Source organism: Cheilinus undulatus, linkage group 21 (assembly GCF_018320785.1).
Source record: "Cheilinus undulatus linkage group 21, ASM1832078v1, whole genome shotgun sequence".
Taxonomy (NCBI): Eukaryota; Metazoa; Chordata; class Actinopteri; order Labriformes; family Labridae; genus Cheilinus; species Cheilinus undulatus.
In genome coordinates this window covers 32,830,846-32,944,902 of record NC_054885.1, presented here as the reverse complement: position 1 = coordinate 32,944,902, position 114,057 = coordinate 32,830,846, and the positions used below count along the sequence as shown (strand labels likewise).

Sequence of the window (114,057 nt, the reverse complement as noted above, 5' to 3'; positions counted from 1 at the left end):
TATGTAGTAAATATACCTATGCAGCTTTCATAGCTGCTTTGTCAAATTAACCTTACCTATGTTAGCTACATAGCTACATTAGCTTTATAACTGTTTCCCATAGGTAAGTTGGTTTTAGCAACACGAGCTTTAGCTAACAAAGCAATGTAGATTATGTATGGAAATAGCTTACATAGCTGCTTTGTCAAATTAGCTTTAGCAATGTTGGCTACATAGCTTTGTAAGCTACTTCACTGTTTTCTAAAGGTAAGTTGGTTTTAGCAACAAGAGTTTTCGCAAACGTAGCTAAAGCTAACATTGCTACACAGATAACTAGATACATAGCTTATGTAGCTGCTTTGCGAGTATAGCTTTCGCTACATTAGCTACATAGCACCATTTGCTTCATAGCTCTGTTTTCCATAGCTTAGCTTTAGCAATGTAAGCTTGAGAAAACTTAGCTAAAGCTAACTTGGCAAGGCAGATAAATGTAGATATATAGCTTATTTAGCTGCTTTGTGAGCCTAGCTTTAGCTACATTAGTTATGTAGCACCATTTGCTATATAACTCAATTTTTTTCATAGCTGCATTTGCTATGTAGCTCTGTTATATCCATAGCTTACACAGCCGTCTCTGTGAAGAATGTTTTATATAGGATGAGCTTTATTCCTGTAAACAGACTGTTTACTTAGCTTTAGTAAATATTTTGTAATCAGGTTTTGCAGGTCAGGTTTTTACTTTGAACCTTTGGTATCATAACCATTACCTCAACCCTTATCTTGACCCCAAATGTAAGTGTAGTCTAATTTTATTTCAAAAGTTTAAGGTATATTACTGTTCTGAGGGGTCTGTGAGAGTGGCTGTCAGACATGAACAGACTGCAGCCAGACTGTCTTGGTCACATCTAAACTCCCCCCTGCTGTTCTGTTATAATTGTCTGACACATTTAAGACCTTTTCTCTTGAAACTGTCATACTTGCTGTCAGGTCGGTGTGTTAAATGAGACAACCAAAAAGCACTGATCCTTTCCTAATTTTCCTCTGTCGTTAAACAAGTCTCTTCCATCTGTAGAGCTGGTCTTCCTGAGCAGACTACAGCTACATTAGTTTCACATTTATTTTGCTTTTGCTGCACAGTCTTTGTGTATTGAGTTAATATAATTTGTTTCTCACTTTGAGAGAGAATAAAAGAGATTCAGATTCTGATTCCACTCAGGCCCTTGGGAGAATGAATGAGACACTGCTCTGGAGCTGTTGTTTTAGTCTCATTGGAGATTTAAAACCATGACTTCTTTAAATAAATAAATCTTGCAGGAAACTGTGTTCTGCCAGTTTCTGTTCCAAATTACTGCATGCTCTAACCCGAATTGATACAGATACAGCAGCATCTTGCACTTGTTATGTATCATTTAACATTTCTCAATTAAATAATGTGACGCAGAATTATTTACTCTGATAGACGCCCTTTCATGACATAAGCTGTGTAGGCGGAAGAAGCCGGAAAGACTCCCACAGCAGTTGCTCCTTACCTCTACAATCCCTTTTTGTAGATGCACACTGCTCTTCCCCTCCATGAATGCTGTGTTCATGGGTTACAGTGAGGCGTCCCTCTGCCTGGTGTGATAGATTATTTTGTCAGCATGCTGCCAAGCTCACTTAGATGGAAATATGGCCACCATCTGTACACGAGAGCTCCCAGCTCTCTCTACTCCACATGAACAGATCTATCTATCTATCTATCTATCTATCTATCTATCTATCTATCTATCTATCTAGCCTGTTTGCCTGTTTCAATACTGTTTGATGTATAATGGCTGTGGACAGGGGTGTAGCTAGGATTTTTGGGCCCCCTGAAAGAATATTACACAGCCCCCCGCCCCCACCCCATCCTTAAACTGGCTAGCCAAGCAACAAATGTTGCATAATTTTTAACAAACATATATGCATTTGAATTTATTTTTGAAGCATAATTTACCAATATTTTTACAATGCTTAGACTGTATTTACTTGCATTATTTCGCAGGGCTGGACTATATCATTTGGAAATTTTTAAGGGAAGAGCAGAGGCTCCCCAGTATTTATTTTACTCGATTTGATACAAATTTAAGTCTGTTGGCCGATTCATTTTGTCACTTACGGTTCTATAATGACACTAATTACAAAGAAAAAATAGATATAAACATACTTTTCATTGTAGGCTCCTCAAAGGCCGCTCCCTAGTGTGGGCCCGGGTAATTTGGACCCTTTTTCCCTTCCATGCTACACCCCTGGGTGTGGTTAAGAGAACCATGGAATGAAGTGAATAAAATTAAGCATTTGTATCTTCTTACATCCGTGGATTCAAATACATGTATTATATTTTGGAGCCCCCCAAAATACAGCCCCCACATATTTCTATGTAATAAGTTGAAACACAACATTCAACATAGTTTTAGCTTATATATTTGCTTGGGTATTTATTTTGCCACTTTCTGCATGCATCATTAACAGCAGAAAAGCATAATGATTGGCAGGAGCCCTTTTAAAGCCAGACTGAGTTTCCTAGAGAACTGCTGTAAATGACAGTGCTGTCTGCTTTTAATCTGAAAAAGCACAAAGTGAATGTTCTGTATGTTATATGCTGGGTTAGTTGATTTATTGAGAGGCTTAAAAACCTGAGCCGTTCTCACTAAAGGCTCTTCTCCTTGCTGCAGTAGGAGAATCACAGCTGTAAGTGGTTAAATTAATGCTGCTTTGGTTCCATTTAGCTGCGTCTATAATGTGATTGTTAACAGCTGTGTTTCTGCACAGAGAGCTAAGGATGTCTGCAGTGATAGAAGTCTGAGTAAGCAGGAAAAGTGCAGCACACGGACTCTCAGATGTGAGCCATGCTGCTCTGAGGCCCGCTAACTTTAGCTGCCTTCAGTATCGATCGCTCAGTGGGAGGGAGACAGAGATGCAGCAGAGGATGCTGGGATGTTTCCTCCCAGACGGTTGTCTGCCTGCTGCACGTCAGTGTCCGTCACACGGCAGTCCTGCTGCTTAGGAGGGAAAAATGTAGGAAACGTAGAAGCAGGATTATTGTGGAGGAAGACGAGACAAATTTGACCATATAATCCAGTTTCCAAAAAAGTTGAGGTGGTGTGAATACGAATACATTTGCAAAGATTAAAAATAGCACAGAGGAGAGATACACAGCGGTGCTCAAAACAGGAAGGTTTCTGATTAGAATCACATCAGGCCTTTCTATGTTGAGCATGCATATTCTCCTCTTAACGGTGCTGGATCTCTCCAAGTACTCCAGAAATCAATATTCTCCATAATCAAATGGTGCTTTAGCTAGCACTTTACAATGCATTTGATTGTAGTGTATCCTGTTAATCTGAGACTGCATGCTTACATGTACAGATTTGTTTAGAAGTTATATAAAATAGTATCTTTATTATTTTTATTATATCACTGTATCCCACTAAATTCCCAGAGGAAATAAGGAAATTCTTGAATAAAATACACTATATGGACAAAAGTATTTAGCCGCCTGGCCATTACACTAGCAGGGATTGCTATGATATTGTATTCAAATGCATGTGGCCCCCTTTTTACAGCTGTAACAGCCTCCGCTCTCCTTGGAAGGTTTTCCACAAGATTTTGGAGTGTTCCTGTGGGACTTTGTGCCCATTCATTCTGTAGAGCATTTATATGGTGGCACTGATGTTAGATGAGAAGGCCTGGCTCGCAATCTTCATTCTGTTCATCCCAGAAGTGCTAGATGGGGTCAAGGTCAGGGCTCTGTGCAGGCGAGTCAAGTTCTTCCACAGTGAATTCATCAAACCATGTCTTTGTAGTCCTTCTTTGTGCACTGGGGCACAGTCATGTTGGAATAAGAAAGGGCCTTCCCCAAATTGTTGCCACAAAGTTGGAAGCATAGCAGTGTCCAAAGTGTCTTGTTATGCTGAAGCATTAAGACGAAGCCCAAAGCCTAAAGAATGGTCCATACCACAGTTGGCACAATGGACTGGTGATGTGAGGCTTGCATGCAGCTGTTCAGCCATGGAAACTGACTCCCGCTGCACCGTTTTTGCACTTAGATTAATGCTAGTGGAAGTTCAGAACTGATTTTATATAGTCTTCAGCTTTTTGGATGAGTTGCTGTTGTTCCTAAACGCTTCCACTTTGCATGAGACTGCAATGACAGGTCAGACTGAAACACCTGAGTCCAGTAGTTAACATGTGGCCAAACACTTTTGTCCATACAGTGTTCCCTACATTTGTACATCATTAAGGTTAATGCGCCTCTTTTTGTTTCACCACTGATTATCACATTGCCATTTAAAAGTCTGTCTGCTCTCACTTTGAGCTCCTGGTTGATAAATTAGTTTTCTCTCTCACCATTAGTATATTAAATCTGCCAAGCTGTTATGCAGTTTTTTGGTTTATGCTCATGCCAGAAAAACACACAGAAATGAAAAACAAACAACGGCTCATAGTGTTACATCATACTTGGAGTGACAAGAGCTTCAGCAGAGCCAGAAAACCCTTCAGCATAACACTGGACAGGAGTCATATTTATATTCTACTTTAGTTTAAGTTCATATAGGGCTATCATAATACAGCATTGCAAACTTTTATAGAAATATAGAGGAAAAATCTCAACCTTACCCACTCTGATACAACAGCAACAAAAATACACGTCCCAGGCTGGTGTCTTTGTTAATTTCTAGGCACTAGTGAAGCTGACAATTTTACGGATACCTCTGATTTAATGTTAATCAAACCCATAATCCTAACAGGAATTTTGTTTTTAAATATTGGTTTATGAAACATAATCCAGATAGACCAAACACTTCCAGAAAAGCTGGGACATTGTGTAAAATGTGAACGAAAGCAAAATGCAGTGATTTGAAGAATCCTTTTCAACTTATGTTCAATTAAAATCAGCCCAAAGATAAGATATTTAATGTGCAAACTGATATACTTAACTGTTTACTTTACTATACATACATGTTGAATTTGATGCCTGCAAAATTCCCAAAAAGTTGAGACATGAGCACGTTTATTCAGGTGTTAAATTACCTTTTCTTTAAAGAACACTCTGTAAGAGTCTGGGGTCTATTAGACACTTATTGTTTAAATCTGGTTAATGATGTGCATCTAAAGTTGCTGAATACTGTGGAGTTTCATCTTGCACCATGCATTTTCAGTGAAGACAGATCTGATCTGCATGCAGGCCAGTCTAGTACCCCCACTCTTTCACTGTGAAGCCATGCTGTTGTAACTCATGCAGAACGTGGCTTAGTAAATAATCAGTGATGTCCCTGTAAAGATGTCTGGATGGAAGCATGTGTTGCTCCAAAGCCTGTATGTCATTCTCAGTATTGATGGTGCCTTCTCAGATGTGCAAGTGAGCCATGCCCAGAGGTGTCAAGAAACAAAGTACAAATACTGTTACCTTACTTAAGTAGAAATTTTGGGTATCTATACTTTACTGTAGTAATTATTTTTCAGCCGACTTTTTACTTTTCAACTTACATTTTCACACAATTATCTGTACTTTCTACTCCTTACATTTTAATAATAGCCTCATTACTGCTATTTCATTTCAGCTTGTTTTCATTTCGGCTTGGCATCGTTAAAAAAAAACAAATAAAAAAAACAAAAACCTATCCAGATAAATTGTGCCATTCACCAGAGTGAATTTGATTGTGGTTGGATGAGAAGTATAAACATAATACCATTCTGACATCCTATTGGTTTGTACGTGATCTATTGCACCTTCAGACATGACACAAATCACGTCACACTCTAGCAAGGAAATAGCAGACGTATGTAGCCTAGTACGAAAATGTCCATGGCAGAGACTCAAGAGATCTGGAGCAAAATGTCCCCACCAAGCACCAGCAAGGAGGTTGGTAGTACACATACTGTATATGGTTCTTGAATGTATTTGCATTGTACCAGAATGTGTTAATTTTCAATGGGCATAAATGCAGCTGAAACAGGTGCATCCCAAATTTTTCAACATCAACATTTTAATATAACATTATAGTCATTATGGCCTTTAGAAAAATGTTTTTTTTGGGGAGGTGGAGTAGTGCACTATGGTAGAATGGAATGCAATGGAATGGTAGAATGGAATGGAATTGAATGGAATGGAATGGTAGAATAGAATGGAATGGAATGGTAGAATAGAATGGAATGGTAGAATGGAATGGTAGAATGGAATGGAAAGTATAATGGAATGGAATGGAATGGTAGAATGGAATGGAATGGTAGAATGGAATGGAATGGAATGGTAGAATAGAATGGAATGGTAGAATGGAATGGAAAGTATAATGGAATGGAATGGTAGAATGTAATGGAAAGTTTAATGGAATGGTATAATGGAATGGAATGGTAGAATAGAATGGAATGGTAGAATGGAATGGAAAGTATAATGGAATGGAATGGTAGAATGGAATGGAAAGTTTAATGGAATGGTATAATGGAATGGAATGGTAGAATAGAATGGAATGGTAGAATGGAACGGAAAGTATAATGGAATGGAATGGAATGGTAGAATGGAATGGAATGGTATAATGAAATGGAAAGTATAATGGAATGGAAAGGAATGGTAGAATAGAATGGAAAGTATAATGGAATGAAATGGAATGAAATGGTAGAATAGACTGAAATGGTAGAATAGAATGGATTGATAGAATGGAATGGAATTAGCCCCTGTTGTGTGGCCTAAGCTTTTGTCCTTAATGGATACATTACTTTCACTTTTATACTTCCAGTAGTTTCAAAACCAGTACTTTTATACCAGTACTCAAGTAAAAAGCTTGGGTTGAAGCTTTAACTTCTACAGAAGTCTTTTTAAACCCTAGTATCTCTACTTCTACCTGAGTAATGAATGTGAATACTTTTGACACCTCTGGCCATGCCATGGGCACTAATACACCCAGACACCATCACAGATGCTGGCTTTTGATCTTTGAAGTATAAACCATCTGGGTGGTCCTCTTCCTCATTACCCCAGAAGTTACTATTTCTATAATAGTATTTGAAATGTGGACTTGTCAGACTGCACGGAACACTTTTCCATTTTAGGTCAGTCCGTCTCAGATGACCTTGATTCCACTGAGTGTGAGGCTTAGATCTACCACAGACTTGGACTTGTGCAGGGGCCTTATTGTACTCCTGCCCCAACTTTTTTTGGAATATGTGGCCAGCATCAGCTAGAATGTGTTTTAATAAGATAAAATAAAATAAAGTTTTGACATTAAATATCTTGTTGTTGTGCTAGGTTATCTTAAATATGTGAAAAAGAATTGTCGCATCACTTTATTTTATTTTATTTACCTCTTACACACACGTCCCATTTTTTTGGAACTGGGGCTTGTACTTCTCCTTTTCCCTCCTGGTAAATAACATTTGACCTCCATGAGTCCTTTCAGACAAGTGTGCCCTCTAGCCCTCCTCCAGACTTCATTCTCCTGCTGACACGGATCTGAACTAGTGCTAGAGCACACGTCCTTCCTCATCCCTGAGGCGCTCTGAGAGCTCACACTAGTGTGAGTGTGCTCTAAGTCTCTCCATGCTGAGCTCCCCGTGGTCGTCCATGTGTTTGGTTTGTTGTTGTAACAGTCAGGGTTGGAGGAGAGGCTGCAGGCGCTGCAGTCTCACGGCCCACAGACCGAGCCCCCTGACCGGCGTTTATTTCTGCCGGCCCAAACGTTTATTTTCACCAGAGTATTAGTGTCTATTTCGATACGCCTCTCCTGTTATTTTAGATGAGTCACTGGGGAGTGAGTGGGTACATGTGAGAACAGTGTGTGCCAGGATAAAGGGATGTGTGCATGATGGTGAGAGCTGTACGTATGTGTGTGTGTTTGTTTGTCAGATAACACACTTGTGTTAATGTAGGCTTCTGTCTCCATTGAAATGAAAAGCATGTTTCTTTGTCTGCTGTCAACAAGAGATGGGAAAGGGAAAGTCTCTGTGTCATTCATTTCAAAATGATGGGCTTAGAAAAAAATATATAATATTTATACATTAAAATGGCCACAGCAAATGTAGCTCCATGTTTGGTTTCACAGAAATAACACAGACGTTAGATTAATCCTGGGGTTGGGGGGAATGTCAGGGAGGAACCTCTCTCACTGTCCTGAAATGACCTTTGTGATGTAGAAATGACAAACAGAATTTCTAGATTATTTTGCTCCTTATCATCATCCTGCCCACAGAATTGAGAGGGCTGCCGAAAAACCCAGAGGACTGGCCTTCCCCAGGTGTGAAGTAATGAGGATATCAATGCATGTGTGTTGGCTCAGTAGCATCAGAGCTAGCAGTCCCGTCTGATAGTTACTTCATTTTGGAGCTGAAAAGTGTGTTGAGCTATTATTGTGTTTTCATGTTATAATACTTCATTTCACCTATTTTGCCACTGCTAACCAATTTTTGCAACTTGTTATCCCCTTTTGCCATTTCTTTTACCCCTTTTCACCACTATTTTTGTCCTTTTTTGTCATTTTCAACCCATTTTGCCTCTCCTGACCTGTTTTTGTGACATTTAACCCATTCATACTAATTTTTCTGCCTTTTCACCACTATTTTTGCCCATTTTTAACCACATTTTACCCATTATTTGCCACTGCAACCCAATGTTTTTCCAAGTTTAACCCATTTTGCCAGTTGTTTCCCCCTTTTCACCAAATTTTTATCCATTTTCTCCACTTTCAACCCATTTTTTCCTCTGCTAAGCAAGTTTTGCAACTTGATTACCTATTTTTGCCATGTTCAACCCATTCATTCCATTTTTTTTGCCCTTTTAATAATTATTTTTGTCCTTTCTTGCGACATTCCACCCATTAATAATAATAATAATAATAATAATAATAATAATAATAACTTTATTTGTGTAGCACTTTTAAAAACATGGGATTACAAAGTGCTTTGCCTCTGGTAACCCATTTTACCATTTGTTTCCCCCTGTTTATCCATTTCTGCCTCTGCTAAGCAGTGTTTGCATTTTATTAACCCATTTTTGTTACGTTTAACCTGTTGATATTAATTTTCCCCCTTTTCAACAGTATTTTCAACATTATTTTTGCTCATTTTGCCACATTTAACCCATTATCTGCCACTGTTACCCAATTTTAGTCATTTTCAACCCATTTTTGTCTCTCCTAACCAATTTTGCTGCATTAAATCAGTTCATGCTTATTTTTCTACCTTTGCACCACTATTTTGCCCATTTTTTCCCATATTTAACCCGTTTTTGCTGATTGTTTCCCCCTTTTCACTACATTTTTATCCATTGTTGGCATTTTCAACACACTTTTGCCTCTACTAAGCAGTTTTTGCGACTTAATAACCAATTTTTGCCACATTTAACTCATTCATGCCAATTTTTAATTCTTTTCACCACTATTTTTCCCATTTTTGCCACATTCAACCCATTATTTGCCTCTGTTGACCAATTATTGTCACATTTAACCCATTCAGGCTAAGCGTTCCCCCTCCTCACCACTATTTTTGTCCATTTTTGCCATGTTTAACCCATTATTTGCAACTGCTACCCAGATTTTGCCAATTTCAATTTTTTTTGCCTCTGCTAACCAATTTTGCAATTTATTTTCCATTTCTGCCACTTTTACCCATTCTTCCCAGTTTTTACATTCCGTTCTATTTTTGCCACTTTTAACCCACATTTAACTAGTTTTGCCACATTTCTCCATTCTTGACTATTTGAACCCATTTTTCCACTTTCAAACAAGTTTTCATGACTTTTCTACCCATTTTTGCCACTTTTACCCTGCTTTGCCGGGTTCTCACCACTTTTTTGCCACTTTTAAACCACATTTACCTGTCTCCATCCAATTTTGCCTCTTTTTACAATTGTTTTAAATGGTTTAAAGACAACAAAGTGAATGTTCTGTAGTGTCAAAGCCCAGACTTCTATCTAATGGAGGATTTGTGGCTAGACTTGAAAAGGGCTGTTCAAATCAATCCCTGTGCAGCCTGACAGAGCTTGAGTAGTTTTGTAAAGAAAGATGAAGTTAAATTGCAGCATCCTGATGTGTAAGCCCGATTCAGACCTATCCACACAGACTCAGTGCTGTGATTGCAGCCAGATTGACTCTTCTAAATACTGACTTTACATTACATATATTTATTTAAAGACATTACTTTGTAGAAACAGTGGAGTTGCCAGTGTTTTATCGGAGGATTTTCGACTGATGGTTTTTGTTGAGGACGACTGGAGGACATCGCAGTCATTGCAATAATAAAAGAGGTGACTGCAGTCCCTTTTGTCCTCTCCTTGTCTTCCAGTCGTAAAATGTGTCCACATGCATCATTTTCATTCCTGTATTTTAGTTGCAGATAAATGCAATGATAACAGAAATATTTGTCCCTCTCTGTCCTGAACCACCAGGTGAATGAGGATGGCTGATTGGCTCTGGAGTGGTGGATTGAAAGGTAACTGCCAAATATTGATTTCCTACAATCCTCTGACCTTTAGAGGAGCAGGCGTGGAGTAAAAGCTGTTTCCTCTAACAATATTATCCGTGCTGCTGTTCAGCCTTCTGTTGAGTTTTTACAGAATATTGACTCAAGCTGATAAAGAGAGGAGAGTGTCCTGACTAAATATTACACTGCATGCCAGAGGAAAGCTGGGATAATAAATAGGTGATAAAATCAGGAGATCCTTGTTGGTTTTGGAGACAAAGTTGCATTTGTTTATTCGTTCTTGTTTTGAGCAGATTTTACTCCCCTTCTGTTCTGGTCTGGACCTTTCCCTGACATAGCAGCCAGTGGATGGAGCCTCCCCCTCCCTTCGCTCGTTTTTATCTGTCCTTGAAGCAGGAGCAGCGCCATCATCTTTGTCCCCAGCTTCCGATTTCGTCCTCTAAGGAGTTATGGGCTTGTCTGTCACTCTCTCAATTGCTTTATCCTTTATCTCTCTGAGAGTGGCAAGGAGAAAGAGAGCTCGAATCTCTGGCCCAATAGCTTTAAAAACCTCTCATGTAGAGCCCCAAAAATGTACAACCCAATCCCAAAAAAGTTGGGGCACTGTGTAAAATGTAAATAAGAACAGAATACAATGACTCTCAGATCTCATAAACCCATATTTTATTCACAATAGAACATAAACAACATATCAGATGTTGGAACTGAGACATTTTACCATGTCAGGAAAAATATTAGCATATTTTAAACTTGGTGGCAGCACCACATCTCAAAAAAGCTGGGACAGGGACAAGTTTACCATCGTGTTGCATCCCCCTCTTCTATTAACAAGTCTGGGAAGTGAGGAGACCAGATTCTGGAGTTTGGGGGAGGAATGTTGCCCCTTCCTTGTCTGATGGGAGATTCTATCTCAGTGATCATCAACTGGCGGCCCGGGGGCCATATCAGGCCCCCCAAAGCTTCCTGTGCGGCCCCTGAAAGATCATTATATTCAGAAAAGGAGGGAAAAAAGATGTGGTTTTAAGAGTACCCTTTGGCTTTAAATGTTTGCAGCTGTTAAATCCATCCCACAAACAACTAATGTTAAAATAGTTTTAGAATTACTTAACTTTTGATCTGTTTTTACATAAACTTATACTTTTCAGTCATACTTATAATGTATTTTTTAAAAGAGGGGTAAGGTTGGCAAAAGTGTTACAAAAATAATGGGTGATAAATGGTAAAATGGGTTGTGGAGTAGCCCAAAGGGTCAAAAATTGGTGAAAAAGTGATAAAAGTGAGGAAAAAAGGGGAAAAAAATAACAAAAATATGGTTTAAGAGATTAAAAAAGTAGTGCAAAAATTTAATGAAAGGAGTTTAAAAGTGGCAAAATGGATAAAAGTGGGTAAAACATACAGGAAAGGGGGTTAAGAGGGGTTAAAATCTCACAAAAATAGGTGAAAAAGGAAAAAGTGGCAAAAAGTGTTAAAAATGGGTTTAAAGTGGAAAAAATATAGTGCAAAGAATTAATGACAAGGGGTCAAAAAGCGGAAAATAGAAGAAAAGTGGCAAAAATGGATAAATAAGTGGCACAAAGAGGATAATACATGCAGAAAACTGGTTTAAAATGGGCTAAGAATTAAAAAAATGAGTTAAAGAGGCAAAAAGCATCAAAAATGGTTTAAAGGTAAAGTTGCAAAAAGGGGTTAAAGAGTGGCAAAATGGTTGAAAAGTGGCGAATATTGATATAAAAGTTGCAATAACTGTTGAAAAAAATGTAATGAAAAGGGGTTAAAAGTGCCAAAAAAGGATAAAAGAGTGGCTGAAACATGCAGGAAAAGTGGTTTCAGAGGGGTTAAAATCTTTCAAAAATTGGTAAAAGAAGAAAAAATAGGCAAAAAGTATAAAAAGGTGTTAAAAGTTTTAAAAATGGGGAATAGATAAGGATAGGTCTCACTGGTAATGACTAAAAATGCCCTGCATTTTCAAAGAAAATACAAATACAACTACAATAATATTTCAGTCAGACCAAAATATTTCTTTAATTTTTGTGTATTTCAAAGTCTGGCCCCCAGGGTCTCTGTCAAGAATAAATCTGGCCCTTGTGCAGATGTACTTGATCACCCCTGTTCTATCTGCTCAACAGTCCTGGGTCTTCTTTGCCAGATTTTTAATCTTATAATGCACCAAATGTTTTTTATAGTTGAAAGGCCTGGACTGCAGAGAGGCTCACTCTTCTACTGTGAAGCCATGGTGTTGTGATGGATGCGGCATGTGGTTTAGCATCGTCTTGCTGAAATATGTGAGGCCATCCCTGAAAGAGACATCTGGATTGGAGCATATGTGGCTCTAAAACCTCTGCTTACTTTTTCAGCATTGATCGTGCCTTTACAAATGTGCGTTGCCACAACATAGGCACTAATACAAACCCAATCCATCAGAGATGCAGGCTTTTGAACAGTGCATACCAAGCTTTAAGGTCCTTCTAGTCTTTAGTCTGCACAACGCAGCATCCATGGTTTCCTGAAGAATTTCACGTTTTGACTCATCTGACCACAGATCAGTTTTCCATTTCGCCTCAGTCCATTTTAAATGAGCTTTGGTCCAGAGAAGATGGCTGCATTTCTACATCATCTTCACACACTGATTCTTCTTTGCACGGCTTGAACTTGCATTTGTGTGTTTACAGGCAATGATTTCTGAAAGTGTTCCTGAGTCCATGCAGTGATTTCGTGTACAGAATCATGCCTGTCTTTCATGCAGGGCTGTCTGAAGATCCAGCACTGACCTTTGACCTCGGTCACAGAGATTTCTTCAGATTCTCTGAATCTGTTGATGATATTATGAACTGCAGATGGTGGGATATTCAAAGTCTCAGATGCAATTGGTTGCAGAGGGTGAACCTCTGCCCATCTTTACAACTAAGAGACTCTGCCTCTTTAAAATGCTCCTTTTATACCCAGCCATGTTACTCACCTGTTTTGCATAATTCTCCTCAGCTCTTTTTCATTAGCACCACTTACTTTTCCCTCCTATTGTTGCCCTGTCCATACTTTTTTGAGATGTGTTGCTGCTATATATTTCTATAGCTATATATTTCTCATGAATTGCTAAATGTCTCAGTTTCAATATCAGATATGTTGTTTTTATTCTATTGTGAATAAAATATGGGTTTATGAGATTTGTAAATCATTGCATTCTGTTTTATTTACATTTTACATAGCACCCCAACTTTTTTGAAATTAGGATACAAAAAGGAGAACGCTGCTGATGCTGTTGTGAGATCATCAGGAGCCTGCACTATACTTTATATGTAAGAATGTAATGCCTCTGCTACGATAAAATCAAAGCATGGGATTGGAATGACAGTTTACACTCACAGTAGAGCCACTTAGAGCCCTTTTTTTAACCCTTCACTGTAGTTTCAGTGTCAGCCAGCTGCATGCCTTGCAGAGGCATATAACCACTAAGTGGTAGTTCCAATTTATATTTGAGTCAATATCAGCCTTGTAATCTTTGTTTCAGTACACTTTCACTGGTGCATTGGTGTTTTTGGTTCATATATGGAGAATCAGAGCATGAAAATCCTCTCCTCCTCTCTCACCAGAACAACCGATCCATGATAAAGTGACTGAAATCATTCTGACGGTCTGACCTGGAACCAGAGGTATCACCATCTTTGACCTTTAAGGTAATCTGCAGTGCATTCAGGCTCACTGTGTTCAAACGCTGTTGTCTGGCTCCCCCTGGTGGCCAGTACTGACTCTCTTGGTTTTCTTTCTGTTTCTCTGGATTTTTGTTTATCTTTTTGACACTATTTAGTTATAAATTCATCCTGTTTGGTCTGTACGGATGCTAGACATTGTGGATTTTTAAAATCTGTTGTTAAGCATGATTCTTTTCTCTTAGTAGATGATGACTGATGTTGCTCTGGTTGGCCATGACTTGAAAATGGTCTCTCCAATGGTCACCTGGTCCCGCCACCAGCAACAGCAGTCCTCCCCCAGGACTGTTTGACAGATGTTACAGATGTGTAAAAAACTTCTTTAGGTACACCCTGCTGGTCTGGAAACAAGTTCTTTAGGGCAGTGGTTTTCAACCTTGGGGTCAGGACCCCCTTTGGGGTCGTAAGACACTAAGAGGGGGTCTCCAGATTCCCTAAAAAAAGAAAAAAGAATAATTTAGAATTCCACTGTTGCCACTATACACCAGTTTTGCCAAATTTTAACCAGTTTTCATCATTTTTCCCCACAAATTCTACCACATATTTTTACCATTTTAAACCTTTCTGACACTTTTTTTCTGCCTGTTTTTGCCACTTCTAAACCAATTCTTGCCGCACAAGCCAAATGTTGCCACTGTTGACCTATTATTGCCACTGTTAACACCATTTAACAACTTTTTAATGCCCATTTTTCCCATTTCAAACATATTTTACTATCTGATATGCCCACTTTTGCCAGTTTGACCTATTTCTGCCAATATCTGCCATTTCTTTCTTTCTCAGTCAGCACTTTTTTGCCAGTTTATATTGATTTTTCCTCCCATTTCACCAGATTTCCACCCATTTTTGCCAATTTAGAGCCTTTACAGCCACTTCTTAATTCCCTTTTACCACTATTTATGCCCATTTTTTGCCACTGTAACCCTTTTTTTTACTTTCTTTTGGTTATTGTTTGCCATTCTTATGTAACTTTTGCCAATTCTAACCTATTTCTGCTATTTTTAAGATTCAACTTCACCACCTTTCCGCCATTTTTACCATTATTAACCCTTTTTTCCTATTTTAACCCATTTTAGTTCTTCTTCTTGTTCTTTTTTTTTTTTTTTTAACAAAATAGGTTTACATTTTTAAAAAGGGTAGATACAACACAAATTATTTAAAAGAGAGATTTGTTTCATTGATAAGACTGGTTATTTTTTCAGGTTCAATATAAAATAAGGATATCACAGCTTATCTTTACAATAGACCATGGTTTTGTTGACCTCCATGGTCCCCCAGTTTGGCTGGGCCCCAGAAAGCTCTTCTCTTTATCCCCCTTATGGACGGCCTTATCTGCACATGACAATTCTCGATTGTGCATGGCTGTGTTCATCCACCTTCAGGTACAGTGGGGGTCCCTGGTCTCTGACACCTTTATTTTGGGGTCGCAGGCTGAAAAGGTTAAGAACCACTGCTTTAAGGACACCCTGTGGCATGTTGGCTACTTTCAGTAGAAATTGTTCACATATGACAGATCAATACTGTTCAGCAGTCACAGTACGCCTGCACATTTCCAGAACTCTCTCTCTCTGTTTTTGATCATTGCATTTTCTCCATGCTGCTGGGAGTCACTGCCTAATCCCAGCGAGCTGTCCATCCTATCTCCAGTTTCTCTGTCTCACAGTCAAGTGCAGCGTGGAGGAGGGCTTGGCAAGGTTGTAGACAAGGGAGGTCTGCCGCTTCCAAAGCACTCCCTGAGCCTCAGCGCTGCGGCAGGTCAGACAAGGTGACAGCTCCCTGCTGACTGTGATTCATGGGTGTGCGAGGCAGCATTTAATGAGGGAGTAACTCAAGCCTTTTATCGCAGCAAGGGTTGAAATAACGAATGAGCAGCAGAGGGAGGGAGACGATGGTCACGGCTGCTCTGGGCTGTGTTTCACTGTTTGTTTCATAATGGGGGTTCAATCATTTTGGATGTCATCTGATTTTTTAGATGGCAATGTGAAATCAAGATATTCAGCTCTATGAAGCTGGGATAAAGCAGACAATTCAGATGTGATTCTGAGGGTTGTTTTTCATTCATAGTGCACTGATTCTCTGTGTCTGGCAGAGTCATGGCCCAGACTTAGAAGCATAACCCTCATCCCATCTGCTTTACACTTAGCTGAAGACCGCCGGCAAGACTGCTGGAGGTCCCCAGCTTCAGGAGGAAACAGCACAGCATCATCTGCATAAAGATGAGAGGAAATTCTAGGATCCACACAGACTATCCTACCCCCGGATGAGCCTAGGGTTCTCGTTCTTGTAGGGTTCTTCCACATTGCATTGGCAATGTAGAAGCAACTCTAAGGTTGCAGGGACCAGAAGGCTTCTAGAAATGGCAGTGAGAACAACGGGAGGATTGGTGCAGCACATCCACATGTGATTGCAGGAGCTGGGGAGTGAACCACAACAATCCAGCTGGCAGAATACCCTGTTGCAGACCCAGAATTCTTTGGAGGGAATATGTATCCCATCTTGCTTGGTAGCACTTCAGATTCCTCCATGAGAAGGAGAAAAAGTTTCCACAGAGAGGGAAGTATGGGAGAACTTGCTCTACCTGCTGCCACTGGGACCAAACCCTGGATCAGATTTGAGTGACTAGGGTACCCTCCACAGGCATTACATTATGGCTTTTTGTTCTTTGATGTTTGCACCTAAAATCTAAGCACCTCTATAGTCTAATTCAGCAATTCTCAACTGGTCAGTATGCACTGCACAAGATTTAAGATTTTCTTTTATTTTCAGTTCTGCAGGTTGGCCAAAAAGCACCAAAATGTGCTTTAAAGGTCTACATGCCAAATCTATGAAAATAAAGGCATTTTAAGTGTTTTAAGATAGTGCTTTAAAGCAGTTGTTTTCAGCAGGCCTAGCCACATTCTCTTGTAGGGATACTTCAATATTTTGGCAAATTTGCCCATTGCCATAATTCCTATAGTCTTAGTTTTAGGTTCGTTTCCTTTAGTTGACGTTGCAAGCTGGTTTTAGATCTGGGGGGACTGATATACCAGCTGCACAGCTAACGCTATGGAAGCAGATGGAATTTTTTGCTTTCCCTCATCCCACCGATATCTTTGATGACAAATTGTGACCCAAATTTCCAAAAATTTTCAAAAATGCACATTTAGTAAATAAAATGTTCACTTAAAATCAGAAACAGAATTAATGACAGGAACAAGAGACAGGGCATAGCGGACATGTATTACACCCCTCTTTCCCCATGATAACATAAATTTCAGCCAAATTTCCAGAGATCTTGAGAAATTACTTCATTAACGTGGTAAAAGCAGCTCTTTTATTGCAAGAAAAGGAGATAAATGAGTTGAAATACTGATTATACATTCAAATTTACCCATGATCAAAATAAAACAGAGTAAAATTAAAAGTATAATTGCATGCTCTTTATAGACTTTTGGCACCTTTTTTTTCCAGACACACATTTGCGACCCACTGAAAACTGCTTCGTGACCCACTTTTGGGTCCTGATCCACCAGTTGAGAAATTCTGTTTTTGTCTGACTCTTAAATTTCAAACTGATTTATCGTCAGTTTTTTCCATGTCTTATTACTGGTGAAAATGAGGTTGACAGTTTATGGTTAAATGTTGACGCTGTTAGAATCTGGCCCCTGCTGTGATTGAGTTTTATACCCCTGGTCTAGATAAACACTCTATCTCAGGAGATATAAAAGCTCTCTATTACTTTAATAAGTGAAACATAGATATTAGAAGTCATATCTGCAGCTCTCTTAAAGGCCCACTGTCCCTGAAATTGTTCTCACTCCACCATTAAAGGGAGATTCAGATGTTAAAAGGGTTGTTGTAGAAGGTGAGGTGTGGCAGGTTAACTTTTATGATCCATCTTATTAGAGGTAATTAAAGATAACTTAAACAGTGTACTGATTCATGCGTCTTTGTTTTGCTGAATCTCTTCTTCCTCTTAGCTCTGTTTCTTTTGAGTCTGGGTGGAGCTGCAGTGTAAAGACAGAAACTGAGAGTTGCTCCACCTTCATTAGTCATATCCAGCAGTGATGACTGACACTTTAAATGGATCAAATGTTGTCTGTGTGTCGTCATTAGAAAGACAGTTTTCCTTCACATGCTACTTTAAAATTTGGCGTAAAGCGCAAAAAAAAAAAATCTGAATGATCAGGAGGTTTCATCTTTATAAAGTTATTTTTAAGGGAAATTCAAGACCAGTCTGCTTTTTAAATCTATTTTTAGCAGATATTAATTCAATACTGCAGTGAATTTTTGTTTTAATATATATAAATACTTACAGTATTAGCAGCTCATACCATATTAGAAACCACTGCAAGCTGAGTGAACCCTGGAGCTGTCTAGACGTCACTGGTCCGTTAACAGAGACTACAGTCTGCACTGTTGTTCACACACTTCATTAATGAACTGTGTAACATTGCAACAGATGATCAGATAAAGTTATTAGGAGCTGCTTTGTAGGTGACTCAGGCATGATGTTATAATGGAGAAGAAGAAGAAATGGCTGATGCCTGATTTATTTATTTCAAAGAAGCCAAGGTCAAATCTGAGGTATGAATCCAGTCAACACATGTCCTCTCCACTAAAAGGGAAGTACATTAAAATTCAGCTTTTTTAATCTTCAAATTGCTCTCACAGGGGCTTCAGCCATTTGGCAGCTGCTTTTTTTTAAATTACGTGCTGTGCATTGAACTGTCAGGTCACGTTTGGCAGTCTGTCTGCTAAATTAAACATGAAGCATCTATTTCTGTCCTCTCCAAAAACCCAGGAAGTTATCGCTGCTGCCGTTGCTGCCTACTGTACCTGTCTGTCTTCATGTCAAAGAACACATCAGCTGTAATGCTTTAGCTGAACTGGCTATTTGGTAACACGTCACCTTCTGTATGCAGGGGGCACCAAATGATTGCATACATTTTTAAATGAAAAACAAAAAACTCTGTTGTGATTTAAACTACCACACAGGAGTAGGACAGATGATTATTCCTCATCTTGTCTACTTACCAAAGAGGCACGCTGTCAGATTTGATCCACATGCAGGTGGGAAATAACAAAGTACAAATACAAATACTTTGTTACTGTACTTCAGTAGATTTTTCAGCTATCTGAACTACTTTGACAAATTTGGGTCACTTTATCATGTTTTGTCCAGAGTGCATCAAGAAGTGCACAATGTTAAATTTTGTCCACTAAGGCACCAGGAAAAGCACTTTGTTATTTCTTTCCACTAATGGGACAACAAAATGAGAAACTTAAGGCATTTTTTTTCCTACTTAGAGGGCATAAAAAGGGCACTTTGTCATATTCTATCCTCTCACAGAGCATTACGAGGGCACTTTGTCAAATTAAGGGCATTTTTCCATTTTTTTTTAATTAAGAAAGCATCAAAGAAGGACCTTTGTCAATTTTTTTGTATTGGTGTATTGCATGGAGAAATTAGAGTTAGAGTTAGAAATTAGAGAGCACCAAAAAGGGCATTTTGTCATGTTCTGTCCACTTACACAACATGAAAAGGAGTACTTATTCAAAATTTAGGGACTTTTTCAAATTTGTTAAATTTTGTGTATTTACAGGGCACCAAAGACGACACTTTTTGAATTTTATCCACATATAGCTCACCAAAGAGGGCACTCCATCAAATTTAGGGCACTTTATAAAATTTTGTCTACCTCGAGGGAACAAAAATGGGAACCCTGTCAAATTTTGTACACCTAAAAGGCACTGTGATTTCCACTTACAGGGCATCAAAAACTAGAATCTTGGGGAGTTAGAGCAGGGGTTCCCACCATTTTTCCTTGGAGAGACAAGCTGGGGCCCCAAGAACTGGACAAAAAAAATTAAAGCGTCATATTGTCATATTGTTGCCAAAAATCAACATCCATTTATTGTGTCATGGATAAAACCCTCAGGAAGTGGACCTTCACAGTTGTTTTATTCTTAACAAGCTCAGAGCAGACGGAGCCTCGCCCTGAGATCTTTGACGCCTCCCCTAGGGGATCCCGGACCCCAGGTTGGGAACCACTGATTTAGAGGGCACCAAACAGAGCATTTTTTTTTCTTCTACTTAGAGGGCACCGGAAGAGCACCCCCTACTGTTTGTGACGTGGAGGTGCGCCACTGAGCGATACTAGTTCAACATCAAGCAAATCGTAGCAAGGCAGATTTATATAAAAACATATCACCCATATAAAGAGGGGATTACTGTATGGTAAAGTAGTATAAAATCAGTTATAATGCAGGATTAACTACAAAAAAGCCTGATATTGCACCTTAAGTGGTCAGGGTGTTTCATGAAGTTTTGTGGCCTTGTTAAAATTGAATGAAATTAAATGTTTCAACATATTTTTTTCCAGTGTAGCTGTGAATTTATTATGAAAAAGTCTTCTTTTGCTCAATACCAGGGCTCCATACCGCCCTTCCAATCACTTTAGACTTACATCCATCACTGCGGAGTACTTAAGCCTCCAAGCTTTAGCCCTTGTTCATGTTTCAGGTGACAGAACTGTCTGTCCACCTGACGCCTCTTGAAACGTCACCCTTCGCTGCTGCGCGCTTCCTCCAGACTTTACGGTAGCAGTCCTCAGGTAGAGATGCTCCCCATAGCTCACAGGTGAGTGACAGGTGAGAGACGTGCGGCGTCGCGAGTGAAGGACCGAGAGAGCACAGGGAAAGTACGGACGGGATTATTTCATGAGCCGGCCTGCATGGGAATGGATGTGAGGAGACGAAGGGAATATTAAGGTAAAAAGAGAGGAGTTTCTGTGGGGTTGATTTAATCTGCAGCGGGGAAGCTAGTGCAGTAATTTAATCTGTGTGATGTTTATTACATTGGCTACTTGGGTTTACCTTTAGCAGGGTCGTTTGGAACAAAATACAGCAAAGAGCTTTTATAGTTTTAACAGAATCTTTATCTGAAGTTTATTTGTGTAAAAATGCTGTTTTAAGACAGATGGAAACTTGTGAAACTTGCTTGGTAGGCTGGCAGACTTTTCTTCTATTAGCCTATTTCTAGCCCATTAGCCTCATTAATAGAAAGCTACAGTAATTTCTATGTGATGATGCCATTAAATATCGATAAAAGAGGTTTATAATGATGTTAAAGACCGAAGTGATTATCCTAAGACTTATTTTAATACGATAGTTCTATCTGGACGCCATTTATATTTCTCAATTAGTCAAAAACGTATCAAAATAGCATAAAAGCAAGCTATTTTTTTTTCACAATTTACATTTATAATGCATAAATCTAACTACCTTGAGCTGAATAGTGTTCAAATCTAAAAATTTATTGATAATGATCTCTAATATTCCAGATTAAAGCTCCTGTGAAGAGCCAGCAATGACACAGTGCAAAAGTGATATTGATACTGAAATGACCTAAAAAAAAAAAAAAAAATGTAGTCAATTTTTGATTAAACAGTAAATTCTGGATTTAAGAAATGATGATGGGTTATTCCTGACTAATGGTGACTTTTCAATGTTCAGTCTTTTGGAGAAAAAATATTTTGTTCCAGTTTTTTTTTTTTTTTTAATTATTAAATACTGTAAATGAAATGTTCAGCCATAAGAAACCTGAGTGGTAGAGTTTAAGCACCTAAGAATGAAAAATTTCAGGCAATTTTTCCTGAAAGAATGTGAGAAAATTCCACCCTATTAGATGACATGTACATAGGTATTACAAAATGTTAATATGTACATATTTAGAAAAACTTAGCTTTTCTTAGACATTTTGTGTCCCAAGCCAGTCTTTTTCATTTGAATGATAATTTTACAAAAAATACTCAGAAGAATATATATATATATATATATATATATATATATATAAAATCTTAAAAACATGTAAGTAAGAGTGGAAATGAGCTCAACAAGGTGGAACACACCCTAACAGGGTGGAAACATACACTGGCTTAAAGTCTTATAACAATATAGCTTTAGGCTGTTTATATAGCACCTTTGAAAACATACATGCAAAATCATGCACAAGAACCCAACAATTTAAACTTAGACCAAGAGTACCTGAGATGTAAGATAATATAAGAAAAAAGACAAAAAATGCAATATGCCGAGCCATTGCATTTCTGCTGCACTCACTTTTTAAAGTAAAATGAGACGTTAAGGAGCTGTGGTGGACGTAGTTTAAGTGTTTTACTTAGAATACAAAGAGACTAACTGTGACTTACTGCATATTAACACCACCAGCACAAGGTGCTGCTGATAGCAGGAATCCACTCAGCACTTACATAAGTGAGCGTCTGTGGAGTGTCACGCTGTCTGCAGCAGCATCACCTGTAGCCTGGCGGAGACACATGGACTCTGCATGCACAATCCATCCATCCATCCATCCATCCATCCATCCAACCAGCGATACATCCATCCATCCATCCATCCATCCGACCAGCGATCCATCCATCCATCCATCCATCCATCCATCCATCCATCCATCCGACCAGCGATCCATCCATCCATCCATCCATCCATCCATCCATCCATCCATCCATCCATTTTTTCCTGTCTACAGTATCTGTGGCCAGGTCATGGTGGCAGAAGACTAAACAGTCCAGACCTTTCTCTCCTCAGTTATATTTCCCCTCCTCCTTCTGTGGGATCCCAAAGCTTTTCCGGATTAGATGCGATTTACGACCCCTCACTAGAGTTCTGGCCCCAAGATCTCCTCCCACATGTTCCCAAAAGACAGCCAAAGGGGAGCGTCCAGGACACATCCTAATCAGACACCTGAAGCACCACGACTGGCTGATTTTGATGCAAAGGAGTAGTACTGTCTGTACCATCCACATGCTGTGGGCCCACCACCTGCAGGGATGAGCTTGGAGGCCAGTGCAGATTACACTGGGGGGCAAGCAGAGGCAGTGGCCATAGTGTGCTGATCCCCAGGGGTGTAGATATATCATATATCAGCCTTAAATATCAGAAAACTATTGTGTCCTCAGAGTCAGTTGTTTTGGGGGCCGCATGCTGGGGGGGGGGGGGGCTCTGATAGCCCTGGACATTTTGAATGAAGCCCTAAAGGTACCACAACTATCAGGATGTCGACTTCATTGCTCCTCTTCAAACTAAGCCTGACTCAGCTTCCCTGACTATTCTCTCTTTCTCTAGCACAAGAGGCACTTGGTGTTCTTTATTACAGAAAAGGAAATATCAGCATAGCATAGGCAAAAATCCAATATTGTGCATCCATGCTAAAGTAACAGAGAGTGAAATGATGTGATTAAGTGACATGGACATCTACGGTGTAAATGCATAAGAGATTAGAAGCTGATCAGAACTTTTTAATGACCAGACTTTACCTTCATCCCATCAGGACATTTATGGAGCTGTGCAGTCCCAACATGAGCGAGGCTGGAGGCTCTCTGTGCCAGGTGAAGCAGCTCCCCCACCCTCTCTGTCGCCTGCAGGCCGGGGGACATCACCTGCACAACTCCCCTCACCTCACCCACCAGCCCTGGGTCAATCACCCGGCCCCGGCTATTGCCTCCAGTCCCCCAGTGACCGTCCGTCACCGGGTGAGTGGCGCCATGGCGTCCAGCTGCAGTAGCCCAGAGTGTGCGGCCTCCAGACTGGGCGAAGAGGCGGCTCTGGCACGAGATGTCACCACAGGGAAGGTGGTGGTGACAGGAGGAGGGGGGTATTTTGGTTTCAGGCTGGGGAAAGAGCTGGCGAGTCAGGGGATGACAGTGATCCTTCTGGACATGAGGAGGCCTCCCTGTGAAATCCCTGAGGGAGCCATCTTCTATCAGGTACAGAGACATGAGGCAGATGGACATATTTGTCTGATGTCCCACTCTTTACCAGTAAAAATAACCTTTCCCTGCATTAAACCTGAAAGCTTCAATAAACATAATATTCAATTTACACAGTAACACCATTAATAAACGTCTGGACATGACATGCCTTAAGTTTTGCTGTCTCCTAAAGCACATTTCTTGATATGGACCCATAAGGAGCTGAAAAAAATACTTTTTTAAGTACTTTTAAGTATTTTATGGAAGCTTTAAAAATCCTCTTTTAATCAAATTCTCGTTCATATTGAGTTTACATGCACCGTATAAAAAATCTGTTGAGAAACATAAATGATACAAGCACTGGAAGCGAAGTTGCCATATGGATTCTGTCAAACTTACCTCACAATTGCGTGTATCTAACTAAAGAAATACAGAACAGATTTAGTGATTACATCTTGCTAAATAATGGTGTGTAATAGTTTATAAATGATTATTTAACAGCAGAAAACAAAAGCATTTTTTTTTTTTCAAAATGAAGGCTGTCAGTGCTAATGTATTGGGCCTAATTCACCTAAATCTTTAGATTTTTCACATTTGTTTGTGCAAAAGTTTCTAAGAGAAACCTACGTTTGATTTATGATCTGTTTTGACACTACTGACATGTTCACAACAGTGTTTTTAAATCAGTGAATGCCATGTGGTCGTAGGCTGGAAGCTCATGCAGGTTTTTCCTAATTAGCATAGAGAAACGCCCATTTTATGCCCATATAAGGGCATGAGACTGGGCAGTTTGCAAACACAGAAAGCATGCTGAAATGAGAGGAGAAGCAGCAAGATTTTGGTAACATTAAAGTAAATTTAAACTGTAAATACCAAATAGCATTGGTATAGCAATATAATAGCAATATAAGACATACTTATATAGTTCTAATGTGGGTGAAATACTTGTAATCAAATTAAAAAAGGCAAATTTAATTATACAATCTGGGCCAGTGGTGGATAATGAATTTAGCCTATTCAACAAACATAAATTGACTGATGCCACTTGTTCAGAGAGCACTGTTACTAGAAACGACATGTAGGAAGAAAAAGGATAAATTCCAGGTGAATTTCAAATTTTTTTTCTAAATAAACTGGATTAAAGGTGCAGTGTGTAATATTTAGCCTATTAGCATTTAGCAAAACAAACTTGGTTAAAATGAAACATAACATTTATAAGTAGACTGATCTAAATCTGTGTTGACATCTGATAACACATTTTTTAAATTTATGTTTTAAATTAACCCAGAATAAGCCTTTTATTCATAGATAGGGAGGGTCCCCTCCAAGGAAGCTGCCATCTTGGATTTTTGCATTTTGCCTGTTTCTATGGCACCATAGAAGGAACCAAATAACAGTTAAGCATGTATTGATTTTTAAACTTCACTGGTTCCCAAAGTTATCACCAGAAAAATGAGCATAACACTCCAGAATTGACTGTTAGATGTTGATAGTCCCATTTTTACGCACTGTACCTTTAAATAAAAGCCTACATTCATTCTAAAAATGGATTCTTTTAAATGATAACACCTCTTTTAAATACATTTAGATTCCCTTGTGTAAACATAGGCCTTATTGTGTTAAATAAGTGTTTAATGATGAATTTCCCCCGAATGTACTGAGTTTATATTCATTATTTTACATTTGCAGTTCATATCAAAAATTGTATGGTTAAATTCATACTTGAGCATGTTTAAGTCATGGATTTGTGAATATTATTGAATGATATGAAAACGTCAGTTTTATAAAACAGGTGTAAAATAACTTTAAAATATGTTATTGTGTCTCTAAAAGGTGCAGCATGTAATATTTAGTGAAGTGTTTGATAAAATCTTGAGCCATCCTAAATACATCCAAAATTTGCCAAAATAAGGGCCTGCAGAAACTGTATTTCCTGTACAGAGTGAATTATTTACAGTTGACTTTGACGGTTTTATTCTACAAATCTTTTATCTAGTTCATTTAAAGTTTTTGTTTAATTTAGTTTTAGGGGAATCTTACTGTACAAAACAAAAATCGTAAGTCCAGAATTGTCAAGTTCTGCGGAAAGCTCTGATATGTCTCCATCTTTTTGTTTTGTGACAACCCAAATCTGAGTTAAACTTTTGGTTATGGTTGAAGAATTGAAGAAATTTTTGTCATGTTTTGATTTAGGAGGTGTTCTGAAGCTAGATCTGTTGAGCACCACTACTCTAACTCATGGTTTTAGACCAAACTGGTGTAGCAGACAATTCAATAACCAGTCGTAAAGTTATCATCATAAAACTACATTATAACCTCTGCAAGACAGTGGATTTAAACAACAATGAAAGCCCACAGTGGCTGACTCTTGGTGATGAGTAGGACACGCCATCTAGTAATGGACATTAAAGGAAAAAAAGAATGATTTCTTATGTTTAAAGTCTTCCCTCTCACAGTAAAATCTGCATGAGAAAAGCTGATGAAATCCTGCCCACAACACCTTTTTTACTTGTACCACTAAGCTCTAGTTCTATATAAAACCCCAGTCTGCATTCGTCTGACTCTGTTGACTTGAAAATCAACTCTAGTGTTTCCATGCTTCAGCCAGTGCCGGCGTGCCTCTGCTGTTAGCAGGCTGGAAACAGACACAGGTGAGTGATCCACGTCTGAGCGCCAGCTGCTGACTGGGTCACTGAGGGTGGAGACATGATTCAGGTTTCACCTGCAGGCCTCATGGCACACTTACCTTAATTATAAGTGTCTTTTAATGGAATCATTATTGACTCACTCTGCAGCATGTACGAAAACCTGACCACGACTTGCCCCACTGCGCACTGTTTCTAAAGTAATACTGTTTATTTTTAAGTTTAAAAACCATAAAGCCCTTTGTTGCTTTGAGTTTGAATAAATGATCTCACACAAGAGTTTGCAGAATAAATTGTTTCTCTGTTTTCTTCCAGAGTGACATAAGGGACTTCTCCTCCCTCCATAAGGTGTGTGAAGGCATCGACTGTATATTCCACACAGCATCTTATGGCATGTCTGGACCAGAGCAGGTGACCTGTTTGTCTCTTTGTTTGACTGATGCTGATTAGGATTTCTGTCATCATCTGATATGATCTACACTTTTTACAGATTCAAAAGATTTTAAAGACTGAAAGAAGTCTTACCTTCATAAAAGAAGGAATGCAGTTAAGAAGTGTCTTTTGTCTTTTTTCCCACAGCTGCAGAAAGACCAGGTGGAGTCTGTAAATGTTGACGGGACCAATAATGTCATAAACGGTAAGCATAATGTAAATGCTCATCTGTCCAACATTTATTGTGTTTTTCAAGATCTCCACAGTTAAAAAAATAACAAATAAGCCTGAATTACCTAATAAATGTGGACAATAAAAGCATGACATGCAATGCTATGTAGTGCTGACATGTGCGGGTTCTGTCCGGGTACTCTGGCTTCCTTCCATACTCCAAAACATGCTTGTTAGGCTAAATGGTGCTCCACATCGACCACAGGTGTGAGTTTGTGCGTGGCTGGTAATTTGTCTCTATAGGTTGTTTGCAATCATGTGATCCCGAATCTCCGTTTGGGGACACCTGCACTAAACTAAATCGGACCGCTTTGTGGAAACAGACCATACACGAGTTTTATGTGACACCACTTGTCCAGGCTCTAGATGATTTAGATTTTTTGCCAGAATATTTCACTACTTTCAGGACACAAAAGTAGCTCAAAACATGGCCTTTTTGTCTTCTATGCGGAAATCACTACTTGCCCCCCGAGAAGAGTTCTCTGCTGCTGTGTGGCGTCATCTGCAAATAACTTTTATGCCAGGCCTCTAACTTGACTGGTAATCAGTGTTGGTTTACCTTGCAAAGCAGATGGATACACCAGTTTCCATGTTTCTCACTGGCGAATCCATCTTGCAAAGCTCCCGTCTGAACCGTTTGGGCCCGGTTAGAAAGTGACAGGACCAATCAGCGATGAGGGGCAGTACTTTCCGGCGCGGCGGAAGAGATTAGTGTGGATGCTGCTAAATGCCAGTTTTATCAGAACTTGACGAAATTTCTTCATTAAAAGAAGAACAAAGAACACCAGTGAGTTGTTTCCTTTTGCCCGTAAAGATGTGACAGACAGAATGTTCATCCAATCACACTGAGTTTTTTTCAAAGCCTCTGCCCTTTCCCAAACACTTAGTATTGAAGGTTTTCCAGATGAATGTGTGAAACAAATCAATCTGGTGTGTCAGGTTAAGTGTTGGTGGTAATGCATAGCAAAGTTATCATTTAGATTACTTAGATTACTCCTTTATAGTATTGTTGTGTGTTCTTCTGTTTGCAACTCGAGGAATCTGTGATTAGCCACCCATCTGATAATTTCATTTTGTCTTTTGTGAGCACAAAAATTAGAGAAAACAAGAAGATCTCGGAGCATCAGCACTGTTAATCTTTCTTGACTATCTGTAGGCACATAGTTGCATGTCTGTGGAGGGTAACGCAGCTGTGCCAGTGCGTGCATGTCATGAGCTATGGAACTAGTGAGATAGTAGATAACTGCCTGGAGACATGCATGACAGTATCAGAATGTGGAATCATCCCCTAAATTTTTGAAAAAGAAACAGGAATAACATCATAGTGAAAGTAATTTTAAAAGCACACATCTTGTTTTTATTATGTAGCCTTTCCAATGAGGCAAACAGTATTTTATGGACAGCCTCCACTTAGTACTATAAGCATTTGCCTAGTGGATGGTAAGATTAGGAGCATCTAAAGCATCTGTGAAGGGTTTACATCTCTAAGTGATCACTGCTGGGGTTCTTTTCTAGTGGATTTCTGTTGTTATTGATGTTATACTCATTTGCACCATGAGTGAAGTTACCCACTGAGTTGGAGTTCCTGCCTGTAACTTTAGACGCTGCTGAAAGATCCATAGTTTATATTCTTCATCTGTAGGCATTGCCTTGCTATGAGGTTGACTCTCAACTTTGTTTTTAACAGAGGAGACCCATCTTACCACAGATTTTCAAGTTACTGCAGCTCTGTCATATTTTAAAGTATTTAACACTTTCAACAGTGTAGTCTAACTATACATAGTGTGGACTAATGTAAACACCTTAAAGGTGTTTAATTTAACTCTATATGTGTTGAAATATCACTGTTAATTTTGTTGTGTATTTAACTTTATTATGGATTTGCTCTTTTTGCTGTTATTTATGTTTGGCGGTGTAGCTGTTCTGGGATTCCCCCACCCCTTCCATGAGCCTACGTGGAAAGCATTACGTAGGAACAGCACACATTCCTGCTCTCCTATGCTGGTGCAGCATGAAGGAGAAGCCGGGGTGGAGGAGGGTTGCAAGAGCAGTGTGCAGAGAGAGCGACCAGGCTAGGGCAGTTTGAATGAGGCAGCATGAGTGATTAGCACATAGCTTAGAGCAGATCAGCTGACAGTCAGTTGAAAACAGGGCTCGACTCCATGGCCTGCCTGAACTAACGCTATATGCTCTAATCTTATTTGATTACAATAGTGGTGTGCACTTTTCCTCTCTGCTTTGCTGTCATTCCCTTTCCCAGTGTGTAAGGAGAGGAGCATCCCCAGACTGGTCTACACGAGCACCATAAACGTGGTGTTTGCTGGGAAACCGATCAACGAGGGCGACGAGGCCTCAGTACCATATGTTCATCCCGATGCAGTGAGTAAAAGTAGACTTTCTTTAACAAACTTTAGCAACTGAAATATTACCCACTAAAGAAATGAGCAATGGCTATCACATGTTGTAAAAAAACTCACTTGATTTTGGTGAAGTTGATGTAATTTATCCATGTTTCTTTCTGTGGCAGCACATCGACCACTACTCAAGAACTAAATCAATTGCAGAGCAGATGGTCCTCTCTGCAAACGGCTGCATCCTGAAAGGTGAGGCACATTTGTCACAGGAAATGGAGTTCAGTGTGTAAAATTTATAAAAATGAGAAAAACATAGTGGAGCAGTAGTGTGTAAATTTAGAACTGCATGAGTCTGAAGAGCAGCAGCCATGTGCACTTTGGTGAAAACACAGAAGCATATTTGTCATCAAAACAGAAATTTTTCGTGACTTGCTGTAAAATGGGCATCATATGACAGCTGAAACCAGAATAGACTTCTAGATTCATGCACAAAAATGATTAAAAATCAGCAACTAAACAAAAACAATGCTTTGCATTTGTGTGAGAAAGTGTACGTATAGGAAGAAGCCACCTTTCTAAGACTAGCTCTGACACCTCTACGGGTGACTTAAGGTTGCTCATCAGTGGTTTGATTCACTGATGAGTCACCCTGAAGCTTAAAATACACGACGCTCCAAACAAAAGTACGAGGTTAATCCAGAAAACACTGTTACAGTTTCAGGTTTTACATTCTGTACATTTCCATCTACTCAGTGAAACCAAACTCCCTCCATCAGTGACCGTCTCCTCATACATTCATTAAGCTAAGAGAGAGATCTTTATCATTATATACTGCACTCGTATCTGCAGCACAAGGATAGACTTGTTTTTCCTGTGTAAGTCCTGTACTTAGGTTTAATTTTGAGCTACTTCCACCTCTGTCTTTTATATGAGATAAAAGATTTAAAAATTATAAAATTAAATTATCACAAATATTGCTACTGGCTTTGCTAATGTCCAAATACAAACTGTATCTTAAGTTTACCCCGGTAGGTCTCTTAGGTAATTGTCCTAAATTCAAGATTCAAAGCACTAAAACAAGCATGCAGTGTTTCTACAAGCCACAATACCAAAAAAGTTGGGACACCCTGTAAAATGTGAAAAAAAAAATGCGAATCCTTTCGAACATAAATTCAATTAAATACAACACAAAGACAAGAAATTTGCTGTTCAAACTGATAGATTAGGTTGTTTTTGGAAATACACACACATATAATGAATTTGATGCTTGCAATAAGTTTCAATAAAGCTGGGACAAGAGCTTGATTAACACTGTGTTATGTCACCTTTTCTTCAAACAACACTGTAAACATCTGAGGACAGGTGAGACAGTTAGTTGATGTATTAAAAAAACTTTCCCAATCTTGTCGTATGAGCATCTTAAACTGCCCAATAGTCTATCAGTCCATGTCTTGGTCAGCTGTTCTCTTCAAATCTCTTTAAAGGAAGATCGAAGGCATTGAAGGTTGTTGCTTCAAGGTTGTAGATGTTTTGACTGATGACTTTTGTGTTTGTAACTGTTATGTTTCATGTCTGTAGCTCTGCCAGACCACTGGCAGTCCTTGCCAGGATGCTCTTGTATAAACAATGTGGGGTTTTTGGTTGTATTTTGCTCCTTATAATGCATCCTGTTTTTATTGAGGGGCAGTCTGGATGACATGCAGGCCAGTGTAGAACCTGCGCTCTTTTATTGCGAAGCCATGCCGTTGTAACTCATGCAGAATGTGGCTTAGAGTTGTCTTACTGAAATAGGCAGAGAAGTCCCTAAAAATATATCATCTAGATAGAAAAATATGTTGCTCCATAACCTGTATGTACCCCTCAGTGTTACTTGTGCCTTCACAGATGTGCAAGTGACCCAGCCATGGGCACTAATACACCTTCACAAATGCTAGCTTTTGAGAGCTCCCTTGAAAAAAATATGGATGGTCCTTTTTCTCTTAAACCTGAAGGACTTTATGCCATTATTTAAAGTAACAATTAGAAATGTAGACCCGTCAGACCACCGCACACTTTGCCTCTGAGATGAACCATGGCTCAGAGAAGTTGGCGGCACTTTTTGTAGATGTAGCAATGCACTCTGTTAGCTGGCAGTGGTTTCCTGAAGCTTTCCTGAGTCCATGTTGTTATATCCATTAAAGAATGATGCCAGTTTTTATTTCTGAGCTGAGTGAGCAGTGTTGATCCCATACATGCAGAGATTTCTCCTAATTCTCAGAATCTTATGATGATAAAATGGACTGTTGTTGGTTAATTGTCTGAATTCCTTGCAATTGTATTTTGGGGAATGTTGTTCATAAACTGTTGGACTCTTTCATAAAGTGGAGAACCTCAGGCTGCTATTGATTGGGAATGTCTGAGCCTTTTATGAGTGTTCCTTTCATACCCAATCAGGGTACTCTCACCTGTTACCAATCAGCCTACTCATCTGTGGAATGTTCCAGTTGTTTTTAAGAATTCTACAACTTTCCCAGTCTTTTCTTGCTCCTGTCCCAACATTGTTGGAACATGTTGCTGGCATCAAATTTTAAAAAATGTGCATATTTTGCAAAAAAACAACAGAGTTGATCAATTTGAGCTTTAAACATCTTGCTCTCGTGTTGTATTCGGTTGAATAAAGGTACAGGGGTTTACAAATCTCTGTTTTTAGTTTTCATCCACATTTTACACATCCCAACTATTTTGGAATCACAAACCAACATAATGTCTTAAGATTATTTTTTTTAAACATTTTAATTACCCTACTCACTTCTATCCTAATACAAGGCCCAGTCTTAAACAGCCATCTATTGCTTTACTTTAGGACAAACAAATTAGATCCAATTAGAGGCCACTATGCATTTTGTACAGACACAGGACTGCTCTGCTGTTTGTGTTGGTTTAAGGATGGAAATAAATGTTGAATTATATAGGGATCTCTAGCAGGAAATTAGGATGATGTGACATCTCATGTACTATTTTAAAGACTCTCTTTTCTTTGCAGAAATTAAAAAAAATGTTTAAAAGCTCATCTTTGTTAATGTCTGTCCCAATTAAAGGTTTAATTTTATATAGTAAAATAAATTAATATTATCCTATTTGTTCTTAAGTAGGACTTGATATGCATCTAAACTGCACTCTTTCACACTCCCAGCTCTAAGGAAAGTGAAAGAGTGGGAGAGTAACAGACTAGAAATAGGCCATAAGCCTTTCTCCACTTTAATTTTATATAGTAAAATAAATTAATATTATCCTATTTGTTCTTAAGTAGGACTTGATATGCATCTTAACTGCACTCTTTCACACTCCCAGCTCTAAGGAAAGTGAAAGAGTGGGAGAGTAACAGACTAGAAATAGGCCATAAGCCTTTCTCCACTATAATATCCAATCTTTTGAAGGTGGTGGACTGCTTCGAACCTGTGTACTGCGGCCGTGTGGGATCTATGGACCAGGGGAGAGGAGACACCTCCACAGAGTGATGGTGAGAGATTAAAAAGCATGCATAATTACAGTAAATGTTAAGAGATAGATAGGGAGAGCAAGAGAGAGAGAGTCCTATGTTACAGATTAATGCCTTTGTGTTGGCACTGGAAAAAGAAAAAGTATACATCTTGCAGCGTCTGCAGCCTCGTATGTGTTTCTGCCTGCAGAGGTTACATTATTGATAAAGCTCTTCAGGATCCAGTTTCAGGCACCTGCTCACCCAGTCTGCCCTTTACAGGATGCCTGTGTGCTGGCTTTAATGAAGGCTGACTGGTTTCATTTATACTGTACAATATCATCTGTATATTTGCCAACTTTGTGACTACAAACCCCTCATTCCACAAAAGTTGGGACATATAAAATGTGAAATAAAAACAGAATTCAGTGATCTGCAGCTCCTTTTCAACATATATTCAGTTGAATAAAGCACAAGGACTAGATATTTAAAGTTCAATATGTGTGTTTTTACGGAAACATCCATTCAGAATTTGATGCCAGCAACATGTTCCAAAAAAGTTGGTACAGGGGTGAGAAGTTGTTGAACGCACTTCTTAAAGGCTCAGTTATTAACAACCAAAGTTGGCCTGAGGTTCTTCACTTTATGTGAGACTGTAAACAGTCTATCAGATTATGAACAACATTCCTCAAATTGCAATTGCAAGGAATTTACAGATTTCACCCTCTACAGTCCAAAATATCATCAAAAGTTTCAGAGAATCTAGAGAAAGGTCTAAAAAGGTCTAAACAAGCACTGAATGGAGACTTCTGACCCCTGAGGTGGCACTGCGTGAGGAAGTGGCATCATCCTGTGATGGATTTTACAAAGGGGGCTAATTTGGAAAACTATTTTTGGTAAACGCTGTACATTGCTGCATCATCAAATGTAAGTTAAGACTCCACCATGCAATGCAAAAGCCATAAATCAACGACATCCAGAAGAGCTGTCGACTTCTCTAAGCCTGAGCTCATCTGAGATGTACTGACCAAGAGTGGAAAAGCGTGCTGTGGGTGTGAGTCCATATCCTAAATTTATTTTCAGAAATAACATCTGTCAAGTCAACCACCATCCAGATTGTTATCAATGTAAAGTTCAAAAGACAGCGTCTGTGACAGTTCAAGGGTGTATTAGAGCCCATGTCTGGATCACATGCACATCTTTGAAGGTACAATTAATACTGAGAGGGACGTACAAGTTTTAGAGCAGCATATACTAGCACCAAGATGACAATGTATGACAGTTGACAATGCCAAGCCATATTCTACAGGAGTTACAACAGCATGGCTTCACATAAAAGAGTGCACACAGTCCAGTCCTGTCTCCCATTAAAAAAGTATGAAGCACAAAATATGACAACAGAAACCTCTCACTATTGAGCAGCTTTAGTTGTTCAGACCCCTGCAGAGCTTTCAGGCCTGAGGTACGGCGTGTGATGGAGCACCATCAGGTGATGAGGAGGATTGACACAACCCCAGTTGTGCTGTGGATGTCCTTGCATATAACCGTGGGAAAATATTCTGCTGAAAAAATAACAAAGTTCACACCTCTAGGGTGGAGTAAGGGGTGAATGTGGCAGCCTAGGGTGGGTAGCAGGGTTGCCACAAGACCTGGTTGTACTGGTGTATCACCGGGGGTAGAGGCATGAACAAAACAGCTGCTGATTCACACACGTGTGTCAACATGTGTCAAGCTTGACTCTGGCCACCCCCCTCCCTCTTCGGCCTGGGGTTGTGGCATATTAGGTCCTGTGATGAATCCTTATTGCCCTACATGCCTTAAAGTTATGCACATGATTCTTCAACAAATAGTGTCTCAGTCTTCAGCTTTACAAGCACAGAGCTGCTTGTAGGATATAAAAGTAGTATGATAAACAGTTTTGTGGTTTATTAACACTAAAATAGTGCCTGTTTCACCTCTAAATAATTCATTTAAACTCATTTTACACTATTATCACTCAAGTTTTTATTTATGCCTGTAAATCACTTGAATCAATGCCTTCATCTTCCTATTTTGTCAGCTCTCTGTCATGTCAGATACGCTTCATCTCCTCTCTGCCCTCCATTTTCCTGTTTTCTTGTATTTCTGTCACCTTTATGTTTGTCTTCTTACCAAGTACTGGCAGACTTTTCTCGACATTTCGTCAAAAGCTTTCATGGAATCATCTGTCTATTCACTCTCCTGGTACTCTCTGTCTCTCAGGTGAACGTGGAGCGGCAGCTGTTCACATTCAGGTTTGGTGACCCTCAGGCCATGATGAACTGGGTACATGTCGATAACCTGGTGATGGCTCACACGCTGGCAGCCGAGGCTCTCACGCTGCAGAGGAGCTGTGTCTCTGTAAGTCAGAATGCAGACACCCATGAATGGACTAAATATGCTATAAAACTGCAAATAAGACGTCACTTTACCTTAATCTTATTCATACTTTTTCTATTTTATTAATTCTGACATCCTGAGTATAACCTGTTTTGTCTGAGTGCATCAAGCTTACATGATGGGAGTATTAGTAGTTTGTTGTAGTAATAATTTATTAATTTATTTAAGTTGTTGAAAAGTACAAATCAATACATTTCAGGGTTAAATTGACTAAAAGAAGGAAATCATTTTAATCTAGCTTCCAACAAAGTTTATTTCAACATTGTTTATCTCAAATTTATCCTGAGTTTTAACTGGCTGGTTGCCAGAAAAATTGACTGTTTTTTTAATCCAGAAATTCAGTGATTATTTGTTATCATTAAACATTTTCCACCAGAGAAGTGAATAGTAGTGTTGTCTGAAAGCAAAACAGTTCGTCATGATTTTGACACAGTACAGACTTCACTGATATCAAATAAAAATAGTCGTAGGCCGAGCACTGACCCTTGAGGAACCCCACAGGTAATCTCCAATACTTCAGATAACACCTGATATGCTAGCAAACTGATATCTCCCAAAATTTGATCAACATACAATCTTTGTTTCAGAGTTAGAGCTCACTTCTGTTTACAGTTTTATTGGGTGATAAAATATAACCAAGTGTTTGTTTTCTTCTACAGAGCGGACAGGTGTATTTCATTAACGATGGCGTTTCAGTGAATCTCTTTGAATGGTTGACACCTCTGGTGAGTTAAATGATTGTGGATGTTATCTGCTGTTATTTTCTTACTGTCAACACAATCATGAAGTTTGGGGTTTAAACTAACTGTGGTTCTTAACTTCAGGATAAAAAAAATCTCTTTAATGACAATTTTCAATTGTCATGGTCATTAACCTCTTACAGGAGGGGTGTCCAAACTTCTTCCACTGAGGGCCACATTTAGAAATATATATAAGAATGGTGGAGCCACTTTTCTATCCCTCACCTTGAAGTTATTAAAGTTATTATAACCAGTCTAATGTAGGTTAAGATATTCTGATTGAGTGTGCTCACATGGCTAGTTAGTAGTAGACCAGGCAAAAAGCCAATCAATTTAAGGATTTTGGACCGGCCAGTCAGATTTCAGGGGGCCCTTGTTGGCCCTTGCAACCACTGGAACTGGCCCTGGAATGCTATTAGTGCTGCTATCTGCTTAATCAAACAGGCCAATATAAATCAAGATATTGCTGTAATTTAAGAAAAAAAAATCAATATTTGATCCTTGTGACCAGATAAGATCTTGATCAGAAAAAAATATAAAAAAGATATTGCAAATAAATATTCATGTAAATCATTTTTTTTTAAACTAATGCTGCCATTTTTGGCCACTTGCACCCTTAGTGTAGCATTTTCTTTTATACAATCTGAGAGACAGATATAAAGAGAAAGTGATGAAAATATGAATTATTAAAACAAGAAGCATCGAAATCAAGAAAATATAATAAAAGAATGATAAAGAATTTCTTAAAATAAATTTCAGTGGTTATAACTAGAGATGAATTAAAATACTTAAAAGCCATAAATTACTTATTTGAATATGTGTTAAAAATACAGCTAAAATGGAACAATTATTGTGATAATACTAATAAACATTAAATAATAAATTACTACACAAAGGTCAGACTGAACAATGAGTTTTAAATTTACATTTAAAAGTCTCAGTATTTCAGCTTCTAGACATGTCAGTGCAAAAAGTCTACATATTATACCTTTAGATTCATTCTATTTTAAATTAAAAGATGCTACATTTATTTACTTTTTGTTTCTTTACAGTTTGAAAAGTTGGGCTACAGCAGACCGTTGATAAACCTTCCTGTATCACTCGTCTATTCAGCAGGTAGCCAAGCTTTCTTTTTCTACCTCTGTAGATATCCTTAATATTTATCTAGATATTTGTTTAAAAAGTATTTTCTAACTCTGTTTTTCTTCTGTTCTCAGCTATCCTGGTGGAATATTTGCACATTTTCCTGAGACCTGTAATAGAAGTGCCTCTCCTCTTCACCAGAAGCGAGGTAATTCTTCTTCTTCTGCTCCTGCTCACGAATTTAAAGCTTTTAAATTTATTCTCATATGTTGGATTATTTCTGGAGAGCCTAGACTGTCTGCTCTTAGCGCGGTCTTTGTTCTTCTTTTCAAACATCACGGCTCTGGCACCTGTTTGGCCTGGCTAAACTAAGAGCTTGATGCATAATGGATTAGATGTCTATAGATCGTGAATGTATGCATGCACATGCATGTGGCTAATTGAAAGTATACGCCTTGTGTGTTGGGGATAAGTTACCTGCTCTGTGATGGGTGGATTCTTGTTTAAGTCTGGGCACTGAAGACAGATTTCATTAGGGCGGGTATTTTCCTATCAGGCTCTCCCTCATATGATGCTATCTCTCATGCATTAATTATGAAAAACGAAAGTGAGACTTAAGAAAAATCTAATTACAGAGTCGATGGCAGCATTTTACGATTGTTTGTAGCACTTTTAAGAAACAGAAGAAGTCTGATGTACCAGGGTGAGGACAGTTGACCGTAATCCTGCCCCAGGGTGGCCGTCATGCTGCATCTTAAGGAGCCTCCATGGCGGCCGGTACGATCCTCATGAATGTGTGATGAGGCAGAAACCAAAGCTGAGCCCGTGGGCCTGCACCAGCAGCTCATTCTGTCAGACAGCTGCTGGTCGGGGGATCGATGAATGTCCCGTGAATAAAACATTAATGGCTGTGGGTCAGAGAAGGAAGTTCGGGATGAGGTGTGCAGGAAGTGACCTCAGTACAGTGGCTGTTACCATGGTGACCATCTGGCCCGGGAGTCAGATGATCTGGCTCACTCTCAGGTTAAACCATGGCATGACATTTCAGACTTGTTGATAAATTTGTAAAATTTAGAGAAAAGATGGAGGTTAGAAGTCAAATCAGGTGCATTTAAATCTCTGGATTTCTTTTGATACTTTGACCCACAAACATAAATAACATGAGAAAATTTATTTTAACCCTGCATGTACATATGAAGACATCACATTTGGCTTTCCAAAAGATATAAATCATTACTTCTAGTGGAATTTTTTAGATAATTGTCCAGAATGTCCATCCAAGCAGTTAGCTTTGAGTGATGGGAGAATTTGCTCTGAAAATTTTGAATTCAGAACAATTTCCAACAAATACCAAACTAACTCCATCAAAGGATACCCCTCCAAATTCCCAATTAAATTCCCCCAAAATTACAAATGAACTTCATGCTTTCCATGAAAATACTAAAAAAAAAAAAAAAATTCAAAGTGAATTCCCTCTCCAAAAAATCAAATCAAAGTCCTAAGAAGAAAAAACAACAGACATGAACAAAATTCCTTAAAAAGGACACCCCCCCATCAAAGTCCCCAAACTTTACAAATAAATTTCCGAAACATTCCATAAAAATACCAAAAAACTCAAAGCAAATCTCCTCCACAAAAAGATTCATAACTCAATACAAATTAAAGAAAAATAGATGAATTTCCAAAACTTTCCAAGAAAATACCAAAAAACTTCAAATTAAGCGCTCAATGGACACCCCCCCCAAATATATATAAACGAACCTTTCAAACTTTTCATGACAATACCAAAAAATGTAATTGTAATCACCTCAAATTCCCCCAAATTACAGACATTTACCAAATTCACATGAAAATGCCTGAAAATTTCCAAAAAAATTCCACCTTATATCCAAATAAGTTTTCTAAACTCCCATGAAAATACTCCAAAATTTCAGAACAAAATCACCCAAAAACCTCCATTAAAATTTCACTGAAAATACCTGAAAATCAAATTTTAAAAAATATCCTGAAAAATCCCTAACATTTTCCTGAAAATTCCTTTAAATTTTAAAGCAAACTGTCGCATCATTTCAAGCAAATTACTTTAACTTCAATGGAAATTTTATCTCAAAAATCTTAAGGCAGAAATATATTGTAGGAAAGCTAGGAAAGATGCCATGTTCCCTTATGCAGATGCATGGTCGTAGGAGGTAATCGTGACAACAGTGGGTGTATAAGATGTTGCCCTTTAATGTTTAAATGTTGCACATTTTACCTTGAAGTTGCTATTTTTCCAGTGTTTTGCTGCATACATGCATGCTTAAACAAACACCTTACATTATGAAAACCATTAAATTGCTCAGAAATTTGTAAACATTCTCTCCTGTGTAAATCTGATTCACAGATTTGCTCACTGGACCTCTGCAGACATTTTTCTGCCAAGCCAACAGTTCAGTTTAACCTCAGTTTAGCCAACCTGCTTTTACACTCTGATGGCCCATGACTCATGACTGCCTCTGGTTACTGCATCTTCTTACCTTCTGGGAGTAAGGTGTCAGCATGTGAAGTAAACATGCTGATAGAAGAGGGAGGATGCGAGTTCTTTAAAAGCTACTTTCCAGCATTTTACTTTCCCACGTCATGTGCTCCTCTCTCGTGACGTCAAAGTGCTCCGGTTGGCACAGGCCTCTTGTAGAAACATCTTCAGGGCTGTGAGGTATGACTCATGACAAATTGTCATACCGGTTCATCATCATTGTTCAGAAACCTTTTAACCACAAACTATTAAATCCTGCTCATCCTGTCTGACCTGATGATTATCCTCACTTCATATATCTTCTTCTTCAGCCTTCAATTTGACCACATACAAGAAGACTGCTGTAATAAGTTATTCTCCATCCACAGTAATTACCTCTCTGAGTAAAACACATGGAGAACTGAAGTAGAAAGGTTGTCAAAACTGGAGGAGAACAGACTGCTTTTTATGGACTGCAGTGTGTATTGTTTTATTTAATGTATAATCAATTTAATATTGTTTATGTTTTCTAAGTTATGTTGCAGGTAAAATAAAAAAAAAACAAGAAAAATGTTTTAAATAGTCATATACATTCATCTAAAATGTCAAACCTACTGGAATATAAATCTAAATTTTGCAGTGGAGAATTCTCTTTACTTCCACTTAAATCCTTTGCATCTTCACAGAAGACATAAGGTTATAGATTTGTTTTCAAAATAAATTAGGTGACATAATCCCTTAAAATAGCTTTGCACTTTGGTATTGGTATTTAACTGAGCACAATTGCCTGTCTTTCATTCTAGGTGAGGAACATTGCAGTAAATCACACCTTCAAGATCAACAAGGCCTGTCGAGAGCTGGGTTACTCTCCGAAGACCTACAGCCTGGCGGACTCTGTGGAGCAGTACCTGAAGTCCAGACAGTCTGCCACAAGCTCACCTCCATTTAAATCCTCCTGGATTTCCCAGCTGCCCTGGCACCTGGTCCTGCTGCTGCTGATGTTTCTCAGCCTGGGTCTACTGATGCTATCCTGTGTACTATAATGGTATACTTCATGCTCTTTTTTTAATTCTAGGAACATTTAATGACTAAACTACTAAAATGTATAATCAACAAATGTGACTTATTCATAACAGAGTTCACCAGATGCACAAAATATTATTTAGAAACTACTCTTAAGAATATGATGCTATTTTTGTGCTTCACAGTAATTTTTTTCAAGTCAAGTCTGATGTTAGGTGTGTTTGTGTTTGATTTTAAAGTTATAAAACTAAAGCTGCTGAAAAGTATTAATTTGTAGTTGTGTAAATGTTGTGAAACTACCTACAGTTTAACTGTGGTCTTATAAAAAAGAAAAAAAAAACAAGTATGTATTTCAAAAATAAAAAAATTATTATATGTGAAGTGTGCTTCCAGGTACTATGATCAGATGTGTACTAATTAACAGATATTTAGAGGTGAATAAGTATTTAAATGGTTATTTTGTACACTTTTAGAAATAAAAGTATAACAATGAATGTCGTGGTCTTATAAGTAGCCTCTTTTTTCTGCTTATTTCCAATCAACAGTTCAGATTGAAGAATTTTTACAATGTGCATCCTCTGAGGTGTCCTTTATGACTCAGGCCGCCACAAGGGGGCGCGCTTGTACTTCCAATATCACCCTATGATAATGTAGTCTGTGCCGGAACTGAACAATGGAGGCGTATTTTAGTTGTTGTAACCTTTGGTTTGATATTGTGTCGCGGCTCCTTGTGTGCTCATGTCAGAAAATAAATGAACGACGAAAAACTCAAACATTAATGGCAGCGGTGGGATTCGAACCCACGCCATCGAAATGACTGGAGCCTAAATCCAGCGCCTTAGACCACTCGGCCACGCTACCTTGCATTTCGTGGCCAATTCACACATTTATGAAACCAATGTAAAATCTATATATTTAAAGACGCATTATGTTTTTTATCACGTGAGAAAGATAACTGACTTGTCACTTCCTGTCTGTTATTAACAGCCTAGCCCCGTGATTCAGGTTTCACTGGTAACGGGCCAATGATGATTACACTAATATACACAAATTAAACGTTGAAGTCCTGTAGGCTGATCTTAAATGGGGACATCATTGCTTCCGATTAGCTATAAATCACGACTAAATGTGGTGAAAGTTCTATCCACTGCTGAGTTCAAGCCCCTCTTTTTCATAACTATAAATGAGATTATGGATTTGTTAGCTCACAGTGTAATGAGATATTTTTGACAAGGATTTAGACAAAGCCTTTGCTAATATTTGAGTTTTTAGTGTAGAAATTAATACGTGAATATTGTTAGAATAATATCTGATATGCTTGCATACTTTCATTCAACATGAATATTTGGAATCAAGCATTTCCTTGATCGTAGCAAGTGTAAATCACTTTCTCTCATATTTCACTCACTCAGGTTGGATGGTCAGAGTTGGTCTGAACTCGTGGCTGTCTGGCAGACCTCCAGGAGCAGGAGACAGGAATGTGTGGAGGATTTGCTTTAAGGTTGCAGTAAGCTAAACATATTACGAAGCTGTGACATTATTCCACCACCTCCATAAGCGATTGGTTCCTGTTAAGTTGTTTACAAAGTTGAGCTGCAGATAGCAGAGGCCTTCTGCTTAACTGGAAGCGCTTTTAACTTATATGACAGATTTTAAATTCATAAATACTGGCATTTTATCTTTGGTTAGGCTTCCTCCTTTTGTAACTACAACGTTACTAAAAAGCTCTCTGTGCTGGTGTATTCTCTTTGCAGTGAAGAGAAAGCTTTTTTACATAGTAGTATTGTGCTTTTCTGATTTTAACAGAAGATCCAAGAGGCATGCAATAAATGTACTGTTTTCAGTGATAATAAGCAGAGTTCCCTTGCTTTTTTAAGATGTACAAGCACTTCTCCAATGATAGGTTAATTTCAGTCTTAAATCAACTAAAAATCATTACTGATTCAAATAAATGTATGTCAGTACATCAATACTGACACTGGACCGTGGAGTAGTGGAAATGTTTTCTGTGGAGTGAAGAATCATGCTATGTGGTTTGGCAGTCAGACTGGCTAATCTGAGTTTGGTGGATGCTGCGAAAACATTGCCTGCCTGACTGCATTGTCCCAACTGTGAAGTTTGGTGGAAGAGGGATAATGATTTGGGGCTGTTTTCAGGTTTGAGCTAGGCCTCTTATCTCCAGTGAAGGTGAGTCTTAATGTTCCAGCATATCAAGACACTTTGGACAATGCTATGCTTCCAACTGTGTGGCAACAGTTTGAGGGGGGCCCGTTTTCTATTCCAACCTGACCGTGCCCCAGTGCACAAAGCACGCGCTATAAAGACATGATTTGATGAGTTTATGATGGAAGAACTAACCTGCACAAAGCCCTTACCTCAACCCCATTGAGCACCTTTGGGTTGGACTGGAATGGAGATTGTGAGCAGGCCCTCTCAATGCCATTACAGCCCCTGTTAGTGTAACGGTCAGGCGATCGAATACTGTTGTTTATATAGTGCATGTTTTAACTGTTTTTACAGCTCAGCTGAGTCAGTGGGTGGAGAATTTTGAGTGTCTGCAGGAAAGAGCAGGTGTAGTGTGTTGTACTGGATCTTAGTGAATGGGTTGGTAGATATGGGTTAATGAGTCCTGTTGGGTACTCAGGGGCTTGACCTCAAAGTGCTCTTAAAGTGAGGATGAGAACTTAAACTTAATCCTGTAAGCCATGGGGAGCCGATGTGGATATTTCAGTATGAGAGTGATATGAGACCATTTGTTTGACCTGGTTTGTAGTAATGCAGTGACGTTCTGGATTGACTATACAATTTAAGGTTGGCATACTGACTGAGGTGAAAAGGCTGTTACAAAAATCAATGTGAGATGAGACAAGTGCATGTATAATCATTGCCAGTTCAGCTGCTGGCACAGAAGTTCTCAGCTTACTGATATATCTGGAAACAATGTTCTGGTCAGCTGCACGTGGAAGTCAAACAATAATAAGGACTCAAAGAACACTCCAAGATTATGAACGTACTGCAAGAGAGAAGGGCCCGATGTTTTCCATGATAATAGGAACAGATTTGTCTTGTGCAATAATTAGAACTTCAGTTTCGTTGTCATTTAGCTGCAGGAAGTTCTCTTTAGTCTAGTTTACATCAGCGTTAAGGAAGCCTGAACAACCTAAGGCCTCAATGAAAAATGCAGATCATCTGCTTAGATGATATGCTGTGTTAAAGCCTTTTGTGATCAGTTAGAGGGAAAACAGAGAGCAAGATTAGGAAAGGACCCAGGATTGAGCCCTGTGGCACACCACAGTTTAATTAAATGCTCCACATCTGTCAGTATGATATGGGAAATATCAGTCCAATGCTATGCCCCGCAGACTTTGGTACTAAGATACTGTCTTTCTGAAGTTAATCAAGGTTTATTTATTTGTGAAACCAGTTTGTATTCTTTTATGTCGTGTTAAATCCAAGCAGATCTCAGATTGATTTGCTGACACTTTTCTAAGATTTCCTCTTATTGTCTTGCCAAAACCTGCCCCATTAGGTAAGTGTGCTGTGCAATCCCCTTGTTTAGAGGTTTAACAGATTTGGAGCAAGTTGAAAGCTGAATGAGGAAATCTGAGTTATGTAAAACCTAATTATGAAAGGAGACAAAGCCCCATTAAGCATTCAGTAGGTTACAGAGTACACAAGGGGACGAGGCATAGAGGAGCGAGCCGACCTCTGCCCTCTGTAGAAAAACATCCTCATACAACCGCGCTGAGGTTTGATATGATCGTTTCTGCAGCACCGTTCTGCAAGATAAACACCTCTCACGTTTCTGACTAAATTTTATGCCCACAGTAGGAGGACAAGCTGAAACGTCTCAACAAACACAAACTATGTGATGTTTATCTCTTGTTTCAGCATTGACGGTCATCTTAGACAATGCCAGACATAAGGATGCACAAAACAGGATTCTGCAATAACAATTTAATAATTCTCTGCAAGTGATATGGTACATTTTAAATGAGAAAACTCTTATTATACAAGGAGGGAACATTTCTTTTGTGCTTTAGCTGTTTTTTAATCACCTGTGTCAGAAACTTTACCAAAAACGTTGTAAATATTAAGCATCAAAGACAATAAATATAATTTAATATTCTCTAAACTTTTCCAAAAATAAATAGAACAGGAAATGTGATTTATCTATAAAAAGTGCAGGTATATTTCGTGTCAAACTGGCATATGGACACTTATCAGAAGCTGAACATAAATAACAATCAAAAGACTTTTTAAAGAACATTTTCCTTCTCCAACGAATATTCCTCCCCTGACATGCCAATGACTCCCAACATTTCCAACTTACACAAACCAACTTCAGCTAATTCTCATAAACTCTTTAGTCGCTGCATTTCTCATCCTATTACAACATTACAACATTTGCGACATAAGTCATACATAACAACAACTTTACTGAATGCAGCATGTGCATTTCTCGCTTTTAAGCACCTAACAATCAAGTGGTTACAGGATTAATGTTGCATAAACACTGAATACTCTTGGAGTAACACTTTAGGATTTAGAGACCAAGCCACACGCTGAAATGTACTTTTCAACAGTCAAGAATCTGCAAGTATATTTAAGGACAAAATAAATAAGCTTAATATCTCATTTACATATACATAAACTCCTGTGAATTTGCTGTATTGATGTGAGCAATCCTATGTAACTTCTTGCTCTCTGGGGTGACTGTGCCTTCATTTGGGTGAAAATAAGCCTAGAGATTGAATGGTGGCAGGTCAGAAAACAGCAGTATTAATAGTGAAAGAGTCTTAAAGAAGAGCTCTGTTGTTCAGGGCTGAAACTAGAAGTGGTCCGATGCTGGACCAGTGTTGACTTTAAGACCAGGAAAGCATCAGCACAACTGGATGATCTTGTTTTTAAAACATGATTGACCAACTTTAACATGATTTACAAAAATTCACAGAAGTGGAAAAAAAAATATTGTTTATGCTTCTTTAGCCTCCACATTGAAAAAACTGATGGTTGAAAAAGTTTTGCATCCTGTTTTGTGCTTCAAACAATTCAAAAACCATTATTTATGATATGGTTTTTATTCTTAAATGACCAAGGAGAATAAAGGAGCTCCATGGCTTTGGATGAAACTATGGGGGTAGGAAAGTGGTCACACATGGGACTGATGTCTTCCCATGGAGTTGAAGCCAGGGATCACACTGTGACATCAGTTTATAACATCTCTTCTCTTTATCATTTACCACCATTCATTTTAAAGGAATATTTTCACCCATAATGGATGGAGCTGGCAATATTTGAGCAAAGTACCCTGATGGATCGCTCTTATCAATAACTTTAAAGTACATTGTTATTTCAGATAATGTAGCTGCTGACTGAGCATTTTAACACTTTTGATGAGGAGGGTGGACTAAAAAAAAACAGTGTTGACTATGAAAAACATAGGATTGTCAAAAATGACTTTATCATGTCTAATGCTGGAGCCCCACTACTCATTTCAAAGGTGAAAGAGACCAAATGGTACCCTCCAACTGGTTGCAGAAGCACTGGGAATCAAATGCAAACCCTGTGTTAAATTGCCTGTCTTTACAGCAGAAATAAAAATTTTTAAAGCCTGGTGCAAAAACAATTTAGGTTGGAATAGTTCTCGTCTCCATGGGCACACAATGCACAGGAGTGTAACAACTCTAACAACTCATCTGTTTTGATTTTAAGGATACCAGATCTGAATAAATAGAGCTGCGGATGATACGACTAGATTGTTGTTGTGCTTAAAAAGCTTTAGATCAACCTCTGCTCCACCTCTTTGTCTGTTTCTAGGTTCACTCAAAGTTAGTCTAGGACAGCGTTTTAAATATGCTGGCTGCCTCAGGCCAGCTTCAAGACAGCAGGAACGACAAATAAAATACATCACTCAGACTTTGCAAAGTATTTCTGTGGTTGAGACATGTCACCGAGCTCAGTTAGTTGTTTTCGATTGAGGAGTCATATTAACAAAAAACAGACCCAAACAAGGTTAATTTTTTAAAAACATATCAATGTTGACCAGGTGCAGTGCTTGTGTGTATAAACTTTAAGGACTGGACGAGACGTCAGCTCATTTCAAATGATCTTGTCATTTTTAAGACATGTGATTGACAAATTGCAATGTGATCCTCTACAATACACGGTAGAGGTTAGATGTGGAAAAAAATCTTTTCGTTTTTGCATCTTTAGCCTCCGTACTGAAAAAGTGAGGGCTGAAAATGTCTCAAAAGTTGAGCAGGGGACAAAGACAATGGCTGAAAATTTGAGTGAGGGGAGTGACAGAGGAATACTACAGCCCTATTCAAATGGGATTAGTATTACCACGGGACCTCTGGTAATTTGTGATAACTGCACACAATGTCTGTGTTTATAATGCTGTGCGAATCGACCATGCCTGTAATTTGCGGCATAAAAGTTCCAGGGCAAATTACAGACCATATTTTAGCACACGCAGAGGGCCACAGGTAATCCTAATCCCGTGCGAATAGTGCTTATAAAAGGATTCTAGACAGCTGATTATAATCCTGGGGTCCAGGCCCCCCTAGAGCTGTTCCCTCTCACTGCATCAAAACCACCCATACAGATTTCTCAATTTTGAGTGAAGAGAACAGAGCAGAGTTGAATGACATGTCCCTACCACCTGTGAAATGTGTTCTGGTGCTGCAGCGTAAGACATTCAGGGACTGATGGTGCTTTTATCCTCTGGGTATTTTCAAAGAGAAGCTTCCAAGTGCCTTCAATGCCAAAACATATTAAGTCCCAGGATGCCGAACAAACAGGTTACTTGACAGTGCCCAGGGTGCCACCGTTCTTTATTGGACGTCTGTTGTTGCTGAGGTCCTCTTTGGTCTTTTTGATGCAGGTGAAGATCTCGTTGAAGAGAGCTTTGTACTCGGGCTGCTGGCTGTCCTCCAGAACCAGAGTCACTTCACACATGGCAGAAGAACTGGACAGGTGGCTTCGATTTCGACTGCTCACTAAGGGGCTGGTGGACGTCTGGACAGCTTTGTGGCTGAGATCATCTGTATGTTGGCATCTCCGCAGCAGCTCTTCATATTTCACCTTAAAAGTCAAACATGCATACTCTTGGTTAAATACTCTACACTTTTGAACAACCGCAATGCACTTAAATTCTTCATTAGTTTGTGATCACCTGCAGAGCGCTGTACTGTGCATCCACCTCGTTCAGCAGAGAGATTCCCCTCTGTTTCACCGCCTCTGTTCGCCGTATACACAGTTGCTCATGACTGTTCTCCTCTGGGTTTTTAACTCTCAGAAAGCCGTCGCTGTTGCACCTTTGTCTGCTGTGCCTTCTCTGCTCCTCATTCTTTTCTTCAATCTCCTCCATCTCCTCCTGCCATGATCTGGGTCTGTCTTCAGAGGCGAAGAAGACTGTATCAGGGAAAAGCAGCTGCTCTGGTCCTCTGACAGGAGAAAGAATGGAGGGACACCGAAGTATTTACTATTTATACTGGTAATATTTGCATATTAAAAGCAACAGCAGGTGGTCATATGGTAATACAGAATCCTGAGGCATTAAAAAATAGCCACAGTAATGCTTTAATTACTGTCTTGATGGCAGTGCTGTGGAATGAGCACATTATATGTAAAACTTAGCACAAGAAGTACATACATTTGTGTTATTTCTTTATTATAACTGTTTCTAGGCAATAAATCGTATACCATTGGAAAGCCTGTTCATTTCCCTTTTAAATGGTGCCACATTTGTAAGGAACATGCATTTGTGGGATGAGCAGCAGAGCGGAGTATGTGGGTTGGTGATAACAGCTTTTTCAGGTATCAGACCAACCTGCTGGCGCAGTCAGCCCGCCACAGAAGTCTCAGCTGCTCCACCTCGTCCTCCAGCTCTCTCTGTCTGGCCTGACAGTCAGATAGCTCAGCCAGCCGCTGCTCCAGTTCTCTGTTTTCCCTCACCGTCAGCTCGCATTCAAGCTCCACAGCCTCCCTGCGGCTCCGCTCCATGGCTATCTGGCTCTGAAGGGTCCGGATGGAGCGCTGGAGGGCCGTGTTCTCCTCTTCAGGGTCTTTACGTCTGTCTTGGTTGTATAGAGAGTCCTGAGGTGACCAGAGTCTGTTATGGACAAAAGAGAGCAAGACAAGCGTATTTGTGAGGAAAAATATTGGAGTCTGTAAAACATTAACCATTGTATTTGAATAGTAATATTTATATTTACACATTTACACTGTATTAACACAAGACTGGATCTCGGACCTCACAAAGCCGGCTTCTCAAATATGAGTTTTTATCCAAGTTTCACCCCATGGCAACACGTGTTTGCTTTATATATTTTCTGTGAATGTTGGGGCCCTGTGGCAAGATTGTCTGTATTTTGTGCATATAGAAGATTATTTATCATTAAGTTTTTGGTTCAACTCATGGAAACTACATGGATTACAGTGTTAATGGATTCATGTTTAGCAACTTAATAAGTGTGTCTGTATGAGTACACAGCTGACAATAGGGGAGGATTAACTTCCTCCTCTTTGGATTATGTTTAAAGGATCAGGTCTGTTCTGGCTCCAGGTGGCCTGTATACGAGAGCAGAGACTGTGAAAGGCAGGAGGAGGTCTAAACAATCAGAAGATTTAACAAGTCTTCACTTTTTAGCCTCATGCAAAGGTGAAAGAAAGACAAACATCTGTCATGTGATCTCAGCAGATGTTCTCCCACATGCTTTTTACAAATCTGTGTCAAATATATCAAGGTAATTTAGAACAATACCATACAAGAAGAGGCCCTTTAAGTCAATAGAAGAAATTTAATTAAATGCAAAGACATGTCAGAAATAAAAATATTTTATGACATTCATCAGCTTTATTCTTAGCGATTGTGTCACTGAGTGGGGAAAATCTGATCGGAACGTGAAGCGGTGGGTGGCGGTCTGACTGGGTCGGCTGGTCCCGGCTACAGGGGGCTGGCTAGCAGGAGTAGAGAATAAAGGTGTGGATAAAGCGGCGTGGAGCAGCGTGTTGTATATGTACACATAAATAAGTAAATAAAAAATAACTATAGTGTGGTTAAGACGTAGGAAAACACAGCATCTTCTTCCCCTTCTTTGAGTGTGTAATGGCGGTTGGCAAAGAGTGACACAGGACAGGAGACAGGAAGTGACGCGGTACGCTTGTTGCTTGTTGTAACATGTCAGCTATATCAGTGGATGGGGGACCAATGTGAAGTAAAAACTGCAATTTTGGAGTTTTAAACAAAATCTATACATTTTTATGACGTCGTCATGCTTACAGTTTCGACCCTGTATACCCAAGAAGTCTTCTGAGAGGTATGATTGACAATTGGAGCAAAAGGAAGGTTCCCAAATTGAGACAGACAGACAGACAGCTCTCCAATTATAGTAGTACGGTATTTTTGTGAATGGTTTTCAGACCCTTCCTTTAAACATACTTCCTCTGTCTTACTGTATCTGGAGCCCTGTACAGCAGAAAGAGTGATACCCGTCATTGTTTACAGCAGAAAGAGTGATACCTGTCATTGTGTAGGTCATACAGCTCTTTGAGACAGGACACGCTCTGTGCTCCGAGGCTGCGTCGCTGCTCTTGAGCCTCTCGTTTCTTTTGCTCTGCCATCTCCCTCTTCTTTCGCTCGGCCTCGGCTGTCTTCAGCTCCTCCACCTGGGTCTGCAGGTCCTCCATGTAGGTCTGAAGCCCCTCAACTGCCTCTGTCAGGCTGTAAGGGGACAGATGAGGATAAAAGAAGAAAGGCACTAAACATGACCTACAAGGCCCCCTATTGATAATCTTTCTTTAAGTCTATTTGCTTTAGAGGGAACCTACGTAAACCATATTTAAAAGGCAAATTCCCTGATAACAAGTACAAACAGACCTGTGGATCTTCTGCTGGGCCAGCCGGTTATCCTGCACCAGTCTCTGGTTGCTTTGTTCCAGGTCTCTGGCAGTTGAGTCGAGCTGCTCGTACACTTTGGCGTGCTGGTCATTCATCTGTCGCAGCAGATCAACCTGTTTGGTCAGGTACTGCTCAAAAAAGGGGGAAATGACAAAATTAACTTTTAATTAAGATATATGCTTTACGATAGCTTACATATAATAAAGATGAAAAACCAGGCTGTAAAAATCAGGTGAGGAAAGACAAAATATGCTACAAGAACAATTTCTTTGGCTCTAAAACGTACAATTGTGTAGTTTATTATATTTAACCTTTACCCTGCCTTCAATTTCTTGATTCATAGAGCTGTAGTGTAAGACAAAAATGAGTGTAGTCCTCCTAGAGCATGTTTATAAGGCTATTTCAACATCTCCATTTAAACTAGCCACAGTAAGGAAACCAAACAAAAGGTAGTAATTGGTTTATCTAATTAGACATGTTTATTTACAGGCAGACACATTTTATCACTAAGAAGACAAAGTTAAGCCAATTAAGATCCCATAAAAGGAAATATAAGTCAGTTTGTGAGCAATATGAAGAAGACTGTATTCATAGTTATATTCCTGTTTATCTTTAACGGGCATATTTACATCAATTAAAGGTGCTTCACTCTGGTAAAAAGCATTGATACAGTCGGAGTCCTTGGCAATGACTTAATGACTTTTCTTTACAGGAATGAATCTGTTCCTGCTGTTAATACTCAAACTGTATTTTAATAACTCTGACACCCTAATAGAGAGGTAGGAGTTCATAGAGGTGTATGAGGATTAGCATATCACCCTGGATAAATCCTCCACACGCCCTGTCACTGTCGTAAACAAATTAGGGCTCTTATCTTCATTGACCTGCTGAATTTCCTTAAGCTCACTTCATTCAGCCCTGCCTTTATACGCTGAAATAAAACATCTGAGCGCTGAAATAACACTAAATAGGGGTAAACTAGTCTGTACTAGAGTGAACTATTTCCACACTCATTTTAGCTGATACTGATATTTACACACACCAAGTCTCTCCTGTACTAGAGTTTGCCTGTGTAGACCCCTGCTCACTTTCCCTTTCTTTTAATTTTGTTCAAAATTCCTGCACATTTTAACATCCCTGTAGAGAGATAAAAAAAACTGTATCTTAGATTTGTTGTATGACAGTCCACTGTGTTTTGAACCACCAGGTCAAATTTCAGTCATGAATAGAACCTCTAAGTTTATAAAATTAAACTTCAAAATCATAAAAAATGAGGCAGTAAAATCTGCTCTAAGATGATGTGGGCATGTCAGTTGAATGAGCTGAAGCCACAGCCGTTAATGAGAAAAACAGACCTCTCAAATATTATAAAGAGTGCAGCTGCCTGGCTCTGTGCCAGAGCAGAGACAGAAGCTGGGGATTAAATTTACTGTTTTCTGACACAAATCTCTCCATTATGATACTTTTAATGACCTGTAGTCCACTGTGGCTGATAGATTTGGGAAATTTACCTCATAATGAACAAAAACCCAGCATGTAGCTAGTTGTCTTTTAATAAAGGCAGTGAAATCATTTAAAAACAGACTGTATTGAGATGAACTGCTCTGTGATTTTACATCGTTGCGTTCCGGTGACTTCATGGGCTGCTAGATTTACCCCGCCCACATTAAACCAAGTCAGGAAAGAGATGAACAGCTTTCTAATGGTCTAAATCCAAAACTCAGTCACACATTGATTTCAGTGTTTTTATGTCTTTACAGCAACTTTATTGTTCAAACATATCTAGTATCTAGCGTTAACACACAAATTTTGGATTACACTTCACAGGGACATTAAGATAGTATGATCTCGCATTGTGTCAATCATGTTTGCACACTGACTCTGAATCCTTCACCTGTTGTTATGCTTTTCAAAACATGTTCGATTGACTTCATGTTTTGGACTTAATCCCTCCGTAAAATACACAAAAGCCCAACTGGCTTTCATTTGAGGTTTGTTGCAAACTCCAAGCAGGCTTTCATGTTTTGCCACTCTGCCATAAAGCCGTGGTCAGTGGAGGGCTGCAATGATGGGGTTCCTTCTGGCACTTTGTCCCATCTCCACACAGGACCTCTGGAGCTCAGTCACATCTCAGCAAAGATTGAGAAAAATGGGGGGTACCTGAACTACTGTTTGGGAGTGTGAATACTTATGTCGGTGTAATATTTCAGTGTTATTATTCATAAGAGATTTGCAGAAAGCACAAGGGATACTGAAAGTAAATTTATGAGAATAAAAAGGATTTTTTCAATTGTGGCATCAGGATGAAACATAACAACATTTTAAAAGTGAGGGGGGTCTGAATACTTTCTGAATGATGTGTAAATAGTGCCCAAGTCTTGTTTAAGGGCCCAAAGTGCCAAAAACCTGCAGTTTAATCTAACATATCGGTTTTCCTGTTGTCATGTGATAGAAATGTGTCTCGTCCACAGTTTAAGTCATATTTGATGGTAGCTACTAATGTTCCAAGACTTATTTGGCGTTCCAAGGCTCTACGTGACCATGTGACTAAAAGCTATGAATTTTCTACTTATTGTATTGATTTTACTTTGTAATATAAGGCATTATCACATACTTACACTAGCATTTATTTGAGGAATATGAAAAAGAAATTAAGTATTGTAGAGATAAATAATAATCTGTATTTCTCAGCATCAAAGTTGAAGGTAGAGAGTGGCCTGATGAAAGTTCTTCTTTTAGAAGACAAAAATCTCGCCAAGGTGAAGCACTGTGCCAGATCTCACTAGGACACTAGTCCGGATTAGCTTCACTCATCCCTTCTAGCTCAAGAAGTGCATGACGTGGACATCTCCTCAATGAGTCGCCTCATACAGACAAAATCTCTACTTTCTTGCACAAATAACAATTATTTTAGCAGAGTGTTGACAGCATACTCCATAAACATGTTTTTTGTGGTTGGATGGATGTGACTCACTGACTCATCATCCTGAAAACAATCCAGTGCTGAAAAAACTCTCAATGATTCCTCTCCTAAAATTTATCACCTCTATCTCCTGCAGCTGCTCCTGGTTGGTGGAGTACATCTCCTGCAGAGCCTGTTCCAGCTCATGGTTCCTATCCAAGAGCGTTTTCCCCAGCTCTGCTGCCAAATGGAGATCTGTCAAAACACAGGGAAACATGTAAACACCACATACAAGATGCTGCGCGTGTCCAAACAAAGGCGAGTGATGGCGCTACGTCAGTGAACACAAACATGCTTCACTGTCTCATTCCATGGCACCAGTGATTCACTGAGGAATCTAGGGCATGCCTTAGGATTTCCTTATGACCCTTTTTCCCACTTAATGATCCAAATTCACACTCTCCACTTTAAGTGTCGACATACCCTCTAACAATAAGTGAAACACATCAAACAGGAGACAAATTTTAAGGAGGTAAAAGAAATGCAGTGAAAATGAACATGTCTCCTCAGAAAGCCATATATATCTTTTTGATTTTTAGCCCAAAAGCGAGATAATCTAGTCGTATAACAGCCGGTAGTAAGAAGAGTTTTGTTCATGTCCTGTTTATGATGAAGAATGCCTTGAAAAACCCTCCCTGAATCCACAAACAGCTGAGCATTTTCAGGTTTATTCAGCTGCTCCGACTCAGGAATGTAACAGGAAATCTTTGCTGCCACAACTCTGTGCAAAGGGCTGACATCTCCGTGTCAGGGATTTAGGTTCCAAAATATCTTCTACTAGAGCGACACACAGTTTACTCAGTCATTTACGAGATTCCTCTTCAGTTAAAGTAAGCCAGTAATGTGTGAGGGCTGCTATTTCACCACCCATTGTACTTATATACTCTTATTTCTGATGGGTGTAGTTGTTTTTAACCACTGTGTAGGGTCAGACAAACTGCAAAACAACTTCCAGCATATCAATTACTTAATAATAGCTTTCATATTTTCCTTTTGATTCACAATTAATTCACACAATGTAAATTATGCTAATAAATACTACTGAAGGGTTGTGTATCTGCAAAATAAAAAAACACTACTTCATCCAAAGAATAAGAAAAAGAGATATGAGTGGGCAAAATAGCACAAAAATTTGACCTACACTATAATGCAAAAGGTATTCACTCACCCATCCAAATAATGGAAATCAGGTGTTCCAATCACTTCCATGGCCACAAGAGTATAAAATCAAGCACCTAGGCATGCAGACTGTTTCTACAAACATTTGTGAAAGAATGGGTTGCTCTCAGGAGCTCAGTGAATTCCAGTGTGGTACTGTGATAGGATGTCACCTGTACAACAAGTCCAGTCGTGAAATTTCCTCACTCCTAAATATTCCACAGTCAACTGTCAGAGGTATTATAACAAAGTGGAAGTGACTGGGAATGGCAGCAACTCAGCCACGAAGTGGTAGGCCATGTAAAATGATGGAGCGGGGTCAGCGGATGCTGAGGCGCATAGTGCACAGAGGTTGCCAACTTTCAGCAGAGTCAATCGCTACAGACCTCCAAACTTCATGCGGCCTTCAGATTAGCTCAAGAACAGTGCGTAGAGAGCTTCATGGAATGGGTTTCCATGACCAAGCATCTGCATCCAAGCCATACATCACCAAGTGCAATGAAAAGTGTCGGATGCAGTGGTGTAAACCACGCCGCCACTGGACTCTAGAACAGTGGAGACACGTTCTCTGGAGTGATGAATGACGCTTCTCCATCTGGCAATCTGATGGACGAGTCTGAGTTTGGTGGTTGCCAATGGTACTTGTCTGACTGCACTGTACCAAGTGTAAAATTTGGTGGGGGGGATTATGGTGTGGGGTTGTTTTTCAGGAGCTGGGCTTGGCCCCTTAGTTCCAGTGAAAGGAACTCTGAATGCTTCAGCATACCAAGAGATTTTGGACAATTCCATGATCCCAACGTTGTGGGAACAGTTTGGGGATGGCCCCTTCCTGTTCATGACTGTGCACCAGTGCACAAAGCAAGATCCATAAAGACATGGATTAGAGGGTTTGGTGTGGATGAACTTAACTGGCCGGCACAGAGTCCTGACCTCAACCCGATGGAACACCTTTGGGATGAATTAGAGCAGAGACTGAGCACCAGGCCTTTTCGTCCAACATCACTGTGTGACCTCACAAATGCACTTCTGGAAGAATGGTCAAAAATTCCCATAAACACATGCCTAAACCTTGTGGAAAGCCTTTCCAGAAGAGTTGAAGCTGTTATAGCTGCAAAAGGTGGACCGACATTATATTAAACCCTATGGATTAAGAATGGGATGTCACTGAAGTTCATACGTGAGTCAATGCAGGTGAGTGAATACTTTTGGCAATATAGTGTATGATGTCTGGAACAAGTTCTCTGGACTGATAAAAGCAAGTTTGATCTACATGGTTCAAATGTTTTGCAGGTGATAGAGTGGGAGATTTGGCGGTATCATGAAGAAGGATCAGTTCCACTCCATCCTCCAGAATCATGTGATTCCATCTGGACTAAGACTTGTGGGTCCAAGGTTTGTTTTGCAGCAAGATAATGACCTGAAGTATTCTTCCAAGCTCTGCCAGGGTTACCTAGACAAAAAAGAAGAGGAAGGTGTTCCTACAAAGATGGTTTGTCCTCCTCGGTCTCCAGACCTCTCTCCAATTAAGCTTGTGGGGGACGAATTGGATTGCTCAATCAGTCAGGAAAGTGCGTCCCAGGAATCAGAAGTCTCTCACTGATGAAGTAAGGAAAACTTGGAATGCAGTTCCTGGCACATACCTTAAAAAACTTGTGGAACAAATGCCTTTTAATAATAATCATGCTTATTTTGTTGTAAAGTATACCAATGAAACTATGATCTTTTTTGCACAATATCAGCATATATATATGCGTGTGTGTGTGTTTACCTTTTTTTTAGATATTGGTGGTTTAAATAAACAGCTTAAATGGGATTTGAATATATAGAAATTATGTTTATATACATTTATATGCATTTAATTGCATGTCGCATTAGCTTTTCCACCCTTTTAGATTCAGGTTCTACCCTGTTAGGACTTAAGCCCTTACAGGGTGGGGATTTTTTACTCCAAATTAGCAATTGTTGTGTCAGAGAGAAAAGGAGACATATTTATTAACTTCTCAAAAAGGCAGACAGTTCTCACTTCACTTTCCTCCTCAAAATTCCCTCCAAAAGAGATTTTGGGAACACATAGTTAATTACAGAAGAAAAATAAATTATAAAAATGGTTTCTATTAATGTACATTTATAACTGAAGGGATTATAACCTAAGCTTCAAAATAATAAAGCAATATATTTCATATGATATTGCAAAGGTGTCTCATTTAAACAGAAAAATGTACTAAGGACATTATAAAATATTTGAGAGTAAATATTATACTGAAGATTCCAGTCTTCAAAAAATATCCATGTAGATACTTTTAGGCATATATATTTATTTCCTCATTGTCGTAAATTTCATTATTTATGTGAAAAGCCTCATTTCTTTCTCGTGCATTCACTCAACTAAGATTTCTATTTATGTATTCGCTTCTTAAAAACACATTTGCATCTAGCTCTACATGCATTAAAGAAATGTTTACATGAAAATAATAAACACAGACAGCCGTTGAGTCGTTCAGGAGACTTCAGTGTGACCACATGAGCACCGTGACTGCATCACAAGAGCAGACTTTAATCTCATTTCATCTGTGATAAGACTGGTTGGGGCTTGCGTTAAGTTGTCAGTGCAGTGAACACTGAAAATAAAACTTCAATGGTGATTTTTATTATTCTGCTCCCTGTCTGTGGTGCACTGACCTCTCAGCCCACATATCTGGACGAAGTTTAGGGCGCGACCGCAAAGCCGGTCAGCTCTTACCGTGTTCAAGGTCCTGCGGTTCGTACCAAGACTCTCCATTTCTCTCAAACTCTTCCTCCAGAATCATGTCCGTCAACATTTTCAACCGAGAGACTCCACCTGTGAGAAAACTAACACACAGGTGTGCGTTAGTTCAGCAGCTCGACACAACTCCGTGTTTGAGCAGGATGTGAACACTACATCCTCCCAGTGTTTCTGAGACTTTAAACGGTTGTCTACGGCAACGTGGCAACACGTAAATACTTCCCAACATCCGGTAGGTGGCGGTTAGAACCATCTTCTTCAAGTTAGACTGTTTTAAAAGTGTTTAATTTATTATTCAATTTCATTTCAGCTAAAACTTACTGGCTTAAATTTACACGAAACGCTTTGCTGTTTAATATTAAAAAATGTTTAAGTTGTTACAACGTCCTGCTTCGGTTGACAGGCAGTTTGGTTGTCGAATCACGAAGCAGTAAATGAACCGAACGAAGTCTTTAGGCCAATCAGGTGTTTGTTTGTGTTCTTCTAGTCCCGCCCAATGCTGGAGTGACAAAATTATTTTGGCAGGATTTTATTTCAGGGCAACTTTATGTCCGTATGCCATGTCTCGATTTAACAAATATTTTGTAACGCGAGTGGGTATTTTATAATGTGAAAAGGAGTACAGTTTAACGTTTTACTGCTAAAAATTCACATTTCTTTTCTTTAACGCATGCTGTAATTTTGAGTTCTGTTTTATTTTATTTTTTTAACAGCATTTTCTCGAGCTGCACAGACCAACAAGTAACTCGGTTTTAAAGTTACCCGAGCTGCCGTGATGACCACGGAGGAAAAACCTGCTGCAGGTGTGCACACTGGAAGGATGCATGTAGTCCGATACTGTGGGTATTTTAAGGTTAATCACGCGGCTCTGGCTTATGCCATGACCACACTGGGAGCTTGCATGATAAACCATATATTTGGCTTCTACTATGTCAAACTGTTTATCAGTAAGTACAAGGTATCAGAGGGAGCCTTTCACAAAGCACAAGTGAGTACTTTCTTCACTTATTGATGTTTTTCACACTGATATGAACAGAAGTGAATTTTTGTTGATTTTAAGCACTGCATTTGCAGCTTTTATTTATGGTGAAGTGTCTAAGAATGATCAGAAAGTTACTTTTTGCATCCATAGAACTGTCCAAAACCTAAAACACTTACTTTAAAATTATGCAAACTGCAGGAAAGTAGCAAGTGCATACATTTTAGGTAATAAAGGCACCAAAAAAAGGCTGTTTTCATGTAATTAGTTCTACAAGTGGATTGATTCTTCTGAAACCTTTCTTAAATATTTATTTTTGATAATGTTCCTATCTCCACAGGTGGTTTACATGGTGTGGAATGCAGTCAATGATCCACTCTTTGGATACCTTCAGGATAACTCCCGTGTGCCCTGCTGTTCTCAGCGCCGTCTCTCCATCTTGTATGGAGCACCTCTCTACTCGCTCACCTTCCTCCTGGCCTGGTTCCCGTGGCGGACCTACACCCCTGGGGACTGGTTGAGTGGCTTACATTTGGCAGTGGCGCTGTGTGCTTTTGACAGCTTGTTGACTTTTGTGCTTCTGGCACAATGTGCGTTATTTGCAGAGATCTCCAGTCAACACCAGAACAGACTCAGACTTGTGAAGTACAGTCAGGTGAGAGCTTTGTAACCTGATCTGCCTTTGCCTTTCCTGCATGCTCTGAAGCCAACAGCATGACTTTATATCCCTGTCATATCCCCACTCTTTTATTTCTCAGGTGGCCTCTCTGGTTGGCTCCTCCAGCATTCTCTTCTGTGGTGTGGTGTCCAGAAACATGGAGGACTTTTCGGCTTTCCAAGCCTACACAGTGCTGATTGCTGTTGTGAGCTGTTGCTGCATGCTCTATACGGGCTTCCACAGTGAGAGCCGCTTTGACAACAAAGGATGTGAATCAGATGGACAGCAGTCTGTGGAGCAGACTTCCCACCAATCAGGACCTTCCTTCTCTAATCTAAAAACTCAGATCTGGCAAATCCTGACCAATCGGGACTTTCAGATTTTTGTAGTCATGAACTTCTTCCAAGGTTTCATTTTAGCTTTCTTCAATAATTTCACCATAATTCTTACAGAGCATCTGATTCCTCCAGATGTGCTTCCATCTCTGGCCAAGAGTGTCATGTATGGAGCGGGATTCATCTGTCCACAGGTATTTCCACATTACACTTTAGGATTCAGTTGTTAATTTCAAATTAAAGAATAAATAAAATGACATACACAGGCCTAGTGTTTGATAAATGTTTTTGACATTTTTCAATTTATTAATTCATTTTTAGGACTATTAATTTTGAGAAAATCCTAAAAATGATTTTAGTCTCATTGCCTGTCTGCACAGTGCCTCATCCAAGTTATTTTTATGCTTTTGTGGGAGATCTCATATGCACACTAGTGCTGCACAATTTGGTCACAATAACAACAATGTTGCATTTTTGGTGATGTTTACGATAAATTCATAAATGGTATCATAACTCTACTTGCTTCAAGGAATAATCAAGGAAAATACAGAGAATAATGATAGTTTAGAAGTGTTTATTTCTCAGCTCAGCTATTATTTAGCAGAAAAATTGTTTTTTATACAGTACTACTTTCAAAATAACTTATTTAACATATTTTCCAATAAATACAAGTTTTTCCATTTTTGAAAATAAAAGTACTTCTATTTAGTGCAATAGAGGCACTGTCGTAAACTTAAAGACCTTTCTGCAGATGTGTTTGGAAACCATTTGAGTGCTACTTAATACAACTATAATTGAAGCTTTTTAATGGGAATTGCCCGTCCTGCCATTGTAATTGCAGTTGGATTAATTGTGCAGCACTAATACACACACAGACCTGTGTGCCTGTCATTCCAGCTCCTGTGTCTTATTGCACCTGTCTTCCCAACATTATGCATCTGCTCCTACCTAAAATGGCTTACCAGGGGTGTAATTACTTCACCTCAGCACTATGACTTATTATATATATTACTTCTACATTATAAATTGTAGGTGAGGCATAACAGGATCCTAAATATCCCCCGGCAGTCCCTTGTAGTATGTACTGTCAGTGTCATGCAGGATTACTGAATCCAGCAATCTATTGCTAAAGTAAAGAGTGTTTTAGCTTTTTTTTTGTTCCTAAAAAAAACTAGGGCTGTTAAATATCTAGTGGTGTTGGAGGTGGCTGGGGGGAGGGGTGTAATCGCTGAATTTCAATGAAATTTTGGGAATCATATTAATGCACTTAGATTATTTTGAGTGCTGCACTGCTAACTCAGTTTGGTCAAAAACCATGACTTAGGGGCGCAGATCGCCTAGAGGTTTAAGGCAGTGGTTGCCAAGGTATTTACCTGAGAGCCCCACTTATTTATGTTATAGAGGAGCTGAGGGCTGTGGGGACCCACACAAACAAAAAAATGATACATGGATTTCATTGTTCAAATCTATACACCCCCCGAAATCCCTGGTGCCCTCCAAAGGGCATGTACAAAATGACTCTACATTGTCAGATGATAACGCATTTACATTTTCTAGGAGTTCATATTTAATTCCTTTCTCTGTGTATGTAACACAGTTAAGGTTGACTGTTAAGGGGACAAATGCTGGATGAAGAATGGGATGCCATTCCACAGCAGCGAGTGACCAGGCTAGTGACCAGGATGAGAAGGAGGTGGCTGGCTGATGTAGCTGTGTGTCGTTCTTCCTCAAGCTACTTAGGCTCCTGTTTGTTAAATTAATACATTTTTAATTTGCCAATATGTCTTTTTTCTTCAGACTCCAATCATCCAGTCCACCAAAAAATACCAAAAAGAGCCAATAGCAGAATAAGCTGTTTGGCATCTGCAAAGTTTTGCACTAAGTTTATATCTGTTGCTTCCCACATGCTCATAAATACGGAGCATTTTTGGCCTCCAACTCACTGACTCGCTCTGATGCTTGCGCTCTGTGGACAACAATCCAAGATATAACACTGAAATATTGTCTCCATCCCAGCTGTTAGTACTGAGCTGTCAGAGTCTGCTCCACGATATCGGCTACTACAGGATCCTCCTCTTCGCCTTCTGCGCTGAGGCTGTGATGGCAGCTGTCATGCTTACCCTCGGCCCTCACCACTACTATATCTTGGCATTTTATCTGACTGTGAGCATGTAAGAACAACCACTTCATTGCATATTATATAGTTAGTCAAATTTAATTCAAATGCATATTTTAAATCTCTCTTGATCTCCTATGCAGGGTCGTAATTCATGCCTCCACCAGTCTGTTTGGCTTGCCTCTGGCTGATATCATTGACAAAGACCTGCAGAAGTACAAGCGCAGGTAGAGAAAGTATCACTGTCACATGTCAATTTTGTTCTATGAAACCTACTCTGTCTGGATATATTTTAAAAGTTTAATTGAATAATGTAATAAATTTCATATTTTGGCATTTGAAACTTGAAAGTTTTAAAAATACATTTTTTTTCTAATAAGGAGGCGGTATCGCATATAGAAAAATGATTGTTGACAAGTTCTCTTAGGTGAGGAGGCACACTTTCCCTGTCATGGGAGGTAAATCAACCAAGGTAAATCAACTCCATTTATTATACCATTAAGTTCTTCAATTTATTTTAAAAATACATATATCCACTTTCTAACTAGAACAAAGGAACAATTTGTGTCTAAGTATTTACCTCTTCAAATTAGTTCAACTGTCAGGTGGTGCAACAGTAAAGTATGAGGTATGAAGCCTTAAATGTCAATATTTAACACCATTACATTTCTTACATTTGTTAGGGTTAGAGTTAACCCTAACCCTTTTGCATATGGAATCATGACTGCACTGCCCTCCGGTGGCAAAAATATGGAACTGCAACAACAAACGCAGTCTGGCTAAATTCAGCTTTGTAGCTGTTTTTGTTCACATTTACATGATCAGTGAAAGCTAATATAAAACTATAAAGTCCATTAATAAAATATCTGCAGGTAAAACCAGAAAGCAATTAGCTTAAATAAGAAGCTATTTTAAAAACGTTTTCTAGTGTCATGAAGTGAAACAACTGTGCCTGCTAACAAGAAACCTTACCTAGCCTTGTTAGCATGCCAGTTTCGTCTGTATTTCACAAACAAAACAAAAAGAAAATGTAACAAAATAGTAACAATAATAAAATGGCATCAAATAATAGATTAAGCATACTTTATTTCGTTTTTATAAGCTTAAATAATATATTAAAACGCCCAATAAGAAACATGCCAGTTTTGTCAGGCGGTCTTTAAACTTTCTCAAATGTCAAGAGTTTTTAACGCCCCCTTGTGGACAAAGTGAGAACTTATTTTTTTGGTAAAGTTTACGTAAATGACGAAATTTGCAGTGAGCTGCCATTTCCGGTTCGTCCTTTCAAAATAATTTGAAACAGAAATAAGACTCGCTTACAAGCATATGCAACATACGAGGATAAAGGGGGAAACGGTCTTGATATATGGCGTTGATTAAAATATAAGCGAAAATGTATGTGCTTGTATTACTTAAAGCAGATGAAAAACGTCACCAACTTATTCAGTGGTATTAGTTTCTTGCTTTGAACACGTGATATCTCAGATCATTTAAATCGTCAGTTAAAATCAGTAAATCTCTCTCTATGAAATGTCTCTAACATCTACCTTCACCATTTAAAGTCGCAGACAAGAAGATCAGGAACAGGAAACCTCACAGTCTGTTTATTTTAATGACATAAAGCAGAATATAAAGTTAATTTAGGACAGAAAAAATCTCCCTTTCTTGTCTTATTTGGACACTTTGAACAATATGATAGTGTTTTGTCCATCTTTGTTGCATATTTTTGTGTCTGAATCCATTATTTCCTTTTGAAAAAAAAAAAAAAATTGTGGCATTTATCAGTTTGTTCTATGAAACCTACTCTGTCTGAATATATTTTAAAAGTTTAATTGAATAATGTAATAAATTTCATATTTTGGCATTTGAAACTTGAAAGTTTTAAAAATACATTTTTTTTTTCTAATAAGGAGGCGGTATCGCATATAGAAAAATGATTGTTGACAAGTTCTCTTAGGTGAGCAGGTACACTTTCCCTGTCTTGGGGTGCAACCAAGGTAAATCAACTCCATTTATTATTATACCATTAAATTCTTCAATTTATTTTAAAAATACATACATCCACTTTCTAACTAGAACAAAGGAACAATATGTGTCTAAGTATTTACCTGTTCAAATTAGTTGCAAATGTCAGGTGGTGCAACAGTAAAGTATGAGGTATGAAGCCTTAAATGTTAATATTTAACCCCATTACATTTGTTCTTGTATATGAAATCATGACTGCACTGCCCTCCAGTGGCAAAAATGTGGAACTACAACAACAAACGCAGTCTGGCTAAATTCAGCTTTGCAGCTGTTTTCGTCCACATTTACATGATCAGTGAAAGCTCATATAAAACTATAAAGTCCATTAATAAAATATCTGCAGGTAAAACCAGTGTTGAAAGCAATTAGCTTAAATAAGAAGCTATTTTAGAAACGTTTTCTAGTCTCGTGAAGTGAAACAACTGTGCCTGCTCACAAGAAAACTTACCTAGCCATGTTAGCATGCCAGTTTCATCTGTATTTCACAAACAAAACAAAAAGGAAACGTAACAAAATAGTAACAATAATAAAATGGCAACAAATAATAGATTAATCATATTTTTTTCTGTTTCTATAAGCTTAAATTGTGTATTAAAACGCCCAATAAGAGACGTGCCTGCCCAGACGTTAAGAATTTTTAACGCCCCCTTGTGGACAAAGTGAGAACTTATGTTTTTGTTAAAGCTGACGTAAATAACGGATGTTGCAATGAGCTGCCATTTCCGGTACGTCCTTTCAAAATAATTTGAAACAAATAAGACTCTCAAGCATTTGGAGACAAAATATGAGGATAAAAGGGGAAACGGTCTAGATATATGGCGTTGATTAAAATATAAGCGACAGTGCATCTGCTTGTATTACTTAAAGCCGATGAAAAACGTCACCAACTTATTCAGTGGTATTAGTTTCTTGCTTTGGACACGTGATATCTCAGATCATTTAAATTGTCAGTTAAAATCAATAAATCTCTATATAATGTCTCTAACGTCTAACTTCAGCATTTAAAGCTGCAGACAAGAAGATTAGGACAAGAAACCTCACAGTCTGTTTATTTTAATGACATAAAGCAGAATATAAAATTAATTTAGGACAGAAAAAATATCTCCCTTTCTTGTCTTATTTGGACACTTTGAACAGTATTATAATGTTTTGTCCATCTTTGTTGCATATTTTTGTGTCTGAATCCATTATTTCCTTTAAAAAAAAAAAAAAACAAATGAATTTGTGGCATTTATCAGATTGTTCTATGAAACCTACTCTGTCTGGATATATTTTAAAAGTTTAATTGAATAATGTAATAAATTTCATATTTTGGCATTTGAAACTTGAAAGTTTTAAAAATACTTTTTTTCTAATAAGGAGACGGTATCGCACATAGAAAAATGATTGTTGACAAGTTCTCTTAGGTGAGCAGGTACACTTTCCCTGTCATGGGGTGCAACCAAGGTAAATCAACTCCATTTATTATTATACCATTAAGTTCTTCAATTTATTTTAAAAATACATATATCCACTTTCTAACTAGAACAAAGGAACAATTTGTGTCTAAGTATTTACCTGTTCAAATTAGTTGCAAATGTCAGGTGGCACAATAGTAAAGTATGAGGTATGAAGCCTTAAATGTTAATATTTAACCCCATTACATTTGTTCTTGTATATGAAATCATGACTGCACTGCCCTCCAGTGGCAAAAATGTGGAACTACAAAATAAACGCAGTCTGGCTAAATTCAGCTTTGCAGCTGTTTTTGTTCACATTTACATGATCAGTGAAAGCTAATATTAAACTATAAAGTCCATTAATAAAATATCTGCAGGTAAAACCAGTGTTTTCAAAATAATTTGAAACAGAAATAAGACTTCCCTACAAGCATTTAGAGACAAAATATGAGGATAAGGGGGAAACGGTCTTGATAAATGGTTGATTAATATATAAATAACAATGTCTCTGCTTATTTTTTTTTTAATTTTTGCCTTTATTAGATAGAGGAGGACAGTGGATAGAGTCAGAAACAGGGTCATGAGTAGGGGAGAGACATGCAGTGAAGGGCCTCAGACCGGATTCGAACCCAGGCTGCCTGCGTACATGGGAAGCACCTTTAACCACTAGGCCACCTGCTCCCCTGTTTCTTTTAATTTTAACATGCTGCTGTTGCATTCTTACAGAAGTGCATAAAAGAATAACACCAGGCAAGCGCACCACTTGAAAACCAGTGCAAAGTACATGAATATTTTTTAATGATGCCAATGTCGTTTTTTTTTTTTTGTGTTTCCTTCTTTCTATAGCTCTCCACTTTCCTCCATGGTGTTTGGAACAAATGCTCTGTTCACAAAGCCCGCTCAGTCTCTTGCCCCAATGTTTGTGGTGAATATCCTCAACCAGTTTGGATATGAGCAGCTGAAAGATGCAGGAAGGGATGCAAATCCAAGGTACAGACAAAGTTTAAACCAAGTAGATTAAAATTGTGTAGAAATTGCAGAGATGGACTGTTATTCAGTCCATCTATGTTATGGTTAGTTGCCACCTACTGACACAAACACTTCAAAAACTAGTTGGCCATCTAATATTCAACTAAAAGCATGAGGAGAGTAAAATATATGACCCTCTAACACTGGCTTTTATTTCAATAATTTAACAGTATTGTACATAAGAAAATCCAGAGCAAATGAAGTACCTGATTTGTTAAAACAGACACTCATTTAACAATTTACAGAAGTAGGATTTTGTAGAGATCGTTCATGGTTTTATTTGTCGTTTATTCATGTCAACACTGAGTACACTTACATGCATTGTAAAATGCATGTTAGAGTGGCTACAGGTGCCATCACAAGGCAGATGCTCAGTTACACAAGGCTGATCTTAACTTAGTGTATTAATGCTATCAGCAGCACCTAGACCTGGTTTTCATTTGTTAGTACTCTAATGTGCTGATCTTTTTTTTTTTTTTTTTATTGCTCTTGGTGTGAGCCACAATGAGTGAGAATCACAGCAGCTCAACACCGTGTGCTTTCATTTAATAAATCACACACATGTGGCTGGTCAAGTCAGCTAAATGTAACTGAATATTGTAAGAAATGGTTGATGACTTTATAGTATTGGAAGTTTATTTGTAAAATTGAGGAAGAAAAGAGTCATTTCATCCACCTTTTTTCCTTCTACTTTTTTCCTCCTCAGTGTGTTCATGAGTCACTGAAATTCAAAAATGACCAAGAGAGACAAATGAAAAGAAATATCCCAGTTTTATTTCTAATGTCATTAATATACATAAAAAGACACTTAATTGATCAGGTACAACTTACTTTTTATATAAAAAATTGCAATTGATATCACTTAAAGAAAAGTTATCCCAGTGTCACTTTTTTTTTCTACATATCATTCAGCTCTGACACAAAAAAGAAGAAAAAAAAGGAGGGGACACATTTAATCTTAGTTTTGTTCCTTTCATGAAATCAGTGATTGAGTAAAGTACAACAGCAAGAGTGTAAGGGAGCAGTTGAAAAAATAATCTCCTAGATGGGAGGAAATACAGACGTGGAAAAATACTCAAGAAATTGTCTAAAAAAATAGCCAAGTTGCAGTTTACAAAAATTGCAGAACAGATTTGGTGTCCCTGGCAATCTAGCTACCTACAAAGCTAAGACAACACAACACAAGCTGTACTGTTCTATGCTGACACTCAGAATGCCAAAAGACCATGATGTGGGTTTGCTGTACTGGTGAAAAAGAAATCCAACTATGAACAGAATTATGTAAACATTTTCTTTCTGCTACAGCACATAACTGAAGTGCATCTAAATGTGTTAAATCAGAGTTACAGTTCCTGATTATCTCCAGTTACTGGATTAATGTGATCATGGGAACATGCACATAAAAACCGTCAAGAGTACACATGTTGTCAAATCCACAGTTTAGAATAACAGCATGCAAAAAGTCCAGCACAGACCCTAAATATCTGCAGTTCCAAATGAATTTTAACCCTCATACACTACATTTCTGTAACAAACATCTCCTTTTCCTCTTTGTAGCGACCTGAGGAGCCTCCACAGTGTCATGTTTTACTTGGTGTGCCTGGTGCCGATGTGTGTCGCCGCTCTGCAGGCTGTATTTTGGAGGCCGTTTTCAATACGCAACAGTCACACAGTGGAAACAAAGTACATTGACAGCTAGCTTTAGTATTTAACAATCAAAGGAAAAGGGTGATATTTCTTTAGCTGGGATTGGGTTCTAAAATAATATCTAAATGACTGAGGAAATTTTTACTTGAGAAGCCTGGAATGAAAAGTGTGTTTTTATTGAGAAGAAAGCAGGGACAGAAAGCAAGATGAGAATAATGGAGGAAAAGAAAGTAGAGGCAGAAAGCAAGATAAGGATGATTGAGGAGAAAAAGGCAGAGACTGCGTCAAATATTTTTCATGAAATGGTAAAATGCCTCGGTTTCAACATCTGATATGTTGTTAATGTATTATTGTGAATAAAATGGGTTTATTAGATTTACAAACCATTGTGTTCTGTTTTTTATGTACAATTTTCACAGCGCCCCAACTTTTTTAAGTGTAAATATGGGGAAAAATGCAGAACTGAGAAGGACCCATCCTCTGTTTTTTTTTGTACGTTTTTTCACAACTCTATGGGCAGGACTGAGTTGAGATACAAGGTTTAGTTATTATACTTATCAGGTTTTACTAATTCCAGATAGATAGGAGATACCAAAAATACATAACAAGTGAAAGTCTGAGGAGGTAAAGTCAACTTAAAGACTACTTAGCCTACACCTGTTTTTTTTTAGCTTTTGTTTTTACATTTCTTTTATCAAAAGTATATTTTTACACTTGGGCACTCACAATGATTTACTTTTTGTCAGTGTTGATCGTTTCTTGTGACAAATAGGCTCCTGATAAACTGATTATAATATATATTTTTTAACAATCTAACAATAACTTTGGGCCATATGAGTGAATGTTGGCTAACCTGATGTACAGGTGTGTGTAAGTTAATCAGCTCGTTACACCTCTGTTTATGCAGGATGTGAACAGAATTATATCCTCCTTATGTTGATTGAGAAATTTCCACTATTGTCTACAGCAACGTGGCAATATTGAGACGGCCCCAACAAGTGTAGATACAGTTACAGTGACTCACGACAAATTAAAACTAATTTTACGCTTTCTTCATTTAAATGAAACCTAGGTGTTAAAAACATTGTCAAACGTAATTTTAAAAGGAAAGACTATACCTTTAAATATTAAAATGTATATTTTAATATGTCCTGCTTTTTGTGACGGGCAGTTATGTTGTCGAATCAGGAAGCAGCAAACGAAGCCTCAAAACTCTTCTGGCCAATCAGGTGAGTGTTGTCTTTGTTCCCACCCAATCCGGAAGAGACTAAAGAATCGAGTTTGGCCGGATTTTATTTGAGTTGTCTCAGGAGCATTTTATTTGTACGGTTCGATGTATTGAGCAGTTGGATATATTTGTTACTTTTACAGGAGTAAACGTCGTATCAGCTTAATATAATGGGAAGATAAATTGAGCATTTTTTAATTCTCCAAACTGTTTCTAAATGTCCTTATTTTTGCATCTAATCTTGTTATACTTTCCAGAAATGCTTAACAACAGCTAAATATAACATAATTTGTAGGAAGCGACTGCAACACTAAATTCCAACGGCGGTGACCAACAGGTAACTCGGCTTTCAAAGTTACCTGAGCCGCCATGGCCACGGAGGAGAAAGCTGCTGCAGGTGGGAGAATGAACGTACTCCGACACCGGGTCAATCCTGCAGCTCTGGCTTATGCCATGACCACACTGGGATCCTGCATGATAAACAATATATTTAGCTTTTACTACGTCAAACTGTTTGTTAATAAGTACAAGGTGTCAGAGGGAGCCTTCCACAGATCACAGGTGAGTATACCATCATTTTATTCTATTGCTCTTGGTCAGTGGTGCAGACAGTGAGAGGTGGGGTGTACTATACAGGTGCATCTAAAAAAATTAGAATATCATGAAAAAGTATTTTTTTTCCTGTGATTTAATTCAAGTAGTGAAACTTCCATATGATCCATAAATTCTCATACATGCTATACAAAGTAAATCTTGATGATTGCAGCTTACAGCTCACAAAAATCAACTATCACAACATATTCAAATATAAAAAAATAGGATTTATAATACAGAAATGTTGACATGTGGAATTATGCTCATTTATGCGCTCAGTAGTTGGTAGATTTTTTTTTTTTTTGCACATATCCCAGTATCAAAATGATATGGCATGGAGCCATACAACTTGTGGCACAGCTGGGGTGTTATGAAGCCCAGGTTACTCTTGATAGCAGCCTTCATTGCTTGTATTGTTGGGTCTGGTGTCTCTTATCTTCCTCTTGACACTCCCCAGAGTTTCTCTATGGAGTTCAGGTCAGACCAGTTTGCTGTCCAATTAAACATAGTAATAAAATGGTCAGCAAACCAGTTTCTGCTAGTTTTGGCTTCACTGTGGTCAGGTGACAAGTCCTCCTGGAAAAGGAAATCAGTATTTCCATAAAGCTTCTCAGCAGATGGAAGCATGATGTGCTCTAAAATCTCCTGGTAGATGGCTGACAGCATCTCTGGACTCGATAAAGCACAGTGTACCAACAGCAGCAGTCGACATGGCACCCCAAACCATCACTGACTATCGAAAACCAAAAACCCTGGACTTTAAGCGCCTTGGATTCTGAACTCCTCTGGCCTTCCTCCAGACTCTGGGACCTTGATTTTGGACCACTGAGCGACCATCCAGTTCTTTTTCTGCTTGGTCCAGGTGGGACGCTGAATACGTTGTCTGGAGTTCAGGAATGGCTTGACCCCAGAAACAGGGCACTTGTAGCCAATTTCCTGGACCCCTCTGTTTGTGGTGACTGACTCCAACCTTAGTCCACTCATGTGAAGCGTCCTTTAAGTTCTTGGATCTGCTTTGTTTAACCATGTTTTAATACAGCCCACTGAGAACAGCCTGCTCTTTCAGCAGTGGCCTTCTGTGGCTTACCCTCCACAAGTACAACTGTCAAGTCAGCAGTCTTCCTCATGATTGCAGTTGTGTATACTGAACCACAGTGAGAGAAAAAGCTCAAGAAACTTTTGCGAATTGGACTTTTACACAATATTCTAATATTTTGAGATGATGGATTTTATGAGCTGTTAGAAACAATCATCAAGATTAAAACAGAAAAAAAATAATTTGTATGAGATCAATCTAGAATATATGGAAGTTTAACTTCCTGAAGTAAATCACAGAAAAAAAGGGTTTTATATGTTATCTGATTTTTTGAGTTGCACCTGTAATCTGTGCTTTTAGCAGAAAAACACAATCCTTGATATCCCTAATTGCATTTCTCTTTTGCAAAACTACGCTCTTACTAGTAAAGACTAGGGTTGTGCAATATGGATCGTATTTTTTAGTTGTACAGTGATAAACAGTGTATATCTTGGCAATTTTAGATAGTTGATAACTTCTGATTAGGCCTGATATGATTGATGATTTTCCTCTCTTCTTAGGTGGTTTACATGGTGTGGAATGCAGTCAATGATCCACTCTTTGGATACCTTCAGGATAACTCCCGTGTGCCCTGCTGTTCTCGGCGCCGTCTCTCCATCTTGTATGGAGCACCTCTCTACTCGCTCACCTTCCTCCTGGCCTGGTTCCCGTGGCGGACTTACACCCCTGGGGACTGGTTGAGTGGCTTACATTTGGCAGTGGCGCTGTGCGCTTTTGATAGTTTGTTGACTTTTGTGCTTCTGGCACAATGTGCATTGTTTGCAGAGATTTCTGGCCAGCATCAGAACAGACTCAGACTTGTGAAGTACAGTCAGGTGAGAGCTTTGTAACCTGATCTGCCTTTGCCTTTCCTGCATGCTCTGAAGCCAACAGCATGACTTTATATCCCTGTCATATCCCCACTCTTTTATTTCTCAGGTGGCCTCTCTGGTTGGCTCCTCCAGCATTCTCTTCTGTGGTGTGGTGTCCAGAAACATGGAGGACTTTTCGGCTTTCCAAGCCTACACAGTGCTGATTGCTGTTGTGAGCTGTTGCTGCATGCTCTATACGGGCTTCCACAGTGAGAGCCGCTTTGACAACAAAGGATGTGAATCATATGGACAGCAGTCTGTGCAGCAGACTTCCCACCAATCAGGACCTTCCTTCTCTAATCTAAAAACTCAGATCTGGCAAATCCTGACCAATCGGGACTTTCAGATTTTTGTTGTCATGAACTTCTTTCAGGTCTTCCTTTTGGCTTTCTTCAATAATTTCACCATTATTTTTTCGGAGCATCTGATTCCTCCAGATGTGCTTCCATCTCTGGCCAAGAGTGTCATGTATGGAGCAGGATTCATCTGTCCACAGGTATTCTTCCCACCATGCTTTAGACTTTTTTTTTTTTTTTTTAGGTAATAGGATGAATGAACAACTTGCTAGGGCAGCAGCCTTGGTTGTTTCTTTATTAATTTATTGGGTTCTATGCAATAAAATATCAACATTCTTCAAGTTCCAAGTCAGAAAAATTAATCCGCAATGCACTCCCCACTTTAATATATATTTTATTAAATTATCTCATGAACCCAGCACTTTGTGGCAGCCTACTCTTAAACTCAACACCACATCAGAGCTCTGTACAATCATTAATAAAGAAATTTTATCCAAACACTTCTTCTACTACCATTTAGCATGTATAGAAATGTTTCATTGTGTTGGTCCTGTTCCTTTGTCTCTTCCCCAGCTGTTAGTTCTGAGCTGCCAGAGTCTGCTCCACAGTCTTGGCTACTACAGAATCATCCTTTTCACCTTCTACATTGAAGCCACAATGGCAGCTATCATGCTTGCGCTCGGACCTCACCACTACTATATCCTGGCGTTTTTCCTCACGGTTAACATGTAAGAACATTCTTAAGTTTGAATAAATTAAAATTATTTCCACTTTAATTCAATAGTATGTGCATTATCTTCTTTATTTTTGTCTTTGCAGGGTCCTGATTCAGGCTGCCTTCAGTCTTTTTGGCTTACCTTTAGCTGACATCATTGACACAGATTTGCAGAAGTACAAGCGCAGGTAAACAGTATTATCAACAATCAACACACTTTTAAAAATGCATTTATCGCTCTCATGAAGCTAAATTGTTCTACTTTTGAGGGGCACTGAGGCCTTGTCCACTCAGAGACAGAAACAATCATTTTCCTTTCATTTTAAAAAAGTTTTCTGTAAACATGGCATTATTTCAAGAAATGTCTGCATAAGCACAAAACCGCTGAAAAAGCTGTTGTATGTGCCATGCATGTAAGTGGCGCTGTAAGGCTGCCACAGAAAACACCAAAAACAGAGATTGTGGAGCATCACATTAAATTTGTGAATTGTAACATAAACATGAGAAGAAGATGACGGAGCATGAATGCTTGAGTGAGAATATAGATGTAAGTGTGGACCAACAGTTGTAGAGGAGCAGAAGATTTTGCTATAAGGGCCATACTAACTTCTGTAGCTTCTGCTGCACAAACACAATCTCGCGATTCGTCATTATTGTTGTTGTTGGCAGGGTTAGCGCACATGAGTTACCGGGGCTGTGATGTGATCATTGCAGAAAAGGTGGTTGTATATACAGTGCATTTCTCCCTCATCATGAGAAATGAATTAAATCAAAACGTTGGTTTTCTGTTTAGCAAATCTGCCTTAAAAGTGGCACTTTTTACTGAACATAATCTTCAATTCAAAACAAGTGTTGATAAGGAGGCCGTGGAGGTGGGCGGTGCTGAGCAGTGCCAGGTTTGACTCACTGGAAATTCCAACAGAACTAAAAAGTTTTATTTGTATTTAATTTTTGATTTAGGGTTTCTAGGATTTAATTTATCTCTAGTGTGATCATTTGCTATTTTTTTTATATCCAGTTGTATTGGCTTTTAATTATTTGGGAGTTTTATTCTTTTACCATTATTTTATTATATTTCACTAATTTTAATATTTCTTATTTTATTGATTCTGTCCTTTATTACTTAGCCTTATGTCACTTTCTCTTTTTATTTAACTGTCTCTTTTTTTAATTATCCATCTTTTTGGTTATTTTATATATTAATTTTGGTGTGCATTAAATTCTAAATTTTTTTACTATTTTACCTTTATGTCAATTACTTCCATACTATTCCTTTGGGCACTTTGAACTGCAGTTGAATTTATTTGAAAGGCACTTTACAAATAAAGTTTGATTGATTGATTGTGGGAATTAATATAAAAATTTCAGTGCAAAAATTCTACATGCTGTATCTTTAACTGGCTCCACTGATGGTTTACAATGACAACAGCTGCTTTTGGCACTTGGGTTATGTAGTTTACTTCCAGCACGTCTACTATGTCATATATTTAGTTGCTTGTAATGAACGTGATGATAGGATGTCATCCAATCACTCTCAAGAATTTTTTGAAAGGCCCTTTCCCTTCTTAAACACTGTTTATTGGTGTAGCCATGATGGATGTGAACCATATCCCGTTACAAGTAACAAAAATGCAGCTGTTTCTAAAGAATCCATCTTTTTCCTTATAAACACAAAGTGCTTCCCTTTCAACATGTGATGTAATTTTTTCCTCATTATTTTTTTTTCTCTCTGACAGTTCCCCGCTCTCCTCCATGGTGTTTGGGACAAATGCTCTGTTTACTAAGCCTGCTCAGTCTCTGGCTCCGATGTTGGTGCTTACCATCCTCAACCAGTTTGGATATGAGCAGCTGAAGGACGCAGCAAAAGATCAACTCTCAAGGTACCCAAAGGTTTTTCCTTTTCTCGCAGTGAAATCAAAATCCAAAGTGGTTCTTAGCTGAGGTTTGGATGGCATTGATTGATTACAAAGGCAGGCTTATCCCTGATTCAACATATAATCAGCTGTAAATACACTTTAGAATTAGTCTCTCACTAAACAAATAAATGCCCATGGTAAGAGATGAACATTGGCTTTTATTTTACAGTTAAATTAAATTAATATTTAATATACATTGTCTTTACATTGACATTTTAATGAGTTCAGTGCCTGCTGTTCATTTATTGTACAGCATTTGTTTGGTACTGGCTGAAGGCATGATTTCACATTTCTATTAACCAATCAGAACACTTAACAGCTTTAAATGGACATTGTTTTCTGATCAAACTGGCCTTCAAAGTTTTTTTTCCAAAGAAAAGAAAAAAACTGTCAAAATGCAAACAACTTTTTATTTTTAGAGTTTATAAGAAATAAAACTGACATCACTTGGTAGTAACTCAAGAACAGACCTTTAAAATGCTGAAGGTTTAGATGAATTTGAATCTTAAGTTCTGTAACAAACTTCCCCTTTGTTTGCAGCGACCTGGAGAGCCTCCACAGTGTCATGTTTTACTTGGTGTGTCTGGTGCCGATGTGTGTCACCGCTCTGCAGGCCGTGGCTTGGAGGCCGTTTTCAATACGCAACAGTCACACAGTGGAAACGAAGTACATTGATGGCTAGTTTTAGTATTTAACAATTGAAGGAAAAAGGGCATTTCTTTAGCATGGACTTGGGAGTGAGTAGGTTAAAATTATTGTATAAATCAACCGTATATTTGAGAAAAACAATCTAATTTCATATTGATGCAGTTTTTGATTCCATTGCAAATGAACATTTGTAAATAAAAATGCCTTTCTGTTTGATATCCAGACCAAACAAAGCAGGGACCCAGATAATTAGATCTGTCTTGACATCTTTCCCCCCCCCAGAATCCAATTATCACTGTTTTTCTGTCATGTTAACTTTCCACACACTCAGCTCTCTATAACTTCAACATCTTTTTTTGTAGCTACCGCTTTTATAAAGGCTGCTTTCTGCCATAAATAAGACTAGATCTTCAGGACCCTCAAACACAATGTAAAAGTTTACAATGGAGGAAAATTTTAGGGATGCAAAGTAAGTTCACAACTATAGAACATAATTTAACAAGACATCTATAAATGATATACCAGCTGTAAATATTGGCCTTTATCTGCTGTTTGTTCCTTCTTATTCCTTGAAGTGTTTTAAGGACAGAAGTTTTAGCACTGAACTACATTGCTCTAAATCGGTATTGATATTTGAATTGGCTGAAGTGAATTTGTAAATACTGTCAAATCAGATGTCAACAAAATCTAATATTTATAAATAAAATCCTTGACAGTAGAAATAAGTAGAAAAGTATCAATGATGATACTTTATTTGAATCAAGAGGATAAAAACTCAGCTGATGAACCAAGCTGGTTAGAGTTGATTTGGTCCAATGTGGGGCTGCAACTAACGGTTGATTTAATAGTTGATTATTGGCCCATTAATTTGTTGGTGAACTTTACGAAAAGCTTGGTGACATTTCCATCCCTTTATTAAAGGTCACATATTATGAAAAATACACTTTGTCAGGCTTTTCTAACAAAATTTGTGCCCCTGGTATGTCCACGATCCCCCCGAGGATCTCTCAGAAAATGTGTTCTGAAACAAGCCATTCTCAGATTTTCCCCTCATGATGTCATGTGGGTAGTTAGCACTGCCCCCAGGTTCATTTGACCCTCCTCGCTTAGAAGAAAGTTCTACCCTCCTCTTCTGATCTTCCTCTCAGCTAGCTGAGAGGAGGACTGCACCGTTGACAAGCCTCTCCCGGCAGCACGTTGTTCAAGCATCCATCTATGGACTCATTCCTCCAGCTCTGGCCATCTTGCTTTCAGCCCGCGATTAGCTTTCTTTGTTTTCTTCATTGCAGTAAAAGTAACCTCTGCTTTTCCCTCGCAAGTTTCTCACTCACTCCAAACTTTCTTTCTGTTTTCTTTAAGTTAATGTTTAAGTTAATTTTTTCAGTAGTACAGGAGCAGCATATAGTTGTCACAAGCCTAGAGTGCCCTCTAGCGGCTATAGACGGTAATGTTTACTCCTTGGTTCATGTCAGTCAGTATGAATTAACATTTAAAAACATGTTAAATTATATATATTTTGATATATAAGTTGCACCTGACTATAAGTCAGAAACCAGAAAAGATATAGATAAGAAAATACTGGTATATATACACATGTACAGTACACTTTTAGATACTAATGGCAAAACTGATATACTCTGAATGAAGGGCTTTTACTGTGGTAGTCTACAGTACTATTGTTTACTAAGAGTACTTTTACTGCAAACTTTTTACCTCAGAGGAGCGACAGATATAACCAATCAAACAGCCTTTTACTCATCTTCATAAAGGGAAGCCTTAGCCTTCAGAAGCTATTAAAATTCTGAGCCTTTACAGACATTTGTCACTCACTGCTTGTTAAAAGGAACCCTGCATGACCAGCCAAATTCACCTTATTGAATAGTGTATCTCTTCTATGCATATTTGTCAAAGCCCTGTCATTCTTCATAAGTTACACCTCAACAAATCTCCCTACAAGTGACTTGATTCTGTGTGCTTCGGGAGCTTTTCAAAATAAAAGCACTCTTTACAAATGAGGAGAGTTTTTCCAAAGAAATATCAAAGGGGGCTTTTACTCTGAAAAACCCAAAGTGTAGTCATACTGTGTTTGTCTTTCCTGTGACATAGTGTACCAGTGTGGAAACAGAAAACTTCTCAAATAGTAGAGAAAACTGTATTAAACATGCACATTTTGGCTTGTGGACTTCATCTGGGTTGTCAAGAAACAGATTGTAAACATTTACCACTGATGTGGACGTACATATCTGCTACTTCACAGTAAATATGTTTGGTCTGCACACTACCAGTGCAGACCAAAACATGTCGGCCTCCTGATGAGTTTATAGGTTTAAAATTAGCTCAAAATGCAGATAGCTAGTGAGTTTTTTTTTGTTCTATATACATGTAGAAATAAGATGAACTTGTTTGATCATGCAGGGTCCCTTTTAATAAAAACTTGACATGTTAGCTCTTATTCACAATCACACAAACAAGCTATCACTCCTATCACCCTGTGCCTGCAGCAGAATCAGGTCTACTCTCTAGTGCTTGAATTGGGAGGAAGTATCATGGATCTATAACATCTGACAGCGTACTGCTATCGTTTTGGTCCAGTCTCTTCTCATAACTGAAAACAAAGCTTCAGTTCTGTGGCGTTTTTACTACAAAGATCTATTTTTAGGTCACCGGCGTCTCGTCTCCGTCATGGGAAAAATGCTCTTAGATGAACATTTCTACCCATAATTTCTTTAAATCATAAGCTAATAAGTGAATTTTAAGCTTGTCTAAGGCCTTGGTATGAAAACAGTCTTGGGGCTTGGTGGGTGATGCAAAAATTGAGCAACACAAAGAATTGGCAAGTTAGTTAGTCACCAACACTTTTGATTACTCATGATTATCAATTTTATCAATTCATTGTTGCAGTTCTTGTCTAATCACATACAATGCAATTATATGTTTATTTGAATTATTGTACAGAATTTGACACAACTACAAGCCTTACAAGTCAGGTATTCAAATGTTGTTTTCTGCATAATTTGTCCTTGTATGTGGCTCATGTTTTGCAAATAGAAAAGGACGCTCCATCGACAACAACACAACTACCTTTTTGCTCAAGTGACCATTGTCAGGAGTACTCTATGACATGTAAAATCATCTGTAAGGTGCCTTTAAGTCAACTTGAAGATAATTTATAGTGCTTTTTTTTAAACTTTGGTTTCCAGAGTTTTGATTAAAGGTGTATTTTTCACACATTTATTCCCAGAGTGAGTTATTTGTACATGTTTACAAGTTTGAGAGTTTTCCTTGTCAAGAAAAAATTGTTGTATCATGTAAATAATCTAAACAGTGCTATGACTTCTCTCAGTGGAGTTTGTATCGTCTACTAACATCTTTTTAGGGATTACCACAGACTTTCTACTCACTGTAATTTGGTTTATGATGATCTGCATGTAACAAAAATGTAATTTAAGTGTCCTTTCTGTTTACTTAAGAAAAATATCACATTATTGGTATTGCAAATGGTTTTCTATTTGAAATATGACCTGGTATTAATGAGAGAGTGCTAAAAAATCTCAAATATTGTTAATAATGCAAATCTTGAAATTAAGTCCGTCTAAAGGCTCATTTATGCTCTAGTCTGCGTTCATTTCATACGTTCTCTTGAAGCTTATGGATACGGATCAAATGTTGCAATACCTCTGCCAACCGTGGGGCAGTGTTGAGCAGTACTGCAAACAGTTCAAGAAAGTAGCAAACATAGCGAAGAGGACTAATTTACGAGAACTAAATCAAGTTTTCTGAGGAAATATAGACAAATAATGAGTTAGTTATTTGAAAATACAAACATATCCATGTTAGCTCATCTGTCCACAAAGACCAGGGCTGCCAACTTTCCAGAAAAGTTAGGAGTGAGATTTTAGAGAGAACTGCATGTGCAGAGCTTGCCAAATTTTTTTTAGAGTGTGCCAGTGCATACAGCTGTTTATTAATTAATTTATTAATTTATTTAGCTTATCTATTTAAAAAAAATCCCCAAATACCAACCTAACACAAAGAGAGCATGGCACAGGGCAGAGCATGGCTCATTTTGTGCATAATGTACTATTGTGTTGATTGAAGACGGGAGTCTGAGACAAACTTCCTTTTTGACAGCTATGTGTGTCTTGTTTATTAGCTAAAACCCTTGTTCTAGTGCAGGATACACACAGATATACGGAGTAAACCCATTAATTACTTTTAAGTCTAGTATACTTCTTAATCCCTTCTGATGCCATCATGCAGATTTTTGCTGCATTTTGTTCCTAGGACTCCATGGTTGTTCTGGTGAGAATTTAAAGGTAGGTCAGTCACAGGTCAAATAAAGTGGGTCACACCTTGTAGTCCTATGGGATATATAGCAACGGAAACAGACTCATTAGAATTTCACATTGACCCTTACTCTTCAAAGTCAAGCAGCAGAAGTTGCAAAAACAGTCAACACAAACTGTTTATCCTTTGCTGGATTACTACACTCATTACAAATATAAGGTACATAAATCAAGAGCATGCCCACTTCTGCATGCACCACTACACCACAGTCTTAAACGAACACAAGGGTTGACATTTTCTCCCAAAAGCAACAAACTGATTAAAATGAATAAATGATGAATTAAATAAGTGTCAGCTTAATGCTGAACTTTTTGATAGGTTTTATAGTTAGGGCTGGCTTAGACTTGGACCAGCTCTTAGTTCAAGGTCCATTTTAGTGTCATTCTGGACACGTAAAAAAAATCAAGACTAGACTCAGGTCCAGGAGTGTGTTATAAAGTGAGTGTTCAGTTTAAGTTACTATCGCCCATACAAATGAAATAAAACAGGATCAAAGCTGTAAAAACTATCCTAAAGATATGTTTTAGATAGTTATGCTGCTACAGGCTTGGGCTGCAAGGGGAACTGGCACTAAGCTGGCTGGCTTAAAGGTGTTTTATTTAGAAAGGTGAAAAGTGAGTTAGGGTAGTCCAAACAGGAGGAAATGAATGCATAAATAATCATCTCCATCTGAGCTGTGGAAACAGACTAAAGTGATAACTCTGTGAGACTTTTAAAAATGTATGCATATGATATTAAAGATGTAAATTTAGCCTTTAAAGTTGTAATCTACAAGATTAAAAAGTAGGCTTAAAGCGGGCAATTCAGTTATTTTTACGGGTGTGAATCCCTCCTTCTCAAGACGTTTCGATTCCAGTCTCAATTCACAAGCTACAATTCGATTCACTGACAGTTCATTAAAATATGGAACGATTTGGTCCGATTCGATCTGGTACAAACTGATTATGGAAACAAAATATGTTTTTGCTTTAACAAAAATTAGAAAAAAGGAGGAAACAAGATAATTTCATAATATTCCAAGTTTGTATGAGTTTATTTATAAAAGAGACTAAATGCCAGGCCTCCTGTTCAAAGATTCTGAAATTATGTTTAAGAAAGTTTTCATCACGCATATGCCCAGGCGTCTCACTTTAGCGGTTACTTGGAACATTAATATTAAAATTAGTGTTTAATAGTTCATACATTTTTGTCCTTCTGCACTTATAAATTCCTTGGTATTATTAACCCTGATAAAAGTAAAAACTACATATCAAAACTTCCCAAGAAGCACAAATTAAAAACTGTTTAAATCACAAGTAGATTTGGATAAACATAGCTGTCTGCAGCTACAGGGGAACAAGGGGTTAAAATAATACTGAAAACAATCAAATAACAGCTTTCTAAACATAATTTTTTTCTGTCATAACTCCTCTTAATGTGAGTATTTAGCCTACATGTCACTAAAACATTGTTACCTCCTCTCTCTGTGTCTGACAGTTCTTGACTGTTTTCATTCTTGAATTAATTCACTGAGATTAGCTAATCTCCAGTGAAGACCTCTTTGTTTGATATCATATTGGTGGGATCAGACATATTCATTATGTCAGCAAATCAATCAACATTAAATCCTCTCCTCTCTCATAAGAACAGTCTCTGATTGGCCTTTTTGCAAATGGCATCAACATAGGCACCAAAGGTTAGTTTATTGTAAAGGATGAAGTGTTAGTATTTATACTGACTCTCCACAGCAATGCCATCAGTGAATGTTGGTGCACTAACAGGTCGCTGTGGATGGAAATCAATGAACATCTCTTTAGTCTTGGACACATTAAGATGCAAGTAGGAGTCCTGGCATCATTTAACAAAAATTTCCAGAACTGGACCGTGGCTCATCTCATGGTCCTGCAAGAGGCTGACAAGTTAAGTTGTAGTTGAGTTATCCCTTTTTAATGAACATTTTATTCATATTGTATACAGTGGCTTGCAAAAGTATTCATCCCCCTTGAACTTTTCCTCAGTTCTTCACATTACAACCGCAAACGTAAATATATTCATGTGTAGATCAACATAAAGTGGTGCATAATTATGAAGTGAAAGGAAAATTATACATGGCTTTCAAAATTTTTAACAAATACAAATCTGAAAAGTGTGTTGTGGAAAAGTATTCAGCCCACTGGACTCAATACTTTGTACAACCACCTTTGGCTGAAGTTACAGCTGCAAGTCTTTTGGGGTGTGTCTCTACCAACTTTACACATCTAGAGACTGATATTTTTGCCCATTCCTCTTTGCTAAATAGCTCAAGCTCAGTCAGATTTGATGGAGAGCATCTGTAAACAGTAACCTTCAAGTCTGGCCACAGATTCTCACTAGGATTTAGGTCTGGACTTTGACTGGGCCATTCTAACTCATGAATATGCTTCAATCTAAACCATTCCATTGTAGCTCTGGCTGTATGTTTAGGGTCGTTGTCCTGCTGGAAGGTGAACCACCACCCCAGTCTCGAGTCTTTTGCAGATTCTAACGGGGTTTCCTCCAAGATTGCCCTGTATTTGGCTCCATCCATCTTGCCATCAACTCTGACCAGCTTCCCTGTCCCGGCTGAAGAAAAGCATCCCCACAGCATGATGCTGCCACCCCCATGTTTCACGGTGGGGATGGAGTGTTCAGGGTGATGTGCAGTGTTAGCTTTCAGCCATACACAGTGCCTTGCGTTTAGGCCAAAAAGTTCAATTTTGGTCTCATCTGACCAAAGCACCTTCTTCCACATGTTTGGTGTGTCCCCCACATGGCTTTTGGCAAACAAGACTCCTCATAGCTTTTTTTCACCGATGGCTTTCTTCTCGCTACGCTTCCATAAAGGCCAGATTTGTGGAGTGCAGGACCATTAGTTGTCCTGTGGACAGGTTCTCCCACCTGAGCTGTGGATCTCTGCAGCTCCTCAAGAGTTCCCATGGGCCTCTTTGCTTCTCTGATCAATGCTCTCCTTGCCCGGCCAGTAAGTTTAGGTGGAAGGCCATTTCTGCGTAGGTTTGTAGTTGTGCCATGCTCTTTCCATTTTGGGATGATGGATTGAACAGTGCTCCGTGAGATTTTTAAAGCTTGGGATATTTTTTATAACCTAACCCTACTTTAAACTTCTCCACAGCTTTCTCCCTGACCTGTCTGATGTGTTCCTTGGTCTTAGTGCTGTTTGTTCATTGATGTTCTCTAACATATGTCTGAGGCCTTCACAGAACAGCTGTATTTAGACTGAGATTAGATTACACACAGGTGGACTCTATTTACTAATTAGGGGACTTCTGAAGGCAGTTTGTTGCACTGGATTTTATTCATGGGTGTCAGACTCCAAGGAGCTGAAGACTTTGATCACCACACTTTTCAGATTTTCATTTGTTAAAAATGTTGAAGCCATGTATAATTTTCCTTCCACTTCACAATTATGTGCTACTTTGTTCTTCTATCATGCAAAATCCCAATAAAATACATTTATTTTTGTGGTTTTGACAGGAAAAATGTGGAAAATATCAAGGGTATGAATACTTTTGCAAGCTGCTGTGTGTGGACATCTTCTCTGAGTTTAATTTTGATTTTATTGATGGCTCCTCTGTTGGACAGACTCAACATTCCCAGCAGATTTTGGATCCAAAGAATGAGTGTCCTATAAACGCTGATACTAAGAAGTTCATATAGGGCCCCTGCTTTGGCGCTCTTCAGCACAGATTTCTGATCTCATGAGTCTAGGCTCTCTTTCTCCCAAAGGCCTCCTCCGTCTAGTCTTTTCCAGGGTCTTCCTCATCCTCCATCATGCAAGGTGTGTGTTGATAGTATCTGTGTCACCAGGCAGGTGCTACATAGGCGTACTTTCATGGCATACAAACATTAACACAACTGCACCTTCCTTCCAGCCAGGATTTCATCCTGATTCTTTCCCTTGTTCTATGTTTTTGCTCCAGCTGTAACATGCGCCAGGACAGGTTATTGTGGAGGGATCAAGGTTGTTATAATTAACTAAAACTAACTAAATAACTTAAACTAAAATTCAACAATCATTTTAGTTAACTGAAACTAAATAAAAACTAAGCTTTTCCAAAAGATGAAAACTAACTAAAACTGTATAGTGCGCTCTTAAAACTAACTACAATAAAATATAAATACACAATCAGACTGACTGGCACTGACACCCAAATCTGGAGAGTGTAAAATTGCCTGATCTGATTGGTTAAGATTTCACACAGTGACAGTTTTATGTCTGGTGTTGTATTCAAACATCATCATTAAGTAAATAAAATGATAAGTGAAGAGTAGCCTGTTTTAATGTTTTTAAAAATGTTCGAAACTCACTCAGCCCCGACATCTATCCGTAAAAAAACAAAACTAACACTAAAACTAATAAAAACTAAACTACAATTAAGCATTTTTGGCAAAATAGAAACTAAACTAAACTAACAAACTAGCAGTCAAAACTAATAAAAACTAAACTGAAATCAAACACAGAAAGTGAGAACGAAATAAAATAAAAACTATTGAAAAATCCCAAACTATTATAACCTTGGGAGGGACAACCTGGAAGTATCAGTCGGCACCATTTTTGTTTTCCTTCTGCAGTCACGTGATTACGCCAGGTTGTTGGTGGACAGGTGTGTGTTTTCAGTGGGCTGATGGTGCGGCTGAGTCATCTTGTGTGTGCATTTAGAGGATTATAAGATGAATAATCTTCTGTCCTCATGTCCTATTTTCTTTTTGTTTCTTTTCCTCAGTAGTTAGTTTATTCTGGTGAGGTAGTCTGGTCCAATGGCCCAATGAGGCTCAGACACGTCCACCACTCTTCTTTTGGTCCTTTCAGCTGGAGCCTACAGCTCCTTTTCACTGATTTTATTTATTCACTGGTTGCATTTATTGATTTAATCAAAGCTTGGATTTCTTTTGAGATTTTCCGTTGTTCTTGTTTTCTCTTTTGGTCTCTTTGTGTTTTAGCCTTAATTGTTAATTTCTTTATTTAACCCTTTAGAGATCCTAGGGACATTTTGTGCCACTCTGTTGTTTATTTCAAGCCATTTTGGCTGTGTTAAATGGATATCGCTCAGTGAAACCCTAACCCTGGATAGTGAATGAGTATGTCAATTTCAACCCAGACTGTTTTCTTTTTCTTGTTTCTAAAATGAATGGAGGAGGAGGATCATCAAGACTGTACACCTGGAAGCTGAACCATTCACCATATCTGCCATATTCAGTCAGAGAGAACAGATTTAGTAAGAGGTCTGTTAAACCATAAAGATCCAGACTGCCTGTTAAACCATGAGAATCAAAACTGCGCTGAATATCAGAGGAAACAATAATTGACATGCAATCTACTAGTTTAGATTAGTTGACTTTTATGGGATCTTTTTTGTAGTTGTACTCTTTTTAATTTCTCACTGAATTATTTTGTACTGTTTACAGAATTTGATAAATCTGCTCCATGTGGAGTCAAACCTAATAGGCTGTGTTAGTTTTCTTTTGACCCCAAAACAAGCAAATACCTGATTTATTTATTTTTTTTAAATATAGAGGTAGAGACGTATGGAGAGGGATCATATAGTAAAAAATGAATGAATTCAAAAAGTTTTACACTCAGGTTTATGGGTAATATGAAATGGCAAAGATGGTGCCAATACTAAAACCTCTGGAACCTTGCACTGCGTCACTTTTGTAGATAAATCCTGGCAAGTTTAAGATGTTTTTGTATGAGCCCCAATGTAGTTCTTGAGGGTGCTACAGCATTTTACTTGAGCTAATTACTCCACAAGAGTAAAGGGTTTTAAGCAGACAAAAATATTTCAGAAATGACATGTTCCATCTTTATTCAGTTTACATCACTGAAGAAAGCCAGCTTTACTTTGATACCAGGTTTATTCATGTAGACATTGTAGTTAAAGAGATACATAGTACTTTATAAGGTTATTATTAGCTGTTTCCATTGCTTTATATCCTATAGGACTACAAGGTGTGAACCACTTGATTTGACCTGTGACTGACCTACCTTTAAATTCTCACCAGAACAACCACGGAGTCCTAGGAACAAAATGCAGCAAAAATCTGCATGATGGCATCAGAAGGGATTAAGAAGTATACTAGACTTAAAAGTAAGTAATGGGTTTACAACCCTGCTGCTGAACCTGATAAAGAGGAAAGATCTGGTGAGTCAGGACCTTCTGTTGCGTTTGTTGTCTGACTTCATGAACACATGACTGGGCTGATTTCCTTCGTCTTATTTCATGACTTTATTTCTTCTTAGTCAAGACAATGGCAGTCCATTTTTTCTTCTTACATCCTTGAATAACAGCTTAGACATTTTGATAGATGTCGTCAGTTGAACCAGTTAAATCAGCCTGTCAAACAGAGATTTCCAGTAAGAAGGGTGTTTAAAAAAAAAAAAAAAGAAAAAAGATAACCAAGCTGTGCAGAAGTCCCAGCCTGACTCAATTAGTCTGTTGACTAAACCCAACCATAAAATGCTGCAACAACATTCACGACAGGTTCTACTCACAGCTTGTTTGCTTCTCTCCAGGTTGTTTCTGCTGGTAATTTCTTGCAGCACATCATGAAATTGTCTTTTTTTGGTTGAGTTGTTCTGTTTGAAAGTTTGAAAGAAAGGGGTTAGATTAAAACATCTACAGATTTATATTTACCTCTCAGTTGTGCTGTTGTGAAATCTGTTTCAGGGAAAAGTTCCTCTTCCTCTTTTTGTTTCTTCCTTTGGCCTTTACTCCTTTAGTAAAAATAACTCAGGAGGACAAAAGCAACATATTTTTTAAGAAAAAAATAGAATTTTGTGTGTGCCATGAGCGTTGGACAGAAGAGCCATCATGTGTACATTTACAGTTATAAGGGCATTAGTCAAAGAAGTAAGAGGAAAGCAGGGATGAAAACTGCCTATGTTCATGACAAGTCCCCTTCAAAATGAGAAATATGTTTTACATGAGGCCATCAAACTCTAATTTAAACCCACTTCCAAAAAAGCTGGGGCGCTGTAAAAAAGGTAAATAAAAACAGAATTTCATGATTTGGAAATCTCATAAACCCGTATTTATCCACAATAGAACATAAACAACATATCAGATGATGAAACTGAGACATATTACCATTTCATGACATTACAGAAATTACCAAGACCTTGTCTGGATGGGAGCATATGTTGTTCTGAAACCTCTACTTTTTATTATTGATGGTGTCTTTCCAGACATGTAAGCTGCCCATGCCGTAGGCACTCATGAGATGCAGGATTTTGAACTGTCCACTGATAACAAGCTGGTTGGTCCCTCTCCTCTATAGTCTACAGGGCACAGCATCAGTGGTTTTCAAAAAGAATTTTAAATTTTCATTCATCTGACTAGAGAACAGTTTTCCGTTTTGCCTCAGTCCATTTTCAATGAGCTTTGGCCCAGAGAATGGCAGTATTTCTGGATCCTGTTTACATATTGCTTCTTCTATATATGATACAGCTTTAACTCTGCAAACTATGTTTAAGACAGTCATTTCTTGAAATGTTCCTGAGCCCATGCAGTGCTCCGTTTATACCCAGTCATGTTATTGACCTGTTGCCAATTAATCTAACAAGTTCCAAAATACTTCTACTGCTGTTTTCTTTAGTACCACTTGATTTCCCAGCCTTTTGTTGTCCTGTCCCAATTTTTTTGGAGATGTGCTGCTTTAATCAGATTCAAAATGAGCAAATATTTTTCATGAGTTGGTAAAATGTCTTGATTTCAACATCTGATATGTTGTTTATGTTCTATTCTAAATAAAATACGGGTTTATGAGATTTTCACATCTTTGCATTCTGTTTCATTTACCTTCTCTAAAGCGCCCCATCTTTTTTGGAAGCAGGTTGAATTAAAGCACATAAAACAATAAGAGACTTTACTATTACCTTGTAAGTTTTGTTCATCTTTCTGCAGACGCCCATACTGCAGCCATACTAGACCACAAAGAAACAAATCAGTTTCACCTCATTACATTTAATATTTCAGCATTGATAAGCCTTTAAAGTAAATATGTCATTTACCTTCTTGATAATGAGTGTCACTAGGGCCAAATTGTAGATGGCCAGGAGGACGAATGATAACCACAGGAGGACATTCCTCACCATTACATGAACTTTTTCTAAAAACAAACACAAACTGACATCTTAATCAGCAAAACATCATACACACAATATGGAGGAAAAACATGAAAAGTATAACAAACATGAAAAGTAACACAATGAAGAAGGAAATATTTAATCTCCTGAGACCTGAGATTTAGTTTTGAATCTTTTTTTTTTGTTTCTCTCACTCATTTGAGCTCAGTAGGACCTGATAAATTGAAAACCTCAGCCTTGTCTTTGAACAGGAATTAGTTAAAAAAAGGAAAAGAAATTACATAAAATTTCTGTGAAAATTCTCAAACATATTTTTAAAGTTTCAGAGAGAAAAAGAGCAAAAAATTCCTTTAAAAAGATCCCAAATATTTCAGTGAAACTTTATCATTAAGCCTAAACATTGTCATCGTGATTCCCCCTTAAAAATATCAAGCAAATTTCACAAAAATGTACAAATACATTTCCCCAAATTTCATTAAAATGATCGAAAATTCCAAAGGACACACCCTCGCCCCATATTCCCCAGATTTCCTAAGAAATACCTAACAACTTCAAACTAAAGCACACTTATTAGATGTTTCATGCAATAAGGCCAACTTGCATGTAAGGGGTATTCTTTTCCTGGATAACTGCATAATGGCTCAGCATCTCTGCGCACCGGTGTTTATGTGCAATACACAAAAATGGGAGCATTAAATCTGTGCCCTTTGACTTATTTACAATGTTTAGTGTGTACACTTTTTTTGTGACGCTTTAACAAAGCGTCATTTGGCCCACCTGCCATGTGACGCTGGCTGCAAGGAGACAGACCCACATTCAAACATGTTTAAGCAGCACCGGGGACTACAGCTGACAAAACAGAACTATAATTTCTTAGTGAATGATTCTAATGGCAGCATGTGACACATCTCCTGTATTATCTTGTTCAATATGAGTGCTGAGAAGTGCTTTAAGGAGAGCTGACTTTGATGGGGGATTGCAAAGCAGGTGTATCTTCTCATCCAAATATGTTTCCCTGTGGCGTTTTTCAACAAAGTCCAGTTGTTTTCCCGTGTTCTGACTATTTATGCTGCTTTGTTGAAAATCATTTCTGCAGCACGAAACAACAGCAGAGTCTATCCCTAACCCTCACTCTAACCAGTCACCCATCTCGATAGATAGTACAAAACACTGATTCTGTCACTAACTCTGAGCCTGTAGCAAATGGAACGCATTCAACTTGGGTGTGACCTAACTCCAAGCTCCTACATCAAGCATCTATTATAAAAGTCCCCAAATGATAACTTGGCACATTTTGGGATTTTATAGAAAATCATGTACATATTTATGATCTTTTCATGACACCAGTTTCGAACCAGTACACCTAAGAAGTCTTCTGGGAGGTATTAAGGACGACTGGAGCAACGGTGTGGCAGGCAAACCAACACGGACAGACATAAACACCACTAACTGTAGTAGTAAATTTACAAATACATTTCCCAAATAATGCTAAATAAAACTTGAAAGTTTCCAAACCAATTCGCTCAAACATTGCAACAAATTTCTCAAATTTCCATGAAAATGCCCCAAAAATATCAAAACTAATTTACACAAAAACTTCCAATGAAACTCTCCCAAATATCTAAACAAAAATTTCCAAGCAAGTATCAAAAAATGTCAAAATAAATCCCCTGAATTTACATGAAAATGCCTGAAAACATCATAGCAAATGCTCTCAACATTTCAAGCAAATTCCCTAAATTTCTATGGAAATTCTAGACAATTATCTCAAAGATTCTAACAACAGAAATGTATGACTATTGTGTAGAAAAACCAGAATGTAATGTTCTCGTGTACATGCAGTATCTTGTGGGGGTTAAATGCCTTGATTAAACATGTTTCCAACATTGAGGTTGTGCTATTGTATACAAGTCAACATATTGGCTGTTTAAATGATTTACAAAGGCCCCTTACCCCTGACCACCAGAGTGGTACCCATTCCCACATGCTGATGGCCCTTTCCCGGCTCTCCATGCAACGCACAGTGATAGATCCCGCTGTCGTTAGCATGAAGGGACTTGATGTGTAAAGACGCTCCCTCCAGGCTGTACTTTAGAAGATTGCTCTGCAGGTTTAGACGATGAGCTGAGTTTCCACTGAAAGAGAACCACTCATAGCGCACGTCTTTGATTGAACAGTGTGAGCTCTTGGTGCACGGGAGAACCACACTCTGTCCTGTTTTTCTCCAGACCTCCTTGTTTGGCTGTGATACAAAGCAGCTCTCACCCTTCTCCATGCTCCATGCTAAAACAAACAGGCACATTCAGGTATAGATAAAACATGCCGTACCTCCTAATCCAGAATATTACAGCCGAATACTATTATAGCACTGAAACAGAACCTGTGATTTTTTTAAAATTCCCTGACACTTTACCCTGAAGTAAACAAACCCAATCAAGGGAATCTCACCTGAAACAGGCAAGCTGAAAAGAAGGATAGAAAACCTCAACAGTTGGTCCATGTTTGTAGCTCTGTAACGCTTAAATGATCTTATTTTTCCTCTTGAGGCTGTGTTGACAACATGGGAAGTGGGTATATTACACTTCCTCAACATTAAGTTCCTTCTTCTGCTGAGAGACTGTGACAAAATATTGAAAATTGTTAAGAGAGATGCAATTTTGGATGTTTTCCTTCACAGAATGACCTTTTATGGGTTTCCCCCTTCTTTTTCAGGCATTGTGTCTGTTATTTTTGTCTGATACAAATTGAAAATTAATGCCAGCTTTCTCAAAACACTACATCTGGAATTTTAAGGTAAGGCAGTTGTGTGTACTGAACCAGAATGAGAGTGTAATGGCTCATAACTGCCAAGAGTAAGACTTTTCCACAATATTTAACCCATTTTGGCCACTTTTAAGACATTTGGGCAGTATTCACCCATTTGTGTGATTTTTAAATCCTATTTCATCGCTTTTACTGTCCATTTTGGCCACTTTACATTCATTTTGTCATTTTAACCCCTTTCACTATTTTTTATCCAACAGGTTTTTTGCACTTTTAACCCCTTTTCACAGCTTTCTGTGCCTGTTAATGCCACCTTTGAAACATCTGTACCACTTTCTGCCTATTCCTCTGTTAATTTCTTGCCTGTTTTGACCTATTTTGCCACTTTTTAATCCTATTTCACCGCCCTTTCAGTCCATCTTAATCATTTTTCACCAACTCTTCTTCACATTTTTGCCTCTTTAATTTTTGTCACTTGTAACCCCTTTCACCATCTGCCTATTGTTGCCTCTGTTAACCCATTTTATGCCACTTTTTAAAATCCATTTTCACCACCTTGTCTGACCATTTTTGCCACTGCCTGTGTATTATTATTATTTTTTTTGCCTCTGTTAACCCATTTTTTTTTACCACTTTTACCCAGTTTAATGCTGTTTCAAGAAAAAAGGGTCGACATTTTGGAGACGGCTATATACTAAGGCATAAATAAATAAAAATGTTGCTTTGATAATAATGGTTATCATATAGGCAAAGAATAATAAAATATGGTTATGACAACTTAACTTTACAATTGACCATGATTTTGCTGACCTCCATGGGCTCCCTGATTGGCTGGACCCCAGAAAGCTCTTTACCTAACCCCCCTTATGCGTGTGTACATTTTGGCTACTTTCCAGTGATTTAGAGGAAGTATGATGGTAAAAGCAGCTGTGATATCCCAACAAAATTAGACAAATGAGTTGAAATATTGAAGAATACCCATCAACACTGTAAAACAGTAAAATAACATGCATGAAATCCATTTGTGACCTCCTGGGTGAGTCATTGATGAACTCTTGGGAAAGTGAACCACGGGTTTTCTCCATTTGTAGATAATGGCTCTCGCTGTGATGTGTTGGACTTCCAAAGCCTTTCTGATTTACACACTGAAATTAGATTTAGTTGAACCTTTAGACAGACCTATTCAACTTTACAATACTCTTGACTGCTGTTCCCACCCAGCCTAAAGGTCCCTCCTCCACCATGCAGGATTCTGTAGGCGGGACATCTAGTCCTGACGGTCAGATTTCTCGTCCAATCAGAACATTCCTTTGTGTTTTCTCACGCCCCCTTCCACGTCGACCTGCACTCTCGCCATATTTTCAATCGTGTGAATCTCGCAGCCCGGCTCACGACTCAAAAAGCACTTACAGAAGACAGCAGAAAGTGTGAAACTGTAAAGTTACAAAGTTGACATCTTTGTTAGCTTCCTAGCTGTGTCTGTGGATCCTCTGTGCAACCATGAACATCTTCAGGCTGACAGGAGACCTCTCTCATCTGGCTGCTATCATCATCCTGCTGCTCAAAATATGGAAGAGCAGGTCATGTGCAGGTGAGCCCTTGGTTTAATGTATCTAATATGTTCCACAGTGTGATTTCCCTGACGTTACTTCTCATATTGGCCTGTTTTTGACCTCTTAATTTGTCGTTTTATCTCTGCACCACTGTAGTCAGCTAATGCTAGCAGGCTACATGCTTACGTTTACCACTCATTCATTTGAGCCAGTAGCTAAAAGCGATAGCAGTCAATGGGCTAATGCTGATATGATCCTAGTAAATTCCCTCAACACCATCCTTCTCAGTACCAGCTGTACTTACTGGAAATGTATAGAAAGAATATGTAGCTAACAAACTCAAATGTAATACCACATTGGCTAACTGAAGCATTACTAGTGCCAGTAAACTGTTAGCTCCGTCAAAGGACAGTCAGCTTCGTCTGTTGGATGTATGCTCAGTTTATGGATGTGTTGGATGGTACAACTTATTTATTTGGTTAAATCTTTTAAGTGTTCTTCCAAATTAGCACCAGTGTGTTTCGTTTTACTCCCACTCTTCATTAGTGGTTTGGTGATCGACTTTTTTGGTCTGGCGTCTGACGTGGCGTTCTAGAGGGCGCTACGGAAGCAGCTAGCCTGCTAAAGTAGTCGTACTACTACTACGTTTTACCTCAGTATTTGGTTTCTTTAACTACTAATTATTAGGTGTATTTATTCTAAACATTGATACACAAATACTTGAGTAATTTCTAAGGGCACAGTAATGTTTTTTCTTTAGTTGTGAGGAGAATCGGCCTGCATAGTTGGTAGGTTGACTAGGTTCAAAGATAAAGTAAAGGATCTTGGTTACCTGTGCTATTGTGCTGTTTTCTGTTTCTCATTTAAATATTCTTTTTTTTAGCGAGTAAATAATAAAATGGAGACTTATGCTGAAAACTTGGACCCATGACTCTGTTCTCACATGAACCCTATAGTGGCATATTAAGGACAGATTTACTAAAAGCAATGCAGCTTTAGATTTATCACGACACAGATTTTTAAAAAATAATTAGCATTATTATATTAGTATTATAATATTCTACTAATTAAAAAATATTTTTGTGTTTGTTTTTTAATTTGGGAAACATCAAACGAAGTCCTAGACTCCCAGTGTTGTGTAATTTCATGTTTTCTATTATCAAAACCAGCAGGAAACTCCTTAGGTCAGGGCAGGTATAGGCACATTTGCTGGTTCAGGACTTTGCTGTGTCAACCTCGGTCCTGTACTAGGGCTGGGTATTGACACTGATAGCCTGAATTGTTTTGATTACTATTTACAAGATCCTGATTCAATCCCCTATCAAATCAAGCCATGTAAGGATTATTTTGTTACAAAACCTGTTCTGCTTCAACATTAAAGAGATTCTCATTAAACTGAATTTGGAAATGGTACAAAGAATGTTCCAGCTAGGCACACTGTCAAAGAGATAGAGGTTTGCATTAAAAATTTACCCCAGACTAGCAGTATTTTCATCACTTTTTTTTTTTTTTTTTTTTTTTTACCTCTATCTGGTGCATCTTGCATTTGGCCTTTATATTGTCCACCTTGTTTCTGTAGTTCTTAAATCCAAAATGCTGCCTTCTGTCCAGTTTTTAAGTTTGGTTGTGCTTTCATTGGAGCAGAGCTGCTAGGCTCCACCATATTTGTTTTAAGGCAGAGAAAAGTCAATTATTGCAAGTCCAAGTTAAATGTCTTGTTATTAAATGAATAAAGATAAAAATGAGTAAATTTAGTTATAGTTACTTAGTTTGGTCAAGTCTATAATGTATAGCCTAATTACATTGAAACCTATAGTGTTTACTGTGTGGTAGTAGTAGTGATTCTCACACTACACATTTTCAGATGTAGTGCATGCAGTGTGGTGCTCTACTCATTATCTGCTGTTCACTGTGACAGTTTTTACTTTATCTGCCCCCCCATCATACACTACTACTACTGGCCTCCTGATTGCCATCATCCAGGTCTTTGCCAAGCCCATGCCCTGTCTCTCCAGTTATCCTCCCAGCTGTACCCTTCATGAAGTACACAGACGCCCTCGGGTCCTGGGCACCCAGTATGGGATGAGCTGGATCAGGCCTGGGAAAGTGTGCCAGGTGCCCTTAAAAGTGCAGCAGCCCCTTCCCATTCCCACTCTCCTGAGCACATCAGCATTAGACACACAGTCTTGCCAACGATACACAAAAATGTATCAAAGAGAAGTTGTCACAAAGGAGCCCACCTCTGGCCATTAGCCAACATCCAGGTCTCACAAGAGGATAGGAAGACTGAGAGGACCAAGGACTGAAAGACTCTCAGAGATACTTATGTTCCCTGAATGCTGTCAAAATAACACAAATAATTTGGTGCACTGGCATGTCTGCAATATAGACAGTGTGCCGGAGCTGGCTTGCAATTTTTGATAGTTTCACTCTGCAAAATCATCTTCTATAAGATAAAGGGGTGCACACTATTATCAGTGTCATATCGGCAGATCTGGAAAATTCTGCTGATAATTTTAACCAATATTTTTATACATATCAATCTACCCGTCTATATACATATGAAAAAGTTGTAGTTTTTTGACACTATGTTACTTTCCAGCTGTCAGTGATTTGAGTGTGACTATTGCAATAAGCACATGGTATCTCTAGTATTAAATGTATGGGAAACTTTGTCAGCCTTACTGGAGGGGTCTCATTTCTAGGACATCCAATATACTCTGCACAGCAGTAGTGAAATTAGCTTATGCTTCGGGCAAATGAAATGACAATATCAGGCAGCAAAAGAGCATACAGATATGAGGAATATGCATGAGTGAAGATATGGAGCCCCATTAAATGTTAAACACAAAAATGTCAAATACACCATAATAACTAAGATAAGGTGGTAAAACATTTACATTTTCAGTAGTATAACTGTAGTATTTAGAAGTTTAAACTGCATCTATATTTTGGAGTTAATGCATATGAAAGGAAGGAATCTATCATAAATTGCAAGCAAACTCCTGCACTTTACTCTGCACAGAAACAATGGGATAGTTTCAGATCCCAAAGTTGCCAACATTTTTGTACATTTCAGACTAGAGATACACCAGTTGTAAAAATTGTGGTGCATACTCATACCGTTGTTTAAAGTACCCGTTTAGCTGATACTGATGTTTTTTCATTTTAACTTTTGGCGTAACACTCTACAATGCTAGAATTTTGTCTCATATTTGACCATAAAAACAAATCAGTTTATCCAACAGGTGACATCTACCCCATAATGAATCTCTTCTCTAAATCAACAGTTATCTGTGCTAAACGCTAGCATTAGATTGGAAATTGTCTGTAAAAAGGGCAGACATCGTCTGATACTGATGTTAAACTGCTGTGTGTATGCCACTCTGATTTCGACAGTGCACAAATGTTCTCCTCACCCTTTTTGCTAAATGAAAAATTATATATTAATATTTGGGGTCTAGGACTGGCTACATGGTGGCACATGCAGGATTTACTGCTGTTTCCTCATGGTAAGAAGAATCCTGGTTCAGATCTCCCCTGAGTAGAGTTTGCATGTTTTCCCTGTGGTTACTATCAGGATACTTCACCTTCCTCCCGCCGTCCAGACAGGCTCGTTAGGCTGATTGGTGAAGCTAGATTGCCCGTAAATGTGAGTGTGACTGCTTATTTGTCTCTTAGACCAGCCCTGGGATTGACTGGTGGTGACCAGTTCAGGGTGTACCCTGCTCTGGCTTAAAGCTGAGCAATTAATCAAAATTAAGATAAATTGCTATTTGTCTTACTGCAATTTTCAAATTGCTGAAGTGCAATATTTCTTTGTCCAGAATTGCATCAGAATAGCAGTTTACAATGTTTTTTTGCAGCAAGGATTTTTTGCCATACATCATGCAAACATTTAGGTGTCAATTTGTTGAGAATGGTTTGCAAAATATCTTAATTTCCTCATTGATCTAGATGTTTTTCTTAATCAAAATGAGAATTGCATAAAAAAGAATTCCATTTGATACAACCAATCATATAGAATTTCCAGGGCAAGACCAAATAATCACATTTTTTTAAATTGTTCAACCTTGGATTGGCTTCAGTGATGTAGATTTTAGATAGATGCCCAGGACTTCTGTTCTATGCTGTACATATGTTAATTCTCGCTAGAATTGTATCAAAATGTGAAATTCTGATGTTGTGACAACCGTAGATTAGGAAATAGGACAGTGTGTGCTGCATTCATTTTTCATATTGAGGAAGAGGTGAGATAAAATGGCTCAGACAGGATGAAACCACTGATGTAGCCAAAGGTCCTGCTTATCCACTGAAGACTCAGTGGGGCCTGATGCCTTTCCAAGCATGAATAAAGAGATAAACAATTAGGGATTCATTTTGGACAGGATCCCAGGCACACATATGCAACCAAGCAACAATTCATTAACTGACTCCTCAGGGCCATTTGCAGTTTCCAATTCTTCTGCTTATTACTCAAGACTCAAGACCAAAGAAAGTTAGCAGGTAGATCTTTTAGTGAGGCTTCAGAGATGATTGCTGCAGCATTGTTGTACAAATATGAGAATCTGAGGCACAGTGGAAGTGAAAAGGTTCAGGCATTGTTTGGGTGAGGGAAATGTGCTCACACATTTTGTGTCCTTATACAGATTTACCACTTAAATCCAGTAGAGGTCACTGTAAACTAAGGAAAATCCAACCCATGTTAGATCAGCTTTCCTTCCGGAGAGAATCTGAATTTGCTGATGACTTTGGTACACCTCAAACTAAACATTTCTGTCTCTTGTTTTAAAGGTATCTCTGGAAAGAGCCAAATCCTGTTTGCCATAGTATTCACCACACGTTACTTGGATCTGCTGAGCTCCTTCATCTCCCTCTATAACACATGCATGAAGGTAAAACAGCTGTTCCTTCTTAGCTTTGACCAACAGCCTCTTCACACAGGTCCTTAAATTCGACGCTTGTTTTCCAGGTGATCTACATTGGTTGTGCATATGCCACAATCTACCTGATCTATGGGAAATTCAGGGCCACCTATGACGGCAACCATGACAGCTTCAGGGTGGAGTTCCTGGTGGTTCCTGTGGGGGGTCTTGCTGTTCTCATCAACCATGAATTTTCTTTCTTAGAGGTGAGTTCAACCTCATGCACTGTCAAAGCAGAAAACAGCTGATTAAAACTAAACACTTTAAGGTGTAAACCTGCTGTAAATGTCTGGTTAAAGAGTACCTTAACTCCAGAGTTTCAGCTGAGGTGCATCCACCCCAGAATTAGAGGAAAAATGCCTTTAGAACGAGGAAAGGACTGAACACGTTCTCTCAGTCTTTTGTGCTGTTTCAGTCAGCTGCAGCATTAACCCCTCTATGCTGTCAATATAGATGCAATTATTTAACATGATGTCTTAACCATCCAAGGTAGTTTTACAATGAGCTACCCAAGTACAATGATAATGATGATATCCTCCTGAGACCTGAGCTTTTGTTTAGAATGCATTTAGTTTATCCCACTTAATTGGGACTTGTAAAAGTTCAATATTTTTGGGAAAAAAATTTTAATTACCTAAGATTTCTATTAATATTCTTAAACACACAATGGGGTGCACAGATGGCCTAGCAGTGGCAGATGTCCTAAGACGGGCGGCCCTGGTTCGAATCCGGCCTGTGGCCCTTTACCGCATGTCCCTCCCCACTCTCTCTCCTGTTTCCAACTCTATCCACCGTCCTTTATCAAATAAAGGCATGAAAAGCCCAAAAATAAATCTTAGAAAAAAATTCTTAAACATATTTTAAAATATCCCCAAATATGACCCCAATTTTTCTAATATTTTTTTCCTGCTATTACTTTAACTATGAAGTAAATAAATCCCAAATTTAAAGCAAATTCCCTCCAAAAGTTCTTACACAATCCCCAAAAATTTACAAATGAGCTACACAAAATTCCATAAAAAAGATGCACAAAAATTCAACCTTAATTTCCATATCAGATACCCCAAAATTACATTTACCAAAATTCCAAGAAAATGCCTGAAAGTTTCCATACAAGTACCTACCAAACCAATACCAAACTCCTGAACTAATCTCACAAATTCCAACCAAAATGCCAAAAAAATTTCGAAGCAAATTCACTCCAAAACTTCCAATGAAATACTCAAAAATATACAACCACATCCCATAAATTTCCATGAATGTACTTGTAATTTTCAAACAGATTCTTTCAAACATCCAAATTTTCCATAAAATTTCATATAAATTTCCTACATGTCAATGAAAAAACCTGAAATTATCTTGGTAAATTCACAGTAAAACCCTAATTAAATTCCTCAAAATCACTTTTCCTAAATCTCTGTGAAAATAACTAAAAATTTCCAAATACCTACCGGACCAATTACAAACTTCCAAACTGACTTCACAGATTCCCTACAAAATACCCAAACAGTTCAAGGCAAATTTGCTCCTCTGAAATATACAAATGTATCACCAAATTTCCATGATGATACTTGAAGTTTCCGAGCAATATCCCAATAATACAGTATCATAATGACTTCCCCAAAATTTGATTTCACAGTAAAAGTTGCATGTCAAATTCTCATTTTGGGTACATTACTTAAACTTCATTAGATACTCTGGACAATTATCTGAAAAATTCTAAAAGCAGAAATTATTACTGTGAAAATGTTATTTCCTTGTGTTTATACGCCAGGTCCCAGGAGGTTAAATGCATTTGAAGAAAGTTACTTTTTAGATGATCTGAAATAACTGCACTGCTTAAATTCTTGTAAAAACTTTCCTCTGTGTCATCAGATCCTGTGGACGTTCTCCATCTACCTGGAGTCGGTTGCTATCCTCCCTCAGCTTTTCATGATCAGCAAGACCGGCGAGGCAGAGACCATCACCACTCACTACCTGTTCTGTCTGGGCCTGTACCGGGCCCTCTATCTCTTCAACTGGATCTGGCGTTTCTACTTCGAGGGCTTTTTTGACATGATCGCCATCGTGGCCGGCGTGGTTCAGACAGTCCTCTACTGTGACTTCTTCTACCTTTACGTCACCAAAGGTGGGTTCTGAATAGTTATCTTTGCGTCATCATTTACCAGAATGATGTTATACAAGCTCCCCCTTTTTCTCCCCCTGGGCATGGGGTTAACTGAGCTATTTTTCTTGACACTTTATCACAGTGATACCTGTAGTTCTATTTGAATGAGATCTGGTCCATATTATCCTCCTCTTTAACATCAAGATGAGTTCGTAATTGGTATTTGTTTTCATTTTTTTTTACAAGCAAAAGCCCGCGACTGTCACATAGAGCATTTCTTTTGTAGTTATGATTTCCTCTCTTTGACCCGCCTTCCCAACTACCTGTAAACTTGCTCAGTGGCTAAGTCAGCATACAGTGGAAAGTCAGGATCACACTTGTGGTGTGGCTAGGCTGTCGGCCAAGATGGGACAAGATTTTAGTTGCATGGTCTGACATTGTGCTGTACTGAACGACCCAAAAAATCATGTATTCTGAGCCGGCCTTTAGTGGTGGGGATGATCAAGGCTGCCTTTAGGGAGAGAAAAGGGGAGGACTCTGTGTAAGTGTAAACCCTTTTCTTAAGATGATAATAATGTAGGTGGGCTGATTGAACAACTTCATAGCCATGTCATTACTTGCACTTAAAGAGAAGAAATGGAATCAACTTTAGGGAACTTCTGAACCCAGAAATAACTTGTTCAGATGTTAATCAGCACCAAAAGGGGGAGGTTGTTAGTCCGCAGGCTAGCACCCAAGCTACGGATCCACCACAGATGCATTTAGATTAATGAATCACTATGGAAAGAGTCCATTCAGTGGACTGCTAATGTACCTAGCTACTTCTGGGGGCCGGCCTGATGATGATATCCAAATGAATGTGTTCAGGTCTTCAAAAGACTGAAAATGATTTAAGTTTTTTCCTCATGTAAAACTACCCTATGCTTGGTGAAATCATCATCTAAATCAGAAAAGCAGCCCTGGAGAGACTGAGCAGCAGACTGTACATTATCAGAAGAGCAGTACAAAGTTGTGTCGTCTGCATAGAGAGTAATTTCAATATCAGAAACGGAGGAGACTGTATCATTTACAAAAGGATAAATGGAACAGGACCTAAGATGGAACCCTGAGGAACACCTTTGGAAATCAGAACAAATTCTGATTTTTAGTTCTTAATTCTTCACACTATTGTCTGCTTATGTAATTGCTCTTGAACCAGATGTATTTGTATTATACAAAACCAGTATTTTCTGGTTTTCTTAAAAGCATAACTTGATTAAGTGTGAAAAGCTTAAAAAGGTTGAAAGAGTTGTGCAGTGATTCCGGTTATCCAAGGTTGAAATTCTATCATTTTAAACAAGTGTACAATCATTTCTCCTCTAAAGGGCTTTTCAAGTCTTATCTTATTACGATGTTCACATCTTTACTTGTATTTAAAGCATTATCAACTGGTTTAATCATTCCCAGTATCCACATTGGGCCTGAAGCTATTTATTCCTGGTGAAACTTTGATGTAACACTCCCTTTTCCAAGCAAAACCACTTTTTAAAGTCCAGCTATAGCTAATGTGAATTTTTCACATTCTTAGTCCCTGACACAAGTTTTTTTAAATTCACAGTCACAGTAATTTCAGTACAGAACTTTCTCTATATTAACTAATGATGATCCTCCATAGTAGCTCCAGGAGGAACCATGGCTTTAGCTGGACACACAAAGGGGATTTTGTGTAAAAATGATGATAAAGTTTGAAGGACGCACTTGATCTGGTTCAACTTGGTGGCTGGAGCCTCTTATTAGCAACGGCTGAACTTTAAAAACCCATTTAATCTCAACAGTTGGACTGTTTTCCCTTACAGTTACATTAGAAATCCCAAATGCCCTTCCTTCACTACGAATGCAATCACAGTTCTCAGTATTTATACCACTATTATTTTATAGATCCATGTTTTAATCCGCATATGTTTTCATTTTTTGCTTGTTTTTCCAGTGTTCAGATTGTTAATGTGTTTTAAGTCAGTAAATATAAGTAATGTAGATGTTGTGAATTTCCATGATGATTTCTGCCATAATCAGGCCGCTCTAACGTACACAAAAAAATAAAAAATGACAAGATATATTATTTTGTAATATAAATATAAACTAAAGCAATAAGAACAGTAGTAGTTAAAGAACTACAAAGCCCTTGTACTCAAGTATACTTCAAAATAAAATCAAGGAACTTTTCAAAAGAGCAAAGAGCTCTCATCATCTTGGCTAACTTCTCAAAACAAATCAGGGACTACCCCTTTAAAGCCCAGTCGGAAAAGGGAACTGGTCACTATTAAAACAAATGACTGTACATGATTGATTTTCTCCATGGTGTCTGTCTCACAGTGCTGAAAGGCAAGAAGCTGAGCCTGCCAGCGTAAAACGTACAGGAGACGAGGACTCCCAGCAGACTCAGGGGGTGTGGAGATGACTTCATGGAATCTCGTGACCCACAGCAAAAGACGCCTGAGACAGAGAGACAACTATTGGGGAAAAACACTAGTCTTCTTCTTGATGATTGAACTGGTAAATGCCAACCAACACCAGAGCTGAACAGAGATCGTCCCAGGTCAACCTTTGGATTTCTGTGTTCAGCATCTTGCCTTAAACTTCTTTTCATCGCTGTTCAAATAGGAGAAAAGGCTTTTTTTTCTACATGTGAGGTGTACACGCTTATTTTTTATTTTTTATAATGTCACAAATAGGGTCGACTTTGAGAAGTACCTTGTTTGGCCTGGTAATGAAATGCACAAATGTACAGTCTTATTAAAGAGAGATAAAGAGTAACGTATCTGAGTGCCTGATGAGGATTATGTCTGGTTTCTCACAGTATTTTTTTCCTTTTTTTAACTTTTTGACTTTTGTTCAGTCTAGATAACTGTATGCATAAACTTCAACCCATGTACCTGAGCTTCAAGGAATTAAAAGAGGCCAACAGCATGAGCTTTCCACCAACACAGCACCCATTTTTTTTAAAACCTTGCTTATTCAGATTTATCTTCTGAACACGTCTTTGTAAGCAGAACTCATGCAGGATTTTTAGATTAATTCAGAGGCTGTTTAAACCTTGCATTAACATGCTTTGGGCATTCATGATCAGGATTTGGTTTGGTGGTGTAGACACTACAGACACTGTCATGCATAAGAGGTCACAACATCAGCTACGGCATCTGCAGTAGTCTGTCAGTATGCATGATGTGTGGTTTGTTTACATGCATCCTTTCCTCGCCTTGCTTTTACTGAAGGGAATTCTGGCTCCTTTTAGGGGGATCTAGATCCAGGGCATTCATTGCGATTTCAAGCTGACTCTAAAGCAGATGTGTTGGAATGACGGCTCATTCTGTATGACTGAATCGTTTGTGAAAGCCTCTCACATGGAGGTTGAAGTTAGAGCTATAGTCTTGTCTCCACAGCTCAAATAACTAGTGTCAGGAATAAAAATGCTCTAGCACAAAGCATCGCCAGGACACAACTAGAAGCTAATAATAACAAATATTAATTCAGCTAGTGAAGGGAATTCCAGCTCTTTTTAGCGATCTGGATATTTTTTGCTTCAGCTGTAAGAGCGGATTCTTTCAGCTCCCAGAAGCCTCTTAACCAGGCTTTTGTAAAGTCAGACAAATTTAGCAATGTTTTGACCCGTGACTGATACATGTGCATTTGTTTCAATGAAAAGAGTCATATATTTAAGCAAAACCACAGATTTCCCTGAAAAATGAATATGCATGGTGCTAGGTGCATGGTGCTCCAGGCCTCCAAACTGAGGCCTGAAGGCCAAATGCAGCCGCTGTATATTTTTGATTGGCTGTTATCTAAATATAAATGAAATATGGCCCACATTAGAACATAAAGCTTGTGCTTGATTGCATTGTTGTTTTTATTTTCAGCACAATTCTATGCTAATGCCAATTCTGTAAACAAACATTTTGATGAGGCATTTATTGATACCTATTTTTAGTTGTAAATGGTAAACAGTGGCATTCAAAATAATAATGGTTGCTTGATTTATCATGCCCTGATGGCGTATGGCAGGAAGTGGCAGTACCAATGGTATTTTTGCAGCGGAGCCAGTGGCAGCTAGAGCTGACCAGGGCCCCTCATATCTGACCAGCCTCCCCAAAATTCTTAAAATGATCGGCTGTTTGCCTTGTCAGCCATTAAGTAGCCATCTAAGCATACCCAATTACTACACTTAACCTACATCAAATTGGTTTTACTACCTGATGTCCTCAAAGTGAAGAATTTCAAAGTGGCCCCACCACTCTCATATTTTTCTGTATGTGGCCCTCAGTTGGAAAAGTTTGGACACCCCTGGTGTAAAACATTAATGCTAAACAGTGTGGAGTAAAGAACATGCCTTCATAAGCTGTGTTTAATAACAATAAATTTGGAAAAAGGGGGAAACTGCTTCCATCTTTCACATAAAAGAGCCGGCACTTTACCAGCCCATTAACGAACTGTCAGCTGGAGGTACGCACATATTTCCTGCTCTTTTTTCCCAGCAATATCTTTTTTAATATGAGGGAAATGCACATTAAACAGGCATTTCTGCTTTTGTCACTGCAATTTAAGACTGTCTGCAGTTAACAAACAAAACATGCCTCAAAGTTGGACAATCTGCTCTTGGCTCTCCTCCCACTGTGCCACTGTGTCCAAAAATATCAAACATGCCACAAATCCATCCAGCAGATCGGGAGCAGCTGATTGGGCCTTATTAAGCTATTGAGCCCTCTTGTATACTAGTGTTGGCTGAAAGCCATTCAGTCATCCAAGTGAGTCGTGTGAAAATTTGTCTGAATTAGCTTGAAATTCACTGTTTAGACAGCTTTGTAAGATCTGAACTTTCAGCTGCTTAACAACTTTTAATTCGGCACATTTTGGCTTTTTAATCTCAGCTCATTGGCTGATTTATTATGGACATCACTACTTGTTTGTCAGTTGTTCTTGAATTGAGCTCTCATTTCAATCTAACCAAGCTATGTTTTTGAAATAGAACATTGTTTGCTTTGAATGAATGTTTATTAAAAACTGAGGGAGAAAAGCTGTTAAAGAGGCACTCTAGCCTCTTAGCTTGTGGCTAATTCACCCCCATTCATTAGTAATGCCAGCAGTTTCATGGAGGGATGCTTAGCTACGGGCTATGAGGCTTTTTGGTGTCTCCTGTACGAGCGTACTTTGAAATGCAGCTATCATGGTGTGGAATGCCTAAAACAGACGTTACTGCAAGGTATAAACAATCCCTTAGAAATAACTTGTTGAATAAATTATTTTAATGCCACCAACATTTGTAAAAGATGTCAGTATTTGTCAACAGTGGCGATATTGCTCAAACTGACACATTTCATGTGTATTTTTACCTTTTTTTTGTTCAGCTTATTGTACAAAAACACAATCTTAAGGCAGTAAATGTCCTAAAGCTTTAACATAGACTTCATAAATTCATCAAACAACGCTACGTCACATTTCAATTGTAGATAAAGCACAAACTTTTCTTGGGACATATGCACCCTCCACCAGTGATTTGTGACTTTTCTTCAAGGTGAAATCAGTGAAGTTTGAGTAAAGCAATAATGAATTACTGAAAAATGATTACAGCTTTAACATCAGGATGTAAAATGTGAGGAAGAGGGGCAGAGCTATGACTGGTGATGACATTTCAATGGTTTCCTGTATGTCTAGAGTTTGAACAGAGAGACGGTGTGATGAGGTTCAGTGGTGCATTTCTGTTGAGTTTAAAGGCCTATCGTTAACTTCATTTTTTTATTTCAAATTAGCCATTCCTAAAGGATTATTTCAAATTTTTATTTCTTTTTTTTTGCATGATATCACCTCCATTAAAGATTTTATGAGAATCATCTAACAGTGTTGCTGTTTTTATTGATATTTGGGCTAAGATAAGAAACAATCCTTTTGTAAACTGGAGAAGAAAACAAATGATCCAGGGGGGTCTTTTTGAGATTATAAGGTCATACATTTATAAGAAAATAACCCTCAAACTTTCAAGGTTTAAAACGTCTTATATTGACAATATTACAATATTATATGACAATAATATTGACATCAGGAACTCGAAGAGCCGTTAAAACCTTAAATTTACAGCATTTTAAAGAGACAAAATTGAAAGAGACCTAACTGATAACAATGGTTGGAATTTTTTACTTTTTGCCAACACGGCCAAAAGTACCAATACCTGGTTTAAGGACCACGGTATTTCTGTCCTTGCCCCAAGTGTAGGAGTTCAAGTATCTCATCAAGGGTAAAAAGAGAGCATGAGATTGACGGGTGGATTGGCACAGCATCGGCAGTACTGCAGGCGTTGTGCTGGACCGTTGTGGTGAAGAGGGAGCTGAGCCGAGGGGCAAAGCTCTCAATTTACCACTCGATATACCTCTCATCCCTCAACTATGGTCACGAACTCTGGGTAATGATTGAAAGAATGAGATCGCAGATACAAGCGACCAAAATGTGTTTCCTCTGGATGGTGGAGCCTTAGAGATAGGGCAAGGAGTTCAGACATCAGGGAGCTGGGAGTGGAGCTGCTTGCTTCTTCACATTGAAAGAAGCCAGCCAAGGTGGTTCAGGCATCTGATTGGGATGCCTCCTGGTCACCTCCCTGTGGAAGTATTCCGGGCACGCCTGGCAGGGAGGAGACCTTGCGGAAGACCCAGAATGCGCTGAATCGATTATGTATCCTGTCTGGTCTGGAAACGCCTCGGGATCCCCCAGCAGGAGTGGGAAAGTGTCACTGGAGAAAGGAACCTCTGGAAGGACTAGCATGTTACCCCTGCAACCCGGCTGCAACCTCGGTTGAAGATGGATGGATGGAATCTCTGTGCTTGATTGGCCAGCAAACTTGCCTGACCTAGGGCACGCAAATGGTGGAGTGGCTTAAGGCGCTACCCATGTACGCAGGTGGCCCAGGTTTGAATCAGGCCTGTGGCCCTTTACTGCATGTCTCTCCCCACTGTCTTCCCTGTTTCTGAGTCCATCCACTGTTCTTCCTCCATCTAATAAAGGCATGAAAAGGCCCAAAAATAAATCTTTCAAAAAAAAAAAAAACCCAAAAAACTTGCCTGACTTAAACCCCATAGAGAATCTCGGGGTACTGTGAAGAGGAAGATGCAAGACACCAGAACCAACAACGCAGCAGAGCTGGAGGCCACTATCAGAGAAACCTAGGCTTCTTAACACCTCAGCAGTGCCACAGACTGATCGCCTCTATGCCACGCTGCATTGCTGCAGTAATTCATGCAAAAGGAGCATCGACCAAGTATTGAGTGCTGTACATATTCATACTTTTCAGTAGTCCAACATTTCTGCATAAAAAAAACTTTTTTATTGGTTTTCAGTTATATTCTAATTTTCTGAGATAATGAATTTTGGGTTTGCATTAGCTATAAGCCATAATAATCACAATTAAAAGAAATAAACAAATGGTTTTTAAAGAAGAAATTGGAGTCAGAAGGACAGAAAGATAAGCATAGACAAAGAAATGTTATGTTCAGAAATCTTCACAAGATTAAATAAAGTTTATTAGCATTAATTACCAAAACGCACATGTTAAACTTACACTGACACACATGGAGTGTTTGCAAGCTGTATCCCGTTGATACAAAAGGAAATTGTACATCAATCTTAACATGCAGGAGTCAGGACAGGATTTCTTTGACATATAATGAGCCAGCACCAAGAATACATTCATTTCTTTGAATAATGCATTTACTCTGATGAGTGTGTATGGACATACATATAGTCTTTGGTAGTTACATGTAGTGATTTTGCAGCATTAGAGTACATCATTTAAGTCCCTAAACTCAACTGTTTTACGAAAAATATTTAAATGACTGTAAAAAAAAAAAAAAAAAAAAATCAAAATCTGTGAATAGAAAGACAAAACATGCTTTTTATCTGGCTTTTTGTGAAAAACTTAAAACTTTAGTTTTGTAACTGCATCTTTTCAGTGTTTAGAGCTCTATTAAGGCTTAACTATGGCCTTTAATTCTTACATTAAAAAATAGAAACAGTCATCAAATGTAACAGACCTTTACCAGGCAATTAAAATCTACAGTGACATTTTTAAGTAGTTTCTTTTAAAAGTGACCCTCCAAAGACCAACTGCAGATGTAAAAACTGCTTCTCATGAGCACGTAATTCTCATTTCATAGTGCAAATTTTGCCTAACAGGCATGTGCATTATAAATCTGCACACAAACACAGACATTTAAAGATTTAACACCATTATCCACACTGGATTAGTGCATGACTTCTTGTATAACTTAAATCACTCTGCTTTTCCTGATCTTCTCTAAATGACAATTTAACAGAAAAGAAAAGCACAAATTATATAGAAATTTGTCTTTTAAGGCCTTTAAAGAACACTTATTTCTTACTTTGGCTGTATGGAAACATTAAAATGATGACCCTTAAATAAAAATATTTGGTAATAAATGGAGGTTTGCATGTACAGTAACCATCATGGTCTATTTTAATTGCAGATGCAGACCTGGCATGTTTAACATACTGTAAGTCCTCTGAATCCCAATCCACAAAGCCTTAGTAATCCTTAATTAAGGCACCAGTTCACTGAGATTATTGAGCTTTTCCACAAAAAACGTTGGCAATAAAAAAAGTCAGAAAATCAGCTTCTACTTCTGCTTCTGTCCTGATGTCTCACCTTGACTCTGCTCCTCCTGCACGTTACCCTGCACACACACAAACACAAGAGCGGAAAAGATAATTTATTGTGTAGAAATAAACTTTTAGATATTATGCCTGAGTGCACAATATGCTTCTGCTTTCTTCACTTTTAAAATTACAACAGGACATGTGTTGTCTTCTTACACTGCTGCTTAATTCTGTGAGAACTTCGACAGGAAGCCGCTGCTCCATTGCTCTATCTTATTCTTACATTGTGCTGCTTAACCAGTAAACTGATGTTACAGTTCCACTGGTAAATTTCATATAATGAGGCAGAAAAGCTGTTAAAAGTGTCCTTCCTTGTTTGTGCCATAACCAGAATGAATGTAGCTCAACACATTAACAAGGAAGGCCACTTTTAACAGCTTTTCCTTTTCATACTGAAGAATTTATTCATGAAATTATCATTCATGAAGTTTGTTTACTACATCCCCAGTTCCAAAAAAGTTTGGGCACTGTAAAGAAAAACAGAATGCAATGATTTGCAAATCAACCGGGGGCCACATCAGACCTGCCAAAGCTTCCCATCAGGCCCCAGAAGATTTTTAAAATCAGAAAATGTTCAGAGGAAAAATATGTTGTGGTATTTAGGATATGAAAATATCCCTATAGACTCTTAAACGTTGGCTTAATGTTTGATCCATTTTACAGAAATCCATCCGTCAGTCATTAGTGGTGAATATGATGCTGGATAAACACACACATTAGACTCTTCTTGATTAAAGCTGTCATTTTCCCTGTCAACTTTCCACTTCAGGCACTTTGAGTGTTAAATTTTTCCTTCCAGAGACAACTGTAGAGCAGTTTCCTGCCCATTTTCCCACCAATCACAACCCAATATTTTAGCATCAAACCCAGTGATGGACGTCATGCCAACCACAGATATATGTAGAGAAAATATCACAATTGCCCCCTAGTGGCAGTTGTAGGTTAGGCTCCTTTATTGTCTTCCATGAAAAGAGCTGGCCCTTGTACAAACGTAGTTGTTGACCCTTCTTATATATAGTATATCATATAAAGTATATAATATTAGTATAGTAATATTAGAACATTTTTGAACCTGATGGCAAAAACATTCTTTAAAAAATAGGGACAGGGCAACAAATGGCTGGAAAAGTAAGTGGTACTAATGAATGTATTTTGCAACTAATGAGGTTAATTGACAACAGGTCAGTAACATGACTGGGTATAAAAGGAGCATTTTGGAGAGGCAGAGTCTCTCAAAGTAAGGATGGGTGGAGGTTTTAACTGTATCTAAACACTGTGGAACAATTTCAGAAAAATGTTCACATAATATTGTGAAGACTTTATTATCCCATCATCTACAATATCAACAAATGATTCAGAGAATCTTGAGAAACTCTGTATACAAGGGACAAAACTGAAGGTAAATATTGGATTCTTGTGATCTTTGGGCCCTGCATTAAAAACAGGAATGATTCTGTACCTGAAATCACTGCATGGGCTCAAGGAACACACTTGTGAACATAATCCAGAAATGCTGTTGTCTTCTCTGGGCCAAAGCTCCTCTAAAATGGACCAAGGCAAAATGGAAAACTGTTCTGTGGTCACATTAATCAAAATTTAAAATCATCTGGTAATCAATGCTGAAAAGTAGATAGAGGTTTCACAGCAGTATATACTCCCATCCAGACAACATCTCTGTCAGGGAAGGCCTCGCAAGACAACACTAGACCACATGCTACATCTATCAAAACAGCATGGCTTCATAGTAGAAGTCCAGGTGCTGAGCTGGCCTGCCTTCAGTCCAGACCTTTCACCAACAAAAAACATTTGGAGCACCATAGAATTAAAATCTGGCAAAAAAGACCCAGGATTGCTGAGCAGCTAGAATGCTACAAGAATGGGACAACATTCCTCTCCAAATATTCCAGCAACTGGTCTCCTCAGTTCTCAGTCATTTACAGACTGTTGTTAAAAGAAGACGGGATATTGCATAATGGTAAACATGGCTCTGTCCCTACTTTTTTGAGATGTGTTGCTGCCATCAAATGCAAAATGAGAAAAATATAAAAAAACATTTGATGTTAAATTCAGCCACAACACAGAGACTGAAACATCCCTGCTGAGCTACAGAACATTACCATTATGAGTTTGGGGTAATAGTTGTTGAGGATGTTGGAGACGATGAAATAGAGCACATTAGTGATGAATGAAGCCACGACAGAGAAGAGAGCAATGCCAGCGAGCACGCTCAGTAGAGTCACCCCTCCTATAAACAACAGAAACACTGACAGACAGAGAAATAACAGGTTAGAAATAAAGCTGCTTTTAAAGACTTCCATCATAATGAATACGATTCTGAGATGTCTAAATTTACCTTCAAAGAAAACAAAACCTGCAGCCGACATAAGACTGGTCACTACAGCGAAAGAGAGGAAAAGTCCGACAGGAAGTACAGCCAGGGCGCTGAAGAGCACCGCTGTCAGAGCCAACACTGGGTGACTGCTGAGGTACAGCCCCACGCGGGTGTTCATCAGCCGTGTTACCTGTTAGAGACAGTCGCAGATTACTGGACAAATGATAAAGCAGTAGAGAATGAGACAGTTCTTTTTATGTGAGCTGGTTCCTGTTTCCTTTGTTCCCCCATTTATGTTGTTAAGAATCCAACAGAATCCATCCCATAGTGTCTTAGAATGGATAAAAGGAGTATCAGGTGTGCTCCTGCAGATGGACCTGCTACAGGACACTGTGTCTTAGTGAGCTGGTTTCTCTAAATCTTTCTAAATGTAGATTGAGGGCACTGGAGGAAGATGCATTAGGTTTTAGACAGAGGTGGGAGAATAACAGACTAATGTACTCAAGTAATACTGCAGTTACTTTGGTTGAAATCCACTCAAGTTTTAGTAAAAGTGCTGGTCTTTAAATATACTCTACTGGTGGGTTGGGACCCAAAAGTGGGTCACAAAGCTGTTTCCAGTGGGGGGCGACCAGTGTCTGTGAAAAAAAGAGGTGCCTTAAGGTCTGAGAAGTACTACAGTCCTTAGTGGACATGCATCCATATATGTTATTTACTGTTTCGTCATAATAATGAGTAAATGTAAATGCTTTCTCAAAATTTAAACTAATTTGTCTCTGGTTCTTCCAAACACAACTTTGCTTAAAATACTTATAATAATAAGGTAATTTCTCTTTTTTTAAATAAGAAAAATACATTTATTCATGGGGATATTGGTTATAAACATGTTTTTATGTCTCTTTTTGCAGCCATATATTCTGTTCAATCCAATATCTAAACAGCAAAATATTCATTAAATAAACATTAAATAAAAAATAAAATAAACATCCAGAAACTGGTGGGTCCCGAGACTGGACCAGTTGAGAACCACTGCTCTAGTAAAAGTTACTGAGGAGCTGTGATACCCATGGGTTTGCAAAGTAAAACCTTTCCTTAACACACAGTAAAAACAAGAGGATATACACTCATTGGCCACTTTATTAGGTATACTTGTTCAATTGCTTGTAAGCACAAATATCTTATCAGCCAATCACATGGCAGCAACTCAATGCATTTAAGCATGTAGATGTGGTCAAGATGACTTGCTGGAATTCAAACCAGGCAACACAAATGAGGAAGAAAGGGGATTTAAGTGACTTTGATCATGACGAATTGTTGGTCTGAGTATTTCAGAAACTGCTGATCTACTGGGATTCTCACAGCCATCTCTTGGGTTTACAGAGAATGGTCTGAAAAAGGGAAAATATCCCGTGAGCGGCAGTTGTTTGGATGTTATTTGGCGTAAACAACATGAAAGCATGGATCCATCCTGCCTTGTATCAACGGTTCAGCCTGGTGGTGGTGTAATGTTTCAGGGATAATTTCTTGGCACACTTTGGGCCCCTTAGTACCAACTGAGCATCAGTTAAATCCCACAGCCTACCTGTATTGAGTATTGAGTATTGTCGCTGACCATGCCCATCCATTTCCAACCACAGTGTACTCATCTTCTGATGGCTACTTCCAGCAGGATAATGCACCATATCACAAAGCTCAAATCATAACAAACTGGTTTCTTGACCATGACAGTGAGTTCACTGTACTCTAAAGGCCTACACAGTCACCAGATCTCAGTCCAATAGAGCAGTGGTTCCCAAACTTTTTTCCTAAGGGCCCCCCTGCTCATATCCAAGAAAAGCTAAGCCCCCAGGTCCCACTTTAAAAAAACATATAAAATCAGTTTTAAAAGTTTTTATTAACACAATCTCAACATAATAGACCTACTTATTCCTGAAAAATGTTCTATGTATAAACTATCCATCATTATGATCGCATATCAGGAATACTCTGATAAATAAATAAACAAAGAGGTTATGTTAATTTTTAAGAAAAAACTATAAATATTTAAGTTTAAAAAATCTGTGATTTATGAGAACAAAATAGTTTTTTTTACTTTAACAGGGGTACAATTAAATGACATTGAAAAACTTTGAAACCAAAAATGTTTGCCTTTACAACATTGTGAATTTAAGATCAAAAACTTGAAATTTTTGAGTATACAATTTCAACATTTAAGACTTTCTAAACTTGAAAATTTCAAGTTTTGTCTTGTGAATTTATGACTTTCATAATCTGAAATTCTGAGTTTGTTTTCTTTGAAATATACAACTTTATAATCTCTAAAATTTATATTTTCTTCCCCAAAAATTCCCTTTTTGCTTAAAAATTAGAAGATCCTCTTATTTTTTTTTTTACTTTAAGGGTGGCACAGTACGCCTTTGTACATTATGCTTCTAATCCTGATTTATTTTCATTTAAAAAAAATATTTGTACATCTAATTTTACAAGGTGAGAGCAGACAGGGTCCCACACCCCTCCTGATATCTTTACTGCCGCCCTAGGGATGTCCGGACCCCAGGCTGGGAACCACTGCTATAGAGCACCTTTAGGGTGTGGTGGAACAGTAGATTCCCATCATGGACGTGCAGCCGACAAATCGGCAGGAACTGCATGATGCTATCATGTCAGTATGAACCAAAAACTCAGAAGAATTTTTCCAACACCTTGTTGAAACCATGAAGAATTAAGCCAGTTCTAGGGGCAAAAGTGGATCAAACTTGGTACTGGTAAAATGTACCTAATAGAGTGGCTGGTGAGTGTAAATCTCCAACCAGATTGTTAAGGTAAAGGCAAACCTTTATAATAAAGTAAAATGCAATAGCACTTTCTTTTCTTGCGATGTGGAATCATTCTCTCTAAATGTTCTAACGCTGATGACAGAGAGCTTAGAACTTCTTGTTTTTACAGTTTTTCTCCTTTGATGAGGGTTACAAAAGAAGTGTCAGATTTCCCATCTCTACAGAGCATGGAGAAATGCCCTCCCTGTGATTTTTTAAAACATAAATGAAGGAGTTTTGGGTGCACAGAGGCATGTAGGTTATTCTTACCCTGGGGTCTTCGTAGAGCCGGTTGAACTGGGTGGACATACTCCCCCACAGCTGCTGAAACTCGGTCAAACTCTCACCACCGCCACTGCTGCTACTGAGCTGCATCTCCTCAGCCATCTGACCCCCCTGAGGACATGAGAACCACTCAGACAAATCACACAGTATTTTACCTACACAGCATTTAAGTTCAAAGCCTGTTGGTGCATCTAGATGTTTAAATTCAGAGCTGAGACAGACTTCATTTTCAAATGGCTGAAAAGTAGACAAAATCCTCAGATAAGTGAACTAAGCTTTTATATCTCTCCAAACATTTCTAAAACAACTCATAAAGTTTAATTCAGTGAGTACAGACCTGATCAATGCTGTAAACCTGGTTTAATCCTCCACAGTGGTCTGCTCACTGAGTATGACACCGTGTCCTTAAGTTGCCTGAGACTTCCAAACACCAACAACACACCCTTTTTAAACACACATCTTTTCTTCCTCCTCCTCCTTCCACTTCCTGATCACAGAAAAAAGACCTGCTGGTATCGCTGCTGCCATCTGCTGTCTGACTGATACACACTAAATGGTCATTTTATTAGGTACACCTTGCTAGAACTGGGTTAAACCCCTCTCTTCTCCTCAGAGCTGCCGTAAAACTTTGTGGCATAGATTCAGGAAACATTCTTCAGAGATTTTATGCCATACTAATATGATTGCATCACTCAGTTGCTGCAATTTTTTCTGCTATAAATCCACATTGCGAGTGTCCCGTTGAACCAAAACCCAAAGGTGCTCTGTTGGATTAAGATCTGGAGACAATGGAGGCCATCGGAGCAGAAAGAACTCATAATTATGTTAAAGAAAGCAGTTTAAGATGGTTTGAGCTTTTGTGGCATGGTGATTTATCATGCTGGAAGAGGAAGGAATCTGTAGCTTTCTGCTTTAAGGTAGATGTTTTTCAGACTTTTTTTGCCCAAAGCATTCCTAAGACCAAGACAAAACCTCAAAGCACACCATGTTTACATCTGTTTTAAAACCTTTTCAACACATATCACAGTATC

At 38.5% G+C, this 114,057-nt stretch overlaps 7 protein-coding genes and 1 non-coding gene across 8 annotated transcripts; 4 read left to right on the top strand and 4 right to left on the bottom strand.

Moving 5' to 3' along the window:
* Window positions 1-23,416: 23,416 nt before the first annotated feature.
* sdr42e2 (short chain dehydrogenase/reductase family 42E, member 2) lies at window positions 23,417-40,763 on the top strand. The gene is made up of 11 exons (XM_041778565.1): window positions 23,417-23,881; window positions 26,827-26,922; window positions 27,091-27,148; window positions 29,435-29,553; window positions 29,702-29,777; window positions 32,945-33,027; window positions 35,227-35,364; window positions 36,063-36,128; window positions 37,196-37,259; window positions 37,361-37,434; window positions 40,524-40,763. Exons 1-11 carry the CDS (start codon window positions 23,417-23,419, stop codon window positions 40,761-40,763), a joined length of 1,479 nt encoding a protein of 492 aa, XP_041634499.1.
* A 759-nt stretch (window positions 40,764-41,522) lies between these two features.
* trnal-uag lies at window positions 41,523-41,604 on the bottom strand. Its single transcript has one exon. It is a non-coding gene; the product is annotated as a tRNA-Leu (tRNA).
* Window positions 41,605-44,715: 3,111 nt separating this feature from the next.
* Window positions 44,716-57,699, bottom strand: cdr2a (cerebellar degeneration-related protein 2a). Its single transcript, XM_041816845.1, has 7 exons — window positions 57,511-57,699; window positions 53,695-53,807; window positions 50,630-50,778; window positions 50,273-50,473; window positions 48,581-48,862; window positions 47,924-48,194; window positions 44,716-47,832 (listed from the first exon to the last, which is right to left on the bottom strand). The coding sequence occupies exons 1-7, from the start codon at window positions 57,587-57,589 to the stop codon at window positions 47,551-47,553; spliced, it is 1,377 nt and encodes a 458-aa protein (XP_041672779.1). The 5' UTR covers window positions 57,590-57,699; the 3' UTR covers window positions 44,716-47,550.
* A 610-nt stretch (window positions 57,700-58,309) lies between these two features.
* Window positions 58,310-68,140, top strand: LOC121503787 (transmembrane protein 180-like). The gene is made up of 7 exons (XM_041778345.1): window positions 58,310-58,522; window positions 58,854-59,168; window positions 59,272-59,700; window positions 61,523-61,677; window positions 61,766-61,849; window positions 65,933-66,076; window positions 67,673-68,140. The coding sequence occupies exons 1-7, from the start codon at window positions 58,310-58,312 to the stop codon at window positions 67,812-67,814; spliced, it is 1,482 nt and encodes a 493-aa protein (XP_041634279.1). The 3' UTR covers window positions 67,815-68,140.
* An 895-nt stretch (window positions 68,141-69,035) lies between these two features.
* On the top strand, window positions 69,036-76,647 carry LOC121529259 (transmembrane protein 180-like). The gene is made up of 7 exons (XM_041817049.1): window positions 69,036-69,551; window positions 71,181-71,495; window positions 71,599-72,027; window positions 72,401-72,555; window positions 72,647-72,730; window positions 74,279-74,422; window positions 74,999-76,647. The coding sequence occupies exons 1-7, from the start codon at window positions 69,360-69,362 to the stop codon at window positions 75,138-75,140; spliced, it is 1,461 nt and encodes a 486-aa protein (XP_041672983.1). The 5' UTR covers window positions 69,036-69,359; the 3' UTR covers window positions 75,141-76,647.
* A 9,033-nt stretch (window positions 76,648-85,680) lies between these two features.
* On the bottom strand, window positions 85,681-90,144 carry si:ch211-139g16.8 (immunoglobulin superfamily member 6). Its single transcript, XM_041777993.1, has 6 exons — window positions 90,003-90,144; window positions 89,508-89,837; window positions 87,480-87,577; window positions 87,345-87,392; window positions 85,962-86,045; window positions 85,681-85,803 (listed from the first exon to the last, which is right to left on the bottom strand). Exons 1-6 carry the CDS (start codon window positions 90,052-90,054, stop codon window positions 85,759-85,761), a joined length of 657 nt encoding a protein of 218 aa, XP_041633927.1. The 5' UTR covers window positions 90,055-90,144; the 3' UTR covers window positions 85,681-85,758.
* Window positions 90,145-91,658: 1,514 nt separating this feature from the next.
* On the top strand, window positions 91,659-104,763 carry LOC121503412 (ER lumen protein-retaining receptor 2-like). Its single transcript, XM_041777813.1, has 5 exons — window positions 91,659-91,908; window positions 96,665-96,765; window positions 96,843-97,001; window positions 98,671-98,923; window positions 101,255-104,763. Exons 1-5 carry the CDS (start codon window positions 91,818-91,820, stop codon window positions 101,287-101,289), a joined length of 639 nt encoding a protein of 212 aa, XP_041633747.1. The 5' UTR covers window positions 91,659-91,817; the 3' UTR covers window positions 101,290-104,763.
* A 1,673-nt stretch (window positions 104,764-106,436) lies between these two features.
* LOC121503540 (lipid droplet assembly factor 1-like) lies at window positions 106,437-113,501 on the bottom strand. Its single transcript, XM_041778001.1, has 5 exons — window positions 113,364-113,501; window positions 113,012-113,137; window positions 109,947-110,115; window positions 109,711-109,856; window positions 106,437-107,610 (listed from the first exon to the last, which is right to left on the bottom strand). The coding sequence occupies exons 2-5, from the start codon at window positions 113,126-113,128 to the stop codon at window positions 107,554-107,556; spliced, it is 489 nt and encodes a 162-aa protein (XP_041633935.1). The 5' UTR covers window positions 113,129-113,137; window positions 113,364-113,501; the 3' UTR covers window positions 106,437-107,553.
* Window positions 113,502-114,057: the final 556 nt, after the last annotated feature.

Coding starts and splice junctions, on each gene's coding strand:
- cdr2a (XM_041816845.1), bottom strand. CDS start 57,589: ATGTTGACGGACATGATTCTGGAGGAAGAGTTTGAGAGAAATGGAGAG. Junction 50,779..53,694: donor AGCAGCTGCAGGAGATAGAG/GTGATAAATTTT, acceptor TTTTTTGAGCAG/TACCTGACCAAACAGGTTGA. Junction 50,474..50,629: donor GCCCAGCAGAAGATCCACAG/GTCTGTTTGTAC, acceptor GTCCCCTTACAG/CCTGACAGAGGCAGTTGAGG.
- LOC121503787 (XM_041778345.1), top strand. CDS start 58,310: ATGACCACGGAGGAAAAACCTGCTGCAGGTGTGCACACTGGAAGGATG. Junction 61,678..61,765: donor TTTTATCTGACTGTGAGCAT/GTAAGAACAACC, acceptor TCTCCTATGCAG/GGTCGTAATTCATGCCTCCA. Junction 66,077..67,672: donor GGAAGGGATGCAAATCCAAG/GTACAGACAAAG, acceptor TCCTCTTTGTAG/CGACCTGAGGAGCCTCCACA.
- LOC121503540 (XM_041778001.1), bottom strand. CDS start 113,128: ATGGCTGAGGAGATGCAGCTCAGTAGCAGCAGTGGCGGTGGTGAGAGT. Junction 110,116..113,011: donor GGCTCTACGAAGACCCCAGG/GTAAGAATAACC, acceptor TGTCTCTAACAG/GTAACACGGCTGATGAACAC. Junction 109,857..109,946: donor AGGTTTTGTTTTCTTTGAAG/GTAAATTTAGAC, acceptor TCTGTCTGTCAG/TGTTTCTGTTGTTTATAGGA.
- LOC121503412 (XM_041777813.1), top strand. CDS start 91,818: ATGAACATCTTCAGGCTGACAGGAGACCTCTCTCATCTGGCTGCTATC. Junction 91,909..96,664: donor GAAGAGCAGGTCATGTGCAG/GTGAGCCCTTGG, acceptor CTTGTTTTAAAG/GTATCTCTGGAAAGAGCCAA. Junction 96,766..96,842: donor TCTATAACACATGCATGAAG/GTAAAACAGCTG, acceptor CTTGTTTTCCAG/GTGATCTACATTGGTTGTGC.
- si:ch211-139g16.8 (XM_041777993.1), bottom strand. CDS start 90,054: ATGGACCAACTGTTGAGGTTTTCTATCCTTCTTTTCAGCTTGCCTGTT. Junction 87,393..87,479: donor TGACACTCATTATCAAGAAG/GTAAATGACATA, acceptor TTTGTGGTCTAG/TATGGCTGCAGTATGGGCGT. Junction 85,804..85,961: donor TGGAGAGAAGCAAACAAGCT/GTGAGTAGAACC, acceptor TCTGTTTGACAG/GCTGATTTAACTGGTTCAAC.
- LOC121529259 (XM_041817049.1), top strand. CDS start 69,360: ATGGCCACGGAGGAGAAAGCTGCTGCAGGTGGGAGAATGAACGTACTC. Junction 69,552..71,180: donor GAGCCTTCCACAGATCACAG/GTGAGTATACCA, acceptor CTCTCTTCTTAG/GTGGTTTACATGGTGTGGAA. Junction 72,556..72,646: donor TTTTTCCTCACGGTTAACAT/GTAAGAACATTC, acceptor TTGTCTTTGCAG/GGTCCTGATTCAGGCTGCCT.
- sdr42e2 (XM_041778565.1), top strand. CDS start 23,417: ATGACCAGACTTTACCTTCATCCCATCAGGACATTTATGGAGCTGTGC. Junction 36,129..37,195: donor TTGAATGGTTGACACCTCTG/GTGAGTTAAATG, acceptor GTTTCTTTACAG/TTTGAAAAGTTGGGCTACAG. Junction 37,435..40,523: donor TCCTCTTCACCAGAAGCGAG/GTAATTCTTCTT, acceptor CTTTCATTCTAG/GTGAGGAACATTGCAGTAAA.